Below are 144,179 nucleotides of genomic sequence, written 5' to 3'. Positions count from 1 at the left end.
GCATGCCTCATGTCATGGGGGCCAAAAATGCATTCAGCATGTTATGGGGGCCCCAAATGCACGCTGCATGTCATGGGGGACTCAAATGCATGCCACATGTCATGGGGGCCCCAAATGCTTGCCGCATGTCATGGGGGCCCAACATGTATGGCGCATGTCACGGGGGCCGAACATGCATGCCGCGTGTCATGGGGCCCCAAATTCATGCCACATGTCTTGGGGGTCCCACGTGCATGCCGCATGTCATGGGGGCCCCAAATGCACGCCGTATGTCATGGGGCCCCACATGCCTGCCGCATGTCATGGGGGCCCATGTTCATGCCGCATGTCATGGGGTCCCCAAATGCATGCCGCATGTCATGGTGGCCCCACGTGCATGCCGTATGTCATGGGGGCCCCAAATGCATGCCGCATGTCATGGGGGCCCCACGTGCATGCCGCAAGTCATGGGGGGCCCAAATGCATGCCCCATGTCATGGGGGCCCCACTTGCCTGCCGCATGTCATGGTGGCCCATGTTCATGCCGCATGTCATGGGGTCCCCAAATGCATGCCGCATGTCATGGGGGCCCCACGTGCATGCCGCAAGTCATGGGGGGCCCAAATGCATGCCCCATGTCATGGGGCCCCACTTGCATACAGCATGTCATGTGGGCCCCAAATGCATGCCACATGTCATGGGGGCCCCACTTGCATACAGCATGTCATAGGGGGCCCCAAATGTATGCCGCATGTCATGATGGCCCCAAATGCATGCCTCATGTCATAGGGGCCAAAAATGCATTCAGCATGTTATGGGGGCCCCAAATGCACGCTGCATGTCATGGGGGACCCAAATGCATGCCGTTTGTCATGGGGGCCCCACGTGCATGCCGCATGTCATGGGGACCCGAGATGCATGCTGCATGTCATGGGGCCCCAAATGCATGCTGCATGTCATGGGGGCCCCACTTGCATACAGCATGTCATGGGGGAACCAAATGTATGCCGCAAGTCATGGGGAGGCCCATATGCATGCCGCATGTCATGGGGGCCCCACTTGCATACAGCATGTCATAGGGGGCCCCAAATGTATGCCGCATGTCATGATGGCCCCAAATGCATTCCTCATGTCATAGGGGCCAAAAATGCGTTCAGCATGTTATGGGGGCCCCAAATGCACGCTGCATGTCATGGGGGACCCAAATGCATGCCGTTTGTCATGGGGGCCCCACGTGCATGCCGCATGTCATGGGGACCCGAAATGCATGCTGCATGTCATGGGGCCCCCACATGCAAGCCACATGTCATGGGGGCCCCACATGCATGGCGCATGTCATGGGGGCCAAAAATGCATGCCGCATGTCATGGGGGCCCCAAATACGTGCCGCATGTCATGGGGGCCCCACGTGCATGCAGGAGGTCAGGGGGGCCCAAATGCATGCCGCATTTCATTGGGGCCCCACTTGCATTCCGCATGTCAGGAGGGCCCCACGTGCATGCCGCATGTGATAGGGGCCCCAAAAGCATGCCGCATGTCATGGGGGCCCCAAATGTATGTTGCATATCATTGGGGGCCCAAATGCATGCCGTATGTCATGGGGGCCCCAAATGCACGCTGCATGTCATGGGGTCCCAAATGCATGCCACATGTCAAGGGGACCCCAAATGCATGCCGCATGTCAAGGTGGCCCCAAGTGCATGCTGCATGTCATGGGGGCCGCAAATGCATGCTGCATGTCAAGGTGGCCCCACATGCATGCCGCATGTCATGTGGGGGCCCAAATGCGTGCCACATGTCATGGGGGGCCCACGTGCATGCCACATGTCATGAGGGCCCCAGATACGTTCCGCATATCACGGGGGCCCCAAATGCATGCCGCATGTCAAGGGGGCCCCACATGCATGCCGCATGTCATGGGGGCCCCACATTCATGCCGCATGTCATCGTGGCCCCAAATGCATGCATATGTCATGGGGGCCCCAAATGCATGCCGCATGTCATGGGGTCCCCAAATGCAAGCCGCATGTCATAGGGGGCCCCAAATGTATGCCGCATGCCATGATGGCCCCAAATGCATGCCTCATGTCATGGGGGCCAAAAATGCATTCTGCATGTTATGTGGGCCCCAAATGCACGCTCCATGTCATGGGGGACCCAAATGCATGCCGCATGTCATGGGGGCCCCACATGTATGGCGCATGTCACGGGGGCCGAACATGCATGCCGCGTGTCATGGGGCCCCACGTGCATGCGGCATGTCATGGGGGCCCCAAATGCATGCCGTATGTCATGAGGCCCCACATGCCTGCCGCATGTCATGGGGGCCCCAAATGCATGCCGCATGTCATGGGGGCCCCACGTGCATGCCACAAGTCATGGGGGGCCCAAATGCATGCCGCATGTCATGGGGGCCCCACTTGCATACAGAATGTCATAGGGTCCCCAAATGTATGCCGCATGTCATGAAGGCCCCAAATGCATGCCGCATGTCATGGGGGCCCCACATGTATGGCGCATGTCACGGGGGCCGAACATGCATGCCGTATGTCATGGGGTCCCCAAATGCATGCCGCATGTCATTGTGGCCCCACGTGCATGCCGCATGTAATGGGGGCCCCAAATGCATGCCGCATGTCATGGGGGCCCCACGTGCATGCCGCAAGTTGTGGGGGGCCCAAATGCATGCCGCATGTCATGGGGGCCCCACTTGCATACAGCATGTCATAGGGGGGCCCAAATGCATGCCGCATGTCATGGGGGCCCTACTTGCATACAGCATGTCATGGGGGCCCCAAATGCATGCCGCATGTCATGTGGGGGCCCACATGCATGGCGCATGTCATGGGGGCCCCTCATGCATGGCGCATGGCATGGGGGCCCCACATGCATGCTGCGTGTCATGGGGGACTCACATACATGCCGCATGTCATGGGGGCCCAAATTCATGCTGCATGTCATGGGGGCCCCAAATGCATGCTGCATGTCTTGGGGTCCCCACGTGCATTCCGCATATCATGGGGACTCCACATGCATACCGCATGTCATGGGGGTCCCATGTGCATGCCGCATGTCATGGGTGAACCAAATGTATGCCACATGTCATGTGGGCCCCTAATACGTGACTCATGTCATGGGGGCCCGACATGCATGCCACAAGTCATGGGGGGCCCAAATGCATGCCGCATGTAATGGGGGCCCCACTTGCATACAGCATGTCATGGGGGAACCAAATGTATGCCGCAAGTCATGGGGGGCCCAAATGCATGCCGCATGTCATGGGGGCCCCACTTGCATACAGCATGTCATCGGGGGCCCCAAATGTATGCCGCATGTCATGATGGCCCCAAATGCATGCCTCATGTCATAGGGGCCAAAAATGCATTCAGCATGTTATGGGGGCCCCAATTGCACGCTTCATGTCATGGGGGACCCAAATCCATGCCGTTTGTCATGGGGGCCCCACGTGCATGCCGCATGTCATGGGGACCCGAGATGCATGTCGCATGTCATGGGGGCCCCAAATGCATGCCGCAAGTCATGGGGGGCCCAAATGCATGCCGCATGTCATGGGGGCCCTACTTGCATACAGCATGTCATGGGGGCCCCAAATGCATGCCGCATGTCATGTGGGGGCCCACATGCATGGCGCATGTCATGGGGGCCCCTCATGCATGGCGCATGGCATGGGGGCCCCACATGCATGCTGCGTGTCATGGGGGACTCACATACATGCCGCATGTCATGGGGGCCCAAATTCATGCTGCATGTCATGGGGGCCCCAAATGCATGCTGCATGTCTTGGGGTCCCCACGTGCATTCCGCATATCATGGGGACTCCACATGCATACCGCATGTCATGGGGGTCCCATGTGCATGCCGCATGTCATGGGTGAACCAAATGTATGCCACATGTCATGTGGGCCCCTAATACGTGACTCATGTCATGGGGGCCCGACATGCATGCCACAAGTCATGGGGGGCCCAAATGCATGCCGCATGTCATGGGGGCCTTACTTGCATACAGCATGTCATGGGGGAACCAAATGTATGCCGCAAGTCATGGGGGGCCCAAATGCATGCCGCATGTCATGGGGGCCCCACTTGCATACAGCATGTCATAGGGGGCCCCAAATGCACGCTGCATGTCATGGGGGACCCAAATGCATGCCGTTTGTCATGGGGGCCCCACGTGCATGCCGCATGTCATGGGGAACCGAGATGCATGTCGCATGTCATGGGGGCCCCAAATGCATGCCGCATTTCATGGTGGCCCCACATGCATGGCGCATGTCATGGGGGGTTCACGTGAATACCACATTTCGTGGTTACCCCATGTGCATGTCGCATGTCATGGGTACCCCAAATGCATGTCGCATGTCATGGGGGCCCCAAATGTATGCCGCATGTCATGGGGCCGCCCCAAATGCATGCCACATGTCATGGGGGCCTCACATGCATGCCACATGTCATGGGGGCCCCACATGCATGCCGCATGTCATGTGGGCCCCAAATGCATGCCGCATTTCTTGGTTGTCCCATGTGCATGCCGCATAACATGGGTACCCCAAATGAATGTCGCATGTCAGGAGGCCTCAAATGCATGCCACATTTCATGGGGGCCCAATAGAATGCCTCATGTCGTGGGGGCCCCAAATGCATGCCACATATCAAGGGGGCCCCAAGTGCAAGACGCATGTCATAGGGGCCCCAAATTCATGCCGCATATCATGGGGGCCCCAATTATGTGCCACATGTCATGGGGGCCCAACATGCATGCCGCATGTCATGCGGGTCCCAAATGCATGTCGCATGTCATGGGGCCCATAAAATGCATGTTGCATGTCATTTGGGCCGCAAATGAATTCCACATGTCATGGGGGCCCCAAATGCATGTCGCATGTCATGGGGGCCCCAAATGCATGTCGAATGTCATGGGGGCCCCACGTGCATGCCGCATGTCACGGGGGCCCCACATGAATGACGCATGTCATGAGGGTCACAAATGCATGTCGCATGTCATGGGGGCCCCAAATGCATGCCGCATGTCATGGGGCCCCCAAGTGCATGTCGCATGTCATGGGGGTCCCAAATGCATACCGCATGTCATGGTGGCCCCACATGCGTGCCGCATGTCATGGGGGACCTATATGCGTGCCGCATGTCATGGGGGCCCCACATGCATGGCCCATGTCATGGGGCCCCCAAATACATGCGCATGTCATGGGGGCCCCGGATGCATGACGCATGTCATGGGGGCCCAAAATGCATGCCGCATGTCATGGCGGCCTCACGTGAATGACGCATGTCATGGAGGCCACAAATGCATGCTGCATGTCATGGGGGCCCAAAATACATGCCGCATGTCATGGGGGCCTCAAACACTTGCCTCATGTCATGGTACCCAACATGCATGGTGCATGTCATGGGGTCCCACATGCATGCCGCATATAAAGGGGCCCCAAATGCATACCGCATGTCATGGATGACCCACGTGCATGCCGCATGCCATGGGGGCCGCTAATGCGTGCTGCAGGTCATAGGGGTCCCAAATGCATGCCGCATGTCATGGGGGCCCCATATACGTGCCGCACGTCATGGGGGCCCCACATGCATGCCAAATATCATGGGGGCTCCAAATGCATGCTGCATGTCATGGGGGCCCCAAATGCATGCTGCATGTCATGGGGGCTCCAAATGCATGACGCATGTCATGGGGGCCCCAATTACGTGCAACATGTCATGGGGGCCCCAAGTGCATGTCGCATGTCATGGGGGCCCCAAGTGCATGTCATATGTCATTGTGGTCCCAAGTGCATGCCGCAAGTCATGGGGACCCCAAATAAGTGCCACATTTCATGGGGTCCCCACTTGCATGCTGCATGTCATGGTGGCTCCACATGCATACCCCATTTCTTGGTTTCCCCATGTGCATGCAGCATGTCATGGTTACCCCAAATGCATGGCGCATGTCAGGGGGGTCCCAAATGCATGCCTCATGTAATGGGGGCCCAAATGCATGCCGCATGTCATGGGGGCCCCAAATGCATGCTGAATGTCATGGGGGCCCCAAACGCATGCCGCATGTCATTCGGGCCCCAAATTAATGTCGCATGTCAATGTGGCCCCAAATACATGCCGCATGTCATGGAGGCCCCAATTATGCGCCGCATGTCATGGGGGCCCCACTTGCATTCAGCATGTCATGGGTGTCCCAAATACATGTAGCATGTCATGGGGGCCATAAAATGCATGACGCATGTCATGGGGGCCCCACATGCATGCCGCATGTCATGGGGATCACAAATGCATGTCGCATGTCATGGGGGCCCCAAATGCATGCCACATGTCAAGGGGGCCCCACGTGCATGCCATATGTCATTGGTGTCCAATTGCATGCCGCAAGTCATGGGGGCCCCAAATAAGTGCCCCATGTCATGAGGGCCCAAAATGCATGCTGCATGTCATGGGGGCCCCAAATGCATGCCGCAAGTCAAGGGGGCCCCACGTGCATGCCGCATGTCATGGGGGCCCCAATTACGTGCAGCATGTCATGGCACATGCATGAGGCATGTCATTGGGGTCCCAAATGCATGACTCAAGTCATGGGGACCCCAAATAAGTGCCGCATGTCAAGAGTGCCCCACATGCATGTCGCATGTCATGGGGTACCCAAATGCATGTCGCATGTCATGAGGGCCCCAAATAACTGCCGCATGTCATGGGGGCCCCAAAAGCATGCCGCATGTCATGGGGGCCCCAAATCCATGCCAGTTGTCATGGGTGCCCACATGCATGCCGTATGTAATGAGGGCCCCACATGCATGCCGCATGTCATGGGGACCCGAGATGCATGTCGCATGTCATGGGGGCCACACATGCATGGCGCATGTCATGGGAGTTTCACGTGAATGCCACATTTCGTGGTTACCCCATGTGCATGTCGCATGTCATGGGGGCCCCAAATGCATGCCGCATATCATGGGGGCCCCAATTATGTGCCGCATGTCATGGGGGCCCAACATGCATGCCGCATGTCATGCGGGTCCCAAATGCATGCCGCATTTCATGGGGGCCCCAAGTGCATGCTGCATGTCATGGGGGCCCAATGGAATGCCTCATGTCGTGGGGGCCCCAAATGCATGCCACATGTCAAGGGGGCCCCAAGTGCAAGACGCATGTCATGGGGGCCCCAAATGCATGCCGCATATCATGGGGGCCCCAATTATGTGCCGCATGTCATGGGGGCCCAACATGCATGCCGCATGTCATGCGGGTCCCAAATGCATGCCGCATTTCATGGGGGCCCCAAGTGCATGCTGCATGTCATGGGGGCCCAATGGAATGCCTCATGTCGTGGGGGCCCCAAATGCATGCCACATGTCAAGGGGGCCCCAAGTGCAAGACGCATGTCATGGGGGCCCCAAATGCATGCCGCATATCATGGGGGCCCCAATTATGTGCCGCATGTTATGGGGGCCCAACATGCATTCCGCATGTCATGGGGGCCCCACGTGCATGCCGCATGTGATAGGGGCCCCAAAAGCATGCCGCATGTCATGGGGGCCCCAAATGTATGTTGCATGTCATTGGGGGCCCAAAATGCATGCCACATGTCATGGGGGCCCCAAATGCACGCGGCATGTCATGGGGTCCCAAATGCATGCCACATGTCAAGGGGACCCCAAATGCATGCCGCATGTCAAGGTGGCCCCATGTGCATGCTGCATGTCATGGGGGCCCCAAATGCATGCCGCATGTCAAGGTGGCCCCACGTGCATACCGCTTGTCATGTGGGGGCCCAAATGCGTGCCACATGTCATAGGGGGCCCACGTGCATGCCACATGTCATGAGGGCCTCAAGTGCATGACGCATGTCATGAGAGCCCCAAATAAGTGCCGCATATCACGGGGGCCCCAAATGCATGACGCATGTCAAGGGGGCCCCACATGCATGCCGCATGTCATGGGGGCCCCACATTCATGCCGCATGTCATCGTGGCTCCAAATGCATGCATATGTCATGGGGGCCCCAAATGCATGCCGCATGTCATGGGGTCTCCAAATGCAAGCCGCATGTCATAGGGGGCCCCAAATGTATGCCTCATGTCATGATGGCCCCAAATGCATGCCGCATGTCATGGGGGCCCCAAATGCATGCCGCATGTCATGGGGGCCCCACATGTATGGCGCATGTCACGGGGGCCGAACATGCATGCCGCGTGTCATGGGGCCCCAAATTCATACCACATGTCTTAGGGGCCCCACGTGCATGCCGCAAGTCATGGGGGCCCCAAATGCATGCCGTATGTCATGGGGCCCCACATGCCTGCCGCATGTCATGGGGGCCCATGTTCATGCCGCATGTCATGGGGTCCCCAAATGCATGCCGCATGTCATGGGGGCCCCACGTGCATGCCACAAGTCATGGGGGGCCCAAATGCATGCCGCATGTCTTGGGGGCCCCACTTGCATACAGCATGTCATGGGGGAACCAAATGCATGCCGCAAGTCATGGGGGGCCCAAATGCATGCCGCATGTCAAGGGGGCCCAAATGCATACAGCATGTCATGGGGGCCCCAAATGCATGCCGCATGTCATGTGGGGGCCCACATGCATGGCGCATGTCATGGGAGCCCCACTTGCATACAGCATGTCATAGGGGGCCCCAAATGTATGCCGCATGTCATGATGGCCCCAAATGCATGCCTCATGTCATGGGGGGCCCAAATGCATGCCGCATGTCATGGGGGCCCAAATGCATACAGCATGTCATAGGGGGCCCCAAATGCATGCCGCATGTCATGTGGGGGCCCACATGCATGGCGCATGTCACGGGGGCCCCTCATGCATGGTGCATGGCATGGGGGCCCCACATGCATGATGCGTGTCATGGGGGGCTCACATACATGCCGCATATCATGGGGGCCCAAATTCATGCTGCATGTCATGGGGGCCCCAAATGCATGCTGCATGTCTTGGGGTCCCCACGTGCATTCCGCATATCATGGGGGCTTCACATGCATACTGCATGTCACGGGGGTCCCATGTGCATGCCGCATGTCATGGGTGCACCAAATGTATGCCACATGTCATGTGGGCCCCTAATATGTGACTCATGTCATGGGGGCCCGACATGCATGCCACAAGTCATGGGGTCCCAAATGCATGCCGCATATCATGGGAGCCCCACTTGCATACAGCATGTCATGGGGGAACCAAATGCATGCCGCAAGTCATGGGGGGCCCAAATGCATGCCATATGTCATGGGGGCCCCACTTGCATACAGAATGTCATAGGGGGCCCCAAATGTATGCCGCATGTCATGATGGCCCCAAATGCATGCCTCATGTCATGGGGGCCAAAAATGCATTCAGCATGTTATGGGGGCCCCAAATGCACGCTGCATGTCATGGGGGACTCAAATGCATGCCACATGTCATGGGGGCCCCAAATGCTTGCCGCATGTCATGGGGGCCCAACATGTATGGCGCATGTCACGGGGGCCGAACATGCATGCCGCGTGTCATGGGGCCCCAAATTCATGCCACATGTCTTGGGGGTCCCACGTGCATGCCGCATGTCATGGGGGCCCCAAATGCATGCCGTATGTCATGGGGCCCCACATGCCTGCCGCATGTCATGGGGGCCCATGTTCATGCCGCATGTCATGGGGTCCCCAAATGCATGCCGCATGTCATGGTGGCCCCACGTGCATGCCGCATGTCATGGGGGCCCCAAATGCATGCCGCATGTCATGGGGGCCCCACGTGCATGCCGCAAGTCATGGGGGGCCCAAATGCATGCCCCATGTCATGGGGGCCCCACTTGCCTGCCGCATGTCATGGTGGCCCATGTTCATGCCGCATGTCATGGGGTCCCCAAATGCATGCCGCATGTCATGGGGGCCCCACGTGCATGCCGCAAGTCATGGGGGGCCCAAATGCATGCCCCATGTCATGGGGCCCCACTTGCATACAGCATGTCATGTGGGCCCCAAATGCATGCCACATGTCATGGGGGCCCCAAATGCATGCCGCATGTCACAGGGGCCCCAAATGCATGCTGCATGTCATGGGGGCCCCACTTGCATACAGCATGTCATAGGGGGCCCCAAATGTATGCCGCATGTCATGATGGCCCCAAATGCATGCCTCATGTCATAGGGGCCAAAAATGCATTCAGCATGTTATGGGGGCCCCAAATGCACGCTGCATGTCATGGGGGACCCAAATGCATGCCGTTTGTCATGGGGGCCCCACGTGCATGCCGCATGTCATGGGGACCCGAGATGCATGCTGCATGTCATGGGGACCCAAATGCATGCTGCATGTCATGGGGGCCCCACTTGCATACAGCATGTCATGGGGGAACCAAATGTATGCCGCAAGTCATGGGGAGGCCCATATGCATGCCGCATGTCATGGGGGCCCCACTTGCATACAGCATGTCATAGGGGGCCCCAAATGTATGCCGCATGTCATGATGGCCCCAAATGCATTCCTCATGTCATAGGGGCCAAAAATGCGTTCAGCATGTTATGGGGGCCCCAAATGCACGCTGCATGTCATGGGGGACCCAAATGCATGCCGTTTGTCATGGGGGCCCCACGTGCATGCCGCATGTCATGGGGACCCGAGATGCATGCTGCATGTCATGGGGCCCCCACATGCAAGCCACATGTCATGGGGGCCCCACATGCATGGCGCATGTCATGGGGGCCAAAAATGCATGCCGCATGTCATGGGGGCCCCAAATACGTGCCGCATGTCATGGGGGCCCCACGTGCATGCAGGAGGTCAGGGGGGCCCAAATGCATGCCGCATTTCATTGGGGCCCCACTTGCATTCCGCATGTCAGGAGGGCCCCACGTGCATGCCGCATGTGATAGGGGCCCCAAAAGCATGCCGCATGTCATGGGGGCCCCAAATGTATGTTGCATATCATTGGGGGCCCAAATGCATGCCGTATGTCATGGGGGCCCCAAATGCACGCTGCATGTCATGGGGTCCCAAATGCATGCCACATGTCAAGGGGACCCCAAATGCATGCCGCATGTCAAGGTGGCCCCAAGAGCATGCTGCATGTCATGGGGGCCGCAAATGCATGCTGCATGTCAAGGTGGCCCCACATGCATGCCGCATGTCATGTGGGGTCCCAAATGCGTGCCACATGTCATGGGGGGCCCACGTGCATGCCACATGTCATGAGGGCCCCAGATACGTTCCGCATATCACGGGGGCCCCAAATGCATGCCGCATGTCAAGGGGGCCCCACATGCATGCCGCATGTCATGGGGGCCCCACATTCATGCCGCATGTCATCGTGGCCCCAAATGCATGCATATGTCATGGGGGCCCCAAATGCATGCCGCATGTCATGGGGTCCCCAAATGCAAGCCGCATGTCATAGGGGGCCCCAAATGAATGCCGCATGCCATGATGGCCCCAAATGCATGCCTCATGTCATGGGGGCCAAAAATGCATTCTGCATGTTATGTGGGCCCCAAATGCACGCTCCATGTCATGGGGGACCCAAATGCATGCCGCATGTCATGGAGGCCCCAAATGCATGCCGCATGTCATGGGGGCCCCACATGTATGGCGCATGTCACGGGGGCCGAACATGCATGCCGCGTGTCATGGGGCCCCACGTGCATGCGGCATGTCATGGGGGCCCCAAATGCATGCCGTATGTCATGAGGCCCCACATGCCTGCCGCATGTCATGGGGGCCCCAAATGCATGCCGCATGTCATGGGGGCCCCACGTGCATGCCACAAGTCATGGGGGGCCCAAATGCATGCCGCATGTCATGGGGGCCCCACTTGCATACAGAATGTCATAGGGTCCCCAAATGTATGCCGCATGTCATGATGGCCCCAAATGCATGCCGCATGTCATGGGGGCCCCACATGTATGGCGCATGTCACGGGGGCCGAACATGCATGCCGTATGTCATGGGGTCCCCAAATGCATGCCGCATGTCATTGTGGCCCCACGTGCATGCCGCATGTAATGGGGGCCCCAAATGCATGCCGCATGTCATGGGGGCCCCACGTGCATGCCGCAAGTTGTGGGGGGCCCAAATGCATGCCGCTTGTCATGGGGGCCCCACTTGCATACAGCATGTCATAGGGGGGCCCAAATGCATGCCGCATGTCATGGGGGCCCTACTTGCATACAGCATGTCATGGGGGCCCCAAATGCATGCCATGTGGGGGCCCACATGCATGGCGCATGTCATGGGGGCCCCTCATGCATGGCGCATGGCATGGGGGCCCCACATGCATGCTGCGTGTCATGGGGGACTCACATACATGCCGCATGTCATGGGGGCCCAAATTCATGCTGCATGTCATGGGGGCCCCAAATGCATGCTGCATGTCTTGGGGTCCCCACGTGCATTCCGCATATCATGGGGACTCCACATGCATACCGCATGTCATGGGGGTCCCATGTGCATGCCGCATGTCATGGGTGAACCAAATGTATGCCACATGTCATGTGGGCCCCTAATACGTGACTCATGTCATGGGGGCCCGACATGCATGCCACAAGTCATGGGGGGCCCAAATGCATGCCGCATGTAATGGGGGCCCCACTTGCATACAGCATGTCATGGGGGAACCAAATGTATGCCGCAAGTCATGGGGGGCCCAAATGCATGCCGCATGTCATGGGGGCCCCACTTGCATACAGCATGTCATCGGGGGCCCCAAATGTATGCCGCATGTCATGATGGCCCCAAATGCATGCCTCATGTCATAGGGGCCAAAAATGCATTCAGCATGTTATGGGGGCCCCAATTGCACGCTTCATGTCATGGGGGACCCAAATCCATGCCGTTTGTCATGGGGGCCCCACGTGCATGCCGCATGTCATGGGGACCCGAGATGCATGTCGCATGTCATGGGGGCCCCAAATGCATGCCGCAAGTCATGGGGGGCCCAAATGCATGCCGCATGTCATGGGGGCCCTACTTGCATACAGCATGTCATGGGGGCCCCAAATGCATGCCGCATGTCATGTGGGGGCCCACATGCATGGCGCATGTCATGGGGGCCCCTCATGCATGGCGCATGGCATGGGGGCCCCACATGCATGCTGCGTGTCATGGGGGACTCACATACATGCCGCATGTCATGGGGGCCCAAATTCATGCTGCATGTCATGGGGGCCCCAAATGCATGCTGCATGTCTTGGGGTCCCCACGTGCATTCCGCATATCATGGGGACTCCACATGCATACCGCATGTCATGGGGGTCCCATGTGCATGCCGCATGTCATGGGTGAACCAAATGTATGCCACATGTCATGTGGGCCCCTAATACGTGACTCATGTCATGGGGGCCCGACATGCATGCCACAAGTCATGGGGGGCCCAAATGCATGCCGCATGTCATGGGGGCCTTACTTGCATACAGCATGTCATGGGGGAACCAAATGTATGCCGCAAGTCATGGGGGGCCCAAATGCATGCCGCATGTCATGGGGGCCCCACTTGCATACAGCATGTCATAGGGGGCCCCAAATGCACGCTGCATGTCATGGGGGACCCAAATGCATGCCGTTTGTCATGGGGGCCCCACGTGCATGCCGCATGTCATGGGGAACCGAGATGCATGTCGCATGTCATGGGGGCCCCAAATGCATGCCGCATTTCATGGTGGCCCCACATGCATGGCGCATGTCATGGGGGGTTCACGTGAATACCACATTTCGTGGTTACCCCATGTGCATGTCGCATGTCATGGGTACCCCAAATGCATGTCGCATGTCATGGGGGCCCCAAATGTATGCCGCATGTCATGGGGCCGCCCCAAATGCATGCCACATGTCATGGGGGCCTCACATGCATGCCACATGTCATGGGGGCCCCACATGCATGCCGCATGTCATGTGGGCCCCAAATGCATGCCGCATTTCTTGGTTGTCCCATGTGCATGCCGCATAACATGGGTACCCCAAATGAATGTCGCATGTCAGGAGGCCTCAAATGCATGCCACATTTCATGGGGGCCCAATAGAATGCCTCATGTCGTGGGGGCCCCAAATGCATGCCACATATCAAGGGGGCCCCAAGTGCAAGACGCATGTCATAGGGGCCCCAAATTCATGCCGCATATCATGGGGGCCCCAATTATGTGCCACATGTCATGGGGGCCCAACATGCATGCCGCATGTCATGCGGGTCCCAAATGCATGCCGCATGTCATGGGGGCCCCACGTGCATGCCGCAAGTCATGGGGGGCCCAAATGCATGCCCCATGTCATGGGGGCCCCACTTGCCTGCCGCATGTCATGGTGGCCCATGTTCATGCCGCATGTCATGGGGTCCCCAAATGCATGCCGCATGTCATGGGGGCCCCACGTGCATGCCGCAAGTCATGGGGGGCCCAAATGCATGCCCCATGTCATGGGGCCCCACTTGCATACAGCATGTCATGTGGGCCCCAAATGCATGCCACATGTCATGGGGGCCCCACTTGCATACAGCATGTCATAGGGGGCCCCAAATGTATGCCGCATGTCATGATGGCCCCAAATGCATGCCTCATGTCATAGGGGCCAAAAATGCATTCAGCATGTTATGGGGGCCCCAAATGCACGCTGCATGTCATGGGGGACCCAAATGCATGCCGTTTGTCATGGGGGCCCCACGTGCATGCCGCATGTCATGGGGACCCGAGATGCATGCTGCATGTCATGGGGCCCCAAATGCATGCTGCATGTCATGGGGGCCCCACTTGCATACAGCATGTCATGGGGGAACCAAATGTATGCCGCAAGTCATGGGGAGGCCCATATGCATGCCGCATGTCATGGGGGCCCCACTTGCATACAGCATGTCATAGGGGGCCCCAAATGTATGCCGCATGTCATGATGGCCCCAAATGCATTCCTCATGTCATAGGGGCCAAAAATGCGTTCAGCATGTTATGGGGGCCCCAAATGCACGCTGCATGTCATGGGGGACCCAAATGCATGCCGTTTGTCATGGGGGCCCCACGTGCATGCCGCATGTCATGGGGACCCGAAATGCATGCTGCATGTCATGGGGCCCCCACATGCAAGCCACATGTCATGGGGGCCCCACATGCATGGCGCATGTCATGGGGGCCAAAAATGCATGCCGCATGTCATGGGGGCCCCAAATACGTGCCGCATGTCGTGGGGGCCCCACGTGCATGCAGGAGGTCAGGGGGGCCCAAATGCATGCCGCATTTCATTGGGGCCCCACTTGCATTCCGCATGTCAGGAGGGCCCCACGTGCATGCCGCATGTGATAGGGGCCCCAAAAGCATGCCGCATGTCATGGGGGCCCCAAATGTATGTTGCATATCATTGGGGGCCCAAATGCATGCCGTATGTCATGGGGGCCCCAAATGCACGCTGCATGTCATGGGGTCCCAAATGCATGCCACATGTCAAGGGGACCCCAAATGCATGCCGCATGTCAAGGTGGCCCCAAGTGCATGCTGCATGTCATGGGGGCCGCAAATGCATGCTGCATGTCAAGGTGGCCCCACATGCATGCCGCATGTCATGTGGGGGCCCAAATGCGTGCCACATGTCATGGGGGGCCCACGTGCATGCCACATGTCATGAGGGCCCCAGATACGTTCCGCATATCACGGGGGCCCCAAATGCATGCCGCATGTCAAGGGGGCCCCACATGCATGCCGCATGTCATGGGGGCCCCACATTCATGCCGCATGTCATCGTGGCCCCAAATGCATGCATATGTCATGGGGGCCCCAAATGCATGCCGCATGTCATGGGGTCCCCAAATGCAAGCCGCATGTCATAGGGGGCCCCAAATGTATGCCGCATGCCATGATGGCCCCAAATGCATGCCTCATGTCATGGGGGCCAAAAATGCATTCTGCATGTTATGTGGGCCCCAAATGCACGCTCCATGTCATGGGGGACCCAAATGCATGCCGCATGTCATGGGGGCCCCACATGTATGGCGCATGTCACGGGGGCCGAACATGCATGCCGCGTGTCATGGGGCCCCACGTGCATGCGGCATGTCATGGGGGCCCCAAATGCATGCCGTATGTCATGAGGCCCCACATGCCTGCCGCATGTCATGGGGGCCCCAAATGCATGCCGCATGTCATGGGGGCCCCACGTGCATGCCACAAGTCATGGGGGGCCCAAATGCATGCCGCATGTCATGGGGGCCCCACTTGCATACAGAATGTCATAGGGTCCCCAAATGTATGCCGCATGTCATGAAGGCCCCAAATGCATGCCGCATGTCATGGGGGCCCCACATGTATGGCGCATGTCACGGGGGCCGAACATGCATGCCGTATGTCATGGGGTCCCCAAATGCATGCCGCATGTCATTGTGGCCCCACGTGCATGCCGCATGTAATGGGGGCCCCAAATGCATGCCGCATGTCATGGGGGCCCCACGTGCATGCCGCAAGTTGTGGGGGGCCCAAATGCATGCCGCATGTCATGGGGGCCCCACTTGCATACAGCATGTCATAGGGGGGCCCAAATGCATGCCGCATGTCATGGGGGCCCTACTTGCATACAGCATGTCATGGGGGCCCCAAATGCATGCCGCATGTCATGTGGGGGCCCACATGCATGGCGCATGTCATGGGGGCCCCTCATGCATGGCGCATGGCATGGGGGCCCCACATGCATGCTGCGTGTCATGGGGGACTCACATACATGCCGCATGTCATGGGGGCCCAAATTCATGCTGCATGTCATGGGGGCCCCAAATGCATGCTGCATGTCTTGGGGTCCCCACGTGCATTCCGCATATCATGGGGACTCCACATGCATACCGCATGTCATGGGGGTCCCATGTGCATGCCGCATGTCATGGGTGAACCAAATGTATGCCACATGTCATGTGGGCCCCTAATACGTGACTCATGTCATGGGGGCCCGACATGCATGCCACAAGTCATGGGGGGCCCAAATGCATGCCGCATGTAATGGGGGCCCCACTTGCATACAGCATGTCATGGGGGAACCAAATGTATGCCGCAAGTCATGGGGGGCCCAAATGCATGCCGCATGTCATGGGGGCCCCACTTGCATACAGCATGTCATCGGGGGCCCCAAATGTATGCCGCATGTCATGATGGCCCCAAATGCATGCCTCATGTCATAGGGGCCAAAAATGCATTCAGCATGTTATGGGGGCCCCAATTGCACGCTTCATGTCATGGGGGACCCAAATCCATGCCGTTTGTCATGGGGGCCCCACGTGCATGCCGCATGTCATGGGGACCCGAGATGCATGTCGCATGTCATGGGGGCCCCAAATGCATGCCGCAAGTCATGGGGGGCCCAAATGCATGCCGCATGTCATGGGGGCCCTACTTGCATACAGCATGTCATGGGGGCCCCAAATGCATGCCGCATGTCATGTGGGGGCCCACATGCATGGCGCATGTCATGGGGGCCCCTCATGCATGGCGCATGGCATGGGGGCCCCACATGCATGCTGCGTGTCATGGGGGACTCACATACATGCCGCATGTCATGGGGGCCCAAATTCATGCTGCATGTCATGGGGGCCCCAAATGCATGCTGCATGTCTTGGGGTCCCCACGTGCATTCCGCATATCATGGGGACTCCACATGCATACCGCATGTCATGGGGGTCCCATGTGCATGCCGCATGTCATGGGTGAACCAAATGTATGCCACATGTCATGTGGGCCCCTAATACGTGACTCATGTCATGGGGGCCCGACATGCATGCCACAAGTCATGGGGGGCCCAAATGCATGCCGCATGTCATGGGGGCCTTACTTGCATACAGCATGTCATGGGGGAACCAAATGTATGCCGCAAGTCATGGGGGGCCCAAATGCATGCCGCATGTCATGGGGGCCCCACTTGCATACAGCATGTCATAGGGGGCCCCAAATGCACGCTGCATGTCATGGGGGACCCAAATGCATGCCGTTTGTCATGGGGGCCCCACGTGCATGCCGCATGTCATGGGGAACCGAGATGCATGTCGCATGTCATGGGGGCCCCAAATGCATGCCGCATTTCATGGTGGCCCCACATGCATGGCGCATGTCATGGGGGGTTCACGTGAATACCACATTTCGTGGTTACCCCATGTGCATGTCGCATGTCATGGGTACCCCAAATGCATGTCGCATGTCATGGGGGCCCCAAATGTATGCCGCATGTCATGGGGCCGCCCCAAATGCATGCCACATGTCATGGGGGCCTCACATGCATGCCACATGTCATGGGGGCCCCACATGCATGCCGCATGTCATGTGGGCCCCAAATGCATGCCGCATTTCTTGGTTGTCCCATGTGCATGCCGCATAACATGGGTACCCCAAATGAATGTCGCATGTCAGGAGGCCTCAAATGCATGCCACATTTCATGGGGGCCCAATAGAATGCCTCATGTCGTGGGGGCCCCAAATGCATGCCACATATCAAGGGGGCCCCAAGTGCAAGACGCATGTCATAGGGGCCCCAAATTCATGCCGCATATCATGGGGGCCCCAATTATGTGCCACATGTCATGGGGGCCCAACATGCATGCCGCATGTCATGCGGGTCCCAAATGCATGTCGCATGTCATGGGGCCCATAAAATGCATGTTGCATGTCATTTGGGCCGCAAATGAATTCCACATGTCATGGGGGCCCCAAATGCATGTCGCATGTCATGGGGGCCCCAAATGCATGTCGAATGTCATGGGGGCCCCACGTGCATGCCGCATGTCACGGGGGCCCCACATGAATGACGCATGTCATGAGGGTCACAAATGCATGTCGCATGTCATGGGGGCCCCAAATGCATGCCGCATGTCATGGGGCCCCCAAGTGCATGTCGCATGTCATGGGGGTCCCAAATGTATGCCGCATGTCATGGGGGCCGCTAATGCGTGCTGCAGGTCATGAGGGCCCCAAATGCATACCGCATGTCATGGTGGCCCCACATGCGTGCCGCATGTCATGGGGGACCTATATGCGTGCCGCATGTCATGGGGGCCCCACATGCATGGCCCATGTCATGGGGCCCCCAAATACATGCGCATGTCATGGGGGCCCCGGATGCATGACGCATGTCATGGGGGCCCAAAATGCATGCCGCATGTCATGGCGGCCTCACGTGAATGACGCATGTCATGGAGGCCACAAATGCATGCTGCATGTCATGGGGGCCCAAAATACATGCCACATGTCATGGGGGCCTCAAACACTTGCCTCATGTCATGGTACCCAACATGCATGGTGCATGTCATGGGGTCCCACATGCATGCCGCATATAAAGGGGCCCCAAATGCATACCGCATGTCATGGATGACCCACGTGCATGCCGCATGCCATGGGGGCCGCTAATGCGTGCTGCAGGTCACAGGGGTCCCAAATGCATGCCGCATGTCATGGGGGCCCCATATACGTGCCGCATGTCATGGGGGCCCCACATGCATGCCAAATATCATGGGGGCTCCAAATGCATGCTGCATGTCATGGGGGCCCCAAATGCATGCTGCATGTCATGGGGGCTCCAAATGCATGACGCATGTCATGGGGGCCCCAATTACGTGCAACATGTCATGGGGGCCCCAAGTGCATGTCGCATGTCATGGGGGCCCCAAGTGCATGTCATATGTCATTGTGGTCCCAAGTGCATGCCGCAAGTCATGGGGACCCCAAATAAGTGCCACATTTCATGGGGTCCCCACGTGCATGCTGCATGTCATGGTGGCTCCACATGCATGCCCCATTTCTTGGTTTCCCCATGTGCATGCAGCATGTCATGGTTACCCCAAATGCATGGCGCATGTCAGGGGGGTCCCAAATGCATGCCTCATGTAATGGGGGCCCAAATGCATGCCGCATGTCATGGGGGCCCCAAATGCATGCTGAATGTCATGGGGGCCCCAAACGCATGCCGCATGTCATTCGGGCCCCAAATTAATGTCGCATGTCAATGTGGCCCCAAATACATGCCGCATGTCATGGAGGCCCCAATTATGCGCCGCATGTCATGGGGGCCCCACTTGCATGCAGCATGTCATGGGTGTCCCAAATACATGTAGCATGTCATGGGGGCCATAAAATGCATGACGCATGTCATGGGGGCCCCACATGCATGCCGCATGTCATGGGGATCACAAATGCATGTCGCATGTCATGGGGGCCCCAAATGCATGCCACATGTCAAGGGGGCCCCACGTGCATGCCATATGTCATTGGTGTCCAATTGCATGCCGCAAGTCATGGGGGCCCCAAATAAGTGCCCCATGTCATGAGGGCCCAAAATGCATGCTGCATGTCATGGGGGCCCCAAATGCATGCCGCAAGTCAAGGGGGCCCCACGTGCATGCCGCATGTCATGGGGGCCCCAATTACGTGCAGCATGTCATGGCACATGCATGAGGCATGTCATTGGGGTCCCAAATGCATGACTCAAGTCATGGGGACCCCAAATAAGTGCCGCATGTCAAGAGTGCCCCACATGCATGTCGCATGTCATGGGGTACCCAAATGCATGTCGCATGTCATGAGGGCCCCAAATAACTGCCGCATGTCATGGGGGCCCCAAAAGCATGCCGCATGTCACGGGGGCCCCAAATCCATGCCAGTTGTCATGGGTGCCCACATGCATGCCGTATGTAATGAGGGCCCCACATGCATGCCGCATGTCATGGGGACCCGAGATGCATGTCGCATGTCATGGGGGCCACACATGCATGGCGCATGTCATGGGAGTTTCACGTGAATACCACATTTCGTGGTTACCCCATGTGCATGTCACATGTCATGGGTACCACAAATGCATGTCGCATGTCATGGGGGCCCCAAATGTATGCCGCATGTCATGGGGCCCCAAATGCATGCCACATGTCATGGGGGCCTCACATGCATGCCACATGTCATGGGGGCCCCAAATGCATGCCGCATTTCTTGGTTGTCCCATGTGCATGCCGTATAACATGGGTACCCCAAATGCATGCCGCATGTCATGGGGGCCCAATGGAATGCCTCATGTCGTGGGGGCCCCAAATGCATGCCACATGTCAAGGGGGCCCCAAGTGCAAGACGCATGTCATGGGGGCCCCAAATGCATGCCGCATATCATGGGGGCCCCAATTATGTGCCGCATGTCATGGGGGCCTAACATGCATGCCGCATGTCATGCGGGTCCCAAATGCATGCCGCATTTCATGGGGCCCCAAGTGCATGCAGCATGTCATTGAGCCCCAAATGCATGCTGCATGTCATGGGGCCCCAAATGCATGCTGCATGTCATGGGGGCCCAATGGAATGCCTCATGTCGTGGGGGCCCCAAATGCATGCCACATATCAAGGGGGCCCCAAGTGCAAGACGCATGTCATGGGGGCCCCAAATGCATGCCGCATATCATGGGGGCCCCAATTATGTGCCGCATGTTATGGGGGCCCAACATGCATTCCGCATGTCATGGGGGCCCCACGTGCATGCCGCATGTGATAGGGGCCCCAAAAGCATGCCGCATGTCATGGGGGCCCCAAATGTATGTTGCATGTCATTGGGGGCCCAAAATGCATGCCGCATGTCATGGGGGCCCCAAATGCACGCGGCATGTCATGGGGTCCCAAATGCATGCCACATGTCAAGGGGACCCCAAATGCATGCCGCATGTCAAGGTGGCCCCATGTGCATGCTGCATGTCATGGGGGCCCCAAATGCATGCCGCATGTCAAGGTGGCCCCACGTGCATACCGCTTGTCATGTGGGGGCCCAAATGCGTGCCACATGTCATGGGGCGCCCACGTGCATGCCACATGTCATGAGGGCCTCAAGTGCATGACGCATGTCATGAGAGCCCCAAATAAGTGCCGCATATCACGGGGGCCCCAAATGCATGACGCATGTCAAGGGGGCCCCACATGCATGCCGCATGTCATGGGGGCCCCACATTCATGCCGCATGTCATCGTGGCTCCAAATGCATGCATATGTCATGGGGGCCCCAAATGCATGCCGCATTTCATGGGGTCTCCAAATGCAAGCCGCATGTCATAGGGGGACCCAAATGTATGCCTCATGTCATGATGGCCCCAAATGCATGCCGCATGTCATGGGGGCCCCAAATGCATGCCGCATGTCATGGGGGCCCCACATGTATGGCGCATGTCACGGGGGCCGAACATGCATGCCGCGTGTCATGGGGCCCCAAATTCATACCACATGTAGTAGGGGCCCCACGTGCATGCCGCATGTCATGGGGGCCCCAAATGCATGCCGTATGTCATGGGGCCCCACATGCCTGCCGCATGTCATGGGGGCCCATGTTCATGCCGCATGTCATGGGGTCCCCAAATGCATGCAGCATGTCATGGTGGCCCCACGTGCATGCCACATGTCATGGGGGCCCCAAATGCATGCCGCATGTCATGGGGGCCCCACGTGCATGCCACAAGTCATGGGGGGCCCAAATGCATGCCGCATGTCTTGGGGGCCCCACTTGCATACAGCATGTCATGGGGGAACCAAATGCATGCCGCAAGTCATGGGGGGCCCAAATGCATGCCGCATGTCATGGGGGCCCAAATGCATACAGCATGTCATGGGGGCCCCAAATGCATGCCGCATGTCATGTGGGGGCCCACATGCATGGCGCATGTCATGGGAGCCCCACTTGCATACAGCATGTCATAGGGGGCCCCAAATGTATGCCGCATGTCATGATGGCCCCAAATGCATGCCTCATGTCATGGGGGGCCCAAATGCATGCCGCATGTCATGGGGGCCCAAATGCATACAGCATGTCATGGGGGCCCCAAATGCATGCCGCATGTCATGTGGGGGCCCACATGCATGGCGCATGTCACGGGGGCCCCTCATGCATGGTGCATGGCATGGGGGCCCCACATGCATGATGCGTGTCATGGGGGACTCACATACATGCCGCATATCATGGGGGCCCAAATTCATGCTGCATGTCATGGGGGCCCCAAATGCATGCTGCATGTCTTGGGGTCCCCACGTGCATTCCGCATATCATGGGGGCTTCACATGCATACTGAATGTCACGGGGGTCCCATGTGCATGCCGCATGTCATGGGTGCACCAAATGTATGCCACATGTCATGTGGGCCCCTAATATGTGACTCATGTCATGGGGGCCCGACATGCATGCCACAAGTCATGGGGGGCCCAAATGCATGCCGCATATCATGGGAGCCCCACTTGCATACAGCATGTCATGGGGGAACCAAATGCATGCCGCAAGTCATGGGGGGCCCAAATGCATGCCATATGTCATGGGGGCCCCACTTGCATACAGAATGTCATAGGGGGCCCCAAATGTATGCCGCATGTCATGATGGCCCCAAATGCATGCCTCATGTCATGGGGGCCAAAAATGCATTCAGCATGTTATGGGGGCCCCAAATGCACGCTGCATGTCATGGGGGACTCAAATGCATGCCACATGTCATGGGGGCCCCAAATGCTTGCCGCATGTCATGGGGGCCCAACATGTATGGCGCATGTCACGGGGGCCGAACATGCATGCCGCGTGTCATGGGGCCCCAAATTCATGCCACATGTCTTGGGGGTCCCACGTGCATGCCGCATGTCATGGGGGCCCCAAATGCACGCCGTATGTCATGGGGCCCCACATGCCTGCCGCATGTCATGGGGGCCCCAAATGCATGCCGCATGTCACGGGGGCCCCACGTGCATGCCGCAAGTCATGGGGGGCCCAAATGCATGCCCCATATCATGGGGGCCCCACTTGCCTGCCGCATGTCATGGTGGCCCATGTTCATGACGCATGTCATGGGGTCCCCAAATGCATGCCGCATGTCATGGGGGCCCCACGTGCATGCCGCAAGTCATGGGGGGCCCAAATGCATGCCCCATGTCATGGGGGCCCCACTTGCATACAGCATGTCATGTGGGCCCCAAATGCATGCCACATGTCATGGGGGCCCCAAATGCATGCCGCATGTCACAGGGGCCCCAAATGCATGCTGCATGTCATGGGGGCCCCACTTGCATACAGCATGTCATAGGGGGCCCCAAATGTATGCCGCATGTCATGATGGCCCCAAATGCATACCTCATGTCATAGGGGCCAAAAATGCATTCAGCATGTTATGGGGGCCCCAAATGCACGCTGCATGTCATGGGGGACCCAAATGCATGCCGTTTGTCATGGGGGCCCCACGTGCATGCCGCATGTCATGGGGACCCGAGATGCATGCTGCATGTCATGGGGCCCCAAATGCATGCTGCATGTCATGGGGGCCCCACTTGCATACAGCATGTCATGGGGGAACCAAATGTATGCCGCAAGTCATGGGGAGGCCCATATGCATGCCGCATGTCATGGGGGCCCCACTTGCATACAGCATGTCATAGGGGGCCCCAAATGTATGCCGCATGTCATGATGGCCCCAAATGCATGCCTCATGTCATAGGGGCCAAAAATGCATTCAGCATGTTATGGGGGCCCCAAATGCACGCTGCATGTCATGGGGGACCCAAATGCATGCCGTTTGTCATGGGGGCCCCACGTGCAAGCCGCATGTCATGGGGACCCGAGATGCATGCTGCATGTCATGGGGCCCCCACATGCAAGCCACATGTCATGGGGGCCCCACATGCATGGCGCATGTCATGGGGGCCAAAAATGCATGCCGCATGTCATGGGGGCCCCAAATACGTGCCGCATGTCATGGGGGCCCCACGTGCATGCAGGAGGTCAGGGGGGCCCAAATGCATGCCGCATTTCATTGGGGCCCCACTTGCATTCCGCATGTCAGGAGGGCCCCAGGTGCATGCCGCATGTGATAGGGGCCCCAAAAGCATGCCGCATGTCATGGGGGCCCCAAATGTATGTTGCATGTCATTGGGGGCCCAAATGCATGCCGTATGTCATGGGGGCCCCAAATGCACGCTGCATGTCATGGGGTCCCAAATGCATGCCACATGTCAAGGGGACCCCAAATGCATGCCGCATGTCAAGGTGGCCCCAAGTGCATGCTGCATGTCATGGGGGCCGCAAATGCATGCTGCATGTCAAGGTGGCCCCACATGCATGCCGCATGTCATGTGGGGGCCCAAATGCGTGCCACATGTCATGGGGGGCCCACGTGCATGCCACATGTCATGAGGGCCCCAGATACGTTCCGCATATCACGGGGGCCCCAAATGCATGCCGCTTGTCAAGGGGGCCCCACATGCATGCCGCATGTCATGGGGGCCCCACATTCATGCCGCATGTCATCGTGGCCCCAAATGCATGCATATGTCATGGGGGCCCCAAATGCATGCCGCATGTCATGGGGTCCCCAAATGCAAGCCGCATGTCATAGGGGGCCCCTAATGTATGCCGCATGCCATGATGGCCCCAAATGCATGCCTCATGTCACGGGGGCCAAAAATGCATTCTGCATGTTATGTGGGCCCCAAATTCACGCTCCATGTCATGGGGGACCCAAATGCATGCCGCATGTCATGGAGGCCCCAAATGCATGCCGCATGTCATGGGGGCCCCACATGTATGGCGCATGTCACGGGGGCCGAACATGCATGCCGCGTGTCATGGGGCCCCACGTGCATGCGGCATGTCATGGGGGCCCCAAATGCATGCCGTATGTCATGAGGCCCCACATGCCTGCCGCATGTCATGGGGGCCCATGTTCATGTAGCATGTCATGGGGTCCCCAAATGCATGCCGCATGTCATGGTGGCCCCACGTGCATGCCGCATGTCATGGGGGCCCCAAATGCATGCCGCATGTCATGGGGGCCCCACGTGCATGCCACAAGTCATGGGGGGCCCAAATGCATGCCGCATGTCATGGGGGCCCCACTTGCATACAGAATGTCATAGGGTCCCCAAATGTATGCCGCATGTCATGATGGCCCCAAATACATGCCCAATGTCATGGGGGCCCCAAATACATGCCCAATGTCATGGGGGCCCCAAATGGAGGGGTATGTCATGGGGGGCCCAAATGTATGCCACATGTCATGGGGGCCCCACGTGCATGGCGCATGTCATGGGTACTCCAAATGCATGCCGAATGTCATGTGGGCCCCAAATGCATGCCCCAGGTCATGGGGGCCCCACGTGCTTCCCGAATGACATGGGGGCCCCAAATGCATGCCGCATGTCATGGGGGCCCAAATGCATGCCGCATGTCTTGTGGGTCCCAAATGCATGGGGCATGTCATGGGGGCCCTACATGCATGCCACAAGTCACGGGTACCCAATATGCAAACCGCATGTCATGGGGGCCCCACTTGCATACAGCATGTCATAGGGGGCCCCAAATGTATGCCGCATGTCATGATGGCCCCAAATGCATGCCTCATGTCATGGGGGCCAAAAATGCATTCAGCATGTTATGGGGGCCCCAAATGCACGCTGCATGTCATGGGGGACCCAAATGCATGCCGCGTGTCATAGGGGCCCCAAATGCATGCCGCATGTCATGGGGGCCCCACATGCCTTCTGCATGTCATGGGGGCCCATGTTCATGCCGCATGTCATGGGGTCCCCAAATGCATGCCGCATGTCATGGTGGTCCCACGTGCATGCCGCATGACATTGGCATCCCAAATGCATGCCGCATGTCATGGGGGCCCCACGTGCATGCCGCAAATCGTGGGGGGCCCAAATGCATGCCGCATGTCATGGAGGCCCCACTTGCATACAGCATGTCATGTGGGTCCCACATACATGCCGCAAGTCATGGGGGGCCCAAATGCATGCCGCATGTCATGGGGGCCCAAATGCATACAGCATGTCATGGGGGCCCCAAATGCATGCCGCATGTCATGTGGGGGCCCACATGCATGGCGCATGTCACGGGGGCCCCTCATGCATGGTGCATGGCATGGGGGCCCCACATGCATGATGCGTGTCATGGGGGACTCACATACATGCCGCATATCATGGGGGCCCAAATTCATGCTGCATGTCATGGGGGCCCCAAATGCATGCTGCATGTCTTGGGGTCCCCACGTGCATTCCGCATATCATGGGGGCTTCACATGCATACTGCATGTCAGGGGGGTCCCATGTGCATGCCGCATGTCATGGGTGCACCAAATGTATGCCACATGTCATGTGGGCCCCTAATATGTGACTCATGTCATGGGGGCCCGACATGCATGCCACAAGTCATGGGGGGCCCAAATGCATGCCGCATATCATGGGAGCCCCACTTGCATACAGCATGTCATGGGGGAACCAAATGCATGCCGCAAGTCATGGGGGGCCCAAATGCATGCCATATGTCATGGGGGCCCCACTTGCATACAGCATGTCATAGGGGGCCCCAAATGTATGCCGCATGTCATGATGGCCCCAAATGCATGCCTCATGTCATGGGGGCCAAAAATGCATTCAGCATGTTATGGGGGCCCCAAATGCACGCTGCATGTCATGGGGGAATCAAATGCATGCCACATGTCATGGGGGCCCCAAATGCTTGCCGCATGTCATGGGGGCCCAACATGTATGGCGCATGTCACGGGGGCCGAACATGCATGCCGCGTGTCATGGGGCCCCAAATTCATGCCACATGTCTTGGGGGTCCCACGTGCATGCCGCATGTCATGGGGGCCCCAAATGCATGCCGTATGTCATGGGGCCCCACATGCCTGCCGCATGTCATGGGGGCCCATGTTCATTCCGCATGTCATGGGGTCCCCAAATGCATGCCGCATGTCATGGTGGCCCCACGTGCATGCCGCATGTCATGGGGGCCCTAAATGCATGCCGCATGTCATGGGGGCCCCACGTGCATGCCGCAAGTCATGGGGGGCCCAAATGCATGCCCCATGTCATGGGGGCCCCACATGCCTGCTGCATGTCATGGTGGCCCATGTTCATGCTGCATGTCATGGGGTCCCCAAATGCATGCCGCATGTCATGGGGGCCCCACGTGCATGCCGCAAGTCATGGGGGGCCCAAATGCATGCCCCATGTCATGGGGGCCCCACTTGCATACAGCATGTCATGTGGGCCCCAAATGCATGCCACATGTCATGGGGGCCCCAAATGCATGCCGCATGTCACAGGGGCCCCAAATACATGCTGCATGTCATGGGGGCCCCACGTGCATGCCGCATGTCAGGGGGGTCCCACATGCTTGCCGCATGTCATGGGGGCCCCAAATGCATGCCGCATGTCATGGGGGCCCCACGTGAATGCCGCATGTCATGGGGACCCCAAATGCATGCCGCATGTCATGGGGGCCCCAAATACATGCTGCATGTCATGGGGGCCCCACGTGCATGCCGCATGTCAGGGGGGTCCCACATGCTTGCCGCATGTCATGGGGGCCCCAAATGCATGCCGCATGTCATGGGGGCCCCACGTGAATGCCGCATGTCATGGGGACCCCAAATGCATGCCGCATGTCATGGGGGCCCCAAATATATGCCCAATGTCATGGGGGCCCCACGTGCATGACGCATGTCATGGGTACTCCAAATGCATGCCGAATGTCATGTGGGCCCCAAATGCATGCCCCAGGTCATGGGGACCCCACATGCTTCCCGAATGGCATGGGGGCCCCAAATGCATGCCGCATGTCATGGGGGCCCAAATGCATGCCGCATGTCTTGTGGGCCCCAAATGCATGGGGCATGTCATGGGGGCCCCACGTGAATGCCGCATGTCATGGGGACCCCAAATGCATGCCGCATGTCATGGGGGCCCTAAATACATGCCCAATGTCATGGGGCCCCCACGTGCATGGCGCATGTCATGGGTACTCCAAATGCATGCCGAATGTCATGTGGGCCCCAAATGCATGCCCCAGGTCCTGGGGGCCCCACGTGCTTCCCGAATGGCATGGGGGCCTCAAATGCATGACGCATGTCATGGGGGCCCAAATGCATGGGGAATGTCTTGTGGGCCCCAAATGCATGGGGCATGTCATGGGGGCCCTACGTGCATGCCATAAGTCACGGGTACCCAATATGCAAACCGCATATCATGGGGGCCCCACCTGCATGCCGCAGATTATGAATGCCCCAAATGCATGCCCCATGTCATGGGGGCCCCACGTGCATGCCACAAGTCATGGGGGGCCCAAATGCATGCCACATGTCTTGGGGGCCCCACTTGCATACAGCATGTCAGGGGGAACCAAATGCATGCCGCAAGTCATGGGGGGCCCAAATGCATGCCGCATGTCATGAGGGCCCAAATGCATACAGCATGTCATGGGGGCCCCAAATGCACGCTGCATGTCATGGGGGACCCAAATGCATGCCGCGTGTCATGGGGGCCCCAAATGTATGCCGCATGTCATGGGGGCCCCACATGCCTGCCGCATGTCATGGGGGCCCATGTTCATGCCGCATGTCATGGGGTCCCCAAATGCATGCCGCATGTCATGGTGGTCCCACGTGCATGCCGCATGACATTGGCACCCCAAATGCATGCCGCATGTCATGGGGGCCCCACGTGCATGCCGCAAATCGTGGGGGGCCCAAATGCATGCCGCATGTCATGGGGGCCCCACTTGCATACAGCATGTCATGTGGATCCCAAATACATGCCGCAAGTCATGGGGGGCCCAAATGCATGACGCATGTCATGGGGGCCCAAATGCATACAGCATGTCATGGGGGCCCCAAATGCATGCCGCATGTCATGTGGGGGCCCACATGCATGGCGCATGTCACGGGGGCCCCTCATGCATGGTGCATGGCATGGGGGCCCCACATGCATGATGCGTGTCATGGGGGACTCACATACATGCCGCATATCATGGGGGCCCAAATTCATGCTGCATGTCATGGGGGCCCCAAATGCATGCTGCATGTCTTGGGGTCCCCACGTGCATTCCGCATATCATGGGTGCACCAAATGTATGCCACATGTCATGTGGGCCCCTAATACGTGACTCATGTCATGGGGGCCCGACATGCATGGCACAAGTCATGGGGGGCCCAAATGCATGCCGCATATCATGGGAGCCCCACTTGCATACAGCATGTCATGGGGGAACCAAATGCATGCCGCAAGTCATGGGGGGCCCAAATGCATGCCATATGTCATGGGGGCCCCACTTGCATACAGCATGTCATAGGGGGCCCCAAATGTATGCCGCATGTCATGATGGCCCCAAATGCATGCCTCATGTCATGGGGGCCAAAAATGCATTCAGCATGTTATGGGGGCCCCAAATGCACGCTGCATGTCATGGGGGAATCAAATGCATGCCACATGTCATGGGGGCCCCAAATGCTTGCCGCATGTCATGGGGGCCCAACATGTATGGCGCATGTCACGGGGGCCGAACATGCATGCCGCGTGTCATGGGGCCCCAAATTCATGCCACATGTCTTGGGGGTCCCACGTGCATGCCGCATGTCATGGGGGCCCCAAATGCATGCCGTATGTCATGGGGCCCCACATGCCTGCCGCATGTCATGGGGGCCCATGTTCATGCCGCATGTCATGGGGTCCCCAAATGCATGCCACATGTCATGGTGGCCCCACGTGCATGCCGCATGTCATGGGGGCCCTAAATGCATGCCGCATGTCATGGGGGCCCCACGTGCATGCCGCAAGTCATGGGGGGCCCAAATGCATGCCCCATGTCATGGGGGCCCCACTTGCCTGCTGCATGTCATGGTGGCCCATGTTCATGCCGCATGTCATGGGGTCCCCAAATGCATGCCGAATGTCATGGGGGCCCCACGTGCATGCCGCAAGTCATGGGGGGCCCAAATGCATGCCCCATGTCATGGGGGCCCCACTTGCATACAGCATGTCATGTGGGCCCCAAATGCATGCCACATGTCATGGGGGCCCCAAATGCATGCCGCATGTCACAGGGGCCCCAAATACATGCTGCATGTCAAGGGGGCCCCACGTGCATGCCGCATTTCAGGGGGGCCCCACATGCTTGCCGCATGTCATGGGGGCCCCAAATGCATGCCGCATGTCATGGGGGCCCCACGTGAATGCCGCATGTCATGGGGACCCCAAATGCATGCCGCATGTCATGGGGGCCCCAAATGTATGGCACATGTCATGGGGGCCCCAAATGCATTCTGCATGTCATGGGGGCCCCAAATGTATACTACATGTCATGGGGCCCCAAATGCATGCCGCATGTCATGGGGGCCCCAAATGTATGCCGTATGTCATGGGGGCCCCAAATGCATTCTGCATTTCATGGGGGCCCCAAATTCATGCCCCATGTCATAGGGGCCCCACGTGCATGCCGCATGCCATGAGTACCCCTGATGCATGCCGCATGTCATGGGGGTCCCAAATGCATTCTGCATGTCATGGGGGCCCCACATGCATGCTGCATGTTATGGGGGCTACAAGTGCATGCCGCATGTCATGGGGGCCCCAAATGTATGCCGTATGTCATGGGGGCCCCAAATGCATTCTGCATTTCATGGGGGCCCCAAATTCATGCCCCATGTCATAGGGGCCCCACGTGCATGCCGCATGCCATGAGTACCCCTGATGCATGCCGCATGTCATGGGGGTCCCAAATGCATGTCGCATGTCATGGGGGCCCCTAATGCTTGCCGCATGTCATGGGGGACCCAAATGCATTAAACATGTAATGGGGGCCCCAAATACGTGCCGCATGTCATGGGGGCCCTATGTGCATGCCGCATGTCAGGGGGGCCCCAAATGCATGCCGCATGTCATGGGGTCCCCACGTGCATTCCGCATGTCATGGGGGCCCCACATGCATGTGACATGTCATGGGGGCCCCACATACATGCCGCGTGTCATGGGGGCCACAAGTGCAAGCCGCATGTCATGGGGGCCACAAATATATGCCGCATGTCATGGGGGCCCCAAATGTATTCTGCATGTCATTAGGGGCACCAAATGCATGCCGCATGTCATGGGGTCCCCACATGCATTCCACATGTCATGGGGGCTCCAAATACGTGCCGCATGTCATGGGGGCCCTACGTGCATGCCACAAGTCACGGGTACCCCATATGCAAACCGCATGTCATGGGGGCTCCACATGCATTCCCCATGTCATGTGGGCCCCAAATGCATGCTGCATGTCATGGTGGCCCCACGTGCATGCCGCATGTCATGGGGGTACGAAATGCATGCTGCATGTCATGTGGGCCCCAAATGCATGCCGCATGTCATGGGGGCTCCGCGTGCATGAAGCATGTCATTGGGGCTCCAAATGCATGCGCATGTCATGGGGGCCCAAAATGCATGCTGTATGCCATGGGTGCCCCAAATGCATGCTGCATGTCATGGGGGCCCCACATGCAAGCCGCATGTCATGGGGGCCCCAAATACGTGCCCCATGTCATGGGGGCCCCACGTGCATGCCACATGTCAGGGGGGCCCCAAATGCATGCCGCATTTCGTGGGGGCCCCACTTGCATTCCGCATGTCATGAGGACTCTACATACATGCCGCATGTCATGGGGACCCTACGTGCATGCCGCATGTCATGGGGGCCCCAAATGTATGCTGCATGTCATTGTGGGCCCAAAATGCATGCCGCATGTCATGGGGGCCCCAAATGCACGCTGCATGTCATGGGGTCCCAAATGCATGCCACATGTCAAGGGGACCCCAAATGCATGCCGCATGTCAAGGTGGCCCCACGTGCATGCTGCATATCATGAGGGCCCCAAATGCATATGTCATGGGGGCCCCAAATGCATGCTGCATGTCATGGGGTCCCCAAATGCAAGCCGCATGTCATAGGGGGCCCCAAATGTATGCCTCATGTCATGTTGGCCCCAAATGCATGCCGCATGTCATGGGGGACCCAAATGCATGCCGCATGTCATGGGAACCCCACATGTATGGCGCATGTCATGGGGGCCGAACATGCATGCCGCGTGTCATGGGGCCCCAAATTCATGCCACATGTCTTAGGGGCCCCACGTGCATGCCGCATGTCATGGGGGCCCCAAATGCATGCCGTATGTCATGGGGCCACACATGCCTGCCGCATGTCATGGGGGCCCATGTTCATGCCTCATGTTATGGGGTCCCCAAATGCATGCAGCATGTCATGGTGGCCCCACGTGCATGCCGCATGGTGCATGTCATGGGGGCCCCAAATGCATGCCGTATGTCATGGGGCCCCACATGCCTGCCGCATGTCATAGGGGCCCATGTTCATGCCTCATGTCATGGGGTCCCCAAATGCATGCAGCATGTCATGGTGGCCCCACGTGCATGCCGCATGTCATGGGGTTCCCAAATGCATGCCGCATGTCATAGGTGGCCCCACGTACATGCCACAAGTCATGGGGGGCCCAAATGCATGCCGCATGTCATGGGGGCCCCACTTGCATACAGCATGTCATGGGGGAACCAAATGCATGCCGCAAGTCATGGGGGGCCCAAATGCATGCCGCATGTCATGGGGGCCCCACTTGCATACAGCATGTCATGGGGGAACCAAATGCATGCCGCAAGTCATGGGGGGCCCAAATGCATGCCGCATGTCATGGGGGCCCCACTTGCATACAGCATGTCATAGGGGGCCCCAAATGTATGCCGCATGTCATGATGGCCCCAAATGCATGCCTCATGTCATGGGGGCCAAAAATGCATTCAGCATGTTATAGGGGCCCCAAATGCACGCTGCATGTCATGGGGGACCCAAATGCATGCCGCATGTCATGGGGGCCCCAAATGCATGCCGCATGTCATGGGGGCCCCACATATATGGCGCATTTCACGGGGGCCGAACATGCATGCCGCGTGTCATGGGGCCCCAAATTCATGCCACATGTCTTGGGGGCCCCATATGCATGCCGCATGTCATGGGGGCCCCAAATGCATGCCGTATGTCATGGGGCCCCACATGCCTGCCGCATGTCATGGGGGCCCATGTTTATGCCGCATGTCATGGGGTCCCCAAATGCATGCCGCATGTCATGGTGGCCCCACGTGCATGCCACATGTCATGGGGGCCCCAAATGCATGCCACATGTCATGGGGGCCCCACGTGCATGCCGCAAGTCATGGGGGGCCCAAATGCATGCCGCATGTCATGGGGGCCCCACTTGCATACAGCATGTCATGGGGGAACCAAATGCATGCCGCAAGTCATGAGGGGTCCAAATGCATGCCGCATGTCATGGGGGCCCCACTTGCATACAGCATGTCATAGGGGGCCCCAAATGTATGCCGCATGTCATGATGGCCCCAAATGCATGCCTCATGTCATGGGGGCCAAAAATGCATTCAGCATGTTATGGGGGCCCAAAATGCTTACCGCATGTCATGGGGGCCCCACATGTATGGCGCATGTCACGGGGGCCGAACATGCATGCCGCGTGTCATGGGGCCCCAAATTCATGCCACATGTCTTGGGGGTCCCACGTGCATGCCACATGTCATGGGGGCCCCAAATGCATGCCGTATGTCATGGGGCCCCACATGTCTGCCGCATGTCATGGGGGCCCATGTTCATGCCGCATGTCATGGGGTCCGCAAATGTATGCCTCATGTCATGATGGCCCCAAATGCATGCCTCATGTCATGTGGGCCAAAAATGCATTCAGCATGTTATGTGGGCTCAAATGCACGCTCCATGTCATGGGGGACCCAAATGCATGCCGCATAACATGGGGGCCCCAAATGCATGCCGCATGTCATGGGGGCCCCACATGTATGGCGCATGTAACGGGGGCCGAACATGCATGCCGCGTGTCATGAGGCCCCAAATTCATGCCACATGTCTTAGGGGCCCCACGTGCATGCCGCATATCATGGGGGGCCCAAATGCATGCCGCATGTCATGGGTGCACCAAATTTGTGCCGCATGTCATGAGGGTCCCCCATGCATGGCGCATGTCATGGGGGCACCACATGCATGCCGCATATCATGGGGGCCCCAAATTCATGTTGCATGTCATGGGGGCCCCAAATGCATGCCGCATGTCATGGGGTCCCCATGTCCATTCCTCATGTCATGGGGCTCCACATGCATGCCGCATGTCATGGGGGCCCCAAGTGCATGCCGCATGTCATGGGGTCCCCATGTCCATTCCGCATGTCATGGGGGCTCCACATGCATGCCGCATGTCATGGGGTCCCCATGTCCATTCTGCATGTCATGGGGGCTCCACATGCATGCAGCATGTCAAGGGGCCCCCAAATGCATGCCACATGTCATGGGGGCCCAAAAAATGTGCCACATGTCATGGGGGCCCCACATGCATGCTACATTTCATGGGGGCCCACGTTCATGTCGCATGTCATGGGGACCCCAAATGCATGCCGCATGTCATGTGGGCCTCACATGCATGGTGCATGTCATGAGGGCCCCACATGTATGGCGCATGTCACGGGGGCCCCAAATGCATGCCGCATGTCATGGGGGCCCCAAATTCGTGTGGCATGTCATGGGGGCCCCACGTGCATGCAGCGTGTCATGGGGGCCACAAGTGCATGCCGCATGTCATGGGGGCCCCAAATGTATGGCGCATGTCATGGGTGCCCCAAATGCATTCTGCATGTCATGGGGGCCCCAAATGTATACCACATGTCATGGGGCCCCAAATGCATGCCGCATGTCATGGGAGCCCCAAATGCATGCTGCATGTCATGTGGTCCCCACGTGCATTCCGCATGTCATGGGGGCCCCACATGCATGCCGCATGTTATGGGGGCTACAAGTGCATGCCGCATGTCATGGAGGCCCCAAATGTATGCCGTATGTCATGGGGGCCCCAAATGCATGCCGCATGTTATGGGGGCTACAAGTGCATGCCGCATGTCATGGGGGCCCCAAATTCATGCCCCATGTCATAGGGGCCCCACGTGCATGCCGCATGCCATGCGTACCCCTGATGCATGCCGCATGTCATGGGGGTCCCAAATGCATGTCGCATGCCATGGGGACCCCTAATGCTTGCCGCATGTCATGGGGGACCCAAATGCATTAAACATGTAATGGGGGCCCCAAATACGTGCCGCATGTCATGGGGGCCCTACGTGCATGCCGCATGTCAGGGGGGCCCCAAATGCATGCCGCATGTCATGGGGTCCCCACGTGCATTCCGCATGTCATGGGGGCTCTACATGCATGCCGCCTGTCATGGGGGCCCCACGTGCATGCCTCATGTGATAGGGGCCCCAAAAGCATGCCGCTTGTCATGGGCGCCCCAAATGTATGTCGCATGTCATGGGGGCCTCAAATGCATGCGTCATTTCATGGGGGCCCCACATGCATGCCGCATGTCATGGGGGCCCCGCATGCATGCGGCATATCATGGGAGACCCGCATGCATGCCACGTGTCATGGGGGCCACAAGTGCATGCCACATGTCATGGGGGCCCCAAATGTATGCCGCATGTCATGGGGGCCCCAAATGCATTCTGCATGTCATGGGGGCTCCAAATGTATGCCGCATGTCATGGGGGACCCATATGCATGCCGTATGTCATGGGAGCCCCAAATGCATGCTGCATGTCATGTGGGACCCAATTGCATGCCACATGTCATGGGGTCCCCACGTTCATACCGCATGTCATGGGGCCCCACATGCATGTGACATGTCATGGGGGCCCCACAGACATGCCGCGTGTCATGGGGGCCACAAGTGCAAGCCGCATGTCATGGGGGCCCCAAGTGTATGCCGCATGTCATGGGGGACCCAAATGTATTCTGCATGTCATTGGGGGCACCAAATGCATGCCTCATGTCATGGTGGCCCCACATGCATGCTGCATGTCATGGGGGTAAGAAATGCATGCTGCATGTCACGTGGGCCCCAAATGCATGCCGCATGTCATGGGGGCTCCACATGCATGAAGCATGTCATTGGGGCTCCAAATGCATGCCGCATGTCATGGGGGCCCAAAATGCATGCTGTATGTCATGGGTGCCCCAAATGCATGCTGCATGTCATGGGGGCCCCACATGCAAGCCGCATGTCATGGGGGCCCCAAATACGTGCCGCATGTCATGGGGGCCCCACGTGCATGCCGCGTGTCAGGGGGAGCCCAAATGCATGCCGCATTTCATGGGGGCCCCACTTGCATTCTGCATGTCATGAGGGCTCTACATACATGCCGCATGTCATGGGGGCCCTACGTGCATGCCGCATGTCATGGGGGCCCCAAATGTATGTTGCATGTCATTGGGGGCCCAAAATGCATGCCGCATGTCATGGGGGCCCCAAATGCACGCTGCATGTCATGGGGTCCCAAATGCATGCCACATGTCAAGGGGACCCCAAATGCATGCCGCATGTCATGGGGGCCCCAAATGCACGCTGCATGTCATGGGGTCCCAAATGCATGCCACATGTCAAGGGGACCCCAAATGCATGCCGCATGTCATGGGGGACCCAAATGCATTAAACATGTAATGGGGGCCCCAAATACGTGCCGCATGTCATGGGGGCCCTACGTGCATGCCGCATGTCAGGGGGGCCCCAAATGCATGCCGCATGTCATGGGGTCCCCACGTGCATTCCGCATGTCATGGGGGCCCCACATGCATGTGACATGTCTTGGGGGCCCCACATACATGCCGCGTGTCATGGGGGCCACAAGTGCAAGCCGCATGTCATGGGGGCCCCAAATATATGCCGCATGTCATGGGGGCCCCAAATGTATTCTGCATGTCATTGGGGGCACCAAATGCATGCCGCATGTCATGGGGTCCCCACATGCATTCCGCATGTCATGGGGGCTCCAAATACGTGCCGCATGTCATGGGGGCCCTACGTGCATGCCACAAGTCACGGGTACCCCATATGCAAACCGCATGTCATGGGGGCCCCACATGCATTCCCCATGTCATGTGGGCCCCAAATGCATGCTGCATGTCATGGTGGCCCCACGTGCATGCCGCATGTCATGGGGGTACGAAATGCATGCTGCATGTCATGTGGGCCCCAAATGCATGCCGCATGTCACGGGGGCCGAACATGCATGACGCATGTCATGGGGCCTCAAATTCATGCCACATGTCTTGGGGGTCCCACGTGCATGCAGCATGTCATGGGGGCCCCAAATGCATGCCGTATGTCATGGGGCCCCACATGCCTGCCGCATGTCATGGGTGCCCCAAATGTATGCCTCATGTCATGATGGCCCCAAATGCATGCCTCATGTCATGGGGGCCAAAAATGCATTCAGCATGTTATGGGGGCCCAAAATGCACGCCCCATGTCATGGGGGCCCCAAATGCATGCCGCATGTCATGGGGGCCCCACATGTATTGCGCATTTCACGGGGGCCGAACATGCATGCCGCGTATCATGGGGCCCCAAATTCATGCCACATGTCTTAGGGGCCCCACGTGCATGCCGCATATCATGGGGGGCCCAAATGCATGCCGCATGTCATGGGTGCCCCAAATACGTGACGCATGTCATGAGGGCCCAACATGCATGGCGCATGTCATGGGGGCCCCAAATGCATGCTGCATGTCATGGGGTCCCAACGTGCATGACGCATGCCTTCGGGGCCCCAAATATGTGCCGCCTGTCATGGGGGCCCCACGTGCATGCCGCATGTCATGGGGGGCCCAAATGCATGCCGCACTTCATGGGGGTCCCAAATACGTGACGCATGTCATGAAGGCCCCACATGCATGCCGCATGTCATGGGGGCCCAAAATATGTGCCGCATATCATGAGGGCCCCACATGCATGGCGCATATCATTGGGGCCCAAAATACGTGCCGCATCTCATGGGGGCCCAACGTGCATACCGCATGTCTTGGGGACCCCAAATATGTCCCGCCTTTCATGGGGCCCCCACATGCATGCCGCGTGTCATGGGGGCACCACATGCATGCCGCATATCATGGGGGTCCCAAATTCATGCTGCATGTCATGGGGGCCCCAAATGCATGCCGCATGTCATGCGGTCCCCATGTCCATTCCGCATGTCATGGGGCTCCACATGCATGCCGCATGTCATGGGGGCCCCAAGTGCATGCCGCATGTCATGGGGTCCCCATGTCCATTCCGCATGTCATGGGGGCTCCACATGCATGCTGCATGTCATGGGGTCCCCATGTCCATTCCGCATGTCATGGGGGCTCCACATGCATGCAGCATGTCAAGGGGCCCCCAAATGCATGCCACATGTCACGGGGGCCCAAAAAATGCGCCACATGTCATGGGGGGTCCCACATGCATGCTACATTTCATGGGGGCCCACGTTCATGCCGCATGTCATGGGGACCCCAAATGCATGCCGCATGTCATGAGGGCCCCAAATGCATGCCGCATGTCATGGGGGCCCCAAATTCGTGTGGCATTTCATGGGGGCCCCACATGCACGCCGCATGTCATGTGGGCCTCACATGCATGGCGCATGTCATGAGGGCCCCAAATGCATGCCACACTTCATGGGGGTCCCAAATACGTGCAGCATATAATGAAGGCCCCACATGCATGGCGTATGTCATGGGGGCCCAAAATACGTGCCGCATGTCATGGTGGCCCAACGTGCATACCGCATGTCTTGGGGACCTCAAATATGTCCCGCCTTTCATGGGGGCCCCACATGCATGCCGCGTGTCATGGGGGCACCTCATGCATGCCGCATATCATGGGGGCCCTAAATTCATTCTGCTTGTCATGGGGGCCCCAAATGCATGCCGCATGTCATGGGGGCCCCAAGTGCATGCCGCATGTCATGGGGGCCCCAAATTCATGCCGCATGTCATGGGGGCCCAAATTACGTTCCGCATGTCATGGGGGCCCCACATGCGAGGCGCATATCATGGGGGCTCCAAATGCATGCCGCATGTCATGGGGGCCCAACGTGCATGCCACATGTCAGGGGGGCCCCACATGCATGCCGCATGTCAAGGGGGCCCTAAATTCATTCTGCTTGTCATGGGGTTTCCATATGCATGACGCATGTCATGGAGGCCCCAAATGTATGCCGAATGTTATGAGGGCCCCAAATGTATGCCGCATGTCATGGGGGCCCCAAATTCGTGCCGTATGTCATGGTTGCCCCACGTGCATGCCGTATGTAATGGGGGCCCCATGTGCATGCCGCATGTCATTGGGGCCCTTAAATACATGCCGCATGTCATGGGTGACCTACGTGCATGCCGCATGTCATGGGGGCCCCACATGCATGACGCATATCATGGGGGCCCCACGTGCATGCCGCATGTTATGGGTGCTCCACCTGCATGCCACATGTCATTAGTACCCCAAAGGCATGCCGCATGTCAGGTGGGGCCCAAATATGTGATGCATGTCATGGGGGCTCCACATGCATGCCACATGTCATGGGGCCCCACGTGCATGCCGCATGTCAAGGGGGCCCCAAATGCATGCTGTATGTCATGTGGGCCCCAAATGCATGCCACATGTCTTGGGGGCCACAAGTGCATGCCGCATGTCATGGGGCCCCCAAATGCATGCCGCATGTCATGGGGGCCCCACATGCATGGTGCATGTCAGAAGGCCACACATGCATGCTGCATGTCATGGAGGCCCACGTTCATGCCACATGTCATGGGGGCCCCAAATGCATGACGTATGTCATGGGGGCCCACATGCATGCCGTGTGTCATGGGGGCCCCAAAAATGTGACGCATGTCATCGGGGCCATATATGCATGCCACATGTCTTGGGGGCCACACGTGCATGCCGCATGTCATGGGGGCCACACATTCATGCCGCATGTCATGGAGGCCCCATGTGCATGTCGCCAGTCTTGGGGGCGTCAAATATGTGCCGCATATCATGGGGGCCCCATATGCATGACGCGTGTCATCGGGGCCCCACATGCATGACGCATATCATGGGGGCCCCAAATTCATGCTGCATGTCATGGGGGCCCCAAATGCATGCCGCATGTCATGGGGTCCCCATGTCCATTCCGCATGTCATGGGGGCTCCACATGCATGGCGCATGTCATGGGGGCCCCACATGCATGCCGCATGTCATGGGGCCCCAAATACGTGTCGCATTTCATGAGGGCCCCACATGCATGGCGCATGTCATGGGGGCCCCAAATGCATGTCGCATGACATGGGGCCCCGACTTGCATGCCGCATTTCATTGGGGCCCCACATGCATGCCGTGTGTCATGGGGGCCCCAAAAACGTGACGCATGTCATGGGGGCCCCACATGCATGCTGCATGTCATGGGGTCCCAACGTGCATGACGCATGCCTTCGGGGCCCCAAATATGTGCCGCCTGTCATGGGGGCCCCACGTGCATGCCGCATGTCATGGGGGGCCCAAATGCATGCCGCACTTCATGGGGGTCCCAAATACGTGACGCATGTCATGAAGGCCCCACATGCATGCCGCATGTCATGGGGGCCCAAAATATGTGCCGCATATCATGAGGGCCCCACATGCATGGCGCATATCATTGGGGCCCAAAATACGTGCCGCATGTCATGGGGGCCCAACGTGCATACCGCATGTCTTGGGGACCCCAAATATGTCCCGCCTTTCATGGGGCCCCCACATGCATGCCGCGTGTCATGGGGGCACCACATGCATGCCGCATATCATGGGGGTCCCAAATTCATGCTGCATGTCATGGGGGCCCCAAATGCATGCCGCATGTCATGCGGTCCCCATGTCCATTCCGCATGTCATGGGGCTCCACATGCATGCCTCATGTCATGGGGGCCCCAAGTGCATGCCGCATGTCATGGGGTCCCCATGTCCATTCCGCATGTCATGGGGGCTCCACATGCATGCCGCATGTCATGGGGTCCCCATGTCCATTCCGCATGTCATGGGGGCTCCACATGCATGCAGCATGTCAAGGGGCCCCCAAATGCATGCCACATGTCACGGGGGCCCAAAAAATGCGCCACATGTCATGGGGGGTCCCACATGCATGCTACATTTCATGGGGGCCCACGTTCATGCCGCATGTCATGGGGACCCCAAATGCATGCCGCATGTCATGTGGGCCTCACATGCATGGCGCATGTCATGAGGGCCCCAAATGCATGCCGCATGTCATGGGGGCCCCAAATTCGTGTGGCATTTCATGGGGGCCCCACATGCACGCCGCATGTCATGTGGGCCTCACATGCATGGCGCATGTCATGAGGGCCCCAAATGCATGCCACACTTAATGGGGGTCCCAAATACGTGCCGCATATAATGAAGGCCCCACATGCATGGCGTATGTCATGGGGGCCCAAAATACGTGCCGCATGTCATGGTGGCCCAACGTGCATACCGCATGTCTTGGGGACCTCAAATATGTCCCGCCTTTCATGGGGGCCCCACATGCATGCCGCGTGTCATGGGGGCACCTCATGCATGCCGCATATCATGGGGGCCCTAAATTCATTCTGCTTGTCATGGGGGCCCCAAATGCATGCCGCATGTCATGGGGGCCCCACGTGCATGCCGCATGTCATGGGGGCCCCAAATTCATGCCGCATGTCATGGGGGCCCAAATTACGTTCCGCATGTCATGGGGGCCCCACATGCGAGGCGCATATCATGGGGGCTCCAAATGCATGCCGCATGTCATGGGGGCCCAACGTGCATGCCACATGTCAGGGGGGCCCCACATGCATGCCGCATGTCAAGGGGGACCTAAATTCATTCTGCTTGTCATGGGGTTTCCATATGCATGACGCATGTCATGGAGGCCCCAAATGTATGCCGAATGTTATGAGGGCCCCAAATGTATGCCGCATGTCATGGGGGCCCCAAATTCGTGCCGTATGTCATGGTTGCCCCACGTGCATGCCGTATGTAATGGGGGCCCCATGTGCATGCCGCATGTCATTGGGGCCCTTAAATACATGCCGCATGTCATGGGTGACCTACGTGCATGCCGCATGTCATGGGGGCCCCACATGCATGACGCATATCATGGGGGCCCCACGTGCATGCCGCATGTTATGGGTGCTCCACCTGCATGCCACATGTCATTAGTACCCCAAAGGCATGCCGCATGTCAGGTGGGGCCCAAATATGTGATGCATGTCATGGGGGCTCCACATGCATGCCACATGTCATGGGGCCCCACGTGCATGCCGCATGTCAAGGGGGCCCCAAATGCATGCTGTATGTCATGTGGGCCCCAAATGCATGCCACATGTCTTGGGGGCCACAAGTGCATGCCGCATGTCATGGGGCCCCCAAATGCATGCCGCATGTCATGGGGGCCCCACATGCATGGTGCATGTCAGAAGGCCACACATGCATGCTGCATGTCATGGAGGCCCACGTTCATGCCACATGTCATGGGGGCCCCAAATGCATGACGTATGTCATGGGGGCCCACATGCATGCCGTGTGTCATGGGGGCCCCAAAAATGTGACGCATGTCATCGGGGCCATATATGCATGCCACATGTCTTGGGGGCCACACGTGCATGCCGCATGTCATGGGGGCCACACATTCATGCCGCATGTCATGGAGGCCCCATGTGCATGTCGCCAGTCTTGGGGGCGTCAAATATGTGCCGCATATCATGGGGGCCCCATATGCATGACGCGTGTCATCGGGGCCCCACATGCATGACGCATATCATGGGGGCCCCAAATTCATGCTGCATGTCATGGGGGCCCCAAATGCATGCCGCATGTCATGGGGTCCCCATGTCCATTCCGCATGTCATGGGGGCTCCACATGCATGGCGCATGTCATGGGGGCCCCACATGCATGCCGCATGTCATGGGGCCCCAAATACGTGTCGCATTTCATGAGGGCCCCACATGCATGGCGCATGTCATGGGGGCCCCAAATGCATGTCGCATGACATGGGGCCCCGACTTGCATGCCGCATTTCATTGGTGCCCCACATGCATGCCGTGTGTCATGGGGGCCCCAAAAACGTGACGCATGTCATGGGCGCCCCACATGCATGCCACATGTCTTGGGGGCCACACGTGCATGCCGCATGTCATGGGGGCCCCAAATTCATGCCGCATGTCATGGGGGCCCCATGTGCATGTCGCAAGTCTTGGGGGCGTCAAATATGTGCCGCATATCATGGGGGCCCCATATGCATGCCGCGTGTCACCGGGACCCCCCATGCATGATGCATATCATGGGGGCCCCAAATTCATGCTGCATGTCATGGGGGCCCCAAATGCATGCCGCATGTCATGGGGTGCCCATGTCCATTCCGCATGTCATGGGGGCTCCACATGCATGCTGCATGTCATGGGGGCCCCAAATACGTGCCGCATGTCATGGGGGCCCCACGTGCATGCCGCTTGTCATGTGGGCCCCACATGCATGCCGCATGTCATGGGGGCCCCACTTGCATGCCGCATGTCATGGGGCCCCAACTTGCATGCCGCATTTCATGAGGGCCCCACATGCATGGCACATGTCATGGGGGCTCCACATGCATTTCGCATGTCATGGGGGCCCCACTTGCATGCCACATGTCATGGGGCCCCAAATACGTGCCGCATTTCATGAGGGCCCCACATGTATGCCGCATGTCATGGGGGCCCCACATGCATGACGCATGTCATGGGGGCCTCAAATGCATGCCGCATGTCATGGGGGCCCCACGTGCATTCCGCATGTCATGGGGCCCCATGAGCATGCCGCATGTCATGGGGGCCCCACATGCATGGTGTGTGTCATGGGGGCCCAAAATGCATGCCGCATGTCATGGGGGCCCAAAATACGTGCCGCATGTCATGGGGGCCCGACGTGCATGCCGAATGTCAGGGGGGTCCCACATGCATGCCACATGTCATCAGGGCCCCACATGCATGCCGTGTGTTATGGGGCCCCAAACGCATGCCGCATGTCATGGGGGCTCCACATGCATGCCGCATGTCATGGGGGCCCCACATGCATGCCGCATATCATGGGGGCCCCACGTGCATGCCGCTTGTCATGTGGGCCCCACATGCATGCTGCATGTCATGGGGGCCCCACTTGCATGCCGCATGTCATGGGGCCCCAAATACGTGTCGCATTTCATGAGGGCCCCACATGCATGGCGCATGTCATGGGGGCCCCAAATGCATGCCGCATGACATGGGGCCCCGACTTGCATGCCACATTTCATGGGGGCCCCAAATACGTGCCGCATGTCATGAGGGTCCCCCATGTATGCCGCATGTCATGGGGTCCCACATGCATGCCGTGTGTCATGGGGACCCCAAAAACGTGACGCATGTCATGGGGGCCCCACATGCATGCCGCATGTCTTGGGGGCCACATAGTTACATAGTTACATAGTTTATAAGGCCGAAAAAAGACAAGCGTCCATCCAGTTCAGCCTATTTCTTGTGCACTGCAGCTATTTCGCAGCGTTGATCCAGGGGAACGCAAAAAAAAAACAAAACAAAAAAAAAAAACATGCGGTATAGGCCAATTGACATCATTGAGGTAAAAATTCACTTCCCGACACCAATCTGGATTAATTAACTATCACTAAGCATAAGATGTAATTTTATTGTTCTCAAGAAAGGCGTCCAGGCCTCTCTTGAACTCATTAAGTGAGTTGGACATCACCACTTCCTCTCCCAGAGAGTTCCAGAGTCTCACGGCTCTGACCGTAAAGAATCCCCTTCTATGCTGGTGCAGGAACCTCCTTTCCTCCAGACGCATAGTGTGCCCCCTCGTCTTTGTCACCATCCTTGGTATAAACAGGTCATGGGAGAGATCTCTGTACTGCCCCCTGATGTATTTATACATGTTTATGAGGTCTCCCCTAAGCCTTCTCTTTTCCAACGTAAATAGGCCTAATTTTGACAACCTCTCTGGGTATTCTAGTCCCTCCATTCCCTTTATTACCTTAGTCGCCCTCCTTTGTACCCTCTCTAGCTCCAATATGTCTTTCCTGAGCACCGGAGCCCAGAACTGTGCACAATATTCTAAGTGCGGCCTTACCAGCGCTTTATACAGAGGAAGAACAATGTTCTCATCATATGCCCCTATTCCTCTTCTGATGCATGCCATGACTCTATTTGCCTTCGCAGCTGCTGCCTGACACTGGGCACTCCAATTTAATTTGCTATTAACCAAGACGCCCAGGTCCTTCTCCATGTCAGATTTCCCCAACGGTTTCCCATTTAATATGTATGGGTGACTGCTGTTTTTCTTTCCGATGTGCATGACTTTACATTTATCGGCATTGAACCCCATTTGCCATTTTTTGGCCCAACTCCCCAATTTATCTAAATCCTCCTGTAGCTGTGCCCTATCCTCATCTGTGTTAACTACTTTACAAAGTTTAGTATCATCTGCAAATATTGCTATTTTACTATGCAACCCTTCCACTAGATCATTAATAAATATATTAAATAATATAGGGCCCAAGACAGACCCTTGAGGCACCCCGCTAGTAACCCTGACACACCCTGAGCTTACTCCATTGATAACCACCCTCTGCTTTCTATCACTCAGCCAGCTATTTACCCACTTACACACATTATCCCCCAGACCAAGCATTCTCATTTTATATACCAACCTTTTGTGTGGCACGGTATCAAACGCTTTGGAGAAGTCAAGGTATACAACATCCACTGACTCTCCCCGGTCCAGCTGTGAGCTCACCTCCTCGTAGAAGGCAATCAGGTTTATTTGGCAGGAGCGATCCCTCATGAATCCATGTTGATATGGAGTTAGACAGTTATTATCATTAAGATATTCTACAATAGCATCTCTAAGAAATCCTTCAAACAATTTACCCACAACAGACGTTAAGCTGACTGGTCTATAGTTCCCAGGGTCACTTTTAGACCCCTTTTTGAATATTGGTACCACATTTGCTTGGCGCCAGTCTAGTGGGGCAGTCCCTGTCCATAAAGAGTGCTTGTATATAAGATACAGCGGTCTGTCTATCACATTACTTAATTCTTTTAGTACCCGGGGGTGTATGCCATCTGGGCCTGGTGACTTGTCTATTTTGATATTATTTAGGCGTTTCTGAACTTCCTCCTGGGTTAGGTGGGTGATATTTAGCGGAGGGTTTACTTTATTACTTTGCATTTCCTCCGATAAATTGTTTTCTTTTGTGAAAACAGTGGAGAAGAAGCTATTGAGTAGGTTTGCTTTACCCTCATCGCCCTCTATGATTTTACCCAGGTTATTTTTCAATGGACCAACTCCATCAGTTTTAATCCTTTTACTGTTTATATAGTTAAAGAACAGTTTGGGATTCGTTTTACTTTCTTTGGCAATTAGTCTCTCTGTCTCCTCTTTTGCTATTCTTATTTGTTTCTTACAGATTTTGTTTTTTTCCCTATAAGTTATTAGCGCTTCCTCGCTGCCTTCTTGTTTAAGTTTACCGAAAGCCCTTTTTTTGTTTTTCATTGCCCTCTTGACTTCCTTATTTAGCCACATTGGCTTCCTCCTATTCCTAGCCCTTTTATTCCCATAAGGTATGTACCTTCTACAGTGACTATGTAGGACTGTTTTGAAAATTTCCCATTTTCTATCCGTGCTCCTATTACTGAAGATACTATCCCAGTCTATAAGGTGAAGGGCATCTCTTAGCTGATCAAACTTTGCCCTCCTGAAGTTCAGTGTTTTTGTGACTCCCTTGCTGGGCACCCTACTGAAGCACATGTGGAATTGTATAATGTTGTGGTCACTATTTCCCAGGTGCCCCCCAACCTGCACCTCAGTTATTCTGTCTGGCCTGTTAGTTAATATTAAGTCTAAAAGGGCCGTCCCTCTAGTTGGTTCCTGCACAAGTTGTGACAAATAATTGTCTTTGATAATTGACAGAAACCTGTTTCCTTTCTGAGATCTACAGCTTTCGGTTTCCCAGTCTATATCGGGGTAGTTGAAGTCCCCCATAATAATCACCTCGTTATTTTTTGCTACTTCGTCTATTTGTCTCATTAATAGACTTTCCGTGGCTTCTGCTATATTTGGTGGTTTATAACAGACTCCTATGATAATTTTATTATTGTTTTTTGCCCCATGTATCTCCACCCATAAGGACTCGACCTCCTCATTTCCCTCCCATACATCCTCCCGTATTGTAGGCTTTAGACACGTCTTTACATATAGACAGACTCCACCCCCTTTCCGATTTCTTCGATCCCTTCTAAACAGACTGTAACCCTGTAAGTTAACTGCCCAGTCATAGCTTTCATCCAACCATGTCTCGGTTATTCCCACTATGTCATAGTTACCTGTAGATATTTCTGCTTCCAGTTCATCCATCTTGTTTGTCAGGCTCCTGGCATTTGCTAGCACGCAGTTTACACGATTTTGTTTTGTTCCAATCTTCTCCCTGTGGATTGTATTAGAAATTTTCTTACCTTCCTTCCAAGTATCTTGTCTTGGACCTTCTTTGTCGCACTTCATATCTTTCATTAGTATGTCCTCTGGTTGCATGTTCGTGTCCGGCGTTTTTCTTCCCATCCCCTCTTCTTCTAGTTTAACGCCCTCCTGATGAGTGTTGCGAGTCTCCTGGCGAATGTGTGTTTCCCGGGTTTGTTGAGGTGTAGTCCGTCTCTGGCAAGGAGTCCATCATAGAGGTAATTCACACCGTGGTCCAGGAATCCAAATCCTTGTTGTCTGCACCATCGTCTCAGCCAGCTGTTCACATCAAGGATCCTGTTCAATCTCCTGACGCCATGCCCGTCTACTGGAAGGATAGAAGAAAAAACTACCTGCGCATCCAGTTCTTTTACTTTCTTCCCCAATGCTTCAAAGTCCTTGCAGATTGTCGGTAGGTCCTTCTTTGCCGTGTCATTGGTGCCAACATGTATCAGAAGAAATGGGTGGACATCCTTGGGACTGATGAGCTTTGGTATCCTATCGGTAACATCCTTGATCTTCGCCCCTGGGAGGCAGCATACTTCTCTTGCGGTTATATCCGGTCTGCAGATAGCTGCTTCTGTTCCTCTAAGTAGTGAGTCTCCCACCACCACCACTCTTCTTCCCTTCTTGGCTGTCCTTTTTCTTGTCGCTTCTGGGTGTTTCTGGGTGCTCTTTTCTTTTTTGCTTGCTGGTAGTTCCTCATCCTTAGATGTGCCATCTTCGTCCTCCACAAGTCCTTGGAATCTGTTTCTCAGTTGTGTGGTTGGTGGTGTCTCCATGGTCTTCTTGCTTCTTTTGGTCACTTGCCTCCACTTGTCTGCCTCTGGAGGTTCTCTGATGCTTCCTTCACTTTCTGTGACCAGTAGTGACGCTTCTGTTCTATCCAGGAAGTCTTCATTTTCCTTGATGAGTTTTAATGTCGCAATTCTTTCTTCCAGTCCCCGCACCTTTTCTTCTAAAAGAGCCAGTAGTCTACACTTCTGGCAGGTGAAGTTGGTTTCAGCTTCGGGTCGATCTGTGAACATGTAGCACATGTTGCAGCTCACCATGTAGGTTGTCACATCTGCCATGCTGCTCCTCGTCCCTGCTGACTTGATGTCTGTCTTCTTTCTTGTGATACCCTAGGAGAAACAAATTCGCGCGCCGTCAGGCGCGCGGTTTGGCGATGCTTTCCAAGCAGCTGGTCCCGGCTGTACCCAACGATCTTCTAGCTGAAGGAGACTCTTCGCTTTTCCCAGAAGGCACCTGGAATATGCAAATTGCCCTCTTCAAGCTTCAATCCCTGGTTTGGCGATGCTTTCCAAGCAGCTGGTCCCGGCTGTACCCAACGATCTTCTAGCTGAAGGAGACTCTTCGCTTTTCCCAGAAGGCACCTGGAATATGCAAATTGCCCTCTTCAAGCTTCAATCCCTGGTTTGGCGATGCTTTCCAAGCAGCTGGTCCCGGCTGTACCCAACGATCTTCTAGCTGAAGGAGACTCTTCGCTTTTCCCAGAAGGCACCTGGAATATGCAAATTGCCCTCTTCAAGCTTCAATCCCTGGTTTGGCGATGCTTTCCAAGCAGCTGGTCCCGGCTGTACCCAACGATCTTCTAGCTGAAGGAGACTCTTCGCTTTTCCCAGAAGGCACCTGGAATATGCAAATTGCCCTCTTCAAGCTTCAATCCCTGGTTTGGCGATGCTTTCCAAGCAGCTGGTCCCGGCTGTACCCAACGATCTTCTAGCTGAAGGAGACTCTTCGCTTTTCCCAGAAGGCACCTGGAATATGCAAATTGCCCTCTTCAAGCTTCAATCCCTGGTTTGGCGATGCTTTCCAAGCAGCTGGTCCCGGCTGTACCCAACGATCTTCTAGCTGAAGGAGACTCTTCGCTTTTCCCAGAAGGCACCTGGAATATGCAAATTGCCCTCTTCAAGCTTCAATCCCTGGTTTGGCGATGCTTTCCAAGCAGCTGGTCCCGGCTGTACCCAACGATCTTCTAGCTGAAGGAGACTCTTCGCTTTTCCCAGAAGGCACCTGGAATATGCAAATTGCCCTCTTCAAGCTTCAATCCCTGGTTTGGCGATGCTTTCCAAGCAGCTGGTCCCGGCTGTACCCAACGATCTTCTAGCTGAAGGAGACTCTTCGCTTTTCCCAGAAGGCACCTGGAATATGCAAATTGCCCTCTTCAAGCTTCAATCCCTGGTTTGGCGATGCTTTCCAAGCAGCTGGTCCCGGCTGTACCCAACGATCTTCTAGCTGAAGGAGACTCTTCGCTTTTCCCAGAAGGCACCTGGAATATGCAAATTGCCCTCTTCAAGCTTCAATCCCTGGTTTGGCGATGCTTTCCAAGCAGCTGGTCCCGGCTGTACCCAACGATCTTCTAGCTGAAGGAGACTCTTCGCTTTTCCCAGAAGGCACCTGGAATATGCAAATTGCCCTCTTCAAGCTTCAATCCCTGGTTTGGCGATGCTTTCCAAGCAGCTGGTCCCGGCTGTACCCAACGATCTTCTAGCTGAAGGAGACTCTTCGCTTTTCCCAGAAGGCACCTGGAATATGCAAATTGCCCTCTTCAAGCTTCAATCCCTGGTTTGGCGATGCTTTCCAAGCAGCTGGTCCCGGCTGTACCCAACGATCTTCTAGCTGAAGGAGACTCTTCGCTTTTCCCAGAAGGCACCTGGAATATGCAAATTGCCCTCTTCAAGCTTCAATCCCTGGTTTGGCGATGCTTTCCAAGCAGCTGGTCACGGCTGTACCCAACGATCTTCTAGCTGAAGGAGACTCTTCGCTTTTCCCAGAAGGCACCTGGAATATGCAAATTGCCCTCTTCAAGCTTCAATCCCTGGTTTGGCGATGCTTTCCAAGCAGCTGGTCCCGGCTGTACCCAACGATCTTCTAGCTGAAGGAGACTCTTCGCTGTTCCCAGAAGGCACCTGGAATATGCAAATTGCCCTCTTCAAGCTTCAATCCCTGGTTTGGCGATGCTTTCCAAGCAGCTGGTCCCGGCTGTACCCAACGATCTTCTAGCTGAAGGAGACTCTTCGCTTTTCCCAGAAGGCACCTGGAATATGCAAATTGCCCTCTTCAAGCTTCAATCCCTGGTTTGGCGATGCTTTCCAAGCAGCTGGTCCCGGCTGTACCCAACGATCTTCTAGCTGAAGGAGACTCTTCGCTTTTCCCAGAAGGCACCTGGAATATGCAAATTGCCCTCTTCAAGCTTCAATCCCTGGTTTGGCGATGCTTTCCATGCAGCTGGTCCCGGCTGTACCCAACGATCTTCTAGCTGAAGGAGACTCTTCGCTTTTCCCAGAAGGCACCTGGAATATGCAAATTGCCCTCTTCAAGCTTCAATCCCTGGTTTGGCGATGCTTTCCAAGCAGCTGGTCCCGGCTGTACCCAACGATCTTCTAGCTGAAGGAGACTCTTCGCTTTTCCCAGAAGGCACCTGGAATATGCAAATTGCCCTCTTCAAGCTTCAATCCCTGGTTTGGCGATGCTTTCCAAGCAGCTGGTCCCGGCTGTACCCAACGATCTTCTAGCTGAAGGAGACTCTTCGCTTTTCCCAGAAGGCACCTGGAATATGCAAATTGCCCTCTTCAAGCTTCAATCCCTGGTTTGGCGATGCTTTCCAAGCAGCTGGTCCCGGCTGTACCCAACGATCTTCTAGCTGAAGGAGACTCTTCGCTTTTCCCAGAAGGCACCTGGAATATGCAAATTGCCCTCTTCAAGCTTCAATCCCTGGTTTGGCGATGCTTTCCAAGCAGCTGGTCCCGGCTGTACCCAACGATCTTCTAGCTGAAGGAGACTCTTCGCTGTTCCCAGAAGGCACCTGGAATATGCAAATTGCCGTCTTCAAGCTTCAATCCCTGGTTTGGCGATGCTTTCCAAGCAGCTGGTCCCGGCTGTACCCAACGATCTTCTAGCTGAAGGAGACTCTTCGCTTTTCCCAGAAGGCACCTGGAATATGCAAATTGCCCTCTTCAAGCTTCAATCCCTGGTTTGGCGATGCTTTCCAAGCAGCTGGTCCCGGCTGTACCCAACGATCTTCTAGCTGAAGGAGACTCTTCGCTTTTCCCAGAAGGCACCTGGAATATGCAAATTGCCCTCTTCAAGCTTCAATCCCTGGTTTGGCGATGCTTTCCAAGCAGCTGGTCCCGGCTGTACCCAACGATCTTCTAGCTGAAGGAGACTCTTCGCTTTTCCCAGAAGGCACCTGGAATATGCAAATTGCCCTCTTCAAGCTTCAATCCCTGGTTTGGCGATGCTTTCCAAGCAGCTGGTCCCGGCTGTACCCAACGATCTTCTAGCTGAAGGAGACTCTTCGCTTTTCCCAGAAGGCACCTGGAATATGCAAATTGCCCTCTTCAAGCTTCAATCCCTGGTTTGGCGATGCTTTCCAAGCAGCTGGTCCCGGCTGTACCCAACGATCTTCTAGCTGAAGGAGACTCTTCGCTTTTCCCAGAAGGCACCTGGAATATGCAAATTGCCCTCTTCAAGCTTCAATCCCTGGTTTGGCGATGCTTTCCAAGCAGCTGGTCCCGGCTGTACCCAACGATCTTCTAGCTGAAGGAGACTCTTCGCTTTTCCCAGAAGGCACCTGGAATATGCAAATTGCCCTCTTCAAGCTTCAATCCCTGGTTTGGCGATGCTTTCCAAGCAGCTGGTCCCGGCTGTACCCAACGATCTTCTAGCTGAAGGAGACTCTTCGCTGTTCCCAGAAGGCACCTGGAATATGCAAATTGCCCTCTTCAAGCTTCAATCCCTGGTTTGGCGATGCTTTCCAAGCAGCTGGTCCCGGCTGTACCCAACGATCTTCTAGCTGAAGGAGACTCTTCGCTGTTCCCAGAAGGCACCTGGAATATGCAAATTGCCCTCTTCAAGCTTCAATCCCTGGTTTGGCGATGCTTTCCAAGCAGCTGGTCCCGGCTGTACCCAACGATCTTCTAGCTGAAGGAGACTCTTCGCTTTTCCCAGAAGGCACCTGGAATATGCAAATTGCCCTCTTCAAGCTTCAATCCCTGGTTTGGCGATGCTTTCCAAGCAGCTGGTCCCGGCTGTACCCAACGATCTTCTAGCTGAAGGAGACTCTTCGCTTTTCCCAGAAGGCACCTGGAATATGCAAATTGCCCTCTTCAAGCTTCAATCCCTGGTTTGGCGATGCTTTCCAAGCAGCTGGTCCCGGCTGTACCCAACGATCTTCTAGCTGAAGGAGACTCTTCGCTTTTCCCAGAAGGCACCTGGAATATGCAAATTGCCCTCTTCAAGCTTCAATCCCTGGTTTGGCGATGCTTTCCAAGCAGCTGGTCCCGGCTGTACCCAACGATCTTCTAGCTGAAGGAGACTCTTCGCTTTTCCCAGAAGGCACCTGGAATATGCAAATTGCCCTCTTCAAGCTTCAATCCCTGGTTTGGCGATGCTTTCCAAGCAGCTGGTCCCGGCTGTACCCAACGATCTTCTAGCTGAAGGAGACTCTTCGCTTTTCCCAGAAGGCACCTGGAATATGCAAATTGCCCTCTTCAAGCTTCAATCCCTGGTTTGGCGATGCTTTCCAAGCAGCTGGTCCCGGCTGTACCCAACGATCTTCTAGCTGAAGGAGACTCTTCGCTTTTCCCAGAAGGCACCTGGAATATGCAAATTGCCCTCTTCAAGCTTCAATCCCTGGTTTGGCGATGCTTTCCAAGCAGCTGGTCCCGGCTGTACCCAACGATCTTCTAGCTGAAGGAGACTCTTCGCTTTTCCCAGAAGGCACCTGGAATATGCAAATTGCCCTCTTCAAGCTTCAATCCCTGGTTTTTTTGGGCCCCCCATGACATGCATGCCGCATGTCATGGGGGCCCCAAATTCATGCCGCATGTCATGGGGGCCCCATGTGCATGTCGCAAGTCTTGGGGGCGTCAAATATGTGCCGCATATCATGGGGGCCAAATATGCATGCCGCGTGTCATCGGGGCCCCACATGCATGACGCATATCATGGGGGCCCCAAATTCATGCTGCATGTCATGGGGGCCCCAAATGCATGCCGCATGTCATGGGGTGCCCATGTCCATTCCGCATGTCATGGGGGTTCCACATGCATGCCACATGTCATGGGGGCCCCACGTGCATGCCGCCTTATCATGTGGGCCCCACATGCATGCCGCATGTCATGGGGGCCCCACTTGCATGCCGCATGTCATGGGGCCCCAAATACGTGCCGCATTTCATGAGGGCCCCACATGCATGGCACATGTCATGGTGGCCCCAAATGCATGCCGCATGTCATGGGGGCCCCAAATGCATGAAGCATGTCATGGGGGCCCCACGTGCATACCGCATGTCATGGGTGCCCCACTAGCATGCCGCATGTCATGACTACCCCAAATGCATGCCGCATGTCAGGGGGGCCCCAAATACGTGCCGCATGTCATGGGGCCCCACATGCATGCAGCATGTCATGGGGGCCCCACATGCATGCCGCATGTCATGGGGGCCTCAAATGCATGCCGCATGTCATGGGGGCCCCACGTGCATTCCGCATGTCATGGGGGCTCCATATGCATGCCGCATGTCATGGGGCCCCATGTGCATGCCGCATGTCATGGGGGCCCCACATGCATGGTGTGTGTCATGGGGGCCCAAAATGCATGCCGCATGTCATGCGGGCCCAAAATATGTGCCGCATGTCATGGGGGCCCGAGGTGCATGCAGAATGTCAGGGGGGTCCCACATGCATGCCGCATGTCATCAGGGCCCCACATGCATGCCGCATGTCATGGGGGCTTCACGCGCATGCCGCATGTCATGGGGACCCCAAATGCATGCCGCATGTTATGGGGGCACCCCGTGCATGCCGCATGTCATGGGGGCCCCAAATGTATGCCGCATGTCATGAGGGCCAGAAATACTTGCCGCATGTCATGGGGGCCCCACGTGCATGCCTCATGTCATGGGAGCACCACATGCATGCCGAGTGTCATGGGGGCCCCAAATGCATGCCGCATGTCATGGTGGCCCGACGTGCATGCCGCAAGTCATGGGGGGACCATATGAATGCCGCATGTCATGTGGGACCCAAATACCTGCCGCATGTCATGACGGCCACACATGCATGGCGCATGTCATGAGGGCCCCAAATACGTGATGCATGTCATGGGGGCCCCACATGCACGGCACATGTCATGGGGGCCCCAAATGCATTCTGCATGTCATAGGGACCCCACGTGCATGACGCATGTCATGGGGGGCCCAAATGCATGGCACATGTCATGGGGGCCCCAAATACATGCCTCATGTCATGGGGGCCCCACATGCACGGCACATGTCATGGGGGCCCCAAATGCATTCTGCATGTCATAGGGACCCCACGTGCATGACGCATGTCATGGGGGGCCCAAATGCATGGCACATGTCATGGGGGCCCCAAATACATGCCTCATGTCATGAGGACCCCACATGCATGGCGCATGTCATGGGGGCCCCACGTGCATGCCACATGTCAAGGGGGGACCACATGCATGGCGCATGTCATGGGGGCCCCAAATGCATGCCGCATGACATGGGGCCCCGACTTGCATGCCGCATTTCATGGGGGCCCCAAATACGTGCCGCATGTCATGAGGGTCCCCCATGTATGCCGCATGTCATGGGGTCCCACATGCATGCCGTGTGTCATGGGGACCCCAAAAACGTGACGCATGTCATGGGGGCCCCACATGCATGCCGCATGTCTTGGGGGCCACATGTGCATGCCGCATGTCATGGGGGCCCCAAATTCATGCCGCATGTCATGGGGGCCCCATGTGCATGTCGCAAGTCTTGGGGGCGTCAAATATGTGCCGCATATCATGGGGGCCAAATATGCATGCCGCGTGTCATCGGGGCCCCACATACATGACGCATATCATGGGGGCCCCAAATTCATGCTGCAGGTCATGGGGGCCCCAAATGCATGCCGCATGTCATGGGGTGCCCATGTCCATTCCGCATGTCATGGGGGTTCCACATGCATGCCACATGTCATGGGGGCCCCACGTGCATGCCGCCTTATCATGTGGGCCCCACATGCATGCCGCATGTCATGGGGGCCCCACTTGCATGCCGCATGTCATGGGGCCCCAAATACGTGCCGCATTTCATGAGGGCCCCACATGCATGGCACATGTCATGGTGGCCCCAAATGCATGCCGCATGTCATGGGGGCCCCAAATGCATGAAGCATGTCATGGGGGCCCCACGTGCATACCGCATGTCATGGGTGCCCCACTAGCATGCCGCAAGTCATGACTACCCCAAATGCATGCCGCATGTCAGGGGGGCCCCAAATACGTGCCGCATGTCATGGGGCCCCACATGCATGCAGCATGTCATGGGGGCCCCACATGCATGCCGCATGTCATGGGGGCCTCAAATGCATGCCGCATGTCATGGGGGCCCCACGTGCATTCCGCATGTCATGGGGGCTCCATATGCATGCCGCATGTCATGGGGCCCCATGTGCATGCCGCATGTCATGGGGGCCCCACATGCATGGTGTGTGTCATGGGGGCCCAAAATGCATGCCGCATGTCATGCGGGCCCAAAATATGTGCCGCATGTCATGGGGGCCCGAGGTGCATGCAGAATGTCAGGGGGGTCCCACATGCATGCCGCATGTCATCAGGGCCCCACATGCATGCCGCATGTCATGGGGGCTTCAGGCGCATGCCGCATGTCATGGGGACCCCAAATGCATGCCGCATGTTATGGGGGCACCCCGTGCATGCCGCATGTCATGGGGGCCCCAAATGTATGCCGCATGTCATGAGGGCCAGAAATACTTGCCGCATGTCATGGGGGCCCCACGTGCATGCCTCATGTCATGGGAGCACCACATGCATGCCGAGTGTCATGGGGGCCCCAAATGCATGCCGCATGTCATGGTGGCCCGACGTGCATGCCGCAAGTCATGGGGGGACCATATGAATGCCGCATGTCATGTGGGACCCAAATACCTGCCGCATGTCATGACGGCCACACATGCATGGCGCATGTCATGAGGGCCCCAAATACGTGATGCATGTCATGGGGGCCCCACATGCACGGCACATGTCATGGGGGCCCCAAATGCATTCTGCATGTCATAGGGACCCCACGTGCATGACGCATGTCATGGGGGGCCCAAATGCATGGCACATGTCATGGGGGCCCCAAATACATGCCTCATGTCATGGGGGCCCCACATGCACGTCACATGTCATGGGGGCCCCAAATGCATTCTGCATGTCATAGGGACCCCACGTGCATGACGCATGTCATGGGGGGCCCAAATGCATGGCACATGTCATGGGGGCCCCAAATACATGCCTCATGTCATGAGGACCCCACATGCATGGCGCATGTCATGGGGGCCCCACGTGCATGCCACATGTCAAGGGGGGACCACATGCATGGCGCATGTCATGGGGGCCCCAAATGCATGCCGCATGACATGGGGCCCCGACTTGCATGCCGCATTTCATGGGGGCCCCAAATACGTGCCGCATGTCATGAGGGTCCCCCATGTATGCCGCATGTCATGGGGTCCCACATGCATGCCGTGTGTCATGGGGACCCCAAAAACGTGACGCATGTCATGGGGGCCCCACATGCATGCCGCATGTCTTGGGGGCCACATGTGCATGCCGCATGTCATGGGGGCCCCAAATTCATGCCGCATGTCATGGGGGCCCCATGTGCATGTCGCAAGTCTTGGGGGCGTCAAATATGTGCCGCATATCATGGGGGCCAAATATGCATGCCGCGTGTCATCGGGGCCCCACATACATGACGCATATCATGGGGGCCCCAAATTCATGCTGCAGGTCATGGGGGCCCCAAATGCATGCCGCATGTCATGGGGTGCCCATGTCCATTCCGCATGTCATGGGGGTTCCACGTGCATACCGCATGTCATGGGTGCCCCACTAGCATGCCGCATGTCATGACTACCCCAAATGCATGCCGCATGTCAGGGGGGCCCCAAATACGTGCCGCATGTCATGGGGCCCCACATGCATGCCGCATGTCATGGGGGCCCCACATGCATGCCGCATGTCATGGGGGCCCTACATGCATGCCGCATGTCATGGGGGCCCCACGTGCATACCGCATGTCATGCGTGCCCCACTAGCATGCCGCATGTCATGACTACCCCAAATGCATGCCGCATGTCAGGGGGGCCCCAAATACGTGCCGCATGTCATGGGGCCCCACATGCATGCCGCATGTCATGGGGGCCCCACATGCATGCCGCATGTCATGGGGGCCTCAAATGCATGCCGCATGTCATGGGGGCCCCACGTGCATTCCGCATGTCATGGGGGCTCCATATGCATGCCGCATGTCATGGGGCCCCATGTGCATGTCGCATGTCATGGGGGCCCCAAATGCATGGTGTGTGTCATGGGGGCCCAAAATGCATGCCGCATGTCATGGGGGCCCAAAATGCATGCCGCATGTCATGGGGGCCCAAAATATGTGCCGCATGTCATGGGGGCCCAAGGTGCATGCCGAATGTCAGGGGGGTCCCACATGCATGCCGCATGTCATGGGGGCTTCACGTGCATGCCGCATGTCATGGGGACCCCAAATGCATGCCGCATGTCATGGGGGCCCCAAATGTATGCCGCATGTCATGAGGGCAAGAAATACTTGCCGCATGTCATGGGGGCCCCACGTGCATGCCTCATGTCATGGGGGCCCCACATGCATGCCGAGTGTCATGGGGTCCCAAATGCATGCCGCATGTCATGGTGGCCCGACGTGCATGCCGCAAGTCATGGGGGGACCATATGAATGCTGCATGTCATGTGGGACCCAAATACCTGCCGCATGTCATGACGGCCACACATGCATGGCGCATGTCATGGGGGCCTAAAAATGCATGCCGCATGTCATGAGGGCCCCAAATACGTGATGCATGTCATGGGGGCCCCACATGCACGGCACATGTCATGGAGGCCCCAAATGCATTCTGCATGTCATAGGGACCCCACGTGCATGACGCATGTCAAGGGGGGCCCAAATGCATGGCACATGTCATGGGGGCCCCAAATACATGCCTCATGTCATGAGGACCCCACATGCATGCCGCATGTCATGGGGGCCCCACGTGCATGCCACATGTCAAGGGGGGACCACATGCATGCCGCATGTCATGTGGGCCCCAAATTCCTGCCGCATGTCATGGGAACCCTACATGCATGGCGCATGTCATGGGGGCCCCAAATGCATGCCGCATGTCATGGGGGCCCAACATGCATGCCACATGTCATTGGGGTCTCACATGCATGCCGCGTGTCCTGGGGGCCCCAAACGCATGCCGCATGTCATGGGGGCCTAAAAATGCATGCCGCATGTCATGGGGGCCCCAAATATGTGCCGCATGTCATGGGGGCCCCAAATGCATGGCGCATGTAATGAAGGCCCCAAATGCATGGCGCATGTCATGGGGGCCTAAAAATGCATGCCGCATGTCATGGGGGCCCCAAATACGTGCCGCATGTCATGAGGACCCCACATACATGGCGCATGTCATGGGGGCCCCAAAAGCATGACGTATGTCATGGGGGCCCCAAATGTATGCCGCATGTCATGGGGCCCCAAATGCATGCAGCATGTCATGGGGGCCCCAAATACGTGCCGCATGTCATGGGGGCCTCTCGTGCATGCGGCATGTCATGGGGGACCCACGTGCATGCCGCATGTCATGGGGGACCCACGTGCATGCCGCATGTCATGGGGGCCCCAAATACGTGCCACATGTCATGGGGACCCACATGCATGGCACATGTCATGGGGTCCCCAAATGTATGCCTCATGTTATGGGGGACCCAAATGCATGCCGCATGTCATGGGGGCCCCAAATGTATGCCGCATGTCATGAGGGCCAGAAATACTTGACGCATGTCATGGGGGCCCCACGTGCATGCCTCATGTCATGGGGGCCCCACATGCATGACGAGTGTCATGGGGGCCCCAAATGCATGCCGCATGTCATGGGGGCCCCAAATACGTGCCGCATGTCATGGGGACCCAAAATACGTGCCGCATGTCATGGGGGCCCCAAATACGTGTCGCATGTCATGGGGGCCCAACATGCATGCCGCATGTCATCGGGGCCCCACATGCATGCCGCGTGTCATGGGGGACCCAAATGCATGCCGCATGTCATGGGGGCCCCAAATGTATGCAGCATATCATGAGGGCCAGAAATACTTGACGCATGTCATGGGGGCCCCACGTGCATGCCTCAAGTCATGGGGGCCCCATATGCATGCCGAGTGTCATGGGGACCCCAAATGCATGCCGCATGTCATGGGGGCCCCAAATACGTGCCGCATTTCATGGGGGCCCCACTTGCATGCGACATGTCATGGGGGCCCCAAATGCATGCAGCATGTCATGGGGGCCCCAAATACGTGCCGCATGTCATGGGGGCCTCTCGTGCATGCGGCATGTCATGGGGGACCCACGTGCATGCGGCATGTCATGGGGGACCCACGTGCATGCCGCATGTCATGGGGGCCCCAAATACATGCCACATGTCATGGGGACCCACATGCATGGCACATGTCATGGGGTCCCCAAATGTATGCCTCATGTCATGGGGGACCCAAATGCATGCCGCATGTCATGGGGGCCCCAAATGTATGCCGCATGTCATGAGGGCCAGAAATACTTGACGCATGTCATGGGGCCCCCACGTGCATGCCTCATGTCATGGGGGCCCCACATGCATGACGAGTGTCATGGGGGCCCCAAATGCATGCCGCATGTCATGGGGGCCCCAAATACGTGCCGCATGTCATGGGGACCCAAAATGCATGCCGCATGTCATGGGGTCCCCAAATACGTGCCGCATGTCATGGGGGCCCCAAATACGTGTCGCATTTCATGGGGGCCCAACATGCATGCCGCATGTCATCGGGGCCCAACATGCATGCCGCATGTCATCGGGGCCCCACATGAATGGGGGCCAGAAACGCATGCCCCATATCATGGGGGTCCCACGTGCATGCTGCATGTCATGGGTGCCCCAAATATGTGCCGCATGTCACGGGGGCCCCAAATGCATGGCGCATGTAATGAGGGCCCCAAATGCATGCCTCATGTCATGGGGGCCCCAAATGTATGCCTCATGTCATGGGGGACCCAAATGCATGGCGCATGTAATGAGGGCCCCAAATGCATGCCGCATGTCATGGGGGTCCCAAATACGTGCCACATGTCATGGGGACCCACATGCATGGCACATGTCATGGGGTCCCCAAATGCATGCCGCATGTCATGGTGGCCCGACGTGCATTCCGCATGTCATGGAGGGACCATATGAATGCCGCATGTCATGTGGGCCCCAAATACCTGCCGCATGTCATGACGGCCACACATGCATGGCGCATGTCATGGGGGCCTAAAAATGCATGCCGCATGTCATGAGGGCCCCAAATACGTGATGCCTGTCATGGGGGCCCCACATGCACGGCACATATCATGGGGGCCCCAAATGCATTCTGCATGTCATAGGGACCCCACGTGCATGACGCATGTCATGGGGGGCCCAAATGCATGGCACATGTCATGGGGGCCCCAAATACGTGCCACATGTCATGGGGGCCCAACATGCATGCCGCATGTCATGGGGGCCCCACTTGCATGCCGCGTGTCATGGGGGCCCGAAACACATGCCCCATATCATGGGGGTCCCACGTGCATGCTGCATGTCATGGGGACCCCAAATGCATGCCGCATGTCTTGGGGGCCCCAAATACGTGCCACATGTCATGGGGACCCCACATGCATGGCGCATGTCATGGGGGCCCCAAAGGCATGCCACATGTCATGGGGGCCCCACGTGCATGCCACATGTCATGGGGGGACCACATGCATGCCGCATGTCATGGGGGCCCCAAATGCATGCCGCATGTCATGGGGGCCCCAAATACGTGCCGCATGTCATGGGGGCCCAACATGCATGCCGCATGTCATTGGGGTCTCACATGCATGCCGCGTGTCATGGGGGCCCCAAACGCATGCCGCATGTCATGGGGGCCCCAAATGCATGCCGCATGTCATGGGGGCCCCAAATATGTGCCGCATGTCATGGGGGCCCCAAATGCATTGCGCATGTAATAAGGGCCCCAAATGCATGGCGCATGTCATGGGGGCCTAAAAATGCATGCCGCATGTCATGGGGGCCCCAAATACGTGCCGCATGTCATTGGGGCCCCACGTGCATGCGGCATGTCATGGGGGACCCACGTGCATGCCTCATGTCATGGGGACCCAAAATGCATGCCGCATGTCATGGGGGCCCCAAATGCATGGCGCATGTCATGGGGGCCCCAAATACGTGCCACATGTCATGGGGACCCACATGCATGGCACATGTCATGGGGTCCCCAAATGAATGCCGCATGTCATGGGGTCCCCAAATGAATGCCGCATGTCATGGTGGCCCGACGTGCATGCCGCATGTCTTGGGGGGACCATATGAATGCCGCATATCATGTGGGCCCCAAATACCTGCCGCATGTCATGACGGCCACACATGCATGGCGCATGTCATGGGGGCCTAAAAATGCATGCCGCATGTCATGAGGGCCCCAAATACGTGATGCATGTCATGGGGGCCCCACATGCACGGCACATATCATGGGGGCCCCAAATGCATTCTGCATGTCATAGGGACCCCACGTGCATGACGCATGTCATGGGGGGCCCAAAGGCATGCCGCATGTCATGTTGGCCCCAAATACGTGCCGCATGTCATGGGGGCCCAACATGCATGCCGCATGTCATCGGGGCCCCACTTGCATGCCGCGTGTCATGGGGGCCCGAAACACATGCCCCATATCATGGGGGTCCCACGTGCATGCTGCATGTCATGGGGACCCCAAATGCATGCCGCATGTCTTGGGGGCCCCAAATACGTGCCACATGTCATGGGGACCCCACATGCATGGCGCATGTCATGGGGGCCCCAAAGGCATGCCACATGTCATGGGGGCCCACGTGCATGCCACATGTCATGGGGGGACCACATGCATGCCGCATGTCATGTGGGCCCCAAATTCCTGCCGCATGTCATGGGGGCCCCACATGCATGGCGCATGTCATGGGGGCCCCAAATGCATGCTGCATGTCATGAGGGGCCCAAATACGTGCCGCATGTCATGGGGGCCCAACATGCATGCCGCATGTCATTCGCGTCTCACATGCATGCCGCGTGTCATGGGGCCCCAAACGCATGCCGCATGTCATGGGGGAACCATGTGCATGCCGCATGTCATGGGGACCCCAAATGCATGCCGCATGTCATGGGGGCCCCAAATGCATGGCGCATGTAATAAGGGCCCCAAATGCATGGCGCATGTCATGGGGGCCTAAAAATGCATGCCGCATGTCATGGGGGCCCCAAATACGTGGCGCATGTCATGGGGGACCAAGATGCATGCCGCACGTCATCGGGGCCCCACATGCATGCCGCGTGTCATGGGGGCCCCAAATGCATGCCACATGTCATGGGGGCCCCACACGCATGGCGCATGTCATGGAGGCCCCAAATGCATGCCGCATGTTATGGGGTCCCCACGTGCATTCCGCATGTCATGGGAACTCTACATGCATGACGCATTTCATGGGGGCCCCATGTGCATGATGCATGTTATGGGCGGCCCAAAAGCATGCCGCATGTCATGGGGGCCCAAAATACGTGCTGCAGGTCATGGGGTCCTCACATGCATGGCACATGTCATCGGGGCCCCATATGCATGCCGCGTGTCATGGGGGCCGCAAACGCATGCCGCATGTCATGGGGGCTTCACGTGCATACCGCATGTCATGGGGACCCCAAATGCATACTGCATATCATGGGGCCCCAAATACGTGCCGCATGTCTTGGGGGCCCGATGTGCAGGCCATATGTCGGGGGGGCCTTACATGCAAGCTGCATTTCATTGGGGCCCCACATGCATGCCACGTGTCATGGGGGCCCCAAACGCATGCCACATGTCATGGGGGCTTCACGTGCATGCTACATGTCATGGGGGGCCCAAATCCATGCCGCATGTCATGGGGGACCCACGTGCATGCCGCATGTCATGGGGACCCAAAATGCATGCCGCATGTCATGGCGGCCCCAAATACGTGCCGCATGTCATGGGGGCCCCAAATACGTGCCGCATGTCATGGGGGCCCAACATGCATGCCGCATGTCATGGGGGCTCCAAATACGTGCCACATGTCATGGGGTCCCCAAATGTATGCCTCATGTCATGGGGGCTCAAAATGCATGCCGCATGTCATGGGGGCCCCAAATACGTGGCGCATGTCATGGGGGCCCCACATGCATGCCGCAAATCATGGGGGCTAAAAATGCATGCCGCATGTCATGGGGGCCCCAAATACGTGGCGCATGTCATGGGGGACCAACATGCATGACGCACGTCATCGGGGCCCCACATGCATGCCGCGTGTCATGGGGGCCCCAAATGCATGCCACATGTCATGGGGGCCCCACACGCATGGCGCATGTCATGGGGGCCCCACACGCATGGCGCATGTCATGGAGGCCCCAAATGCATGCCACATGTTATGGGGTCCCCACGTGCATTCCGCATGTCATGGGAGCTCTACATGCATGACACATTTCATGGGGGCCCCATGTGCATGATGCATGTTATGGGCGGCCCAAAAGCATGCCGCATGTCATGGGGGCCCAAAATACGTGCCGCATGTCATGGGGGCTTCACGTGCATACCGCATGTCATGGGGACCCCAAATGCATACTGCATATCATGGGGCCCCAAATACGTGCAGCATGTCTTGGGGGCCCGATGTGCAGGCCATATGTCGGGGGGGCCTTACATGCAAGCAGCATTTCATTGGGGCCCGACATGCATGCCACGTGTCATGGGGGCCCCAAACGCATGCCACATGTCATGGGGGCTTCACGTGCATGCCACATGTCATGGGGTGCCCAAATCCATGCCGCATGTCTTGGGGGCCCCAAATACCTGCCGCATGTCATGGGGGCTCCACATGACATGCGCCATGTATGTCATGGGGGAACCAAGTGCATGCCACATGACATGGGGACACCAAATGCATACCGCATGTCATGGGGGCCCCAAATATGTGCCGCATGTCATGGGGGCCCCAAATACGTGCAACATGTCATGGGGCCCCACATGCATGGCACATTTCATGTGTTCCCCACATGCATGCCGCATGTCATGGGGGTCCCAAATGTATGCCTCATGTCATGGGGGCCCCATATGAATGCCGCATGTCATGGGGGCCCAACATGCATGCCGCATGTCATCGGGGCCCCACATGCATGCCGCGTGTCACGGGAGCCCGAAACGCATGCCCCATATCATGGGGGCCCCACGTGCATGCTGCATGTCATGGGGGCCCCAAATATGTGCCGCATGTCATGGGGGCCCCAAATACGTGCCACATGTCATGGGGCCCCACATGCATGGCATATTTCATGGGGTCCCCACATGCATGCCGCGTGTCATGGGGGCCCCACATGCATGCCGCATGTCATGGGGCCCCCAAATGCATGGCGAATGACATGGGGTCCCCACGTGCATTTCGCATGTAATGTGGGTCCCAAATGCATGCCGCATGTCATGGGGGCCCCAAATGTATGCCGGATGTCATGGGGGCCCCAAATGCATGCCGCATGTCATGGGGCCCCAAATGTATGCCGCATGTCATGGGGGCCCCACATGCATTCCGCATGTCATTGGGGCTGCACATGCATGCCGCATGTCATGGGGGCCTCAAGTGCATGGCACATGTCATGGGGGCCCCAAATAAGTGCCGCATGCCATAGGGGCCCCAAATACGTGCCACATGTCATGGGGGCCCCAAATGCATGCTGCATGTCATGGGGGCTTCAAGTGCATGACGCATGTCATTGTGACCCCAAATGCATGCCGCATGTCATGGGGGCCCCAAACGCATGCCGCATGTCATGGGGGAACCAAGTGCATGCCACATGACATGGGGACACCAAATGCATACCGCATGTCATGGGGGCCCCAAATATGTGCCGCATGTCATGGGGGCCCCAAATACGTGCCACATGTCATGGGGCCCCACATGCATGGCACATTTCATGTGTTCCCCACATGCATGCCGCATGTCATGGGGGTCCCAAATGTATGCCTCATGTCATGGGGGCCCCATATGAATGCCGCATGTCATGGGGGTCCCAAATACATGCCGCATGCCATGAAGGCCCCACATGCATGGCGAATGTCATGGGGACCCCAAATGCATGCCACATGTCATGGGGGCCACAAATAAGGGCCGCAGGTTATGGGGGCACCACGTGCATGACACATATCTTGGGTGCCCCAAATACATGCGGCATGTCACGGGCCCCCACATGCATGGTGCATGTCATGGGGGCCCCAAATGCATGCCGCATATCATGGGGTCCCCACGTGCATTCTTCATGTCATTGGGGCTGCACATGCATGCCGCATGTCATGGGGCTCCATGTGCATGCCGCATGTCATGGGGGCCCCAAACATATGCCGCATGTCATGGGGGTCCCAAATGCATGTCGCATGTCATAGGGGCCCCAAATGTATGCCGCATGTCATGGGGGCCCCGCATGCATGCCGCGTGTCATGGGGGCCCCAAATTCATGCCACATGTCATGAGGGCCATAAATACGTGCCGCATGTCATGGTGGACCCACGTGCATGCCGCATGACATGGGGGCCCCAAATGTATGCCGCATGTCATAGGGGCCCCAAATGTATGCCTCATGTCATGGGGGCCCCAAATGCATGCCGCATGTCATGGGGTGACCAAATACATTCCGCATGTCATGGGGGCCCCAAATACGAGCCGCATGTCATGAGGGCCCCACATGCTTGGCGAATATCATGGGGGCCCCAAATGCATGCGGCATGTCATGGGGGCCACAAATAAGTGCTGCATGTCATGGGGGCCCCAAATACGTCAAGCATGTCATGGGTGCCCCACGTGCATGCCGCATGTCATGGGGGCCCCAAATACATGCGGCATGTCATGGGCCCCACATGCATGGCACTTGTCATGGGTCCCCACATGCATGCCGCATGTCATGGGGGCCCCAAACGCATGCCGCATGTCATGGTGTCCCCAAATGCATGCCGCATGTCATGGGGGCCCCAAATACGTCAAGCATGTCATGGGTGCCCCACGTGCATGCCGCATGTCATGGGGGCCCAAATGCATGCCACATGTGATGGGGGCCCAAAATACGTGCCGCGTGTCATGGGGGCCCCAAACGCATGCCGCATGTCATGAGGGCTTCACGTGCATGCCGCATGTAATGGGGGCCCCAAATGTGTGCCGCATGTCATGGGGGCCCCGCGTGCATGACGCATGTCATAGGGACCCAAAATGCATGCCGCATGTCATGGGGGGCCCAAATACGTGACGCATGTCATGGGGGCCCAACATGCATGCCGCATGTCATCGGGGCCCCACATGCATGCCGCTTGTCATGGGGGCCCAAAATGCATGCCGCATATCATGGGTGCCCCACATGCATTCCGCATGCATGAAGCATGTCATTGGGGCCCGAAATGCATGCCGCATGTCATGGGGGCCCCACATGCATAGCGCATGTCATGGGGGCCCCAAATGCATGCCGCATATCATTGGGGCCCCAAATAGTTGCCGCATGTCATGTGGGCCCCATGTGCATGCTGCATGTCTTGGCAACCCCAAATACGTGCTGCATGTCATGGGGCCGCACATGCATGCCGCATGTCATGGGGGCCGAACATGCATGCTGCATGTCATGAGGGCCCCACATGCATGCCGCATGTCATGGGGGCCCCAAATTCATGCTGCATATCATGCTGTCCTCAAATGCATGACGCATGTCATGGGGTCCTCACGTGCATTCAGCATGTCATGGGGGCCCAAATTCTTGCTGCTTGTCATCGGGGCCCCAAATGTATGCTTCATGTCATGGGGGCCCCAAATGCATGCCGAATGTCATGGGGGCCCCAAATGTATGCCGCATGTCATGAGGGCCATAAATACGTGCCGCATGTCATGGGTCCCCCACGTGCATGCCGCATGTCCTGGGGGCCCCAAATGTATGCCGCATGTCATGAGGGCCATAAATACGTGCCGCATGTCACGGGGGCCCCACGTGCATTCCTCATGTCATGTTGGCTCCACATGCATACCGCATGTCATGGGGGCCCCAAGAGCATGCCGCATGTCATGGGAGCCCCAAATGCATGCCGCATGTCATGGAGGCCAGAAATGTATGCTGCATGTCATGGGGGCCCCAAATGCATTCTGCATGTCATGGGGGCCCCAAATACGTGCCGCATGTCATGGGGGCCCACATGCATGCCGCATGTCACGCGGGCCGAACATGGAAGCCGTGTGTCATGGGGGCCCCAAATTCATGCTGCAAGTCATGGGGGCCCCACATGCATGCCGTGTGTCATGGGGGCCCCAAATGCATGCCGCATGTCATGGGGGCCCCAAATGTATGCCGCATGTCATGAGGGCCATAAATACGTGCCGCATGTCATGGGGGCCCCATGTGCATTCCGCATGTCATGGTGGCTCCACATGCATACCACATTTCATGGGGGCCCCAAGAGCATGCCGCATGTCATGGGAGCCCCAAATGCATGTTGCATGTCATGGAGGCCAAATGCATGCCACATGTCATGGGGGCCCCAAATACGTGCCGCGTGTCATGCAGGCCCTACGTGCATGCCGCATGTCATGGGGTCCCCACGTGCATGCCGCATGTTGTGGCGGCTCTACATGCATGCCTCCTGTCATGGGGGCCCAACGTGCATGCCTCATGTGATAGGGGCCCCAAGAGCAAGCCGCATGTCATGGGGGCCCCAAATGTATGTCGCATGTCATGGGGGCCCTGCATGCATGCGGCATGTCATGGGGGCCCCATATGCATGCCGCGTGTCATGGGGGCCACAAGTGCATGCCGCATGTCATGGGGGCCCCAAATGCATTCTGCATGTCATGTGGGCCCCAAATGCATGCCGTATGTCATGGGAGCCCCAAATGCATGCTGCTTGTCATGTGGGACCCAATTGCATGTGGCATGTCATCGGGTCCCCAGGTGCATTCCGCATGTCATGGGGCCCCACATGCATACCGCATGTCATGGGGCCCCCAAATGCATGCCGCATGTCATGGGGGCCCCAAATGCATGCCGCATGTCATGGGGGCCCTGCGTGCATGCCACAAGTCACGGGTGCCCCATATGCAAACCGCATGTCATGGGGGCCCCACATGCATGCCACAGATTATGAAGGCCCCAAATGCATGCCCCATGTCATGGGGGCCCCACGTGCATGCCGCATTTCATGGGGGCCCCAAATGCATGCCGCATGTCATGTTGGCCCCACGTGCAAGCCGCATGTCATGGGGGCGCCACGTGCATGCAGCATGTCATTGAGCCCCAAATGCATGCTGCACGTCATGGGGCCTCAAATTCATGCCGCATGTCATGGGTGCCACAAATGCATACCGCATGTCATGGGGCCCCCACGTGCGTGCCTCATGTGATAGGGGCCCTAAAAGCATGCCGCATGTCATGGGTCCACCAAATGTATGTAGCATGTCATGGGGGCCCCAAATGCCGCATGTCATGGGGGCCCCAAATGCATGCCGCATGTCAAGGGGGCCCCCCATGCTTTCTGCATGTCATGAGGGCTCCACATGCTTGCCGTATGTCATGGGGGCCCCACATGCATTTCCCATGTCATGTGGGCCCCAAATGCATGATGCATGTCATGGGGGCCCCAAATGTATGTCGCATGTCATGTGGGCTCCACATGCATGACGCTTGTCATGAGGGCCCCAAATGCATGTCGCATGTCATGGGGGACCCACGTCCATGCCGCATGTCATGGGGGTACCAAATGCATGCCGCATGTCATGGGGGCCCCAAATAGTCGCCGCATGTCATGGGGGCCCCACATGCATACCGCATGTCATGGGGGCCCCAAATTCATGCTGCATGTCATGTGGGACCCAAATGCATTCCGCATGTCATGGGGGCCCCACGTGCATGCTGCGTGTCATGGTGGCTCCACATGCATACCGCATGTCATGGGAGCCCCAAATGCATGCCGCATGTCATGGGGGCCCCAAATGTATGCCGCATGTCATTGGGGGCCCCAAATGCATGTCGCATGTCATGAGGACCCCACGTGCTTGCCGAATAGCATGGGCTCGCCAAATGCATGCTGCATGTCATGGGGGCCCCACATGCATGGCGCTTGTCATTGGGGCCCCACATGCATGCCACAAGTCATAGGTACGCCATATGCAAACCGCATGTCATGGGGGCCCCACATGCATGCCGCATATTGTGAAGGTCCCAAATGCATGCCCCATGTCATGGGGGCCCCACGTGCATGCCACATTTCATGGGGGCCCCAAATGCATGTCACAGGTCATGTGGGCCCCACGTGCATACCGCATGTCATGGGGGCCCCACGGTCATGCTGCATGTCATTGAGCCCCAAATGCATGCTGCATGTCATGGGGCCCCAAATGCATGCCGCATGTCATGGGTGCCCCAAATGCATGCTGCATGTCATGTGGGCCCCAAATGCATTACGCATGTCATGGGGGCTCCACATGCATGAAGCATGTCATTGGGGCTCCAAATGCATTACGCATGTCATGGGGGTTCCACGTGCATACCGCATGTCATGGGTGCCCCACTAGCATGCCGCATGTCATGACTACCCCAAATGCATGCCGCATGTCAGGGGGGCCCCAAATACGTGCCGCATGTCATGGGGCCCCACATGCATGCCGCATGTCATGGGGGCCCCACATGCATGCCGCATGTCATGGGGGCCCCACATGCATGCCGCATGTCATGGGGGCCCCACGTGCATACCGCATGTCATGGGTGCCCCACTAGCATGCCGCATGTCATGACTACCCCAAATGCATGCCGCATGTCATGGGGGCCTCAAATGCATGCCGCATGTCATGGGGGCCCCACGTGCATTCCGCATGCCATGGGGGCTCCATATGCATGCCGCATGTCATGGGGCCCCATGTGCATGTCGCATGTCATGGGGGCCCCAAATGCATGGTGTGTGTCATGGGGGCCCAAAATGCATGCCGCATGTCATGGGGGCCCGAGGTGCATGCCGAATGTCAGGGGGGTCCCACATGCATGCCGCATGTCATCAGGGCCCCACATGCATGCCGCATGTCATGGGGACTTCACGTGCATGCCGCATGTCATGGGGACCCCAAATGCATGCCACATGTTATGGGGGCACCCCGTGCATGCCGCATGTCATGGGGGCCCCAAATGTATGCCGCATGTCATGAGGGCAAGAAATACTTGCCGCATGTCATGGGGGCCCCACGTGCATGCCTCATGTCATGGGGGCCCCACATGCATGCCGAGTGTCATGGGGTCCCAAATGCATGCCGCATGTCATGGTGGCCCGACGTGCATGCCGCAAGTCATGGGGGGACCATATGAATGCTGCATGTCATGTGGGACCCAAATACCTGCCGCATGTCATGACGGCCACACATGCATGGCGCATGTCATGGGGGCCTAAAAATGCATGCCGCATGTCATGAGGGCCCCAAATACGTGATGCATGTCATGGGGGCCCCACATGCACGGCACATGTCATGGGGGCCCCAAATGCATTCTGCATGTCATAGGGACCCCACGTGCATGACGCATGTCATGGGGGGCCCAAATGCATGGCACATGTCATGGGGGCCCCAAATACATGCCTCATGTCATGAGGACCCCACATGCATGCCGCATGTCATGGGGGCCCCACGTGCATGCCACATGTCAAGGGGGGACCACATGCATGCCGCATATCATGTGGGCCCCAAATTCCTGCCGCATGTCATGGGAACCCCACATGCATGGCGCATGTCATGGGGGCCCCAAATGCATGCCGCATGTCATGGGGGCCCAACATGCATGCCACATGTCATTGGGGTCTCACATGCATGTCGCGTGTCATGGGGGCCCCAAACGCATGCCGCATGTCATGGGGGCCTAAAAATGCATGCCGCATGTCATGGGGGCCCCAAATATGTGCCGCATGTCATGGGGGCCCCAAATGCATGGCGCATGTAATGAAGGCCCCAAATGCATGGCGCATGTCATGGGGGCCCCAAATACGTGCCGCATGTCATGAGGACCCCACATACATGGCGCATGTCATGGGGGCCCCAAAAGCATGACGTATGTCATGGGGGCCCCAAATGTATGCCGCATGTCATGGGGCCCCAAATGCATGCCGCATGTCATGGGGGCCCCACTTGCATGCGACATGTCATGGGGGCCCCAAATGCATGCAGCATGTCATGGGGGCCCCAAATACGTGCCGCATGTCATGGGGGCCTCTCGTGCATGCGGCATGTCATGGGGGACCCACGTGCATGCCGCATGTCATGGGGGACCCACGTGCATGCCGCATGTCATGGGGGCCCCAAATACGTGCCACATGTCATGGGGACCCACATGCATGGCACATGTCATGGGGTCCCCAAATGTATGCCTCATGTCATGGGGGACCCAAATGCATGCCGCATGTCATGGGGGCCCCAAATGTATGCCGCATGTCATGAGGGCCAGAAATACTTGACGCATGTCATGGGGGCCCCACGTGCATGCCTCATGTCATGGGGGCCCCACATGCATGACGAGTGTCATGGGGGCCCCAAATGCATGCCGCATGTCATGGGGGCCCCAAATACGTGCCGCATGTCATGGGGACCCAAAATACGTGCCGCATGTCATGGGGGCCCCAAATACGTGTCGCATGTCATGGGGGCCCAACATGCATGCCGCATGTCATCGGGGCCCCACATGCATGCCGCGTGTCATGGGGGACCCAAATGCATGCCGCATGTCATGGGGGCCCCAAATGTATGCAGCATATCATGAGGGCCAGAAATACTTGACGCATGTCATGGGGGCCCCACGTGCATGCCTCAAGTCATGGGGGCCCCACATGCATGCCGAGTGTCATGGGGACCCCAAATGCATGCCGCATGTCATGGGGGCCCCAAATACGTGCCGCATGTCATGGGGGCCCACATGCATGGCACATGTCATGGGGTCCCCAAATGTATGCCTCATGTCATGGGGGACCCAAATGCATGCCGCATGTCATGGGGACCCAAAATGCATGCCGCATGTCATGGGGTCCCCAAATACGTGCCGCATGTCATGGGGGCCCCAAATACGTGTCGCATGTCATGGGGGCCCAACATGCATGCCGCATGTCATCGGGGCCCAACATGCATGCCGCATGTCATCGGGGCCCCACATGAATGGGGGCCAGAAACGCATGCCCCATATCATGGGGGTCCCACGTGCATGCTGCATGTCATGGGTGCCCCAAATATGTGCCGCATGTCACGGGGGCCCCAAATGCATGGCGCATGTAATGAGGGCCCCAAATGCATGCCTCATGTCATGGGGGCCCCAAATGTATGCCTCATGTCATGGGGGACCCAAATGCATGGCGCATGTAATGAGGGCCCCAAATGCATGGCGCATGTCATGGGGGTCCCAAATACGTGCCACATGTCATGGGGACCCACATGCATGGCACATGTCATGGGGTCCCCAAATGCATGCCGCGTGTCATGGTGGCCCGACGTGCATTCCGCATGTCATGGGGGGACCATATGAATGCCGCATGTCATGTGGGCCCCAAATACCTGCCGCATGTCATGACGGCCACACATGCATGGCGCATGTCATGGGGGCCTAAAAATGCATGCCGCATGTCATGAGGGCCCCAAATACGTGATGCCTGTCATGGGGGCCCCACATGCACGGCACATATCATGGGGGCCCCAAATGCATTCTGCATGTCATAGGGACCCCACGTGCATGACGCATGTCATGGGGGGCCCAAATGCATGGCACATGTCATGGGGGCCCCAAATACGTGCCGCATGTCATGGGGGCCCAACATGCATGCCGCATGTCATGGGGGCCCCACTTGCATGCCGCGTGTCATGGGGGCCCGAAACACATGCCCCATATCATGGGGGTCCCACGTGCATGCTGCATGTCATGGGGACCCCAAATGCATGCCGCATGTCTTGGGGGCCCCAAATACGTGCCACATGTCATGGGGACCCCACATGCATGGCGCATGTCATGGGGGCCCCAAAGGCATGCCACATGTCATGGGGGCCCCACGTGCATGCCACATGTCATGGGGGGACCACATGCATGCCGCATGTCATGGGGGCCCCAAATGCATGCCGCATGTCATGGGGGCCCCAAATACGTGCCGCATGTCATGGGGGCCCAACATGCATGCCGCATGTCATTGGGGTCTCACATGCATGCCTCGTGTCATGGGGGCCCCAAACGCATGCCACATGTCATGGGGGAACCACATGCATGCCGCATGTCATGGGGACCCCAAATGCATGCCGCATGTCATGGGGGCCCCAAATATGTGCCGCATGTCATGGGGGCCCCAAATGCATTGCGCATGTAATAAGGGCCCCAAATGCATGGCGCATGTCATGGGGGCCTAAAAATGCACGCCGCATGTCATGGGGGCCCCAAATACGTGCCGCATGTCATTGGGGACCCACGTGCATGCCTCATGTCATGGGGACCCAAAATGCATGCCGCATGTCATGGGGGCCCCAAATGCATGGCGCATGTCATGGGGGCCCCAAATACGTGCCACATGTCATGGGGACCCACATGCATGGCACATGTCATGGGGTCCCCAAATGAATGCCGCATGTCATAGGGACCCCACGTGCATGAAGCATGTCATGGGGGGCCCAAAGGCATGCCGCGTGTCATGTTGGCCCCAAATACGTGCCGCATGTCATGGGGGCCCAACATGCATGCCACATGTCATCGGGGCCCCACTTGCATGCCGCGTGTCATGGGGGCCCGAAACACATGCCCCATATCATGGGGGTCCCACGTGCATGCTGCATGTCATGGGGACCCCAAATGCATGCCGCATGTCTTGGGGGCCCCAAATACGTGCCACATGTCATGGGGACCCCACATGCATGGCGCATGTCATGGGGGCCCCAAAGGCATGCCACATGTCATGGGGGCCCACGTGCATGCCACATGTCATGGGGGGACCACATGCATGCTGCATGTCATGAGGGGCCCAAATACGTGCCGCATGTCATGGGGGCCCAACATGCATGCCGCATGTCATTCGCGTCTCACATGCATGCCGCGTGTCATGGGGCCCCAAACGCATGCCGCATGTCATGGGGGAACCATGTGCATGCCGCATGTCATGGGGACCCCAAATGCATGCCGCATGTCATGGGGGCCCCAAATATGTGCCGCATGTCATGGGGGCCCCAAATGCATGGCGCATGTAATAAGGGCCCCAAATGCATGGCACATGTCATGGGGGCCTAAAAATGCATGCCGCATGTCATGGGGGCCCCAAATACGTGCCGCATGTCATTGGGGCCCCACGTGCATGCGGCATGTCATGGGGGACCCACGTGCATGCCGCATGTCATGGGGACCCAAAATGCATGCCGCATGTCATGGGGGCCCCAAATACGTGCTGCATGTCATGGGGGCCCAACATGCATGCCGCATGTCATGGGGGCCCCAAATACGTGCCACATGTCATGGGGTCCCCAAATGTATGCCTCATGTCATGGGGGCTCAAAATGCATGCCGCATGTCATGGGGGCCCCAAATACGTGGCGCATGTCATGGGGGCCCCACATGCATGCCGCATGTCATGGGGCCTCAAAATGCATGCCGCATGTCATGGGGGCCCCAAATACGTGGCGCATGTCATGGGGGACCAAGATGCATGCCGCACGTCATCGGGGCCCCACATGCATGCCGCGTGTCATGGGGGCCCCAAATGCATGCCACATGTCATTGGGGCCCCACACGCATGGCGCATGTCATGGAGGCCCCAAATGCATGCCGCATGTTATGGGGTCCCCACGTGCATTCCGCATGTCATGGGAACTCTACATGCATGACGCATTTCATGGGGGCCCCATGTGCATGATGCATGTTATGGGCGGCCCAAAAGCATGCCGCATGTCATGGGGGCCCAAAATACGTGCTGCAGGTCATGGGGTCCTCACATGCATGGCACATGTCATCGGGGCCCCATATGCATGCCGCGTGTCATGGGGGCCGCAAACGCATGCCGCATGTCATGGGGGCTTCACGTGCATACTGCATGTCATGGGGACCCCAAATGCATACTGCATATCATGGGGCCCCAAATACGTGCCGCATGTCTTGGGGGCCCGATGTGCAGGCCATATGTCGGGGGGGCCTTACATGCAAGCTGCATTTCATTGGGGCCCCACATGCATGCCACGTGTCATGGGGGCCCCAAACGCATGCCACATGTCATGGGGGCTTCACGTGCATGCTACATGTCATGGGGGGCCCAAATCCATGCCGCATGTCATGGGGAACCCACGTGCATGCCGCATGTCATGGGGACCCAAAATGCATGCCGCATGTCATGGCGGCCCCAAATACGTGCCGCATGTCATGGGGGCCCCAAATACGTGCCGCATGTCATGGGGGCCCAACATGCATGCCGCATGTCATGGGGGCTCCAAATACGTGCCACATGTCATGGGGTCCCCAAATGTATGCCTCATGTCATGGGGGCTCAAAATGCATGCCGCATGTCATGGGGGCCCCAAATACGTGGCGCATGTCATGGGGGCCCCACATGCATGCCGCAAATCATGGGGGCTAAAAATGCATGCCGCATGTCATGGGGGCCCCAAATACGTGGCGCATGTCATGGGGGACCAACATGCATGACGCACGTCATCGGGGCCCCACATGCATGCCGCGTGTCATGGGGGCCCCAAATGCATGCCACATGTCATGGGGGCCCCACACGCATGGCGCATGTCATGGGGGCCCCACACGCATGGTGCATGTCATGGAGGCCCCAAATGCATGCCACATGTTATGGGGTCCCCACGTGCATTCCGCATGTCATGGGAGCTCTACATGCATGACGCATTTCATGGGGGCCCCATGTGCATGATGCATGTTATGGGCGGCCCAAAAGCATGCCGCATGTCATGGGGGCCCAAAATACGTGCCGCATGTCATGGGGGCTTCACGTGCATACCGCATGTCATGGGGACCCCAAATGCATACTGCATATCATGGGGCCCCAAATACGTGCAGCATGTCTTGGGGGCCCGATGTGCAGGCCATATGTCGGGGGGGCCTTACATGCAAGCAGCATTTCATTGGGGCCCGACATGCATGCCACGTGTCATGGGGGCCCCAAACGCATGCCACATGTCATGGGGGCTTCACGTGCATGCCACATGTCATGGGGTGCCCAAATCCATGCCGCATGTCTTGGGGGCCCCAAATACCTGCCGCATGTCATGGGGGCTCCACATGACATGCGCCATGTATGTCATGGGGGAACCAAGTGCATGCCACATGACATGGGGACGCCAAATGCATACCGCTTGTCATGGGGGCCCCAAATATGTGCCGCATGTCATGGGGGCCCCAAATACGTGCCACATGTCATGGGGCCCCACATGCATGGCATATTTCATGGGGTCCCCACATGCATGCCGCGTGTCATGGGGGCCCCACATGCATGCCGCATGTCATGGGGCCCCCAAATGCATGGCGAATGACATGGGGTCCCCACGTGCATTTCGCATGTAATGTGGGTCCCAAATGCATGCCGCATGTCATGGGGGCCCCAAATGTATGCCGGATGTCATGGGGGCCCCAAATGCATGCCGCATGTCATGGGGGCCCCACATGCATTCCGCATGTCATTGGGGCTGCACATGCATGCCGCATGTCATGGGGGCCCCAAGTGCATGGCACATGTCATGGGGGCCCCAAATAAGTGTCGCATGCCATAGGGGCCCCAAATACGTGCCACATGTCATGGGGGCCCCAAATGCATGCTGCATGTCATGGGGGCTTCAAGTGCATGACGCATGTCATTGTGACCCCAAATGCATGCCGCATGTCATGGGGGCCCCAAACGCATGCCGCATGTCATGGGGGAACCAAGTGCATGCCACATGACATGGGGACACCAAATGCATACCGCATGTCATGGGGGCCCCAAATATGTGCCGCATGTCATGGGGGCCCCAAATACGTGCAACATGTCATGGGGCCCCACATGCATGGCACATTTCATGTGTTCCCCACATGCATGCCGCATGTCATGGGGGTCCCAAATGTATGCCTCATGTCATGGGGGCCCCATATGAATGCCGCATGTCATGGGGGCCCAACATGCATGCCGCATGTCATCGGGGCCCCACATGCATGCCGCGTGTCACGGGAGCCCGAAACGCATGCCCCATATCATGGGGGCCCCACGTGCATGCTGCATGTCATGGGGGCCCCAAATATGTGCCGCATGTCATGGGGGCCCCAAATACGTGCCACATGTCATGGGGCCCCACATGCATGGCATATTTCATGGGGTCCCCACATGCATGCCGCGTGTCATGGGGGCCCCACATGCATGCCGCATGTCATGGGGCCCCCAAATGCATGGCGAATGACATGGGGTCCCCACGTGCATTTCGCATGTAATGTGGGTCCCAAATGCATGCCGCATGTCATGGGGGCCCCAAATGTATGCCGGATGTCATGGGGGCCCCAAATGCATGCCGCATGTCATGGGGCCCCAAATGTATGCCGCATGTCATGGGGGCCCCACATGCATTCCGCATGTCATTGGGGCTGCACATGCATGCCGCATGTCATGGGGGCCCCAAGTGCATGGCACATGTCATGGGGGCCCCAAATAAGTGCCGCATGCCATAGGGGCCCCAAATACGTGCCACATGTCATGGGGGCCCCAAATGCATGCTGCATGTCATGGGGGCTTCAAGTGCATGACGCATGTCATTGTGACCCCAAATGCATGCCGCATGTCATGGGGGCCCCAAATACGTGCCACATGTCATGGGGCCCCACATGCATGGCATATTTCATGGGGTCCCCACATGCATGCCGCGTGTCATGGGGGCCCCACATGCATGCCGCATGTCATGGGGCCCCCAAATGCATGGCGAATGACATGGGGTCCCCACGTGCATTTCGCATGTAATGTGGGTCCCAAATGCATGCCGCATGTCATGGGGGCCCCAAATGTATGCCGGATGTCATGGGGGCCCCAAATGCATGCCGCATGTCATGGGGCCCCAAATGTATGCCGCATGTCATGGGGGCCCCACATGCATTCCGCATGTCATTGGGGCTGCACATGCATGCCGCATGTCATGGGGGCCCCAAGTGCATGGCACATGTCATGGGGGCCCCAAATAAGTGCCGCATGCCATAGGGGCCCCAAATACGTGCCACATGTCATGGGGGCCCCAAATGCATGCTGCATGTCATGGGGGCTTCAAGTGCATGACGCATGTCATTGTGACCCCAAATGCATGCCGCATGTCATGGGGGCCCCAAACGCATGCCGCATGTCATGGGGGAACCAAGTGAATGCCACATGACATGGGGACACCAAATGCATACCGCATGTCATGGGGGCCCCAAATATGTGCCGCATGTCATGGGGGCCCCAAATACGTGCCACATGTCATGGGGCCCCACATGCATGGCACATTTCATGTGTTCCCCACATGCATGCCGCATGTCATGGGGGTCCCAAATGTATGCCTCATGTCATGGGGGCCCCATATGAATGCCGCATGTCATGGGGGTCCCAAATACATGCCGCATGCCATGAAGGCTCCACATGCATGGCGAATGTCATGGGGACCCCAAATGCATGCCACATGTCATGGGGGCCACAAATAAGGGCCGCAGGTTATGGGGGCACCACGTGCATGACACATATCTTGGGTGCCCCAAATACATGCGGCATGTCACGGGCCCCCACATGCATGGTGCATGTCATGGGGGCCCCAAATGCATGCCGCATATCATGGGGTCCCCACGTGCATTCTTCATGTCATTGGGGCTGCACATGCATGCCGCATGTCATGGGGCTCCATGTGCATGCCGCATGTCATGGGGGCCCCAAACATATGCCGCATGTCATGGGGGTCCCAAATGCATGTCGCATGTCATAGGGGCCCCAAATGTATGCCGCATGTCATGGGGGCCCCGCATGCATGCCGCGTGTCATGGGGGCCCCAAATTCATGCCACATGTCATGAGGGCCATAAATACGTGCCGCATGTCATGGTGGACCCACGTGCATGCCGCATGACATGGGGGCCCCAAATGTATGCCGCATGTCATAGGGGCCCCAAATGTATGCCTCATGTCATGGGGGCCCCAAATGCATGCCGCATGTCATGGGGTGACCAAATACATTCCGCATGTCATGGGGGCCCCAAATACGAGCCGCATGTCATGAGGGCCCCACATGCTTGGCGAATATCATGGGGGCCCCAAATGCATGCGGCATGTCTTGGGGGCCACAAATAAGTGCTGCATGTCATGGGGGCCCCAAATACGTCAAGCATGTCATGGGTGCCCCACGTGCATGCCGCATGTCATGGGGGCCCCAAATACATGCGGCATGTCATGGGCCCCACATGCATGGCACTTGTCATGGGTCCCCACATGCATGCCGCATGTCATGGGGGCCCCAAACGCATGCCGCATGTCATGGTGACCCCAAATGCATGCCGCATGTCATGGGGGCCCCAAATACGTCAAGCATGTCATGGGTGCCCCACGTGCATGCCGCATGTCATGGGGGCCCAAATGCATGCCACATGTGATGGGGGCCCAAAATACGTGCCGCGTGTCATGGGGGCCCCAAACGCATGCCGCATGTCATGAGGGCTTCACGTGCATGCCGCATGTAATGGGGGCCCCAAATGTGTGCCGCATGTCATGGGGGCCCCGCGTGCATGACGCATGTCATAGGGACCCAAAATGCATGCCGCATGTCATGGGGGCCCCAAATACGTGACGCATGTCATGGGGGCCCAACATGCTTGCCGCATGTCATCGGGGCCCCACATGCATGCCGCTTGTCATGGGGGCCCAAAATGCATGCCGCATATCATGGGTGCCCCACATGCATTCCGCATGCATGAAGCATGTCATTGGGGCCCGAAATGCATGCCGCATGTCATGGGGGCCCCACATGCATAGCGCACGTCATGGGGGCCCCAAATGCATGCCGCATATCATTGGGGCCCCAAATAGTTGCCGCATGTCATGTGGGCCCCATGTGCATGCTGCATGTCTTGGCAACCCCAAATACGTGCTGCATGTCATGGGGCCACACATGCATGCCGCATGTCATGGGGGCCGAACATGCATGCTGCATGTCATGAGGGCCCCACATGCATGCCGCATGTCATGGGGGCCCCAAATTCATGCTGCATATCATGCTGTCCTCAAATGCATGACGCATGTCATGGGGTCCTCACGTGCATTCAGCATGTCATGGGGGCCCAAATTCTTGCTGCTTGTCATCGGGGCCCCAAATGTATGCTTCATGTCATGGGGGCCCCAAATGCATGCCGAATGTCATGGGGGCCCCAAATGTATGCCGCATGTCATGAGGGCCATAAATACGTGCCGCATGTCATGGGTCCCCCACGTGCATGCCGCATGTCCTGGGGGCCCCAAATGTATGCCGCATGTCATGAGGGCCATAAATACGTGCCGCATGTCACGGGGGCACCACGTGCATTCCTCATGTCATGTTGGCTCCACATGCATACCGCATGTCATGGGGGCCCCAAGAGCATGCCGCATGTCATGGGAGCCCCAAATGCATGCCGCATGTCATGGAGGCCAGAAATGTATGCTGCATGTCATGGGGGCCCCAAATGCATTCTGCATGTCATGGGGGCCCCAAATACGTGCCGCATGTCATGGGGGCCCACATGCATGCCGCATGTCACGCGGGCCGAACATGGAAGCCGTGTGTCATGGGGGCCTCAAATTCATGCTGCAAGTCATGGGGGCCCCACATGCATGCCGTGTGTCATGGGGGCCCCAAATGCATGCCGCATGTCATGGGGGCCCCAAATGTATGCCGCATGTCATGAGGGCCATAAATACGTGCCGCATGTCATGGGGGCCCCATGTGCATTCCGCATGTCATGGTGGCTCCACATGCATACCGCATTTCATGGGGGCCCCAAGAGCATGCCGCATGTCATGGGAGCCCCAAATGCATGTTGCATGTCATGGAGGCCAAATGCATGCCACATGTCATGGGGGCCCCAAATACGTGCCGCGTGTCATGCAGGCCCTACGTGCATGCCGCATGTCATGGGGTCCCCACGTGCATGCCGCATGTTGTGGCGGCTCTACATGCATGCCTCCTGTCATGGGGGCCCAACGTGCATGCCTCATGTGATAGGGGCCCCAAGAGCAAGCCGCATGTCATGGGGGCCCCAAATGTATGTCGCATGTCATGGGGGCCCCGCATGCATGCGGCATGTCATGGGGGCCCCACATGCATGCCGCGTGTCATGGGGGCCACAAGTGCATGCCGCATGTCATGGGGGCCCCAAATGCATTCTGCATGTCATGTGGGCCCCAAATGCATGCCGTATGTCATGGGAGCCCCAAATGCATGCTGCTTGTCATGTGGGACCCAATTGCATGTGGCATGTCATCGGGTCCCCAGGTGCATTCCGCATGTCATGGGGCCCCACATGCATACCGCATGTCATGGGGCCCCCAAATGCATGCCGCATGTCATGGGGGCCCCAAATGCATGCCGCATGTCATGGGGGCCCTGCGTGCATGCCACAAGTCACGGGTGCCCCATATGCAAACCGCATGTCATGGGGGCCCCACATGCATGCCACAGATTATGAAGGCCCCAAATGCATGCCCCATGTCATGGGGGCCCCACGTGCATGCCGCATTTCATGGGGGCCCCAAATGCATGCCGCATGTCATGTTGGCCCCACGTGCAAGCCGCATGTCATGGGGGCGCCACGTGCATGCAGCATGTCATTGAGCCCCAAATGCATGCTGCACGTCATGGGGCCTCAAATTCATGCCGCATGTCATGGGTGCCACAAATGCATACCGCATGTCATGGGGCCCCCACGTGCGTGCCTCATGTGATAGGGGCCCTAAAAGCATGCCGCATGTCATGGGTCCACCAAATGTATGTAGCATGTCATGGGGGCCCCAAATGCCGCATGTCATGGGGGCCCCAAATGCATGCCGCATGTCAAGGGGGCCCCCCATGCTTTCTGCATGTCATGAGGGCTCCACATGCTTGCCGTATGTCATGGGGGCCCCACATGCATTTCCCATGTCATGTGGGCCCCAAATGCATGATGCATGTCATGGGGGCCCCAAATGTATGTCGCATGTCATGTGGGCTCCACATGCATGACGCTTGTCATGAGGGCCCCAAATGCATGCCGCATGTCATGGGGGACCCACGTCCATGCCGCATGTCATGGGGGTACCAAATGCATGCCACAAGTCATAGGTACGCCATATGCAAACCGCATGTCATGGGGGCCCCACATGCATGCCGCATATTGTGAAGGTCCCAAATGCATGCCCCATGTCATGGGGGCCCCACGTGCATGCCGCATTTCATGGGGGCCCCAAATGCATGCCACAGGTCATGTGGGCCCCACGTGCATACCGCATGTCATGGGGGCCCCACGGTCATGCTGCATGTCATTGAGCCCCAAATGCATGCTGCATGTCATGGGGCCCCAAATGCATGCCGCATGTCATGGGTGCCCCAAATGCATGCTGCATGTCATGTGGGCCCCAAATGCATTACGCATGTCATGGGGGCTCCACATGCATGAAGCATGTCATTGGGGCTCCAAATGCATGGCGCATGTCATGGGGGCCCCACATGCATGCCACGTGTCATGGGGGCCCAAAATGATTGCAGCACGTCATGGGGGCCCCACATGCATGGCGCTTGTCATTGGGGCCCCACATGCATGCCACAAGTCATAGGTACCCCATATGCAAACCGCATGTCATGGGGGCCCCACATGCATGCCGCATATTGTGAAGGTCCCAAATGCATGCCCCATGTCATGGGGGCCCCACGTGCATGCCGCATTTCATGGGGGCCCCAAATGCATTCCACAGGTCATGTGGGCCCCAAGTGCATACCGCATGTCATGGGGGCACCACGGTCATGCTGCATGTCATTGAGCCCCAAATGCATGCTGCATGTCATGGGGCCCCAAATACATGCAGCATGTCATGTGGGCCCCAAATGCATGCCGCATGTCATGGGGTCCCCACGTGCATTCCGCATGTCAGGGGGGCCCCACATGCATTCCGCATGTCATGGGGGCTCTACATGCAGTCCGTGTGTCATGGGGGCCCCAAATGCATGCCGCATGTTATGGGGGCCCCACATGCATGCCGCATGTCATTAGGTCCCCACATGCATGCCACATGTCATGGGCGCTCCAAATACGTGCCGCATGTCATGGGGGCCCCAAATGCATGCCGCACGTCATGGGGGCCCAAAAATGCATGCCGCATGTCATGGGTGCCCTACGTGCATGCCAAAAGTCATGTGGGCCCCATACGCAAACCGCATGTCATGGGGGCCCCAGTTGCATGCCGCAGATTATGAAGGCCCCAAATGCATGCCGCATTTCATGGGGGCCCCAAGTGCATGCAGCATGTCATTGAGCCCAAATTCATGCTGCATGTCATGGGGCCCCACATGCAAGCCACATGTCATGGGGCCCCAAATGCATGCCGCATGTCGCGGGTGCCCCAAATGCATGCCGCGTGTCATGGGGGCCCCAAATGCATGCCGCATGTCATGGGGGCCCCACATGCATGGCGCATGTCATGGGGGCCAAAAATGCATGCCGCATGTCATGGGGGCCCCACGTGCATGCTGGAGGTCAGGGGGGCCCCAAATGCATGCCGCATTTCATGGGGGCCCCACTTGCATTCCGCATGTCATGAGGGCCCCACGTGCATGCCGCATGTGATAGTGGCCCCAAAAGCATGCCGCATGTCATGGGGGCCCCAAATGCACGCTGCATGTCATGGGGTCCCAAATGCATGCCACATGTCAAGGGGACCCCAAATGCATGCCGCATGTCAAGGTGGCCCCAAGTGCATGCTGCATGTCATGGGGGCCGCAAATGCATGCTGCATGTCAAGGTGGCCCCACATGCATGCCGCATGTCATGTGGGGGCCCAAATGCGTGCCACATGTCATGGGGGGCCTACGTGCATGCCACATGTCATGAGGGCCCCAAGTGCATGACGCATGTCATGAGAGCCCCAGATACGTTCCGCATATCACGGGGGCCCCAAATGCATGCCGCATGTCAAGGGGGCCCCACATGCATGCCGCATGTCATGGGGGACCCACATTCATGCCGCATGTCATCCTGGCCCCAAATGCATGCATATGTCATGGGGGCACCAAATGCATGCCGCATGTAATGGGGTCCCCAAATGCAAGCAGCATGTCATAGGGGGCCCCAAATGTATGCCGCATGTCATGATGGCCCCAAATGCATGCCTCATGTCATGGGGGCCAAAAATGCATTCAGCATGTTATGGGGGCCCCAAATGCACGCTCCATGTCATGGGGGACCCAAATGCATGCCGCATGTCATGGAGGCCCCAAATGCATGCCGCATGTCATGGGGGCCCCACATGTATGGCGCATGTCACGGGGGCCGAACATGCATGCCGCGTGTCATGGGGCCCCACGTGCATGCGGCATGTCATGGGGGCCCCAAATGCATGCCGTATGTCATGAGGCCCCACATGCCTGCCGCATGTCATGGGGGCCCATGTTCATGTAGCATGTCATGGGGTCCCCAAATGCATGCCGCATGTCATGGTGGCCCCACGTGCATGCCGCATGTCATGGGGGCCCCAAATGCATGCCGCATGTCATGGGGGCCCCACGTGCATGCCACAAGTCATGGGGGCCACAAATAAGTGCCGCATGTCATGGGGGCCCCAAATACTTCAAGCATGTCATGGGTGCCCCACATGCATGCCGCATGTCATGGGGGCCCCAAACGCATGCCGCATGTCATGGGGGCTTCACGTGCATGCCGCATGTAATGGGGGCCCCAAATGTGTGCCGCATGTCATGGGGGCCCCGCGTGCATGACGCATGTCATAGGGACCCAAAATGCATGCTGCATGTCATGGGGGCCCCAAATACGTGACGCATGTCATGGGGGCCCAAAATGCATGCCGCATATCATGGGTGCCCCACACGCATTCCGCATGCATGAAGCATGTCATTGGGGCCCGAAATGCATGCCGCATGTCATGGGGGCCCCACATGCATAGCGCATGTCATGGGGGCCCCAAATGCATGCCGCATATCATTGGGGCCCCAAATAGTTGCCGCATGTCATGTGGGCCCCATGTGCATGCTGCATGTCTTGGCAACCCCAAATACGTGCTGCATGTCATGGGGCCTCACATGCATGCCGCATGTCATGGGGGGTCCACATGCATGCCGCATGTCATGGGGGCCGAACATGCATGCTGTATGTCATGAGGGCCCCACATGCATGCCGCATGTCAAGGGGGCCCCAAATTCATGCTGCATATCATGGGGTCCTCAAATGCATGACGCATGTCATGGGGTCCTCACGTGCATTCAGCATGTCATGGGAGCTCCACAAGCATGCCGCATGTCGCGTGTCATGAGTGCCCAAATTCTTGCTGCTTGTCATCGGGGCCCCAAATGTATGCTTCATGTCATGGGGGCCCCAAATGCATGCCGAATGTCTTGGGGGCCCCAAATGTATGCCGCATGTCATGAGGGCCATAAATACGTGCCGCATGTCATGGGTCCCCCACGTGCATGCCGCATGTCCTGGGGGCCCCAAATGTATGCCGCATGTCATGAGGGCCATAAATACGTGCCGCAAGTCATGGGGGCCCCACGTGCATTCCTCATGTCATGTTGGCTCCACATGCATACCGCATGTCATGGGGGCCCCAAGAGCATGCTGCATGTCATGGGAGCCCCAAATGCATGCCGCATGCCATGGAGGCCAGAAATGTATGCTGCATGTCATGGGGGCCCCAAATGCATTCTGCATGTCATGGGGGCCCCAAATACGTGCCGCATGTCATGGGGGCCCCACATGCATGCCGCATGTCACGCGGGCCGAACATGGAAGCCGTGTGTCATGGGGGCCCCAAATTCATGCTGCATGTCATGGGGGCCACACATGCATGCCGTGTGTCATGGGGGCCCCAAATGCATGCCGCATGTCATGGGGGCCCCAAATGTATGCCGCATGTCATGAGGGCCATAAATACGTGCCGCATGTCATGGGGGCCCCACGTGCATTCCGCATGTCATGGTGGCTCCACATGCATACCGCATTTCATGGGGGCCCCAAGAGCATGCCGCATGTCATGGGAGCCCCAAATGCATGTTGCATGTCATGGAGGCCAAATGCATGCCACATGTCATGGGGGCCCCAAATACGTGCTGCGTGTCATGGGGGCCCTACGTGCATGCCGCATGTCATGGGGCCCCCACGTGCATGCCGCATGTTGTGGCGGCTCTACATGCATGCCTCCTGTCATGGGGGCCCAACGTGCATGCCTCATGTGATAGGGGCCCCAAGAGCATGCCGCATGTCATGGGGGCCCCAAATGTATGTCGCATGTCATGGGGGCCCCGCATGCATGCGGCATGTCATGGGGGCCCCACATGCATGCCGCTTGTCATGGGGGCCACAAGTGCATGCCGCATGTCATGGGGGCCCCAAATGCATTCTGCATGTCATGTGGGCCCCAAATGCATGCCGTATGTCATGGGAGCCCCAAATGCATGCTGCTTGTCATGTGGGACCCAATTGCATGTGGCATGTCATCGGGTCCCCAGGTGCATTCCGCATGTCATGGGGCCCCACATGCATGCCGCATGTCACGGGGCCCCCAAATGCATGCCGCATGTCATGGGGGCCCCAAATGCATTCCGCATGTCATGGGGGCCCTGCGTGCATGCCACAAGTCACGGGTGCCCCATATGCAAACCGCATGTCATGGGGGCCCCACATGCATGCCACAGATTATGAAGGGCCCAAATGCATGCCCCATGTCATGGGGGCCCCACGTGCATGCCGTATTTCATGGGGGCCCCAAATGCATGCCGCATGTCATGTTGGCCCCACGTGCAAGCCGCATGTCATGGGGGCGCCACGTGCATGCAGCATGTCATTGAGCCCCAAATGCATGCTGCACGTCATGGGGCCTCAAATTCATGCCGCATGTCATGGGTGCCACAAATGCATACCGCATGTCATGGGGCCCCCACGTGCGTGCCTCATGTGATAGGGGCCCTAAAAGCATGCCGCATGTCATGGGTCCACCAAATGGATGTAGCATGTCATGGGGGCCCCAAATGCCGCATGTCATGGGGGCCCCAAATGCATGCCGCATGTCAAGGGGGCCCCCCATGTTTTCCGCATTTCATGAGGGCTCCACATGCTTGCCGTATGTCATGGGGGCCCCACATGCATTCCCCATGTCATGTGGGCCCCAAATGCATGATGCATGTCATGGGGGCCCCAAATGTATGTCGCATGTCATGTGGGCTCCACATGCATGACGCTTGTCATGAGGGCCCCAAATGCATGCCGCATGTCATGGGGGACCCACGTGCATGCCGCATGTCATGGGGGTACCAAATGCATGTCGCATGTCATGGGGGCCCCAAATAGTCGCCGCATGTCATGGGGGCCCCACATGCATACCGCATGTCATGGGGGCCCCAAATTCATGCTGCATGTCATGTGGGACCCAAATGCATTCCGCATGTCATGGGGGCCCCACGTGCATGCTGCGTGTCATGGTGGCTCCACATGCATACCGCATGTCATGGGAGCCCCAAATGCATGCCGCATGTCATGGGGGCCCCAAATGTATGCCGCATGTCATTGGGGGCCCCAAATGCATGTCGCATGTCATGAGGACCCCTTGTGCATGCCGCATAGCATGGGCTCCCCAAATGCATGCTGCATGTCATGGGGGCCCCACATGCATGGCGCTTGTCATTGGGGCCCCACATGCATGCCACAAGTCATAGGTACCCCATATGCAAACCGCATGTCATGGGGGCCCCACATGCATGCCGCATATTGTGAAGGTCCCAAATGTATGCCCCATGTCATGGGGGCTCCACGTGCATGCCGCATTTCATGGGAGCCCCAAATGCATGCCACAGGTCATGTGGGCCCCACGTGCATACCGCATGTCATGGGGGCCCCACGGTCATGCTGCATGTCATTGAGCCCCAAATGCATGCTGCATGTCATGGGGCCCCAAATGCATGCAGCATGTCATGTGGGCCCCAAATGCATGCCGCATGTAATGGGGTCCCCACGTGCATTCCGCATGTCATGGGGCCCCACATGCATTCCGCATGTCATGGGGGCTCTACATGCATTCCGTGTGTCATGGGGGCCCCAAATGCATGCCGCATGTTATGGGGGCCCCACATGCATGGCGCATGTCATTGGGTCCCCACATGCATGCCTCATGTCATGGGCGCTCCAAATACGTGCCGCATGTCATGGGGGCCCCAAATGCATGCCGTATGTCATGGGGGCCCAAAAATGCATGTCATGGGTGCCCTACGTGCATGCCAAAAGTCATGTGGGCCCCATACGCAAACCGCATGTCATGGGGGCCCCAGTTGCATGCCGCAGATTATGAAGGCCCCAAATGCATGCCGCATTTCATGGGGGCCTCAAGTGCATGCAGCATGTCATTGAGCCCAAATGCATGCTCCATGTCATTGGGCCCCAAATGCATGCTGCATGTCATGGGGCCCCAAATGCATGCTGCATGTCACGGGGCCCCCACATGCAAGCCACATGTCATGGGGGCCCCACATGCATGGCGCATGTAATGGGGGCCAAAAATGCATGCCGCATGTCATGGGGACCCCAAATGCATGCCGCATGTCAAGGTGGCCCCAAGTGCATGCTGCATGTCATGGGGCCCGCAAATGCATGCTGCATGTCAAGGTGGCCCCACATGCATGCCGCATGTCATGTGGGGGCCCAAATGCGTGCCACATGTCATGGGGGGCCCACGTGCATGCCACATGTCATGAGGGCCCCAGATACGTTCCACATATCACGGGGGCCCCAGATGCATGCCGCATGTCAAGGGGGCCCCACATGCATGCCGCATGTCATGGGGGCCCCACATTCATGCCGCATGTCATTGTGGCCCCAAATGCATGCATATGTCATATGGGCCCCAAATGCATGCCGCATGTCATGGGGTCCCCAAATGCAAGCCGCATGTCATAGGGGGCCCCAAATGTATGCCGCATGCCATGATGGCCCCAAATGCATGCCTCATGTCATGGGGGCCAAAAATGCATTCTGCATGTTATGGGGGCCCCAAATGCACGCTCCATGTCATGGGGGACCCAAATGCATGCCGCATGTCATGGAGGCCCCAAATGCATGCCACATGTCATGGGGGCCCCACATGTATGGCGCATGTCACGGGGGCCGAACATGCATGCCGTGTGTCATGGGGCCCCACGTGCATGCGGCATGTCATGGGGGCCCCAAATGCATGCCGTATGTCATGAGGCCCCACATGCCTGCCGCATGTCATGGGGGCCCATGTTCATGTAGCATGTCATGGGGTCCCCAAATGCATGCCGCATGTCATGGTGGCCCCACGTGCATGCCGCATGTCATGGGGGCCCCAAATGCATGCCGCATGTCATGGGGGCCCCACGTGCATGCCACAAGTCATGGGGGGCCCAAATGCATGCCGCATGTCATGGGGGCCCCACTTGCATACAGAATGTCATAGGGGGCCCCAAATGTATGTCGCATGTCATGATGGCCCCAAATGCATGCCTCATGTCATGGGGGCCAAAAATGCATTCAGCATGTTATGGGGGCCCCAAATGCACGCTGCATGTCATGGGGACCCAAATGCATGCCGCATGTCATGGGGGCCCCAAATGCTTGCCGCATGTCATGGGGGGCCCAAATGCATGCCGCATGTCATGGGGGCCCTACTTGCATACAACATGTCATGGGGGGCCCCAAATGCATGCCGCATGTCATGTGGGGGCCCACATGCATGGCGCATGTCATGGGGGCCCCTCATGCATGGCGCATGGCATGGGGGCCCCACATGCATGCTGCGTGTCATGGGGGACTCATTTACATGCCACATGTCATGGGGGCCCAAATTCATGCTGCATGTCATGGGGGCCCCAAATGCATGCTGCATGTCTTGGGGTCCCCACTTGCATTCCGCATATCATGGGGACTCCACATGCATACCGCATGTCATGGGGGTCCCATGTGCATGCCGCATGTCATGGGTGAACCAAATGTTTGCCACATGTCATGTGGGCCCCTAATACGTGACTCATGTCATGGGGGCCCGACATGCATGCCACAAGTCATGGGGGGCCCAAATGCATGCCACAAGTCATGGGGGCCCCACTTGCATACAGCATGTCATGGGGGAACCAAATGTATGCCGCAAGTCATGGGGGGCCCAAATGCATGCCGCATGTCATGGGGGTCCCACTTGCATACAGCATGTCATAGGGGGCCCCAAATGTATGTCGCATGTCATGATGGCCCCAAATGCATGCCTCATGTCATAGGGGCCAAAAATGCATTCAGCATGTTATGGGGGCCCCAAATGCACGCTGCATGTCATGGGGGACCCAAATGCATGCCGTTTGTCATGGGGGCCCCACATGCATGCCGCATGTCATGGGGACCCGAGATGCATGCTGCATGTCATGGGGCCCCAAATGCATGCTGCATGTCATGGGGCCCCCACATGCAAGCCACATGTCATGGGAGCCCCACATGCATGGCGCATATCATGGGGGCCAAAAATGCATGCCGCATGTCATGGGGGCCCCAAATACGTGCCGCATGTCATGGGGGCCCCACGTGCATGCAGGAGGTCAGAGGGGCCCCAAATGCATGCCGCATTTCATGGGGGCCCCACTTGCATTCCGCATGTCATGAGGGCCCCACATGCATGCCGCATGTGATAGGGGCCCTAAAAGCATGCCGCATGTCTTGGGGGCCCCAAATGTATGTTGCATATCATTGGGGGCCCAAATGCATGCCGTATGTCATGGGGGCCCCAAATGCACGCTGCATGTCATGGGGTCCCAAATGCATGCCACATGTCAAGGGGACCCCAAATGCATGCCGCATGTCAAGGTGGCCCCAAGTGCATGCTGCATGTCATGGGGGCCCAAATGCGTGCCACATGTCATGGGGGGCCCACGTGCATGCCACATGTCATGAGGGCCCCAGATACGTTCCACATATCACGGGGGCCCCAAATGCATGCCGCATGTCAAGGGGGCCCCACATGCATGCCGCATGTCATGGGGTCCCCAAATGCAAGCCGCATGTCATAGGGGGCCCCAAATGTATGCCGCATGCCATGATGGCCCCAAATGCATGCCTGATGTCATGGGGGCCAAAAATGCATTCTGCATGTTATGGGGGCCCCAAATGCACGCTCCATGTCATTGGGGACCCAAATGCATGCCGCATGTCATGGAGGCCCCAAATGCATGCCGCATGTCATGGGGGCCCCACATGTATGGCGCATGTCACGGGGGCCGAACATGCATGCCGTATGTCATGGGGTCCCCAAATGCATGCCGCATGTCATTGTGGCCCCACGTGCATGCCGCATGTAATGGGGGCCCCAAATGCATGCCGCATGTCATGGGGGCCCCACGTGCATGCCGCAAGTCGTGGGGGGCCCAAATGCATGCCGCATGTCATGGGGGCCCCACTTGCATACAGCATGTCATGTGGGCCCCAAATGCATGCCGCAAGTCATGGGGGGCCCAAATGCATGCCGCATGTCATGGGGGCCCTACTTGCATACAGCATGTCATGGGGGCCCCAAATGCATGCCGCATGTCATGTGGGGGCCCACATGCATGGCGCATGTCATGGGGGCCCCTCATGCATGGCGCATGGCATGGGGGCCCCACATGCATGCTGCGTGTCATGGGGGACTCACATACATGCCGCATGTCATGGGGGCCCAAATTCATGCTGCATGTCATGGGGGCCCCAAATGCATGCTGCATGTCTTGGGGTCCCCACGTGCATTCCGCATATCATGGGGACTCCACATGCATACCGCATGTCATGGGGGTCCCATGTGCATGACGCATGTCATGGGTGAACCAAATGTATGCCACATGTCATGTGGGCCCCTAATACGTGACTCATGTCATGGGGGCCCGACATGCATGCCACAAGTCATGGGGGGCCCAAATGCATGCCGCATGTAATGGGGGCCCAACTTGCATACAGCATGTCATGGGGGAACCAAATGTATGCCGCAAGTCATGGGGGGCCCAAATGCATGCCGCATGTCATGGTGACCCCACATGCATACAGCATGTCATAGGGGGCCTCAAATGTATGCCGCATGTCATGATGGCCCCAAATGCATGCCTCATGTCATAGGGGCCAAAAATGCATTCAGCATGTTATGGGGGCCCCAAATGCACGCTTCATGTCATGGGGGACCCAAATCCATGCCGTTTGTCATGGGGGCCCCACGTGCATGCCGCATGTCATGGGGACCCGAGATGCATGTCGCATGTCATGGGGGCCCCAAATGCATGCCGCATTTCATGGTGGCCCCACATGCATGGCGCATGTCATGGGGGGTTCACGTGAATACCACATTTCGTGGTTACCCCATGTGCATGTCGCATGTCATGGGTACCCCAAATGCATGTCGCATGTCATGGGGGCCCCAAATGTATGCTGCATGTCATGGGGCCCCAAATGCATGCCACATGTCATGGGGGCCTCACATGCATGCCACATGTCATGGGGGCCCCACATGCATGCCGCATGTCATGTGGGCCCCAAATGCATGCCGCATTTCTTGGTTGTCCCATGTGCATGCCGCATAACATGGGTACCCCAAATGAATGTCGCATGTCAGGAGGCCTCAAATGCATGCCACATTTCATGGGGGCCCAATAGAATGCCTCATGTCGTGGGGGCCCCAAATGCATGCCACATGTCAAGGGGGCCCCAAGTGCAAGACGCATGTCATAGGGGCCCCAAATTCATGCCGCATATTATGGGGGCCCCAATTATGTGCCACATGTCATGGGGGCCCAACATGCATGCCGCATGTCATGCGGGTCCCAAATGCATGTCGCATGTCATGGGGCCCATAAAATGCATGTTGCATGTCATTTGGGCCGCAAATGAATTCCACATGTCATGGGGGCCCCAAATGCATGTCGCATGTCATGGGGGCCCCAAATGCATGTCGAATGTCATGAGGGCCCCACGTGCATGCCGCATGTCACGGGGGCCCCACATGAATGACGCATGTCATGAGGGTCACAAATGCATGTCGCATGTCATGGGGGCCCCAAATGCATGCTGCATGTCATGGGGCCCCCAAGTGCATGTCGCATGTCATGGGGGCCCCAAATGTAAGCCGCTAGTCATGGGGGTCGCTAATGCGTGCTGCAGGTCATGAGGGCCCCAAATGCATACCGCATGTCATGGTGGCCCCACATGCGTGCCGCATGTCATGGGGGACCTATATGCGTGCCGCATGTCATGGGGGCCCCACATGCATGGCCCATGTCATGGGGCCCCCAAATACATGCGCATGTCATGGAGGCCCCGGATGCATGACGCATGTCATGGGGGCCCCAAATGCATGCCGCATGTCATGGCGGCCTCACGTGAATGACGCATGTCATGGAGGCCACAAATGCATGCTGCATGTCATGGGGGCCCAAAATACATGCCGCATGTCATGGGGGCCTCAAACACTTGCCTCATGTCATGGTACCCAACATGCATGGTGCATGTCATGGGGCCCCACATGCATGCCGCATATAAAGGGGCCCCAAATGCATACTGCATGTCATGGATGACCCACGTGCATGCCGCATGCCATGGGGGCCGCTAATGCGTGCTGCAGGTCATAGGGGTCCCAAATGCATGCCGCATGTCATGGGGGCCCCATATACGTGCCGCATGTCATGGGGGCCCCACATGCATGCCAAATATCATGGGGGCTCCAAATGCATGCTGCATGTCATGGGGGCCCCAAATGCATGCTGCATGTCATGGGGGCTCCAAATGCATGACGCATGTCATGGGGGCCCCAATTACGTGCAACATGTCATGGGGGCCCCAAGTGCATGTCGCATGTCATGGAGGCCCCAAGTGCATGTCATATGTCATTGTGGTCCCAAATGCATGCTGCAAGTCATGGGGACCCCAAATAAGTGCCACATTTCATGGGGTCCCCACTTGCATGCTGCATGTCATGGTGGCTCCACATGCATGCCCCATTTCTTGGTTTCCCCATGTGCATGCAGCATGTCATGGTTACCCCAAATGCATGGCGCATGTCAGGGGGGTCCCAAATGCATGCCTCATGTAATGGGGGCCCAAATGCATGCCGCATGTCATGGGGCCCCAAATGCATGCTGAATGTCATGGGGGCCCCAAACGCATGCCGCATGTCATTCGGGCACCAAATTAATGTCGCATGTCAATGTGGCCCCAAATACATGCCGCATGTCATGGAGGCCAGAATTATGTGCCGCATGTCATGGGGGCCCCACGTGCATGCCGCATGTCATGGGGGCCGCACATGCATGCCGCATGTCATGGGGATCACAAATGCATGTCGCATGTCATGGGGGCCCCAAATGCATGCCACATGTCAAGGGGGCCCCACGTGCATGCCATATGTCATTGGTGTCCAATTGTATGCCGCAAGTCATGGGGGCCCCAAATAAGTGCCCCATGTCATGAGGGCCCAAAATGCATGCTGCATGTCATGGGGGCCCCAAATGCATGCCGCAAGTCAAGGGGGCCCCACGTGCATGCCGCATGTCATGGGGGCCCCAATTACGTGCAGCATGTCATGACACATGCATGAGGCATGTCATTGGGGTCCCAAATGCATGACGCAAGTCATGGGGACCCCAAATAAGTGCCGCATGTCAAGAGTGCCCCACATGCATGTCGCATGTCATGGGGTACCCAAATGCATGTCGCATGTCATGAGGGCCCCAAATAACTGCCGCATGTCATGGGGGCCCCAAAAGCATGCCACATGTCATGGGGGCCCCAAATCCATGCCAATTGTCATGGGTGCCCACATGCATGCCGTATGTAATGAGGGCCCCACATGCATGCCGCATGTCATGGGGACCCGAGATGCATGTCGCATGTCATGGGGGCCACACATGCATGGCGCATGTCATGGGAGTTTCACGTGAATGCCACATTTCGTGGTTACCCCATGTGCATGTCGCATGTCATGGGTACCACAAATGCATGTCGCATGTCATGGGGGCCCCAAATGTATGCCGCATGTCATGGGGCCCCAAATGCATGCCACATGTCATGGGGGCCTCACATGCATGCCACATGTCATGGGGGCCCCAAATGCATGCCGCATTTCTTGGTTGTCCCATGTGCATGCCGTATAACATGGGTACCCCAAATGCATGCCGCATGTCATGGGGGCCCAATGGAATGCCTCATGTCGTGGGGGCCCCAAATGCATGCCACATGTCAAGGGGGCCCCAAGTGCAAGACGCATGTCATGGGGGCCCCAAATGCATGCCGCATATCATGGGGGCCCCAATTATGTGCCGCATGTCATGGGGGCCCAACATGCATGCCGCATGTCATGCGGGTCCCAAATGCATGCCGCATTTCATGGGGGCCCCAAGTGCATGCAGCATGTCATTGAGCCCCAAATGCATGCTGCATGTCATGGGGCCCCAAATGCATGCTGCATGTCATGGGGGCCCAATGGAATGCCTCATGTCGCGGGGGCCCCAAATGCATGCCACATGTCAAGGGGGCCCCAAGTGCAAGACGCATGTCATGGGGGCCCCAAATGCATGTCGCGTATCATGGGGGCCCCAATTATGTGCCGCATGTTATGGGGGCCCAACATGCATTCCGCATGTCATGGGGGCCCCACGTGCATGCCGCATGTGATAGGGGCCCCAAAAGCATGCCGCATGTCATGGGGGCCCCAAATGTATGTTGCATGTCATTGGGGGCCCAAAATGCATGCCGCATGTCATGGGGGCCCCAAATGCATGCGGCATGTCATGGGGTCCCAAATGCATGCCACATGTCAAGGGGACCCCAAATGCATGCCGCATGTCAAGGTGGCCCCACGTGCATGCTGCATGTCATGGGGGCCCCAAATGCATGCCGCATGTCAAGGTGGCCCCACGTGCATACCGCATGTCATGTGGGGGCCCAAATGCGTGCCACATGTCATGGGGGCCCACGTGCATGCCACATGTCATGAGGGCCCCAAGTGCATGACGCATGTCATGAGAGCCCCAAATAAGTGCCGCATATCACGGGGGCCCCAAATGCATGACGCATGTCAAGGGGGCCCCACATGCATGCCGCATGTCATGCGGGTCCCAAATGCATGTCGCATGTCATGGGGCCCATAAAATGCATGTTGCATGTCATTTGGGCCGCAAATGAATTCCACATGTCATGGGGGCCCCAAATGCATGTCGCATGTCATGGGGGCCCCAAATGCATGTCGAATGTCATGAGGGCCCCACGTGCATGCCGCATGTCACGGGGGCCCCACATGAATGACGCATGTCATGAGGGTCACAAATGCATGTCGCATGTCATGGGGGCCCCAAATGCATGCTGCATGTCATGGGGCCCCCAAGTGCATGTCGCATGTCATGGGGGCCCCAAATGTAAGCCGCATGTCATGGGGGCCGCTAATGCGTGCTGCATGTCATGGGGGACCTATATGCGTGCCGCATGTCATGGGGGCCCCACATGCATGGCCCATGTCATGGGGCCCCCAAATACATGCGCATGTCATGGAGGCCCCGGATGCATGACGCATGTCATGGGGGCCCCAAATGCATGCCGCATGTCATGGCGGCCTCACGTGAATGACGCATGTCATGGAGGCCACAAATGCATGCTGCATGTCATGGGGGCCCAAAATACATGCCGCATGTCATGGGGGCCTCAAACACTTGCCTCATGTCATGGTACCCAACATGCATGGTGCATGTCATGGGGCCCCACATGCATGCCGCATATAAAGGGGCCCCAAATGCATACTGCATGTCATGGATGACCCACGTGCATGCCGCATGCCATGGGGGCCGCTAATGCGTGCTGCAGGTCATAGGGGTCCCAAATGCATGCCGCATGTCATGGTGGTCCCATGTGCGTGCCGCATGTCATGGGGGCCCCATATACGTGCCGCATGTCATGGGGGCCCCACATGCATGCCAAATATCATGGGGGCTCCAAATGCATGCTGCATGTCATGGGGGCCCCAAATGCATGCTGCATGTCATGGGGGCTCCAAATGCATGACGCATGTCATGGGGGCCCCAATTACGTGCAACATGTCATGGGGGCCCCAAGTGCATGTCGCATGTCATGGAGGCCCCAAGTGCATGTCATATGTCATTGTGGTCCCAAATGCATGCTGCAAGTCATGGGGACCCCAAATAAGTGCCACATTTCATGGGGTCCCCACTTGCATGCTGCATGTCATGGTGGCTCCACATGCATGCCCCATTTCTTGGTTTCCCCATGTGCATGCAGCATGTCATGGTTACCCCAAATGCATGGCGCATGTCAGGGGGGTCCCAAATGCATGCCTCATGTAATGGGGGCCCAAATGCATGCCGCATGTCATGGGGCCCCAAATGCATGCTGAATGTCATGGGGGCCCCAAACGCATGCCGCATGTCATTCGGGCACCAAATTAATGTCGCATGTCAATGTGGCCCCAAATACATGCCGCATGTCATGGAGGCCCCAATTATGTGCCGCATGTCATGGGGGCCCCACTTGCATGCAGCATGTCATGGGTGTCCCAAATACATGTAGCATGTCATGGGGGCCATAAAATGCATGACGCATGTCATGGGGGCCCCACGTGCATGCCGCATGTCATGGGGGCCGCACATGCATGCCGCATGTCATGGGGATCACAAATGCATGTTGCATGTCATGGGGGCCCCAAATGCATGCCACATGTCAAGGGGGCCCCATGTGCATGCCATATGTCATTGGTGTCCAATTGCATGCCGCAAGTCATGGGGGCCCCAAATAAGTGCCCCATGTCATGAGGGCCCAAAATGCATGCTGCATGTCATGGGGGCCCCAAATGCATGCCGCAAGTCAAGGGGGCCCCACGTGCATGCCGCATGTCATGGGGGCCCCAATTACGTGCAGCATGTCATGGCACATGCATGAGGCATGTCATTGGGGTCCCAAATGCATGACGCAAGTCATGGGGACCCCAAATAAGTGCCGCATGTCAAGAGTGCCCCACATGCATGTCGCATGTCATGGGGTACCCAAATGCATGTCGCATGTCATGAGGGCCCCAAATAACTGCCGCATGTCATGGGGGCCCCAAAAGCATGCCACATGTCATGGGGGCCCCAAATCCATGCCAATTGTCATGGGTGCCCACATGCATGCCGTATGTAATGAGGGCCCCACATGCATGCCGCATGTCATGGGGACCCGAGATGCATGTCGCATGTCATGGGGGCCACACATGCATGGCGCATGTCATGGGAGTTTCACGTGAATGCCACATTTCGTGGTTACCCCATGTGCATGTCGCATGTCATGGGTACCACAAATGCATGTCGCATGTCATGGGGGCCCCAAATGTATGCCGCATGTCATGGGGCCCCAAATGCATGCCACATGTCATGGGGGCCTCACATGCATGCCACATGTCATGGGGGCCCCAAATGCATGCCGCATTTCTTGGTTGTCCCATGTGCATGCCGTATAACATGGGTACCCCAAATGCATGCCGCATGTCATGGGGGCCCAATGGAATGCCTCATGTCGTGGGGGCCCCAAATGCATGCCACATGTCAAGGGGGCCCCAAGTGCAAGACGCATGTCATGGGGGCCCCAAATGCATGCCGCATATCATGGGGGCCCCAATTATGTGCCGCATGTCATGGGGACCCAACATGCATGCCGCATGTCATGCGGGTCCCAAATGCATGCCGCATTTCATGGGGGCCCCAAGTGCATGCAGCATGTCATTGAGCCCCAAATGCATGCTGCATGTCATGGGGCCCCAAATGCATGCTGCATGTCATGGGGGCCCAATGGAATGCCTCATGTCGCGGGGGCCCCAAATGCATGCCACATGTCATGGGGGCCCCAAATGCATGTCGCGTGTCATGGGGGCCCCAATTATGTGCCGCATGTTATGGGGGCCCAACATGCATTCCGCATGTCATGGGGGCCCCACGTGCATGCCGCATGTGATAGGGGCCCCAAAAGCATGCCGCATGTCATGGGGGCCCCAAATGTATGTTGCATGTCATTGGGGGCCCAAAATGCATGCCGCATGTCATGGGGGCGCCAAATGCATGCGGCATGTCATGGGGTCCCAAATGCATGCCACATGTCAAGGGGACCCCAAATGCATGCCGCATGTCAAGGTGGCCCCACGTGCATGCTGCATGTCATGGGGCCCCCAAATGCATGCCGCATGTCAAGGTGGCCCCACGTGCATACCGCATGTCATGTGGGGGCCCAAATGCGTGCCACACGTCATGGGGGGCCCACGTGCATGCCACATGTCATGAGGGCCCCAAGTGCATGACGCATGTCATGAGAGCCCCAAATAAGTGCCGCATATCACGGGGGCCCCAAATGCATGACGCATGTCAAGGGGGCCCCACATGCATGCCGCATGTCATGGGGGCCCCACATTCATGCCGCATGTCATCGTGGCCCCAAATGCATGCATATGTCATGGGGGCCCCAAATGCATGCCGCATGTCATGGGGTCTCCAAATGCAAGCCGCATGTCATAGGGGGCCCCAAATGTATGCCTCATGTCATGATGGCCCCAAATGCATGCCGCATGTCATGGGGGCCCCACATGTATGGCGCATGTCACGGGGGCCGAACATGCATGCCGCGTGTCATGGGGCCCCAAATTCAAACCACATGTCTTAGGGGCCCCACGTGCATGCCGCATGTCATGGGGGCCCCAAATGCATGCCGTATGTCATGGGGCCCCACATGCCTGCCGCATGTCATGGGGGCCCATGTTCATGCCGCATGTCATGGGGTCCCCAAATGCATGCAGCATGTCATGGTGGCCCCACGTGCATGCCGCATGTCATGGGGGCCCCAAATGCATGCCGCATGTCATGGGGGCCCCACGTGCATGCCACAAGTCATGGGGGGCCCAAATGCATGCCGCATGTCTTGGCGGCCCCACTTGCATACAGCATGTCATGGGGGAACCAAATGCATGCCGCAAGTCATGGGGGGCCCAAATGCATGCCGCATGTTATGGGGGCCCAAATGCATACAGCATGTCATGGGGGCCCCAAATGCGTGCCGCATGTCATGTGGGGGCCCACATGCATGGCGCATGTCATGGGAGCCCCACTTGCATACAGCATGTCATAGGGGGCCCCAAATGTATGCCGCATGTCATGATGGCCCCAAATGCATGCCTCATGTCATGGGGGCCAAAAATGCATTCAGCATGTTATGGGGGCCCCAAATGCACGCTGCATGTCATGGGGGACTCAAATGCATGCCACATGTCATGGGGGCCCCAAATGCATGCCGCATGTCATGGGGGCCACACATGCCTGCCGCATGTCATGGGGGCCCATGTTCATGCCGCATGTCATGGGGTCCCCAAATGCATGCCGCATGTCATGGTGGTCCCACGTGCATGCCGCATGACATTGGCACCCCAAATACATGCCCAATGTCATGGGGGCCCCACGTGCATGGCGCATGTCATGGGTACTCCAAATGCATGCCGAATGTCATGTGGGCCCCAAATGCATGCCCCAGGTCCTGGGGGCCCCACTTGCTTCCCGAATGGCATGGGGGCCCCAAATGCATGCCGCATGTCATGGGGGCCCAAATGCATGCCGCATGTCTTGTGGGCCCCAAATGCATGGGGCATGTCATGGGGGCCCTACGTGCATGCCACAAGTCACGGGTACCCAATATGCAAACCGCATATCATGGGGGCCCCACCTGCATGCCGCAGATTATGAATGCCCCAAATGCATGCCCCATGTCATGGGGACCTCACATGCATGACACATTTCATGGGGGCCCCAAATGCATGCCGCATGTCATGTTGGCCTCACATGCAAGCCGCATGTCATGGGGGCCCCACGTGCATGCATCAAGTCATTGAGCCCCAAATGCATGCTGCATGTCATGGGGCCCCAAATGCATGCCGCATGTCATGAAGACCTCAAATGCATGCCGCATGTCAATGGGGCCCCACATGAATTCCACATGTCATGAGGGCTCCACATGCTTGCCGCATGTCATGGGGGCCCCACATGCATTCCCTATGTAATGGGGGCCCCAAATGCATGCTGTATGTCATGGGGGCCCCAAATGTATGTCGCATGTCATGTGGGCCCCACATTCATGCTGTGTGTCATGGGGGCCCCAAATAGTTGCCGCATTTCATGTGGGCCCCGCGTGCATGCCGCATGTCTTGGGGGCCCCAAATACGTGCCGCATGTCATGGGGCTCCACATGCATGCCGCATGTCATGGGGGCCCCACATGCATACCGCATGTCACGGGGGCCCCAAATTCATGCAGAATGTCATGGGGGCCCCAAATACGTGCCGCATGTCATGGGGTCCCCACGTGCATGCTGCGTGTCATGGTGGCTCCACATGCATACCGCATGTCCTGGGGGCCCCATGTGCATGCCGCATGTCATGGGGTCCCCAAATGCAAGCCGCATGTCATAGGGGGCCCCAAATGTATGCCTCATGTCATGATGGCCCCAAATGCATGCCGCATGTCATGGGGGCCCCAAATGCATGCCGCATGTCATGGGGCCCCACATGTATGGCGCATGTCACAGGGGCCGAACATGCATGCCGCGTGTCATGGGGCCCCAAATTCATGCCACATGTCTTAGGGGCCCCATGTTCATGCCGCATGTCATGGGGTTCCCTAAATGCATGCAGCATGTCATGGTGGCCCCACGTGCATGCCGCATGTCATGGGGGCCCCAAATTCATGCAGAATGTCATGGGGGCCCCAAATACGTGCCGCATGTCATGGGGTCCCCACGTGCATGCTGCATGTCATGGTGGCTCCACATGCATACCGCATGTCATGGGGGCCCCATGTGCATGCCGCATGTCATGGGAGAGCCAAATGCATGCCGCATGTCATGGAGGCCAGAAATGTATGCTGCATTTCATGGGGTCCCCAAATTCATTCTGCATGTCATGGGGGCCCAAAATGTATGCCACATGTCATGGGGGCCCCAAATATGTGCCGCATATCATGGGGGCCCGATGTGCATGCCAAATGTCATGGGGGCCCCAAATGTATGCAGCATGTCATGGGAGCCCCAAATGCATGGCGCATGTCATGTGGGCCCCAAATGCATGCCACATATCATAGGGGCCCCACGTGCATGCCGCATGCCATGTATACCCCAAATGCATGCCGCATGTCATGGGAGCCCCAAATGCATGTCGCTTGTCATGGGGGCCCCTAATGCATGCCGCATGTCATAGGGGCCCCAAATACGTGCTGCATGTCATGAGGGCCCCACGTGCATGCCGCATGTCAGGGGGGCCCCAAATGCATGCCGAATGTCATGGTGGTCCCACGTGCATGCCGCATGTCATGGGGGTACGAAATGCATGCTGCATGTCATGTGGGCCCCAAATGCATGCCGCATGTCATGGGGGCTCCACATGCATTAAGCATGTCATTGGGGCTCCAAATGCATGCCGCATGTCATGGGGGCCCAAAATGCATGCTGTATGTCATGGGTGCCCCACATGCATGCCGCATGTCATGGGGGCCCCAAATGCATGCCGCATGTCATGGGGGCCCCAAATACGTGCCGCATGTCATTGGGGCCCCACGTTCATGCCGCATGTCAGGGGGGCCCAAATGCATGCCGCATGTCATAGGGGCCCTACGTGCATGCCTGATGTGATAGGGGCCCCAAAAGCATGCCGCATGTCATGGGGGCCACAAATGTATGTCGCTTGTCATGGGGGCCCCAAATGCATGCGGCATGTCATGGTGGTCCCTGCATGCATGTGGCATGTCATTGGGGCCCCGCATGCATGCGGCAAGTCATGGGGGCCCCACATGCATGCCGCGTGTCATGGGGGCCACAAGTGCATGCCACATGTCATGGGGGCCCCAAATGTATGCCGCATGTCATGCGGGTCCCAAATGCATGCCGCATTTCATGGGGGCCCCAAGTGCATGCAGCATGTCATTGAGCCCCAAATGCATGCTGCATGTCATGGGGCCCCAAATGCATGCTGCATGTCATGGGGGCCCAATGGAATGCCTCATGTCGCGGGGGCCCCAAATGCATGCCACATGTCAAGGGGGCCCCAAGTGCAAGACGCATGTCATGGGGGCCCCAAATGCATGTCGCGTGTCATGGGGGCCCCAATTATGTGCCGCATGTTATGGGGGCCCAACATGCATTCCGCATGTCATGGGGGCCCCACGTGCATGCCGCATGTGATAGGGGCCCCAAAAGCATGCCGCATGTCATGGGGGCCCCAAATGTATGTTGCATGTCATTGGGGGCCCAAAATGCATGCCGCATGTCATGGGGGCGCCAAATGCATGCGGCATGTCATGGGGTCCCAAATGCATGCCACATGTCAAGGGGACCCCAAATGCATGCCGCATGTCAAGGTGGCCCCACGTGCATGCTGCATGTCATGGGGCCCCCAAATGCATGCCGCATGTCAAGGTGGCCCCACGTGCATACCGCATGTCATGTGGGGGCCCAAATGCGTGCCACACGTCATGGGGGGCCCACGTGCATGCCACATGTCATGAGGGCCCCAAGTGCATGACGCATGTCATGAGAGCCCCAAATAAGTGCCGCATATCACGGGGGCCCCAAATGCATGACGCATGTCAAGGGGGCCCCACATGCATGCCGCATGTCATGGGGGCCCCACATTCATGCCGCATGTCATCGTGGCCCCAAATGCATGCATATGTCATGGGGGCCCCAAATGCATGCCGCATGTCATGGGGTCTCCAAATGCAAGCCGCATGTCATAGGGGGCCCCAAATGTATGCCTCATGTCATGATGGCCCCAAATGCATGCCGCATGTCATGGGGGCCCCACATGTATGGCGCATGTCACGGGGGCCGAACATGCATGCCGCGTGTCATGGGGCCCCAAATTCAAACCACATGTCTTAGGGGCCCCACGTGCATGCCGCATGTCATGGGGGCCCCAAATGAATGCCGTATGTCATGGGGCCCCACATGCCTGCCGCATGTCATGGGGGCCCATGTTCATGCCGCATGTCATGGGGTCCCCAAATGCATGCAGCATGTCATGGTGGCCCCACGTGCATGCCGCATGTCATGGGGGCCCCAAATGCATGCCGCATGTCATGGGGGCCCCACGTGCATGCCACAAGTCATGGGGGGCCCAAATGCATGCCGCATGTCTTGGCGGCCCCACTTGCATACAGCATGTCATGGGGGAACCAAATGCATGCCGCAAGTCATGGGGGGCCCAAATGCATGCCGCATGTTATGGGGGCCCAAATGCATACAGCATGTCATGGGGGCCCCAAATGCGTGCCGCATGTCATGTGGGGGCCCACATGCATGGCGCATGTCATGGGAGCCCCACTTGCATACAGCATGTTATAGGGGGCCCCAAATGTATGCCGCATGTCATGATGGCCCCAAATGCATGCCTCATGTCATGGGGGCCAAAAATGCATTCAGCATGTTATGGGGGCCCCAAATGCACGCTGCATGTCATGGGGGACTCAAATGCATGCCACATGTCATGGGGGCCCCAAATGCATGCCGCATGTCATGGGGGCCCCACATGCCTGCCGCATGTCATGGGGGCCCATGTTCATGCCGCATGTCATGGGGTCCCCAAATGCATGCCGCATGTCATGGTGGTCCCACGTGCATGCCGCATGACATTGGCACCCCAAATACATGCCCAATGTCATGGGGGCCCCACGTGCATGGCGCATGTCATGGGTACTCCAAATGCATGCCGAATGTCATGTGGGCCCCAAATGCATGCCCCAGGTCCTGGGGGCCCCACGTGCTTCCCGAATGGCATGGGGGCCCCAAATGCATGCCGCATGTCATGGGGGCCCAAATGCATGCCGCATGTCTTGTGGGCCCCAAATGCATGGGGCATGTCATGGGGGCCCTACGTGCATGCCACAAGTCACGGGTACCCAATATGCAAACCGCATATCATGGGGGCCCCACCTGCATGCCGCAGATTATGAATGCCCCAAATGCATGCCCCATGTCATGGGGACCTCACATGCATGCCACATTTCATGGGGGCCCCAAATGCATGCCGCATGTCATGTTGGCCTCACATGCAAGCCGCATGTCATGGGGGCCCCACGTGCATGCATCAAGTCATTGAGCCCCAAATGCATGCTGCATGTCATGGGGCCCCAAATGCATGCCGCATGTCATGAAGACCTCAAATGCATGCCGCATGTCAATGGGGCCCCACATGAATTCCACATGTCATGAGGGCTCCACATGCTTGCCGCATGTCATGGGGGCCCCACATGCATTCCCTATGTAATGGGGGCCCCAAATGCATGCTGTATGTCATGGGGGCCCCAAATGTATGTCGCATGTCATGTGGGCCCCACATTCATGCTGTGTGTCATGGGGGCCCCAAATAGTTGCCGCATTTCATGTGGGCCCCGCGTGCATGCCGCATGTCTTGGGGGCCCCAAATACGTGCCGCATGTCATGGGGCTCCACATGCATGCCGCATGTCATGGGGGCCCCACATGCATACCGCATGTCACGGGGGCCCCAAATTCATGCAGAATGTCATGGGGGCCCCAAATACGTGCCGCATGTCATGGGGTCCCCACGTGCATGCTGCGTGTCATGGTGGCTCCACATGCATACCGCATGTCCTGGGGGCCCCATGTGCATGCCGCATGTCATGGGGTCCCCAAATGCAAGCCGCATGTCATAGGGGGCCCCAAATGTATGCCTCATGTCATGATGGCCCCAAATGCATGCCGCATGTCATGGGGGCCCCAAATGCATGCCGCATGTCATGGGGCCCCACATGTATGGCGCATGTCACGGGGGCCGAACATGCATGCCGCGTGTCATGGGGCCCCAAATTCATGCCACATGTCTTAGGGGCCCCATGTTCATGCCGCATGTCATGGGGTTCCCTAAATGCATGCAGCATGTCATGGTGGCCCCACGTGCATGCCGCATGTCATGGGGGCCCCAAATTCATGCAGAATGTCATGGGGGCCCCAAATACGTGCCGCATGTCATGGGGTCCCCACGTGCATGCTGCATGTCATGGTGGCTCCACATGCATACCGCATGTCATGGGGCCCCCATGTGCATGCCGCATGTCATGGGAGAGCCAAATGCATGCCGCATGTCATGGAGGCCAGAAATGTATGCTGCATTTCATGGGGTCCCCAAATTCATTCTGCATGTCATGGGGGCCCAAAATGTATGCCACATGTCATGGGGGCCCCAAATATGTGCCGCATATCATGGGGGCCCGATGTGCATGCCAAATGTCATGGGGGCCCCAAATGTATGCAGCATGTCATGGGAGCCCCAAATGCATGGCGCATGTCATGTGGGCCCCAAATGCATGCCACATATCATAGGGGCCCCACGTGCATGCCGCATGCCATGTATACCCCAAATGCATGCCGCATGTCATGGGAGCCCCAAATGCATGTCGCTTGTCATGGGGGCCCCTAATGCATGCCGCATGTCATAGGGGCCCCAAATACGTGCTGCATGTCATGAGGGCCCCACGTGCATGCCGCATGTCAGGGGGGCCCCAAATGCATGCCGAATGTCATGGTGGTCCCACGTGCATGCCGCATGTCATGGGGGTACGAAATGCATGCTGCATGTCATGTGGGCCCCAAATGCATGCCGCATGTCATGGGGGCTCCACATGCATTAAGCATGTCATTGGGGCTCCAAATGCATGCCGCATGTCATGGGGGCCCAAAATGCATGCTGTATGTCATGGGTGCCCCACATGCATGCCGCATGTCATGGGGGCCCCAAATGCATGCCGCATGTCATGGGGGCCCCAAATACGTGCCGCATGTCATTGGGGCCCCACGTTCATGCCGCATGTCAGGGGGGCCCAAATGCATGCCGCATGTCATAGGGGCCCTACGTGCATGCCTCATGTGATAGGGGCCCCAAAAGCATGCCGCATGTCATGGGGGCCACAAATGTATGTCGCTTGTCATGGGGGCCCCAAATGCATGCGGCATGTCATGGTGGTCCCTGCATGCATGTGGCATGTCATTGGGGCCCCGCATGCATGCGGCATGTCATGGGGGCCCCACATGCATGCCGCGTGTCATGGGGGCCACAAGTGCATGCCACATGTCATGGGGGCCCCAAATGTATGCCGCATGTCATGGGGGCCCCAAATGCAAGCCACATGTCATGGGAGCCCCAAATGCATGCTGCATGTCATGTGGGCCGCAAATACATGCCGCATGTCATGGGGTACCCACGTGCATTTTGCATATCATGGGGGCCCCACATGCATTCCGCATGTCATGGGGGCCCCACATGCATGCAGCATGTCATGGGGGCCCCAAATGCATGCCGCATGTCATGGGGACCCCAAATGCATGCCGCATGTCATGGGTGCCCTACGTGCATGCCACAAGTCATGGGGGCCCCATATGCAAACCGCATGTCATGGGGGCCCCATATGCAAACCGCATGTCATGGGGGCCCCAGTTGCATGCCGCAGATTATGAAGGCCCCAATTGCATGTGACATGGGGGCCACAAGTGCATGCCGCATGTCATGGGGGCCCCAAATGTATGCCTCATGTCATGATGGCCCCAAATGCATGCTTCATGTCATGGGGGCCAAAAATGCATTCAGCATGTTATGGGGGCCCCAAATTCACACTCCATGTCATGGGGGACCCAACTGCATGCCGCATGTCATGGGGGCCCCAAATGCATGCCGCATGTCATGGGGGCCCCACATGTATGGCGCATGTCACGGGGGCCGAACATAAATGCCGCGTGTCATGGGGCCCCAAATTCATGCCACATGTCTTAGGGGCCCCACGTGCATGCCGCATGTCATGGGGGCCCCAAATGCATGCTGTATGTCATGGGGTCCCACATGCCTGCCGCATGTCATGGGGGCCCATGTTCATGCCGCATGTCATGGGGTCCCCAAATGCATGCCGCATGTCATGGTGGCCCCACGTGCATGCCGCATGTCACGGGGGCCCCAAATGCATGCCGCATGTCATGGGGGCCCCACGTGCATGCCACAAGTCATGGGGGGCCCAAATGCATGCCGCATGTCATGGGGGCCACAATTGCATACAGCATGTCATGGGGGAACCACATGCATGCCGCAAGTCATGGGGGGCCCAAATGCATGCCGCATGTCATGGGAGCCCCACTTGCATACAGCATGTCATAGGGGGCCCCAAATGTATGCCGCATGTCATGATGGCCCCAAATGCATGCCGCAAGTCATGGGGGACCCTAAATGCATGCCGCGTGTCATGGGGGCCCCAAATGCATGCCGCATGTCATGGGGCCCCACATGCCTGCCGCATGTCATGGGGGCCCATGTTCATGCCGCATGTCATGGGGTCCCCAAATGCATGCCGCATGTCATGGTGGTCCCACGTGCATGCCGCATGTCATGGGGGCCTCAAATGCATGCCGCATGTCATGGGGGCCCCACGTGCATGCCGCAAGTCGTGGGGGGCCCAAATGCATGCCGCATGTCATGGGGGCCCAAATGCATGCCGCATGTCATGGGGGCCCAAATGCATACAGCATGTCATGTGGGCCCCAAATACATGCCGCAAGTCATGGGGGGCACAAATGCATGCCGCATGTCATGGGGGCCCAAATGCATACAGCATGTCATGGGGGCCCAAAATGCATGCCGCATGTCATGTGGGGGCCCACATGCATGGCGCATGTCACGGGGGCCCCTCATGCATGGTGCATGGCATGGGGGCCCCACATGCATGATGCGTGTCATGGGGGACTCACATACATGCCGCATATCATGGGGGCCCAAATTCATGCTGCATGTCATGGGGGCCCCAAATGCATGCTGCATGTCTTGGGGTCCCCACGTGCATTCCGCATATCATGGGGGCTTCACATGCATACTGCATGTCAGGGGGGTCCCATGTGCATGCCGCATGTCATGGGTGCACCAAATGTATGCCACATGTCATGTGGGCCCCCAATACGTGACTCATGTCATGGGGGCCCGACATGCATGCCACAAGTCATGGGGGGCCCAAATGCATGCCACATATCATGGGAGCCCCACTTGCATACAGCATGTCATGGGGGAACCAAATGCATGCCGCAAGTCATGGGGGGCCCAAATGCATGCCATATGTCATGGGGGCCCCACTTGCATACAGCATGTCATAGGGGGCCCCAAATGTATGCCGCATGTCATGATGGCCCCAAATGCATGCCTCATGTCATGGGGGCCAAAAATGCATTCAGCATGTTATGGGGGCCCCAAATGCACGCTGCATGTCATGGGGGACTCAAATGCATGCCACATGTCATGGGGGCCCCAAATGCTTGCCGCATGTCATGGGGGCCCAACATGTATGGCGCATGTCACGGGGGCCGAACATGCATGCCGCGTGTCATGGGGCCCCAAATTCATGCCACATGTCTTGGGGGTCCCACGTGCATGCCGCATGTCATGGGGGACCCAAATGCATGCCGTATGTCATGGGGCCCCACATGCCTGCCGCATGTCATGGGGGCCCATGTTCATGCCGCATGTCATGGGGTCCCCAAATGCATGCCGCATGTCATGGTGGCCCCACGTGCATGCCGCATGTCATGGGGGCCCCAAATGCATGCCGCATGTCATGGGGGCCCCACGTGCATGCCGCAAGTCATGGGGGGCCCAAATGCATGCCCCATGTCATGGGGGCCCCACTTGCCTGCCGCATGTCATGGTGGCCCATGTTCATGCCGCCTGTCATGGGGTCCCCAAATGCATGCCGCATGTCATGGGGGCCCCACGTGCATGCCGCAAGTCATGGGGGGCCCAAATGGATGCCCCATGTCATGGGGGCCCCACTTGCATACAGCATGTCATGTGGGCCCCAAATGCATGCCGCATGTCAGGGGGGTCCCACATGCTTGCCGCATGTCATGGGGGCCCCAAATGCATGCCGCATGTCATGGGGGCCCCACGTGAATGCCGCATGTCATGGGGACCCCAAATGCATGCCGCATGTCATGGGGGCCCCAAATACATGCCCAATGTCATGGGGGCCCCACGTGCATGGCGCATGTCATGGGTACTCCAAATGCATGCCGAATGTCATGTGGGCCCCAAATGCATGCCCCAGGTCATGGGGGCCCCACGTGCTTCCCGAATGGTATGGGGGCCCCAAATGCATGCCGCATGTCATGGGGGCCCAAATGCATGCCGCATGTCTTGTGGGCCCCAAATGCATGGGGCATGTTATGGGGGCCCCACGTGAATGCCGCATGTCATGGGGACCCCAAATGCATGCCGCATGTCATGGGGGCCCCAAATACATGCCCAATGTCATGGGGGCCCCACTTGCATGGCGCATGTCATGGGTACTCCAAATGCATGCCGAATGTCATGTGGGCCCCAAATGCATGCCCCAGGTCCTGGGGGCCCCACGTGCTTCCCGAATGGCATGGGGGCCCCAAATGCATGCCGCATGTCATGGGGGCCCAAATGCATGCCGCATGTCTTGTGGGCCCCAAATGCATGGGGCATGTCATGGGGGCCCTACGTGCATGCCACAAGTCACGGGTACCCAAGATGCAAACCGCATATCATGGGGGCCCCACATGCATGCCGCAGATTATGAAGGCCCCAAATGCATGCCCCATGTCATGGGGACCTCACATGCATGCCACATTTCATGGGGGCCCCAAATGCATGCCGCATGTCATGTTGGCCTCACATGCAAGCCGCATGTCATGGGGGCCCCACGTGCATGCAGCAAGTCATTGAGCCCCAAATGCATGCTGCATGTCATGGGGCCCTAAATGCATGCCACATGTCATGAAGACCTCAAATGCATGCCGCATGTCATGGGGGCCCCACGTGCATGCAGCAAGTCATTGAGCCCCAAATGCATGCTGCATGTCATGGGGCCCCAAATGCATGCCGCATGTCATGAAGACCTCAAATGCATGCCGCATGTCAATGGGGCCCCACATGAATTCCACATGTCATGAGGGCTCCACATGATTGCCGCATGTCATGGGGGCCCCACATGCATTCCCTATGTAATGGGGGCCCCAAATGCATGCTGTATGTCATGGGGGCCCCAAATGTATGTCGCATGTCATGTGGGCCCCACATTCATGCTGTATGTCATGGGGGCCCCAAATGTATGTCGCATGTCATGTGGGCCCCACATTCATGCTGTATGTCATGGGGGCCCCAAATAGTTGCCGCATTTCATGTGGGCCCCGCGTGCATGCCGCATGTCTTGGGGGCCCCAAATATGTGCCGCATGTCATGGGGCTCCACATGCATGCCGCATGTCATGGGGGCCCCCCATGCATACCGCATGTCACGGGGGCCCCAAATTCATGCAGAATGTCATGGGGGCCCCAAATACGTGCCGCATGTCATGGGGTCCCCACGTGCATGCTGCGTGTCATGGTGGCTCCACATGCATACCGCATGTCCTGGGGGCCCCATGTGCATGCCGCATGTCATGGGGTCCCCAAATGCAAGCCGCATGTCATAGGGGGCCCCAAATGTAAGCCTCATGTCATGATGGCCCCAAATGCATGCCGCATGTCATGGGGGCCCCAAATGCATGCCGCATGTCATGGGGGCCCCACATGTATGGCGCATGTCACGGGGGCCGAACATGCATGCCGCGTGTCATGGGGCCCCAAATTCATGCCACATGTCTTAGGGGCCCCACGTGCATGCCGCATGTCATGGGGGCCCCAAATGCATGCCGTATGTCATGGGGCCCCACATGCCTGCCGCATGTCATGGGGGCCCATGTTCATGCCGCATGTCATGGGGTTCCCTAAATGCATGCAGCATGTCATGGTGGCCCCACGTGCATGCCGCATGTCATGGGGGCCCCAAATTCATGCAGAATGTCATGGGGGCCCCAAATACGTGCCGCATGTCATGGGGTCCCCACGTGCATGCTGCGTGTCATGGTGGCTCCACATGCATACCGCATGTCATGGGGGCCCCATGTGCATGCCGCATGTCATGGGAGACCCAAATGCATGCCACATGTCATGGAGGCCAGAAATGTATGCTGCATTTCATGGGGTCCCCAAATTCATTCTGCATGTCATGGGGGCCCAAAATGTATGCCACATGTCATGGGGGCCCCAAATATGTGCCGCATATCATGGGGGCCCGATGTGCATGCCACATGTCATGGGGGCCCCAAATGTATGCCGCATGTCATGGGAGCACCAAATGCATGCCGCATATCATAGGGGCCCCACGTGCATGCCGCATGCCATGTATACCCCAAATGCATGCCGCATGTCATGGGATCCCCAAATGCATGTTGCTTGTCATGGGGGCCCCTAATGCATGCCGCATGTCATAGGGGCCCCAAATACGTGATGCATGTCATGGGGGGCCCACGTGCATGCCGCATATCAGGGGGGCCCCAAATGCATGCCGAATGTCATGGTGGTCCCACGTGCATGCCGCATGTCATGGGGGTACGAAATGCATGCTGCATGTCATGTGGGCCCCAAATGCATGCCGCATGTCATGGGGGCTCCACATGCATGAAGCATGTCATGGGGGCCCCACATGCATTCCCCATGTCATGTGGGCCCCAAATGCATGCTGGATGTCATGGTGGCCCCACGTGCATGCCGCATGTAATGGGGCCCCACATGGCTGCCGCATGTCATGGGGGCCCATGTTCATGCCGCATGTCATGGGGTCCCCAAATGCATGCCGCATGTCATGGGGGCCCCACGTGCATGCCGCAAGTCATGGGGGGCCCAAATGCATGCCGAATGTCATGGGGGCCCTACTTGCATACAGCATGTCATGGGGTCCCCAAATGCATGCCGCATGTCATGTGGGGGTCCACATGCATGGCGCATGTCATGGGGGCCCCTCATGCATGGCGCATGGCATGGGGGCCCCAAATGCATGCTGCATGTCTTGGGGTCCCCACGTGCATTCCGCATATCATGAGGGCTCCACATGCATACCGCATGTCATGGGGGTCCCATGTGCATGCCGCATGTCATGGGTGCACCATATGTATGCCACAAGTCATGTGGGCCCCTAATACGTGACTCATGTCATGGGGGCCCGACATGCATGCCACAAGTCATGGGGGGCCCAAATGCATGCCGCATGTCATGGGGGCCCCACTTGCATACAGCATGTCATGGGGGAACCAAATGCATGCCGCAAGTCATGGGGGCCCAAATGCATGCCGCATGTCATGGGGGCCCCACTTGCATACAGCATGTCATAGGGGGCCCCAAATGTATGCCGCATGTCATGATGGCCCCAAATGCATGCCTCATGTCATGGGGGCCAAAAATGCATTCAGCATGTTATGGGGGCCCCAAATGCACGCTGCATGTCATGGGGGAACCAAATGCATGCCGCATGTCATGGGGGCCCCAAATGCTTGCCGCATGTCATGGGGGCCCCACATGTATGTCGCATGTAACGGGGGCCGAACATGCATGCCGCGTGTCATGGCGCCCCAAATTCATGCCACATGTCTTGGGGGTCCCACGTGCATGTCGCATGTCATGGGGGCCCCAAATGCATGCCGTATGTCATGGGTCCCCACATGCCTGCCGCATGTCATGGGGGCCCATGTTCATGCCGCATGTCATGGGGTCCCCAAATGTATGCCTCATGTCAAGATGGCCCCAAATGCATGCCTCATGTCATGGGGGCCAAAAATGCTTTCAGCATGTTATGGGGGCCCCAAATGCACGCTCCATGTCATGGGGGCCCCAAATGCATGCCGCATGTCATGGGGGCCCCAAATGCATGCCGCATGTCATGGGGGCCCCACATGCATGCCGCATGTCACGGGGGCCGAACATGCATGCCGCGTGTCATGGGGCCCCAAATTCATGCCGTATGTCATGGGGCCCCACATGACTGCCGCATGTCATGGGGGCCCATGTTCATGCCGCATGTCATGGGGTCCCCAAATGCATGCCGCATGTCATGGTGGCCCCACTTGCATTCCGCATGTCACGGGGCCCCCAAATGCATGCCGCATGTCATGGGGGCCCCACGTGCATGCCACAAGTCATGGGTGGCCCAAATGCATGCCGCATGTCATGGGGGCCCCACTTGCATACAGCATATCATGGGGGAACCAAATGCATGCCGCAAGTCATGGGGGCCCCAAATGTATGCCGCATGGCATGATGGCCCCAAATGCATGCCTCATGTCATGGGGGCCAAAAATGCATTCAGCATGTTATGGGGGCCCCAAATGCACGCTGCATGTCATGGGGGACCCAAATGCATGCCGCATGTCATTGGGGCCCCAAATGCATGCCGCATGTCATGGGGGCTCCACATGTATGGCGCATGTCACGGGGGCCGAACATGCATGCCGCGTGTCATAGGGGCCCAAATTCATGCCACATGTCTTGGGGGCCCCACGTGCATGCCGCATGTCATGGGGGCCCCAAATGCATGCCACATGTCATGGGGCCCCACATGCCTGCCGCATGTCAGGGGGGCCCATGTTCATGCCGCATGTCATGGGGTCCCCAAATGCATGCCGCATGTCATGGTGGCCCCACGTGCATGCCGCATGTCATGGGGGCCCCAAATGCATGCCGCATGTCATGGGGGCCCCACATGCATGCCGCAAGTCGTGGGGGGCCCAAATGCATGCCGCATGTCATGAGGGCCCCACTTGCATACAGCATTTCATGTTGGCCCCAAATGCATGCCGCAAGTCATGGGGGGCCCAAATGCATGCCCCATGTCATGGGGGCCCTAGATGCATACAGCATGTCATGGGGGCCCCAAATGCATGCCGCATGTCATGTGGGGGCCCACATGCATGACGCATGTCATGGGGGCCCCTCATGCACGGCGCATGGCATGGGGGCCCCACATGCATGCTGCGTGTCATGGGGGACTCACATACATGCCGCATGTCATGGGTGTCCAAATTCATGCCGCATGTCATGTGGGGGCCCACATGCATGACGCATGTCATGGGGGCCCCTCATGCACGGCGCATGGCATGGGGTGCCCCACATGCATGCTGCGTGTCATGGGGGACTCACATACATGCCGCATGTCATGGGTGCCCAAATTCATGCTGCATGTCATGGGGGCCCCAAAAGCATGCTGCATGTCTTGGGGTCCCCACGTGCATTCCGCATATCATGGGGGCTCCACATGCATACCGCATGTCATGGGGGTCCCATGTACATGCCGCATGTCATGGGTGCACCAAATGTATGCCACATGTCATGTGGGCCCCTAATACGTGACTCATGTCATGGGGGCCCGAAATGCATGCCACAAGTCATGGGGGGCCCAAATGCATGCCGCATGTCATGGGGGCCCCACTTGCATACAGCATGTCATGGGGGAACCAAATGCATGCCGCAAGTCATGGGGGGCCCAAATGCATGCCGCATGTCATGGGGGCCCCATGTGCATGCCGCAAGTCATGGGGGGCCCAAATGCATGCCCCATGTCATGGGGGCCCCACTTGCCTGCCGCATGTCATGGTGGCCCATTTTCATGCCGCATGTCAAGGGGTCCCCAAATGCATGCCGCATGTCATGGTGGCCCCACGTGCATGCCACATGTCATGGGGGCCCCAAATGCATGCCGCATGTCATGGGGGCCCCACGTGCATGCCGCAAGTCATGGGGGGCCCAAATGCATGCCCCATGTCATGGGGGCCCCACTTGCATACAGCATGTCAAGTGGGCCCCAAATGCATGCTGCATGTCACAGGGGCCCCAAATACATGCCGCATGTCATGGGTGCCCCACGTGCATGCCGCATGTCAGGGGGTCCCACATGCATGCCGCGTGTAATGGGGGCCCAAAATGCATGCCGCATGTCATGGGGGCCCCAAATACATGCCCAATGTCATGGGGGCCCCAAATGCAGGGGCATGTCATGGGGGGCCCAAATGCATGCCACATGTCATGGGGGCCCCACGTGCATGGCGCATGTCATGGGTACTCCAAATGCATGCCGAATGTCATGTGGGCCCCAAATGCATGCCCCAGGTCATAGGGGCCCCACGTGCTTCCCGATTGGCATGGGGCCCCAAATGCATGCTGCATGTCATGGGGGCCCAAATGCATGCCGCATGTCTTGTGGGTCCCAAATGCATGGGGCATGTTATGGGGGCCCTACGTGCATGCCACAAGTCACGGGTACCCAATATGCAAACCGCATATCATGGGGGCCCCACATGCATGCCGCAGATTATGAAGGCCCAAATGCATGCCCCATGTCATGGGGACCTCACGTGCATGCCACATTTCATGGGGGCCCCAAATGCATGCCGCATGTCATGTGGGCCTCACGTGCAAGCCGCATGTCATGGGGGCCCCACGTGCATGCAGCAAGTCATTGAGCCCCAAATGCATGCTGCATGTCATGGGGCCCCAAATGCATGCCGCATGTCATGAAGACCTCAAATGCATGCCGCATGTCAATGGGGCCCCACATGAATTCCGCATGTCATGAGGGCTCCACATGCTTGCCGCATGTCATGGGGGCCCCACATGCATTCCCTATGTAATGGGGGCCACAAATGCATGCTGTATGTCATGGGGGCCCCAAATGTATGTCGCATGTCATGTGGGCCCCACATTCATGCCGTGTGTCATGGGGGCCCCAAATAGTTGCCGCATTTCATGTGGGCCCCGCGTGCATGCCGCATGTCTTGGGGGCCCCAAATACGTGCCGCATGTCATTGGGCTCCACATGCATGCCGCATGTCATTGGGGCCCCACATGCATACCGCATGTCACGGGGGCCCCAAATTCATGCAGAATGTCATGGGGGCCCCAAATACGTGCCGCATGTCATGGTGTCCCCACGTGCATGCTGCGTGTCATGGTGGCTCCACATGCATACCGCATGTCATGGGGGCCCCATGTGCATGCCGCATGTCATGGGAGACCCAAATGCATGCCGCATGTCATGGAGGCCAGAAATGTATGCCGCATTTCATGGGGTCCCCAAATGCATTCTGCATGTCATGGGGGCCCAAAATGTATGCCACATGTCATGGAGGCCCCAAATATGTGCCGCATATCATGGGGGCCCGACGTGCATGCCACATGTCATGGGGGCCCCAAATGTATGCCGCATGTCATGGGAGCCCCAAATGCATGGCGCATGTCATGTGGGCCCCAAATGCATGCCGCATATCATAGGGGCCCCACGTGCATGCCGCATGCCATGTGTACCCCAAATGCATGCCGCATGTCATGGGAGCACCAAATGCATGTCGCTTGTCATGGGGGCCCCTAATGCATGCCGCATGTCATAGGGGCCCCAAATACGTGCTGCATGTCATGGGGGCCCCACATGCATGCCGCATGTCAGGGGGGCCCCAAATGCATGCCGAATGTCATGGTGGCCCCACGTGCATGCCGCATGTCATGGGGTTACGAAATGCATGCTGCAAGTCATGTGGGCCCCAAATGCATGCCGCATGTCATGGGGGCTCCACATGCATGAAGCATGTCATGGGGGCCCCACATGCATTCCTCATGTCATGTGGGCCCCAAATGCATGCTGCATGTCATGGTGGCCCCACGTGCATGCCGCATGTCATGGGGGTACGAAATGCATGCTGCATGTCATGTGGGCCCCAAATGCATGCCGCATATCATGGGGGCTCCACATGCATGAAGCATGTCATTGGGGCCCCACATGCATGCCGCCTGTCATGGGGGCCACAAGTGCATGCCACATGTCATGGGGGCCCCAAATGTATGCCGCATGTCATGGGCGCCCCAAATGCATGCCACATGTCATGGGAGCCCCAAATGCATGCTGCATGTCATGTGGGCCCCAAATACATGACGCATGTCATGGGGTCCCCACGTGCATTTCGCATGTCATGGGGGCCCCACATGCATTCCGCATGTCATGGGGGCCCCACATGCATGACGCGTGTCATGGGGCCCCAAATGCATGCCGCATGTCATGGGGGCCCCAAATGCATGCCGCATGTCATGGGTGCCCTACGTGCATGCCACAAGTCATGGGGGCCCCATATGCAAACCGAATGTCATGGGGGCCCCATATGCAAACCGCATGTCATGGGGGCCCCAGTTGCATGCCGCAGATTATGAAGGCCCCAAATGCATGTGACATGGGGACCACAAGTGCATGCCGCATGTCATGGGGGCCCCAAATGTATTCCGCATGTCATGGGGGCCCCAAATGCATTCTGCATGTCATGGGGGCCCCAAATGTATGCCACATGTCATGGGGGCCCCAAATATGTGCCGCATATCATGGGGGCCCGACGTGCATGGCGCATGTCATGTGGGCCCCAAATGTATGACGCATGTCATGGGGGCCCCAAATGTATGACGCATGTCATGGGGGCCCCAAATGTATTCTGCATGTCATTGGGGGCACCAAATGCATGCCGCACGTCATGGGGTCCCCACATGCATTCCGCATGTCATGGGGGCTCCAAATACGTGCCGCATGTCATGGGGGCCCTACGTGCATGCCACAAGTCACGGGTACCCCATATGCAAACCGCATGTCATGGGGGCCCCACATGCATTCCCCATGTCATGTGGGCCCCAAATGCATGCTGCATGTCATGGTGGCCCCACGTGCATGCCGCATGTCATGGGGGCCCCAAATACGTGCCGCATGTCATGGGGGCCCTACATGCATGCCGCATGTCAGGGGGGCCCCAAATGCATGCCGCATGTCATGGGTTCCCCACGTGCATTCCGCATGTCATGGGGGCTCTATATGCATGCCGCCTGTCATGGGGGCCCCACGTGCATGCCTCATGTGATAGGGGCCCCAAAAGCATGCCGCTTGTCATGGGGGCCCCAAATGTATGTCGCATGTCATGGGGGCTCCAAATGTATGCCGCATGTCATGGGGGACCCAAATGCATGCCGTATGTCATGGGAGCCCCAAATGCATGCTGCATGTCATGTGGGACCCAATTGCATGCCACATGTCATGGGGTCCCCACGTTTATACCGCATGTCATGAGGCCCCACATGCATGTGACATGTCATGGGGGCCCCACATACATGCCGCGTGTCATGGGGGCCACAAGTGCAAGCCGCATGTCATGGGGGCCCCAAATGTATGCCGCATGTCATAGGGGCCCCAAATGTATTCTGCATGTCATGGGGGCCCCAAATGCATGCCGCATGTCATGGGAGCCCCAAATGCATGCTGCATGTTATGTGGTCCCCACGTCCATTCCGCATGTTATGGGGGCCCCACATGCATGCCGCATGTTATGGGGGCTACAAGTGCATGACGCATGTCATGGGGGCCCCAAATGTATGCCGTATGTCATGGGGGCCCCAAATGCATTCTGCATTTCATGGGGGCCCCAAATTCATGCCCCATGTCATAGGGGCCCCACGTGCATGCCGCATGCCATGCGTACCCCTGATGCATGCCGCATGTCATGGGGGTCCCAAATGCATGTCGCATGTCATGGGGGCCCCTAATACTTGCCGCATGTCATGGGGGACCCAAATGCATTAAACATGTAATGGGGGCCCCAAATACGTGCCGCATGTCAGGGGGGCCCCAAATGCATGCCGCATGTCATGGGGTCTCCACGTGCATTCTGCATGTCATGGGGGCTCTATATGCATGCCGCCTGTCATGGGGGCCCCACGTGCATGCCTCATGTGATAGGGGCCCCAAAAGCATGCCGCTTGTCATGGGGGCCCCAAATGTATGTCGCATGTCATGGGGGCCTCAAATGCATGCGTCATGTCATGGGGGCTCCACATGCATGCCGCATGTCATGGGGCCCCGCATGCATGCGGCATATCATGGGGGCCCCACATGCATGCCACGTGTCATGGGGGCCACAAGTGCATGCCACATGTCATGGGGGCCCCAAATGTATGCCGCATGTCATGGGGGCCCCAAATGCATTCTGCATGTCATGGGGGCTCCAAATCTATGCCGCATGTCATGGGGGACCCAAATGCATGCCGTATGTCATGGGAGCCCCAAATGCATGCTGCATGTCATGTGGGACCCAATTGCATGCCACATGTCATGGGGTCCCCACGTTCATACCGCATGTCATGGGGCCCCACATGCATGTGACATGTCATGGGGGCCCCACATACATGCCGCATGTCATGGGGGCCACAAGTGCAAGCCGCATGTCATGGGGGCCCCAAATTTATGCCGCATGTCATGGGGGCCCCAAATGTATTCTGCATGTCATTGGGGGCACCAAATGCATGCCGCATGTCATGGGATCCCCACATGCATTCCGCATGTCATGGGGACTCCAAATACGTGCCGCATGTCATGGGGGCCCTACGTGCATGCCACAAGTCACGGATACCCCATATGCAAACCGCATGTCATGGGGGCCCCACATGCATTCCCCATGTCATGTGGGCCCCAAATGCATGCTGCATGTCATGGTGGCCCCACGTGCATGCCGCATGTCATGGGGGCCCCAAATACGTGCCGCATGTCATGGGGGCCCCACATGCATGCCGCATGTCATGGGGGCCCCGCATGCATGCGGCATATCATGGGGGCCCCACATGCATGCCACGTGTCATGGGGTCCACAAGTGCATGCCACATGTCATGGGGGCCCCAAATGTATGCCGCATGTCATGGGGGCCCCAAATGCATTCTGCATGTCATGGGGGCTCCAAATGTATGCCGCATGTCATTGGGGACCCAAATGCATGCCGTATGTCATGGGAGCCCCAAATGCATGCTGCATGTCATGTGGGACCCAATTGCATGCCACATGTCATGGGGTCCCCACGTTCATACCGCATGTCTTGGGGCCCCACATGCATGTGACATGTCATGGGGGCCCCACATACATGCCGCGTGTCATGGGGGCCACAAGTGCAAGCCGCATGTCATGGGGGCCCCAAATGTATGCCGCATGTCATAGGGGCCCCAAATGTATTATGCATGTCATTGGGGGCACCAAATGCATGCCACATGTCATGGGGTCCCCACATGCATTCCGCATGTCATGGGGGCTCCAAATACGTGCCGCATGTCATGGGGGCCCTACGTGCATGCCACAAGTCACGGGAACCCCATATGCAAACCGCATGTCATGGGGCCCCACATGCATTCCCCATGTCATGTGGGCCCCAAAAGCATGCTGCATGTCATGGTGGCCCCACGTGCATGCCGCATGTCATGGGGGTACGAAATGCATGCTGCATGTCATGTGGGCCCCAAATGCATGCCGCATGTCATGGGGGCTCCACATGCATGAAGCATGTCATTGGGGCTCCAAATGCATGCCGCATGTCATGGGGGCCCAAAATGCATGCTGTATGTCATGGGTGCCCCAAATACGTGCAGCATGTCATGGGGGCCCCACGTGCATGCCGCATGTCAGGGGGGCTCCAAATGCATGCCGCATTTCATGGGGGCCCCACTTGCATTCCGCATGTCATGAGGGCTCTACATACATGCCGCATGTCATGGGGGCCCTACGTGCATGCCGCATGTCATGGGGGCCCCAGATGTATGTTGCATGTCATTGGGGGCCCAAAATGCATGCCGCATGTCATGGGGGCCCCAAATTCATGCGGCATGTCATGGGGTCCCAAATGCATGCCACATGTCAAGGGGACCCCAAATGCATGCCGCATGTCAAGGTGGCCCCACGTGCATGCTGCATGTCATGGGGGCCCCAAATGCATGCCACATGTCAAGGTGGCCCCACGTGCATGCCGCATGTCATGTGGGGGCCCAAATGCGTGCCACATGTCATGGGGAGCCCACGTGCATGACACATGTCATGAGGGCCCCAAGTGCATGACGCATGTCATGAGAGCCCCAAATACGTGCCGCATATTACGGGGGCCCCAAATGCATGCCGCATGTCAAGGGGGCCCCACATGCATGCCGCATGTCATGGGGGCCCCACATTCATGCCGCATGTCATCATGGCCCCAAATGCATGCCGCATGTCATGGGGTCCCCAAATGCAAGCCGCATGTCATAGGGGGCCCCAAATGTATGCCTCATGTCATGATGGCCCCAAATGCATGCCGCATGTCATGGAGGCCCCAAATGCATGCCGCATGTCATGGGGGCCCCACATGTATGGCGCATGTCACGGGGGCCGAACATGCATGCCGCGTGTCATGGGGCCCCAAATTCATGCCACATGTCTTAGGGGCCCCACGTGCATGCCGCATGACATGGGGGCCCCAAATGCATTCCGTATGTCATGGGGCCCCACATGCCTGCCACATGTCATGGGGGCCCATGTTCATGCCTCATGTCATAAGGTCCCCAAATGCATGCAGCATGTCATGGTGGCCCCACGTGCATGCCGCATGTCATGGGGGCCCCAAATGCATGCCGCATGTCATGGGGGCCCCACGTGCATGCCACAAGTCATGGGGGGCCCAAATGCATGCCGCATGTCATGGCGGCCCCACTTGCATACAGCATGTCATGGGGGAACCAAATGCATGCCGCATGTCATGATGGCCCCAAATGCATGCCTCATGTCATGGGGGCCAAAAATGCATTCAGGATGTTATGGGGGCCCCAAATGCACGCTGCATGTCATGGGGGACCCAAATGCATGCCGCATGTCATGGGGGCCCCAAATGCATGCCACATGTCATGGGGGCCCCACATGTATGGCGCATGTCACGGGGGCCGAACATGCATGCCGCGTGTCATGGGGCCCCAAATTCATGCCACATGTCTTGGGGGTCCCACGTGCATGCCGCATGTCATGGCGGCCCCAAATGCATGTCGTATGTCATGGGGCCCCACATGCCTGCCGCATGTCATGGGGGCCCATGTTCATGCCGCATGTCATGGGGTCCCCAAATGTATGCCTCATGTCATGATGGCCCCAAATGCATGCCTCATGTCATGGGGGCCAAAAATGCATTCAACAAGTTATGGGGGCCCCAAATGCACGCTCCATGTCATGGGGGACCCAAATGCATGCCGCATGTCATGGGGGCCCCAAATGCATGCCGCATGTCATGGGGGCCCCACATGTATGGCGCATGTCACGGGGGCCGAACATGCATGCCGCTTGTCATGGGGCCTCAAATTCATGCCACATGTCTTAGGGGCCCCACATGCATGCCGCATGTCATGGGGGCCCCAAATGCATGCCGTATGTCATGGGGCCCCACATGCCTGCCGCATGTCATGGGGGCCCATGTTCATGCCGCATGTCACGGGGCCCCCAAATGCATGCCGCATGTCATGGGGTCCCCACGTGCATGCCACAAGTCATGGGGGCCCCACTTGCATACAGCATGTCATGGGGGAACCAAATGTATGCCGCAAGTCACGGGGGGCCCAAATGCATGCCGCATGTCATGGGAGCCCCACTTCCATACAGCATGTCATAGGGGGCCCCAAATGTATGCCGCATGGCATGATGTCCCCAAATGCATGACTCATGTCATGGGGGCCAAAAATGCATTCAGCATGTTATGGGGGCCCCAAATGCACACTCCATGTCATGGGGGACCCAAATGCATGCCGCATGTCATGGGGGCCCCTCATGCACGGCGCATGTCATGGGGGCCCCACTTGTCTGCCGCATGTCATGGTGGCCCATGTTCATGCCGCATGTCATGGGGTCCCCAAATGCATGCCGCATGTCATGGTGGCCCCACGTGCATGCCGCATGTCATGGGGGCCCCAAATGCATGCCGCATGTCATGGGGCCCCACACGCATGCCGCAAGTCATGGGGGGCCCAAATGCATGCCGCATTTCATGTGGGGGCCCACATGCATGGCACATGTCATGGGGGCCTCTCATGCATGGCGCATGGCATGGGGGCCCTACATGCATGCTGCGTGTCATGGGGGACTCACATACATGCCGCATGTCATGGGGGCCCAAATTCATGCTGCATGTCATGGGGGCCCCAAATGCATGCTGCATGTTTTGGGGTCCCCACATGCATTCCGCATATCATGGGGGCTCCACATGCATACCGCATGTCATGGGGGTCCCATGTGCATGCCGCATGTCATGGGTGCACCAAATGTATGCCACATGTCATGTGGGCCCAAATGCATGCCGCATGTCATGGGGGCCCCACTTGCATACAGCATGTCATGGGGGAACCAAATGCATGCTGCAAGTCATGGGGGGCCCAAATGCATGCCGCATGTCATGGGGGCCCCATTTGCATACAGCATGTCATAGGGGGCCCCAAATGTATGCCGCATGTCATGATGGCCCCAAATGCATGCCTCATGTCATGGGGGCCAAAAATGCATTCAGCATGTTATCGGGGCCCCAAATGCACGCTGCATGTCATGGGGGACCCAAATGCATGCCGCATGTCATGGGGGCCCAAAATGCTTGCCGCATGTCATGGGGGCCCCACATGTATGGCGCATGTCATGGGGGCCGAACATGCATGCCGCGTGTCATGGGGCCCCAAATTCATGCCACATGTCTTGGGGGTCCCACGTGCATGCCGCATGTCATGGGGGCCCCAAATGCATGCCGTATGTCATGGGGCCCCACATGCCTGCCGCATGTCATGGGGGCCCATGTTCATGCCGCATGTCATGGGGTCCCCAAATGCATGCCGAATGTCATGGTGGCCCCACGTGCATGGCGCATGTCATGGGGGCCCCTCATGCATGGCTCATGGCATGGGGGCCCCACATGCATGCTGCGTGTCATGGGGGACTCACATACATGCCGCATGTCATGGGGGCCCAAATTCATGCTGCATGTCATGGGGGCCCCAAATGCATGCTGCATGTCTTGGGGTCCCCACGTGCATTCCGCATATCATGGGGGCTCCACATGCATACCGCATGTCATGGGGGTCCCATGTGCATGCCGCATGTCATGGGTGTACCAAATGTATGCCACATGTCATGTGGGCCCCTAATACGTGCCGCATATCATGGGGTCCCCAAATGCAAGCCGCATGTCACAGGGGGCCCCAAATGTATGACGCATGTCATGATGGCCCCAAATGCATGCCTCATGTCATGAGGGCCCAAAATGCATGAAGCATGTAATGGGGGGCCCAAATGCACGCTGCATGTCATGGGGGCCCGAAATGCATACCGCATGTCATGGGGGCCCCACATGCCTGCCGCATGTCACGGGGGCCGAACATGCATGCCGCGTGTCATGGGGCCCCCAAATTCATGCCGCATGTCATGGGGGCCCCTCATGCACGGCGCATGTCATGGGGGCCCCACTTGTCTGCCGCATGTCATGGTGGCCCATGTTCATGCCGCATGTCATGGGGTCCCCAAATGCATGCCGCATGTCATGGTGGCCCCACGTGCATGCCGCATGTCATGGGGGCCCCAAATGCATGCCGCATGTCATGGGGCCCCACGCGCATGCCGCAAGTCATGGGGGGCCCAAATGCATGCCGCATTTCATGTGGGGGCCCACATGCATGGCACATGTCATGGGGGCCTCTCATGCATGGCGCATGGCATGGGGGCCCCACATGCATGCTGCGTGTCATGGGGGGCTCACATACATGCCGCATGTCATGGGGGCCCAAATTCATGCTGCATGTCATGGGGGCCCCAAATGCATGCTGCATGTTTTGGGGTCCCCACGTGCATTCCGCATATCATGGGGGCTCCACATGCATACCGCATGTCATGGGGGTCCCATGTGCATGCCGCATGTCATGGGTGCACCAAATGTATGCCACATGTCATGTGGGCCCAAATGCATGCCGCATGTCATGGGGGCCCCACTTGCATACAGCATGTCATGGGGGAACCAAATGCATGCTGCAAGTCATGGGGGGCCCAAATGCATGCCGCATGTCATGGGGGCCCCACTTGCATACAGCATGTCATAGGGGGCCCCAAATGTATGCCGCATGTCATGATGGCCCCAAATGCATGCCTCATGTCATGGGGGCCAAAAATGCATTCAGCATGTTATCGGGGCCCCAAATGCACGCTGCATGTCATGGGGGACCCAAATGCATGCCGCATGTCATGGGGGCCCCAAATGCTTGCCGCATGTCATGGGGGCCCCACATGTATGGCGCATGTCATGGGGGCTGAACATGCATGCCGCGTGTCATGGGGCCCCAAATTCATGCCACATGTCTTGGGGGTCCCACGTGTATGCCGTATGTCATGGGGGCCCCAAATGCATGCCGTATGTCATGGGGCCCCACATGCCTGCCGCATGTCATGGGGGCCCATGTTCATGCCGCATGTCATGGGGTCCCCAAATGCATGCCGGATGTCATGGTGGCCCCACGTGCATGGCGCATGTCATGGGGGCCCCTCATGCATGGCTCATGGCATGGGGGCCCCACATGCATGCTGCGTGTCATGGGGGACTCACATACATGCCGCATGTCATGGGGGCCCAAATTCATGCTGCATGTCATGGGGGCCCCAAATGCATGCTGCATGTCTTGGGGTCCCCACGTGCATTCCGCATATCATGGGGGCTCCACAGGCATACCGCATGTCATGGGGGTCCCATGTGCATGCCGCATGTCATGGGTGTACCAAATGTATGCCACATGTCATGTGGGCCCCTAATACGTGCCGCATATCATGGGGTCCCCAAATGCAAGCCGCATGTCACAGGGGGCCCCAAATGTATGACGCATGTCATGATGGCCCCAAATGCATGCCTCATGTCATGAGGGCCCAAAATGCATGAAGCATGTAATGGGGGGCCCAAATGCACGCTGCATGTCATGGGGGCCCGAAATGCATACCGCATGTCATGGGGGCCCCACATGCCTGCCGCATGTCACGGGGGCCGAACATGCATGCCGCGTGTCATGGGGCCCCCAAATTCATGCCGCATGTCATGGGGGCCCCAAATGCATGCCACATGTCACAGGGGCCCCAAATACATGCCGCATGTCATGGGGGGCCCACGTGCATGCCGCATGTCAGGGGGGTCCCACATGCATGCCGCGTGTAATGGGGGCCCCAAATGCATGCCGCATGTCATGGGGGCCCCACGTGAATGCCGCATGTCATGGGGACCCCAAATGCATGCCGCATGTCATGGGGGCCCCAAATACATGCCCAATGTCATGGGGGCCCCAAATGCAGGGGCATGTCATGGGGGGACCAAATGCATGCCACATGTCATGGGGGCCCCACGTGCATGGCGCATGTCATGGGTACTCCAAATGCATGCCGAATGTCATGTGGGCCCCAAAAGCATGCCCCAGGTCATGGGGGCCCCACGTGCTTCCCGAATGGCATGGGGACCCCAAATGCATGCCGCATGTCATGGGGGCCCAAATGCATTCCACATGTCTTGTGGGCCCCAAATGCATGGGGCATGTCATGGGGGCCCTACGTGCATGCCACAAGTCACGGGTACCCAATATGCAAACCGCATATCATGGGGGCCCCACATGCATGCCGCAGATTATGAAGGCCCCAAATGCATGCCCCATGTCATGTTGGCCTCACGTGCAAGCCGCATGTCATGGGGGCCCCACGTGCATGCAGCAAGTCATTGAGCCCCAAATGCATGCTGCATGTCATGGGGCCCCAAATGCATGCCGCATGTCATAAAGGCCTCAAATGCATGCCGCATGTCAAAGGGGCCCCACATGAATTCCGCATGTCATGAGGGCTCCACATGCTTGCCGCATGTCATGGGGGCCCCACATGCATTCCCTATGTAATGGGGGCCACCAAATGCATGCTGTATGTCATGGGGGCCCCAAATGTATGTCGCATGTCATGTGGGCCCCACATTCATGCCGTGTGTCATGGGGGCCCAAAATAGTTGCCGCACTTCATGTGGGCCCCGCGTGCATGCCGCATGTCTTGGGGGCCCCAAATACGTGCCGCATGTCATGGGGCTCCACATGCATGCCGCATGTCATGGGGGCCCCACATGCATACCGCATGTCACGGGGGCCCCAAATTCATGCAGAATGTCATGGGGGCCCCAAATACGTGCCGCATGTCATGGGGTCCCCACGTGCACGCTGCGTGTCATGGTGGCTCCACATGCATACCGCATGTCATGGGGGCCCCATGTGCATGACGCATGTCATGGGAGACCCAAATGCATGCCGCATGTCATGGAGGCCAGAAATGTATGCCGCATTTCATGGGGTCCCCAAATGCATTCTGCATGTCATGGGGGCCCCAAATGTATGCCACATGTCATGGGGGCCCCAAATATGTGTCTCATATCATGGGGGCCCGACGTGCATGCCACATGTCATGGGGGCCCCAAATGTATGCCGCATGTCATGGGAGCCCCAAATGCATGGCGTATGTCATGTGGGCCCCAAATGCATGCCGCATATCATAGGGGAACCACATGCATGCAAGCATGCCATGTGTATCGCAAATGAATGTCGCATGTCATGGGAGCCCCAAATGCATGTCGCTTGTCATGGGGGCCCCTAATACCTGCCGCATGTCATGGGGGCCCGACGTGCATGCCGCATGTCATGCGGTCCCCGAATGCATGCCGCATGTCATGGGGTCCCCAAATGCAAGCCGCATGTCATAGGGGGCCCCAAATGTATGACGCATGTCATGATGGCCCCAAATGCATGCCTCAAAGTCATGAGGCCCAAAATGCATGAAGCATGTAATGGGGGGCCCAAATGCACGCTGCATGTCATGGGGGCCCGAAATGCATACCGCATGTCATGGGGGCCCCACATGCATGCCGCATGTCACGGGGGCCGAACATGCATGCCGCGTGTCATGGGGCCCCCAAATTCATGCCACATGTCATGGGGGCCCCAAATGCATGCCGCATGTCACAAGGGCCCCAAATACATGCCGCATGTCATGGGGGCCCCACGTGCATGCCACATGTCAGGGGGTCCCACAGGCATGCCGCGTGTAATGGGGGGCAAAAATGCATGCCGCATGTCATGGGGGCCCCACGTGAATGCCGCATGTCATGGGGACCCCAAATGCATGCCGCATGTCATGGGGGCCCCAAATACATGCCCCATGTCATGGGGGCTCCAAATTCAGGGGCATGTCATGGGGGGCCCAAATGCATGCCACATGTCATGGGGGCCCCACGTGCATGGCGCATGTCATGGGTACTCCAAATGCATGCCGAATGTCATGTGGGCCCCAAATGCATGCCCCAGGTCATGGGGGCCCCACGTGCTTCCCGAATGGCATGGGGTCCCCAAATGAATGCCGCATGTCATGGGGGCCCCAAATGCATGCCGCATGTCTTGTGGGCCCCAAATGCATGGGGCATGTCATGGGGGCCCTACGTGCATGCCACAAGTCACGGGTACCCAAAATGCAAACCGCATATCATGTGGGCCCCACATGCATGCCCCATGTCATGGGGACCTCACGTGCATGCCACATGTCATGGGGGCCCCACGTGCATGCAGCAAGTCATTGAGCCCCAAATGCATGCTGCATGTCATGGGGCCCCAAATGCATGCCGCATGTCATGAAGACCTCAAATGCATGCCGCATGTCAAGGGGGCCCCACATGAATTCCGCATGTCATGAGGGCTCCACATGCTTGCCGCATGTAATGGGGGCTCCACATGCATTCCCTATGTAATGGGGGCCCCAAATGCATGCTGTATGTCATGGGGGCCCCAAATGTATGTCGCATGTCATGTGGGCCCCACATTCATGCCGTGTGTCATGGGGGCCCCAAATAGTTGCCGCATTTCATGTGGGCCCCGCGTGCATGCCGCATGTCTTGGGGGCCCCAAATACGTGCCGCATGTAATGGGGCTCCACATGCATGCCGCATGTCATGGGAGCCCCACATGCATAACTCATGTCACGGAGGCCCCAATTTCATGCAGAATGTCATGGGGGCCCCAAATACATGCCGCATGTCATGGGGTCCCCACGTGCATGCTGCGTGTCATGGTGGCTCCACATGCATACCGCATGTCATGGGGGCCCCATGTGCATGCCGCATGTCATGGGAGACCCAAATGCATGCCGCATGTCATGGAGGCCAGAAATGTATGCCGCATTTCATGGGGTCCCCAAATGCATTCTGCATGTCATGGGGGCCCAAAATGTATGCCACATGTCATGGGGGCCCCAAATATGTGCCGCATATCATGGGGGCCCGACGTGCATGCCACATGTCATGGGGGCCCCAAATGTATGCCGCATGTCATGGGAGCCCCAAATGCATGGCGCATATCATAGGGGCCCCACGTGCATGCCGCATGCCATGTGTACCCCAAATGCATGCCGCATGTCATGGGAGCCCCAAATGCATAACGCTTGTCATGGGGGCCCCTAATGCATGCCGCATGTCATGGGGGCCCCAAATGAATGCCGCATGTCATGGGGGCCCCACATACGTGCTGCATGTCATGGGGGCCCCACGTGCATGCCACATGTCATGGGGGCCCCAAATGCATGCCGAATGTCATGGGGTCCCCACGTGCATTACGCATGTCATGGGGGCTCTACATGCATGACACATGTCATGGGGGCCCCACATGCATTCCAAATGTCATGTGGGACCCAAATGCATGCTGCATGTCATGGTAGCCCCACATGCATGCCGCATGTCATGGGGGTACGAAATGCATGCTGCATGTCATGTGGGCCCCAAATGCATGCCGCATGTCATGGGGGCTCCACATGCATGAAGCATGTCATTGGGGCTCCAAATGCATGCCGCATGTCATGGGGGCCCAAAATGCATGCTGCATGTCATGGGTGCCCCACATGCATGCCGCATGTCATGGGGGCCCCAAATGCATGCCGCATGTCATTGGGGCCCCACGTTCATGCCGCATGTCAGGGGGGCCCAAATGCATGCTGCATGTCATGGGGTCCCCACGTGCATTCCGCTTGTCATGGGTGCTCTACATACATGCCGCATGTCATGGGGGCCCTATGTGCAAGCCTCATGTGATAGGGGCCCCAAAAGCATGCCGCATGTCATGGGGGCCCCAAATGTATGTCGCTTGTCATGGGGGCCCCAAATGCATGCGGCATGTCATGGTGGTCCCCGCATGCATGTGGCATGTCATGGGGGCCTCGCATGCATGCGGCATGTCATGGGGGCCCCACATGCATGGCGCGTGTCATGGGGCCCCCAAATGCATGGCGCATGTCATGGGGGCCCCACATGCATGGCACATGTCATGGGGGCCCCACATGCATGCCACATGTCATGGGGGCTCCAAATACGTGTCGCATGTCATGGGGGCCCCAAATGCATGCCGCATGTCATGGGGGCCCCAAATGCATGCCGCAGATTATGAAGGCCCCATATTCATGTGACATGTCATGGGGGCCCCACATGCATGCCACATGTCATGGGGGCTCCAAATACGTGCGGCATGTCATGGGGGCCCCAAATGCATGCCGCATGTCATGGGGGCCCCAAATGCATGACACAGATTATGAAGGCCCCAAATTCATGAGACATGTCATGGGGGCCCCACATGCATGCCGCGTGTCATGGTGGCCACAAGTGCATGCCGCATGTCATGGGGGCCCCAAATGTATGCTGCATGTCATGGGGGCCCCAAATGCATTCTGCATGTCATGGGGGCCCCAAATGTATGCCACATGTCATGGGGGCCCCAAATATGTGCCGCATATCATGGGGGCCCGACGTGCATGGCGCATGTCATGTGGGCCCCAAATGCATGTCGCATATCATAGGGGTCCCACGTGCATGCCACATGCCATGTGTACCCCAAATGCATGCCGCATGTCATGGGAGCCCCAAATGCATGTCGCTTGTCATGGGGGCCCCAAATACGTGCTGCATGTCAAGGGGGCCGAACGTGCCTGCCGCATGTCAGGGGGGGCCCAAATGCATGCCGCATGTCATGGGGTCCCCACGTGCATTACGCATGTCATGGGGGCTCTACATGCATGACACATGTCATGGGGGCCCCACGTGCATGCCTCATGTGATAGGGTCCCCAAAATCTTGCCGCATATCATGGGGGCCCCAAATGTATATCGTATGTCATGGGGGCCCCAAATGTATGCGGCATGTCATGGGGGCCCCGCATGCATGCAGCATGTCATGGGGCCCCGCATGCATGCGACATGTCATGGGGGCCTCACGTGCATGCAGCGTGTCATGGGGGCCACAAGTGCATGCCGCATGTCATGGGGCCCCAAATGTATGGCGCATGTCATGGGGGCCCCACGTGCATGCAGCGTGTCATGGGGGCCACAAGTTCATGCCGCATGTCATGGGGGCCCCAAATGTATGGCGCATGTCATGGGGGCCCCAAATGCATTCTGCATGTCATGGGGGCCCCAAATGTATACCACATGTCATGGGGCACCAAATGCATGCCGCATGTCATGGGAGCCCCAAATGCATGATGCATGTCATGTGGTCCCCACGTGCATTCCACATGTCATGGGGGCCCAACATGCATGCCGCATGATATGGGGGCTACAAGTGCATGCCGCATGTCATGGGGGCCCCAAATGTATGCCGTATGTCATGGGGGCCCCAAATGCATTCTGCATTTCATGGGGGCCCCAAATTCATGCCCCATGTCATAGGGGCCCCACGTGTATGCCGCATTCCATGTGTACCCCTGATGCATGCCGCATGTCATGGGGGTCCCAAATGCATGTCGCATGTCATGGGGGCCCCTAATGCTTGCCGCATGTCATGGGGGACCCAAATGCATTAAACATGTCATGGGGGCCCCAAATACGTGCCGCATGTCAGGGGGGCCCCAAATGCATGCCGCATGTCATGGGGTCCCCACGTGCATTCCGCATGTCATGGGGGCTCTATATGCCTCATGTGATAGGGGCCCCAAATGTATGCCGCATGTCATGGGGGCCCCAAATGCATTCTGCATGTCATGGGGGCCCCAAATGCATGCCGTATGTCATGGGAGCCCCAAATGCATGCTGCATGTCATGGGGGCACCAAATGCATGCCGCATGTCATGGGTCCCCACATGCATTCCGCATGTCATGGGGGCCACAAGTGCAAGCCGCATGTCATGGGGCCCCCAAATGTATGCCGCATGTCATGGGGGCCCCAAATGTATTCTGCATGTCATGGGGGCACCAAATGCATGCCGCATGTCATGGGGTCCCCACATCCATTCCGCATGTCATGGGGGCTCCAAATACGTGTCGCATGTCATGGGGGCCCTACGTGCATGCCACAAGTCACGGGTACCCCATATGCAAACCGCATGTCATGGGGGCCCCACATGCATTCCCCATATCATGTGGGCCCCAAATGCATGCTGCATGTCATGGTGGCCCCACGTGCATGCCGCATGTCATGGGGGTACGAAATGCATGCTGCATGTCATGTGGGCCCCAAATGCATGCCGCATGTCATGGGGGCTCCAAATGCATGCCGCATGTCATGGGGGCCCAAAATGCATGCTGTATGTCATGGGTGCCCCACATGCATGCCGCATGTCATGGGGGCCCCAAATGCATGCCGCATGTCATGGGGGCCCCAAATATGTGCTGCATGTCATTGGGGCCCCACGTGCATTCCGCATGTCAGGGGGGGCCCAAATGCATGCCACATGTCATGGGGTCCCCACGTACATTCCGCTTGTCATGGGGGCTCTACATACATGCCGCATGTCATGGGGGCCCTACGTGCATGCGGCATGTCATGGGGGCCCCACATGCATGCCGCTTGTCATGGGGGCCACAATTGCATGCCGCATGTCATGGGGGCCCCAAATGTATGCCGCATGTCATGGGGGCCCCAAATGCATGCCACATGTCATGGGAGCCCCAAATGCATGCTGCATGTCATGTGGGCGCCAAATACATGCCGCATGTCATGGGGTCCCCACGTGCATTTCGCATGTCATGGAGGCCCCACATGCATTCCGCATGTCATGGGGGCCCCACATGCATGTCACGTGTCATGGGGGCCCCAAATGCATGCCGCATGTCATGGGGGCCCCACATGCATGGCGCATGTTATGGGGGCCCCACATGCATGCCACATGTCATGGGGGCTCCAAATACGTGCCGCATGTCATGGGGGCCCCAAATGCATGCCGCATGTCATGGGTGCCCCAAATGCATGCCGCATGTCACGGGTGCCCTACGTGCATGCCACAAGTCATGGGGGCCACAAGTGCATGCCGCATGTCATGGGGGCCCCAAATGTATGCCGCATGTCATGGGGGCCCCAAATGCATTCTGCATGTCATGGAGTACCCACGTGCATTAAGCATGTCATGGGGGCTCAACATGCATGCCGCATGTCATGGGGGCCCCAAATGTATGTCACATGTCATGGGGGCCCCAAATGCATGCCGCATGTCATGGGGGCTCCAAATGTATGTCGCATGTCATTGGGGGCCCAAAATGCATGCCGCATGTCATGAGTGCTCCAAATGCACGCTGCATGTCATGGGGTCCCAAATGCTTGCCGCATGCCATGGGGGCCCCACATGCATTCCCCATGTCATGGGGGCCCCAAATGCATGCCTTATGTCATGGGGGCCCCAAATGTATGCCGCATGTCATGGGGGCCCCAAATGCATGCCTTATGTCATGGGGGCCCCATATGTTCGACGCATGTCATGGGGGCCCCAAAAATGTGCCGCATGTCATGGGTACCCAACCTGCATGTGGCATGTCATGTGGGCCCCAAATGCATGCCACATGTCTTGGGGGGCCCACATGCATGCTGCATGTCATGGGGGCCCCAAATGCATACCGCCTTTCATGGGGGCCCCAAATATGTGTTGCATGTCATGGGGGCCCCACATGCATGGTGCATGTCATGAGGGCCCCACATGCCTGCCGCATGTTATGGGCATCCACATGCCTGCCGCATGTCATGGGCATCCACGTTCATGCCGTATGTCATTGGGGCCACAAATGCATGCCGCATGTCTTGGTGGCACCACGTGCATGACTCATGTCAGGGGGGCCCAAAATTAACGCCGCATGTCATGATGGGGCCCCCGTGAATGCCGCATGTTATGGGGGCCCAAATGCATGCCGCATGTCATGGGGGCCCCACATGCATGCCGCATGTCATGGGGGCCCCAAATGCATGCCTCATGTCATTGGGTGCCCTACGTGCATGCCACATTTCAGGGGGGGCCCACATGCATGCCGCATGTCATTGGGGCCCCACATGCATGCCACGTGTTATGTGGGCCCCAAATGCATGTCTCATGTCATGGGGTCCCCACATGCATGCCGCATGTCATGGACACCCCACATGCATGCCGCATATCATGGGGGCCCCACATGCATGCCACAAGTCATGGGTACCCCAAATGCATGCCGCATGTCACGGGGGCCCCACATGCATGGCGCATGTCATGGGGGCCCCACATGCATGGCGCATGTCATGGCGGCCCCACATGCATGCCGCATGTCTTGGTGGACCCAAATTCATGCTGCATGTCATGGGGGCCCCAAATTCATGCTGCATGTCATGTGGGCTCCACATGCAAACCACATGTCATGGGGTGCCCCATGTGCATGCCGCATGTCATGCGAGCCCCAAATGCAAGCCTCATGTCATGGAGGCCCCAAATGTATGCCGCATGTCATGGGGGCCCCAAATACATTAAGCATGTCATCGGGGCCCCAAATGTATGCCGCATGTCATGGGGGTCCCAAATATGTGCCGTAAGACATGGGGGCCCGACGTGCATGCCGCATGTCATGGGGGCCCCACATGCATGCCTCATGTCACGGGGGCAAAACTTGCATGCCGAGAGTCATGGGGGCCCCAAATTCATGCCGCATGTCATGGGGGCCCCAAATGCATGCCGCATGTCATGGGGGCCACAAATACATGCCGCATGTCATGGGGGCCCCACATGCGTGCCGCAAGTCAGGGGGGCGCCACATGCATGCCGCATGTCATTGGGGCCCCAAATGCATGCCGCATATCATTGGGGCCCCAAATGCATGCCGCATGTCATGGGGGACCCACTTGAATGCCGCATGTCATGGGGACCCCAAATGCATGCCGCATGTCATGGGGGCCCCAAATACATGGCGCATGTCATGGGGGCCCCACATGCGTGCCGCATGTCAGGGGGGCACCACATGCATGCCGCATGTCATTGGGGCCCCAAATGCATGCCGCATATCATTGGGGCCCCAAATGCATGCCGCATGTCATGGGGGACCCACGTGAATGCCGCATGTCATGGGGACCACAAATGCATGCGGCATGTCATGGGGGCCCCAAATACATGCCCCTTGTAATGGGGGCCCCAAATGCATGGGCATTTCATGGGGGCCCCACGTGCAAGCCGCATGTCATGGGGGCCCAACGTGCATGCCGCATGTCATCGGGGCCTCAAATGCTTGACGCATGTCAAGGGGGCCCCACATGCATGCCGCATGTCATGAGGGCTCCACATGCTTGCCGCATGTCATGGGGGCCCAACATGCATTATCTATGTCATGGGGGCCCCAAATGCATGCTGCATGTCATGGGAGCCCCAAATGCATGCTGCATGTCATGTGGTCCCCATGTGCATTCCGCATGTCATGGGGGCCCCACATGCATGCCGCATGTTATGGGGGCCCAAAATGCATGCCGCATGTCATGGGGGCCCCAAATGCACGCTGCATGTCAAGGGGACCCCAAATGCATGCCGCATGTCATGGTGGCCCCACATTCATGTCGCATGTCATCGTGGCCCCAAATGCATGCATATGTCATGGGGGCCCCAATGCATGCCGCATGTCATGGGGTCCCCAAATACAAGCCGCATGTCATAGGGGGCCCCAAATGTATGCCTCATGTCATGATGGCCCCAAATGCATGCCGCATGTCATGGGGGGCCCAAATGCATGCCGCATGTCATGGGGGCCCCACATGTATGGCGCATGTCACGGGGGCCGAGCATGCATGCCGCGTGTCATGGGGCCCCAAATTCATGCCACATGTCTTAGGGGCCCATGTTCATGCCGCATGTCATGGGGTCCCCAAATGCATGCAGCATGTCATGGTGGCCCCACGTGCATGCCGCATGTCACGGGGGCCCCAAATGCATGCCGCATGTCATGGGGGCCCCACGTGCATGCCACAAGTCATTGGGGGGCCCAAATGCATGCCGCATGTCATGGGGGCCCTTCGTTAATTAAGCATGTCATGGGGGCTCAACATGCATGCTGCATGTCATGGGGTCCCCAAATGTATGTCACATGTCATGGGGGCCCCAAATGCATGCCGCATGTCATGGTGGCTCCAAATGTATGTCGCATGTCATTGGGGGCCCAAAATGCATGCTGCATGTCATGAGTGCCCCAAATGCATGCCGCATATCATTGGGGCCCCAAATGCATGCCGCATGTCATGGGGGTCCCAAATACATGCCCCTTGTAATGGGGGCCCCAAATGCATGGGCATGTCATGGGAGCCCCACGTGCAAGCCGCATGTCATGGGGGCCTCAAATGCATGACGCATGTCAAGGGGGCCCCACATGCATTCCGCATGTCATGAGGGCTCCACATGTTTGCCGCATGTCATGGGGGCCCAACATGCATTATCTATGTCATGGGGGCCCCAAATGCATGCTGCATGTCATGGGAGGCCCAAATGCATGCTGCATGTCATCTGGTCCCCACGTGCATTCCGCATGTCATTGGGGGCCAAACATGCATGCCGCATGTTATGGGGGCCCCAAATGCATGCATATGTCATGGGGGCCCCAAATGCATGCCGCATGTCATGGGGTCCCCAAATGCAAGCCGCATGTCATAGGGGGCCCCAAATGTATGCCGCATGTCATGGGGGACCCAAATGCTTGCCGCATGTCATGGGGGCCCCACGTGCATGCCACAAGTCATGGGGGGCCCAAATGCATGCCGCATGTCATGGGGGCCCCACTTGCATACAGCATGTCATGGGGGAACCAAATGCATGCCGCAAGTCATGGGGGGCCCAAATGCATGACGCATGTCATGGGGGCCCCACTTGCATACAGCATGTCATAGGGGTGCCCAAATGTATGCCGCATGTCATGATGGCCCCAAATGCATGCCTCATGTCATGGGGGCCAAAAATGCATTCAGCATGTTATGGGGGCCCCAAATGCACGCTGCATGTCATGGGGGACCCAAATGCATGCCGCATGTCATGGGGGCCCCATATGCATGCCGCATGTCATGGGGGCCCCACATGCAAGGCGCATGTCACGGGGGCCGAACATGCATGCCGCGTGTCATTGGGCCCCAAATTCATGCCACATGTCTGTGGGGCCCCACGTGCATGCCGCATGTCATGGGGGCCCCAAATGCATGCCGTATGTCATGGGGCCCCACATGCCTGCCGCATGTCATGGTGGCCCATGTTCATGCCGCATGTCATGGGGTCCCCAAATGCATGCCGCATGTCATGGTGGCCCCACGTGCATGTCACATGTCATGGGTGCCCCAAATGCATGCCGCATGTCATGGGGGCCCCACGTGCATGTCGCAAGTCATGGGGGGCCCAAATGCATTTCGCATGTCATGGGGGCCCCACTTGCATACAGCATGTCATGGGGGAACCAAATGCATGCCGCAAGTCATGGGGGGCCCAAATGCATGCTGCATGTCATGGGGGCCCCACTTGCATACAGCATGTCATAGGGGTCCCCAGATGTATGCCGCATGTCATTATGGCCCCAAATGCATGCTTCATGTCATGGGGGCCAAAAATGCATTCAGCATGTTATGGGGGCCCCAAATGCACGCTGCTTGTCATGGGGGACCCACATGCATGGCGCATGTCACGGGGGCCGAACATGCATGCCGCGTGTCATGGGGCCCCAAATTCATGCCACATGTTTTGGGGGCCCCCACGTGCATGCCGCATGTCATGGGGGCCCCAAATGCATGCCGTATGTCATGGGGCCCAACATGCCTGCTGCATGTCATGGGGGCCCATGTTCATGCCGCATGTCATGGGGTCCCCAAATGCATGCCGCATGTCATGGTGGCCCCACGTGCATGCCACATGTCATGGGGGCCCCAAATGCATGTCGCATGTCATGGGGGCCCCACGTGCATGTCGCAAGTCATGGGGGGCCCAAATGCATGCCGCATGTCATGGGGGCCTTACTTGCATACAGCATGTCATGGGGTCCCCAAATGCATGCCGCATGTCATGTGGGGGCCCACATGCATGGCGCATGTCATGGGGGCCCCTCATGCATGGCACATGGCATGGGGGCCCCACATGCATGCTGCGTGTCATGGGGGACTCACATACATGCCGCATGTCATGGGGGCCCAAATTCATGCTGCATGTCTTGGGGTCCCCACGTGCATTCCGCATATCATGGGGGCTCCACATGCATACCGCATGTCATGGGGGTCCCATGTGCATGCCGCATGTCATGGGTGCACCAAATGTATGCCACATGTCATATGGGCCCCTAATACGTGACTCATGTCATGGGGGCCCGACATGCATGCCACAAGTCATGGGGGGCCCAAATGCATGCCGCATGTCATGGGGGCCCCACTTGCATACAGCATGTCATGTGGGAACCAAATGTATGCCTCATGTCAAGATGGCCCCAAATGCATGCCTCATGTCATGGGGGCCAAAAATGCATTCAGCATGTTATGGGGGCCCCAAATGCACGCTCCATGTCATGGGGGACCAAATGTATGCCGCATGTCATGGGGGCCCCAAATGCATACCGCATGTCATGGGGGCCCCACATGTATGGCGCATGTCAGGGGGCCGAACATGCATGCCGCGTGTCATGGGGCCCCAAATTCATGCCACATGTCTTAGGGGCCCCACGTGCATGCCGCATGTCATGGGGGCCCCAAATGCTTGCCGTATGTCATGGGGCCCCACATGCCTGCCGCATGTCATGGGGGCCCATGTTCATGCCGCATGTCATGGGGTCCCCAAATGCAGGCCGCATGTCATGGAGGCCCCACGTGCATGCCGCATGTCACGGGGGCCCCAAATTCATTCTGCATGTCATGGGGGCCCCTCATGCATGGCGCATGGCATGGGGGCCCCACATGCATGCTGCGTGTCATGGGGGACTCACATACATGCCGCATGTCATGGGGGCCCAAATTCATGCTGCATGTCATGGGGGCCCCAAATGCATGCTGCATGTATTGGGGTCCCCACGTGCATTCCGCATATCATGGGGGCTCCACATGCATACCGCATGTCATGGGGGGGCCCATATGCATGGCGCATGTCATGGGGGCCCCTCATGCATGGCGCATGGCATGTGGGCCCCACATGCATGCTGCGTGTCATGGGGGACTCACATACATGCCGCATGTCATGGGGGCCCAAATTCATGCTGCATGTCATGGGGGCCCCAAATGCATGCTGCATGTCTTGGGGTCCCCACGTGCATTCCGCATATCATGGGGGCTCCACAAGCATACCGCATGTCATGGGGGTCCCATGTGCATGCCGCATGTCATGGGTGCACCAAATGTATGCCACATGTCATGTGGGCCCCTAATACGTGACTCATGTCATGGGGGCCCGACGTGCATGCTGCATGTCATGGGGGCCCCAAATTCATGATGCATGTCATGGGGTTCCCACTTAAATACCGCATGTCATGGGGGTCCCATGTGCATGTCATGGGGGCCCGAAATGCATACCGCATGTCATGGGGCCCCAAATGTATGGCGCATGTCATGGGGGCCCCACGTGCATGCAGCGTGTCATGGGGGCCACAAGTTCATGCCGCATGTCATGGGGGCCCCAAATGTATGGTGCATGTCATGGGGGCCCCAAATGCATTCTGCATGTCATGGGGGCCCCAAATGTATACCGCATGTCATGGGGCCCCAAATGTATGGCGCATGTCATGGGGGCTCCACATGCATACCGCATGTCATGGGGGTCCCATGTGCATGCCGCATGTCATGGGTGCACCAAATGTATGCCACATGTCATATGGGCCCCTAATACGTAACTCATGTCATGGGGGCCCGACATGCATGCCACAAGTCATGGGGGGCCCAAATGCATGCCGCATGTCATGGGGGCCCCACTTGCATACAGCATGTCATGTGGGAACCAAATGTATGCCTCATGTCAAGATGGCCCCAAATGCATGCCTCATGTCATGGGGGCCAAAAATGCATTCAGCATGTTATGGGGGCCCCAAATGCACGCTCCATGTCATGGGGGACCAAATGTATGCCGCATGTCATGGGGGCCCCAAATGCATACCGCATGTCATGGGGGCCCCACATGTATGGCGCATGTCAGGGGGCCGAACATGCATGCCGCGTGTCATGGGGCCCCAAATTCATGCCACATGTCTTAGGGGCCCCACGTGCATGCCGCATGTCATGGGGGCCCCAAATGCTTGCCGTATGTCATGGGGCCCCACATGCCTGCCGCATGTCATGGGGGCCCATGTTCATGCCGCATGTCATGGGGTCCCCAAATGCAGGCCGCATGTCATGGAGGCCCCACGTGCATGCCGCATGTCACGGGGGCCCCAAATTCATTCTGCATGTCATGGGGGCCCCTCATGCATGGCGCATGGCATGGGGGCCCCACATGCATGCTGCGTGTCATGGGGGACTCACATACATGCCGCATGTCATGGGGGCCCAAATTCATGCTGCATGTCATGGGGGCCCCAAATGCATGCTGCATGTATTGGGGTCCCCACGTGCATTCCGCATATCATGGGGGCTCCACATGCATACCGCATGTCATGGGGGGGCCCATATGCATGGCGCATGTCATGGGGGCCCCTCATGCATGGCGCATGGCATGTGGGCCCCACATGCATGCTGCGTGTCATGGGGGACTCACATACATGCCGCATGTCATGGGGGCCCAAATTCATGCTGCATGTCATGGGGGCCCCAAATGCATGCTGCATGTCTTGGGGTCCCCACGTGCATTCCGCATATCATGGGGGCTCCACAAGCATACCGCATGTCATGGGGGTCCCATGTGCATGCCGCATGTCATGGGTGCACCAAATGTATGCCACATGTCATGTGGGCCCCTAATACGTGACTCATGTCATGGGGGCCCGACGTGCATGCTGCATGTCATGGGGGCCCCAAATTCATGATGCATGTCATGGGGTCCCCACTTGCATACCGCATGTCATGGGGGTCCCATGTGCATGTCATGGGGGCCCGAAATGCATACCACATGTCATGGGGGCCCCACATGCATGCCGCATGTCACGGGGGCCGAACATGCATGCCGCGTGTCATGGGGCCCCCAAATTCATGCCGCATGTCATGGGGCCCCAAATGCATGCCGCATGTCACAGGGGCCCCAAATACATGCCGCATGTCATGGGGGCCCCACGTGCATGCCACATGTCAGGGGGTCCCACATGCATGCCGCGTGTAACGGGGGCCCCAAATGCATGCCGCATGTCATGGGGGCCCCAAATACATGCCCAATGTCATGGGGGCCCCAAATGCAGGGGTATGTCATGGTGGGCCCAAATGCATGCCACATGTCATGGGGGCCCCACGTGCATGGCGCATGTCATGGGTACTCCAAATGCCTGCCGAATGTCATGTGGGCCCCAAATGCATGCCCCAGGTCATGGGGGCCCCACGTGCTTCCTGAATGCCATGGGGGCCCCAAATGCATGCCGCATGTCATGGGGGCCCAAATGCATGCTGCATGTCATGGGGGCCCCACATGCATGCCGCAAGTCGTGGGGGGCCCACATGCATGCCG

The sequence above is a fragment of the Phyllobates terribilis genome, unplaced genomic scaffold, assembly GCF_046119375.1.
Source record: "Phyllobates terribilis strain yellow unplaced genomic scaffold, ASM4611937v1 Scaffold_13__5_contigs__length_258822181, whole genome shotgun sequence".
Classification (NCBI taxonomy): Eukaryota; Metazoa; Chordata; class Amphibia; order Anura; family Dendrobatidae; genus Phyllobates; species Phyllobates terribilis.
The sequence above is the reverse complement of the archived record's forward strand: the minus strand, read 5'-3'. Positions refer to the sequence as shown.